Raw genomic sequence first — 111,650 nt, forward strand, 5'->3', positions numbered from 1 at the left:
AGCTGCCACCTCTCCCAACCGCATGCAGGACCCTAACCCCTGAGCCATAGCCACTCTGCAGGTACTCACACTCCAGACCCCAGCTCTGTAGCTGTACTGTACCTGTCATACCTTGGACATTGGAGCCATTGCTATAAAAAGCTACTTCACACCCCAGGCCCCAGATCTAAAGTTTCTCTGCATGTGACTGCATTATAGATACCAGTTTACTTGCCATTAAGAGCCTGCACATTGGACCCAAGCTCCAAGGCTATGTTGCATGCAATCCCAAGTCACAAATCAGAGCCACGAGTATAGCAAACTAGCTCACACCCTAGGTCCTAGAGCTAAGGACTCCCTGTGCCTCACTCCAGGTGCCACCTCAGCCACCATAGAGAGCAAGACCTCACCCTGACACTGAAGTCACTGTAGTTCTATGCATGCCCACGCTCTAGTTCCCAGCTCCCTGACTGCTTTATAAGCACCTACATATCGCATAACATTACCAACTCACCAAGGGTATCTGCACCCTAGGCACCACTGACATTACCACCATGACCTCAGAGCCATAGTCCCTTCCATGTGTGCCTGTGCTTCAGACCTAGGCTCCATGGCCACTCTACAAGCACTACTCATCAGATACCAGTGCTTCCATTACTAGGACCAAGCCCACAAGCTGGATCCAGTGTCGAAAGTAACTCATTCAGCCACAGTCTCACAGTAGGAGCAAGAGATCAAGAAGACCCTAGAACCTATTGTCACTGAAGTTCTCAACAGTCCTCATTGCCACTGTAAACATCCAGAGGTTGATCAATGAAGACCCTGCACTGTACCTGCCATGCCTCAGACACTGGAGCCATTGCCATATGAGCTTTGTCAACACTAACCTCAGCTTACAGAGCTGCACAAAGACCGCATGGGTGCATCCTCACTAATACCAGAACTGCTGTACCTCACCCAACAAGTGGCTTTACACACCCCACCATAGGAGAAGGTCTTTCTACAGTGAAACTACTCCATAATGTCTAGAACAGGTGACTGCTCCACCAAATGCACAAAAATCAGTGTAAGGTGACAAGAAACATAAACAAACAAGGAGACATATGACCCCCAAAACAGCATAATAATTCCCAGTGGCTCCCATAACGAAATGGAGATCTACATGCTGCCTGAAAAAAAAAATTGAAAATAGTTATTTTAAGGAAGCTTAGCAACTTAAGGAAAATATAGGGGGAAAATTCAATGAAATCAGGAAAACAATAAATAAAAAAACTAGAAATTTAATAGAAAGATTAAATCATTTAATCATCTCAGATTTAAAAAAAAAAAAACAAATTCTACAGTTGAAGAATACAATGAATAAAATAAAAACGACAAGAGAGAATATCAACAGCAAAACCGATCAAGCAGAAAAAAGAATCTGTGAACTCAAAGACAGGTTATTTAAAATTACCCAGTCATAGAGAAAAATAAAAAAAAGGAAACAAATAAAGAAAGGCTATGGGATTTATGGGGCAGTATCAATAGAACTAATTTTAAAATTATGGACATTATAAAGGAGAAGAGAAAGAGGGAGGGATAGAAAGCTTATTTTAAGAAACAACAGTGGAAAAATTCCCAACTGGGGGAAAGATATAAATATTCAGATACAGAAAGCTCAAAAGTCCACAATCATATTCAATCCAAATAAGACTGCACAGAGACATATACTTGAACAGTCAAAAATCAAAGACAGAGCATCCTGAAATCAGCTAAAGAAAAGGATATCACATATAAGAGAATTTCCATTGCACTATCAGTGTATTTCTCTGAAGAAAGCTGAAACGCCAGGAGAGAGTGGAATGATATATTCAAAGTGCTGAAGTAAGAAAAAAAAAAAAAAAAAAAAAACCTGCCAATTGGCCAGGCACAGTGGTTCATGCCTGTAATGCCAGCACTTTGGGAGGTGAAGGAGGGAGGATCACTTAAGGCCAGAAGTCTGACACCAGCCTTGTCAACATAGGGAGACCCCATCTACACACACACACACACACACACACACACACACACACACACACAATTATATATATATTTAAAGCAAAAGTAGAAAAAACCTGCCAATAAAAAATACTGTACTTAGGCTAGATGTGGTGGCTCACGCCTGTAATCCCAGCACATTGGGAGACTGAGGCAGACAGACTACTTCAGGTCAGGAGTTCGACACCAGCCTGGCCAAAATGGTGAAACCCTGTCTTTACTAAAAATACAAAAACTAGCCAGGAATGATGGTGCACACCTTATTCCCAGCTACTCGGGGGGCTGAAACAGGAGAATTGCTTGAACCTGGGAAGCGGAGGTTGCCGTGAGCCAACATAGCACCACTGCACTCCAGCCTGGGTGACAGAGTGAGACTGTCTCAAAAAGTAAAATATAACAATAATAATAATAAATATTGTACTCAGTAAGGTTGTTCTTCAAAACATGAGGTATACTTTCCCAAACAAACAAAAGCTGAGGGAGTTCATCACCACCAAACGTGTTTTACTAGAAATGCTAAAGGGAGTTCTTCAAGATAAAAAGAATGGATGCTAATTAGCAACATGAAAACATATGAAAATATAAAACTCACTAGTAAAAGTAAGTACAGTAAAATTTAGACCACTCTAATACTTAATGGTGGTGGGTAAATTACTTATAACTCTAGCGTAACGTTTAAAAGACAGAAGTATTAAAAATAATAATAGCACAATAATATGTTAAGGGACACACAATGTAAAAGAATGTAAATTATGACATCAAAAATATAAGTTGTGAGGGTATGCAGTAAAAGTGTAGAGCTTTTACATGCCATTGAACTGAAGTTTTTATCAGCTTAAAATAGCCTGTTATAATTATGTTTTATGCAAACCTCATGGTAATCACAAAGCAAAAACCTATAGTAGATACACAAAAGATAAAAGTAAAGAATCAAAGCAAGCTAGAAGAGAAAATCAACTAATCACAAAAGAAGAATGCAAAAGAGGATGAAAGGAACAAAGGAAATACAAAACAATGAGAAAACAACAAAATGGCAATAGTAAGTCCCTACCTATCAATTATTATCATGTATATAAATGGGTTAAGTGCTCCAATCAAAAGATATACAGAGGCTGAAAATGTTTAAGAAATACAACATCCCACTACATGTGCCTCCAAGAGACTCACTTTAGCTTCAAAAATAGACAAGACTGAAAGTGAAGGGATGGAAAAAGTTATTCTGTGCAAATGGCGACCAAAAGACAACAGGGTATCTGATGTATACTTACATCAGATGAAATAAACTTTAAGTAAAAAACCATAAAAAGAGACAAATAAGGTCGTTATATAATGATAATGAGGGGTCAATTCATCAAGAGGATATAACAATTTTAAACATATACACACCCAACATCAGAGCACATAAATATATAAAGCAAATATTAATAGATCAAAAGGGAAAGATAGATTGCAACACTATAATAGTAGGAGTACTATCACAAAGAAGATGAGAAAAAATACTAGAGGACTTCAATTCCTCACTTTAAACAATGGACATATTATCAAGACAGAACCAATAAGGAAACATTGGACTTGATCTAAACATTAGACAAAATGGACCTAACAGACATGTACAAAACATTCCATGTAACAATAATAGACACACATTCTTCTCAAGGACAAACAGAACATTCCTGGATAAATCACAAGTTAGGCCAAAAAAAGTCTTAACAAATTTAAGAATATGGAAACCATATCAAGTAACTTTTCTATCCACAACGGAAATCAATATGAAACTAGAAACTATAAATCAATAATGATAATAATTGTGGAAAATTCACAGGTATATGGAAATTAAACAACATACTCTAGAACAACCAATATGTCAAAGAAGAAATTAAATTGAAATTTTAAAATATCTTGAGACAAGTTAAAATGTACACACAACATAACAAACAAACGGAATGCAGCAAAAGTAATTCTAAGAAGGAAGTTTATAGCAATAAATGTCTATATAAAAAAAGAAGAAAGAACCCAAATAAGCCACCTAAAATTACATCCCAAGGAACTAGAAAAAGAAGAACAAACTAAGCCAAAATTAGTAGAAAGAAGGAAATAATAAAGATCAGGGCAGAAATAAATGAAATAGAGGCTAAGAAAACAATAGAAAAGATCAACAAAACTAAAAGTTGGTTTTCTGAAAAAGATAAACAAAATTGACAAACCCTTAGTGAGACTAGGGAAAACAGAAAGAAAAATTAAATAAATAAAATCAGAAATGAAAGAGACAATATTACAACTGAAACCACAGAAATACAAAGGATTGTAAGAGACTACTATAAATAATTATATGACAGTACACTGGAAAACTTAAAAGAAATTGATAAATTCCTAAACAAATACAATCTATCAAGACAGAATCAAGAAGAAATAGAATATCTGAATACATCAATAATAAGGCAATTGTATCAGTAATAAAAAATCTCCAATCAAAAAAGAGCCCAGGACCTGATGGCTGCACAGCTGAATTCTAACAAACATGTAAAGAACAATTCTTCCAACTTTCAAAAAATTGAAGCAGAGGGCATACTTCCAAAATCATTTTGCAAGGTCAGCATTACTGTGATACCAAAGCCAGGCAAGGACACCACAAAAAAATTACAGACTAATATCCCTGATGAACATAGATGGAAAAATTCTTAAGAAAATACTAGAAACAAAATTCAATGGCACATTAACAAAATCATTCACTATAATCAAGTGGAATTTATCCTAAGAATGCAAGGATGGTTCAGCATATGCAAATCACTAAATGCAATATACCACATTAATAGAATGAAAGACAAACCATATGATCATCTCAATAGATGCAGAAAAAGCATTTGACAAAATTCAACGTCCTCTCATGATTAAAACTCTCAACAAATTAGGTATGGAAAGAATGCACTTCAACACAATAAAGGTCACATATGACAAGCCCACAGCTAAGATCATATTCAATAGTGAAAAGTAGAAAGCTTTACCTCTAAAATCAGGAACAAAATAAGGATGCCCAGTCTCACCATTTCTATTCAACATAGTACCAGAAGTCCTAGTCAGAGCAATTATACTAGAGTAAGAAAGAAAATGTATCCAAATTGGATAGGAAGAAGTTAAATTGTCCCTGGTGGCAGACAACATGATCTTATACATAGAATACTCTAAAGTATTCACCAAAAAAGTCTTAGAACAAATAAATAAACTCAGTAAAGTTGCAGGATACAAAATCAACATAAAAAATCAGTAGCACTTCTATATACTGACAACAAACTCTCTGAAAAACAAAATTTTTAAAAATCCCATGTATGATAGCATCAAAAAATAATTTATACCTAAAACACTTAGGTATAAACTTAATCAAGAAAGTGAAATATCTGTACACTTGAAAACTTTACAGCATTGATTTAAAAAATGAGGAAAAACAAATAAATAAAACAGTAGCCTGTGTTCATTGATTGTAACAATTGTAAAAATCCCTTCACGATAGCTGCCACCTATCTTTTCAGTGTCACTACAATGGGTGGGTCTTTCTCTGGCCTCCCTGATCATTTTGCCTTCCCCACCCTGCCACAGGAAATGCTTTTCTCTCTCTCCTTTCCCTTTTTTATCTTTTCTATTACTCAGGGAGACCATCTTGCCCAGAGACCACATGTTGAAACTCCTGGTTGGAGGATGGATTCACAATTATGGGTGAAAGTTTGAGCCTTGCCAGTTTGATATCAGGTGCTAAGCAGAGTGACTAATGTATATGTTTTGTCACATGTATTTTACTCTGGCCAGAATGGAAAGATATAATTTTTGTTTGTGTTGCGGCTTGGCCCCCAGGGCTGTGGTGCACGCATCTGGGTCACTAGGGCTGCTCAGGGAAAGAAAACCCAGAAGCCTGGCATGCTAGCAAAAGGGTAAGAATTTATTACCGCTCAGACTTCCGGCCTCTCTCTCTTTATCTCTCTCTCTCTCTCTCTTTTTCTCTCTCTCTCTCTCTGTGTGTGTGTGTGTGTGTGTGTGTGTGTGTGTGTGTGTGTGTAAACTGGATGAGGTTTCCCTTTGGTCAGTCATGTCCTTGTAACCACGTGGCAGTACTTTCTCTTGGTCTCCACAATGGCGGCCTGGGTTCCGGATTTAATTCCCAGCTTAGGGGACAATCCTTTCTTTTCTGCCTCTCTATGTATTTATATGTATTCTGTGTGTGTAATATAAAAGAGCTTTAATTAATTCATTTAAAAATAATAAGAGCTTAAATCAAATATTTTCTCAAAAAAGTAAAAAGCATAATGCCTTTCAGTTCATGTGACTTAAGTAATCTTTGGGAGATACAGACAGTTGTAAAAATTACTGGTAAAATAAAATATCTTCAAAAATGTAAACATGTGTTCTAAATTATGCAGGTCAGATATTAGGTTTGCATAAACTGCTTCTTTGACTTTTGAAAATTGTTCAATTTAACTACCTTGGAGACATTAGATTCTAGATAAAGCCTGGGGACATGTGGAATTAGCCATGCCCCAGCTATGCAAAGAAGTTTATAAAGAAAAGATATTTTATATAAGAAAATATGTTGTATGATAAATTCTTGCCCTGAAGTAAAATGACTGGTTGTTTAAAAAGAGGGATTTTTTATTTTTTTATTTTATTTTTATTATACTTAAGTTCTGGGATACAAATGCAGAATGTGCAGGTTTGTTACATAGGTACACATGTGCCATGGTGGTTTGCTGCAACCATCAACTCGTCATCAACATTAGGTGTTTCTCCTAATGCTATCCCTCCCCTTGCTCCCCACCCCCCGACAGGCCCCAGTGTGTGATATTCCCTTCCTGTGCCCGTATGTTCTAAAAAGAGGGATGTTTAAGGCAACTCAGAAAGTCTACGCATGTCTGTGTAAGTAGTGAAAAAAAAAATCATGAAAGGGAATTTATGCAAAAAAAGTACGATTTAAAGGTGATTAGACCTCCTAAATGCATCATAAACTGCCACTATGGCTCTAACTGTACAACTTCCCCGCTTTACAACTAGGTAAGGCCTGGGACATGTGGAGTTAGCCACGTCCCCTAGCTATGCTGGAAAAAGCCCTTATCTGCCCTTCTGCCTGGTGTGTCCTAGGATAGGCTCCACACCTGGTACATAATTAAAACTGCTACTTATCAAGGTTTTCACCTAAAGTAAAAGTTACTAAGAGTTACCTTGTATCATGTAATTGAGAATACTGAAGAAACAGTTTTACATGCAAGGTGTGCAAGAAAAGTTAAATGAGTTTTTGGTAAAAGATTGTAAGAAGGCATGGGTATGTGGATTTTTATTGCCTAGATTAAAGAGTTAAGGATTGTTTTAAATTAGATAGAATAAAGCTGGAGGTTTAAGCAAGTTGTGGAAGGTTTACTAAAAAGTTAATTGTAAAAGAAATTCTGTGTATGAACATATTGGGTAAAGTTAAAAGGGTATTATTCTGTTTTTTCATAAATCAAACATTGGAATAAAAGCACAACAGATTTTTCTTAAAGCAAAAACGTGTTACAATCTGCTCTTTAACAAAACTTTGTAAAGAGTTACAAGAGACTTATGAAAATCTTACTTTATGGTCAAACTGATTAAGATTAAATACATTTTTCTATAAGGCTTTATTAAGAATTGGGTTTGACATCAATAATGTACTAATGCAACAGTGACATTTGGCTATTTTGATATAAAAAAAATCATACGGGAAGCATTGTAAAACATGAAATGGTGCTTAGTTTTCTTTAGGCTGTATTTGTGTAAATATGTTACTGGTATATGTTCCAAAATCATGGAAAGCTCCTATAATTCTGATATAACTTAGTGTATGTTATTAATAATTGCTACATAAAATCATTGTATGCTACAGAGGCAACCAGATTTGTCAATTGTGTTTTTGACTATGGCTGTCCTAAGACTTTTTATCATCCATGGGCCATTATTGTCTTGCTTTAATTGTCTTCAAAAGGTGGTTTCTAATCAGCTATAGGACTCTTAACAGGTGTTCTTATTCTTACATGCAGATTTCTGATAACTTTGAAAATTGTGACATTGGAGTGAGGAAACAACTTTCAGAACTCTCATGGAGAGCTGAAGTGTTCACAAACATCAAACAGAACAGGAGTTAACTGCATAAACTAAATTAAAAAAGTCTGAAGTAATATTTTTAACTTTGCTTAAAATATTGTTAATTCTTTTTTGTTTTTGTTTTTCAGAGTCAAGGAAACTTTTATGGTGAGCTATTTACAGCTTTTAGCAATTCAGTAAAGTGTTTCTGTGAACAAAATTTAGAGCATATTTGTTTCTACCTGATTTCTCCAGAATTTGAAAACCAGTTGTGAGTATTCGTGATCTATGGCAATATCATTATTTGCATAAGTGCAATAAGAGTCTATTTGCTTTTCCAACAGGACACAATTGAAGAAATTGGTTATTCCACCAAGGCTTTGATTGGAATGACATGCTTTCCTTTTAGGAATCAAACTTGACTTGTAAAGCCAATAAAGGCCTTTTGGGGAACTGGCCTCATACCTTGCCTACACAGTCCCTGTACAGGGTGTCTGACCTGAAGTAAGTAAAGAATGTCTCTTTCTAACAGGTCAAGGAGCCCCAAGTTATCTTGGGACCACAAGAGAAGAGGAATTTACTCAAATCATAGGTATTTGAGGGTACTAACTCATGACTGGGCTCAGCTTTTAAAAAGTCTTATCTAAGATTCCTTCTATGGAACAAAGTTCCATCAAGGCCAGTTTACAAAGAGCTTATGTGAAAAATAATTATTCTTGCTGCACTTTATACAAATAATCAGGCCTGGTATAATAAATCAAATTGGTCTTATAATTTGTCTCTAGTAAAAATGGGAAACTGGAGAGAAATATTATGTTTCAATGACTGTGGTACACTGGTTATTAAATTCTAGTCTCATCAGTTGTTTGTAAGTTTGTTTCTGGAATTTAGGCTAACCTTGCTTATTCCTGTGAACCAACAAGTGATCTCTGACTGCTGCTCAGAAGAAACAAGAGGGATGGGTAATGTACAAATCTGGATCAATATTCTAATCCTAGGCACTTATTGGAATCATCTAGGAACCCTGTATCAGCTTGGTTCCAACAGTTGCCCAGTTCATGGAAAGCCTTCTGATTTACTTTACTTGGGATAATTTTACTTATTTTGCTTTACTCTTGTGGAACATATTGCTATTGTACGCTTCATGTAGGAATGCAGAATAAGCTTACTGAACTTTTTTTACATATATACGATTTAAGTTCTGGGGTACATGTACAGAACGTGCAGTTTTGTTACATAGGTATACACGTGCCATTGTGGTTTGCTGCACCCCTCAACCCGTCACCTACATTAGGTATTTCTCCTAATGTCATCTCTCCCCTAGCCCCCTACTCCCTGACAGACCCGAGTGTATGATGTTCCCCTCCCTGTGTCCATGTGTTCTCATTGTTCAACTCCCACTTATGAGTGAGAACATGCAGTGTTTGGTTTTCTGTTCTTGTCATAGTTTGCTGAGAATGATGGTTTCCAGCTTCATCCATGTCCCAGCAAAGGACATGAACTCATGCTTTTTTATGGCTGCATAGTATTCCATGGTGTATATGTGCCACATTGTCTTTATCCAGTCTACTATTGATGGACATTTGGGTTGGTTCCAAGTCTTTGCTATTGTGAATAGTACCACAATAAACATATGTGTGTATGTGTCTTTATAGTAGAATGATTTATAACCCTTTGGGTATATACCCAGTAATGGGATTGTTGGGTCAAATGGTATTTCTAGTTCTAGATCCTTGAGGAATCACCACACTGTCTTCTACAATGGTTGAACTAATCTACACTCCCACTAATAGTGTAAAAGTGTCCCTATTGCTCCACATCCTCTCCAGCATCTGTTGTTTCCTGATTTTTTAATGATCTTTATTCTAACTGGCTTCACAATGAGATGGTATCTCATTGTGGTTTTGATTTGCATTTCTGTAATGACCAGTGATGACGAGCTTTTTTTCATATGTCTGTTGGCTGCATAAATGTCTTCTTTTGAGAAGTGTCTGTTCATATCCTTTGCCCACTTTTTGATGGGGTTGTTTGTTTTTTTCTTGTAAATTTAAGTTCGTTGTAGATTCTGGATATTAACCCATCATCAGATGGATAGATTGGAAAAATTTTCTCCCATTCTGTAGGTTGTCTGTTCACTTTGATGATAGTTTCTTTTGCTGTGCAGAAGCTCTTTAGTTTAATTAGATCCCATTTGTCAATTTTGGCATTTGTTGCCATTGCTTTTGGTATTTTAGACATGAAGTTTTTGCCCATGCCTGTGTCCTGAATGGTATTGCCCAGGTTTTCTTCTAGGATTTTTATGGTCCTAGATCTTACATTTAAGCCTTTGATCCATCTTGAGTTGATTTTTGTATAAGGTGTAAGGAAGGGGTCCAGTTTCAGTTTTCTGCATATGGCTAGCCAGTTTTCCCAACACCATTTATTAAGTAGGGAATTTTTTCCCCATTACTTGTTGTGTCAAGTTTGTCATTATCATACTAGCTGGCTGTTTTGCCTGTTAGTTAATGAAGTTTCTTCATAATGTCGATGGTCTTTACAATTTGGTATGGTTTTGCAGTGGCTGGCACTGGTTGTTCCTTTCCATGTTTAGTGCTTCCTTCAAGAGTTCTTGTAAGGCAAGCCTGGTAGTGACAAAAATCTCTCAGCGTTTGCTTGTCTGTAAAGGATGTTATTTCTCCTTCACTTATGAAGCTTAGTTTGGCTGGAAATGAAATTCTGGTTAAAAATTCTTTTCTTGAAGAATGTTGAATATTGGCCTCCACTCTCTTCTGGCTTGTAGGGTTTCTGCAAAGAGATCTGCTGTTAGTCTGATGGGCTTTCCTTTGTGGGTAACCCGACCTTTCTCTCTGGCTCCCCTTAACATTTTTTCCTTCATTTCAACCTTGGTGAATCTGACAATTCTGTGTCTTGGGGTTGCTCTTCTCGAGGAGTATCTTTGTGGTGTTCTCTGTATTTCCTGAATTTGAATGTTGGCCTGCCTTGCTAGGTTGGGGAAGTTCTCCTGGATAATCTCCTGAAGTGTTTTCCAACTTGGTTCCGTTCTCCTCATCACTTTCAGGTACACCAATCGAACATGGTTTGTTCATTTCACATAGTCCTATATTTCTTGGAGGCTTTCTTCATTCCTTTTATTTGTTTTCTCTCTAATCTTGTCTTCTCTCTTTATTTCATTAAGTTGATCTTCAATCACTGTTATCCTTTCTTCCCCTTGATCATTTCAGCTATTGAAACTTGTGTATGCTTCACGAAGTACTGCTGTGTCTTTCAGCTCCATCAGGTCATTTATGTTCTTCTCTACACTGGTTATTCTGGTTAGCAATTCATCTAACATTTTTTCAAGGTTCTTAGCTTCCTTGCATTGGGTTAGAACATGCTTCTTTAGCTCAGAGGAGTTTGTTATTACCCACCTTCTGAAGCCTACTTCTGTCAATTTGTCAAACTCATTCTCTGTCCAGTTTTGTTCCCTTGCTAGTGAGAAGTTGTCATCCTTTGGAGGAGAAGAGGTGTTCTGGTTTTTGGAATTTTCATCCTTTTTGTGCTGGTTTCTCCCTGTCTTTGTTGATTTATCTACCTTTCTTCTTTGGTGATGGTGACCTTCGGATGGGGTCTTTGAGTGGACATGCTATTCCTTTCTGTTTGTTAGTTTTCCTTCTGACAGTCAGGCTCCTCTGCTGCCAGTCTGCTGGAGTTTGCTGGGGGTCCACTCTTGACCCTGTTTGCCTGGGTATCACCAGCAAATGCTCAATTGGAAATGCAGAAGTCACCCGCCTTCTGTGTCAATCTCACTGGGAGCTGCAGACCAGAGCTGTTCCTATTCGGCCATCTTGCCAGCAAATGCCTGAATGTTTTCTTAAACTGAACACTTATTAATCTTCCAGATATCACCAAGAATCATGAATGTCCCTCGCCATACTGATGCTTTCTGACTGAGCTCCTCTCTACCCTGAACACAAGAGACCCTAATAGTTAGGCAAGAATGTCATCACCCCTATTCAGCCTGAAGAAGTTACAGAAGATGGATCATTTTCCCTCTGCAACCCTTAGGATTAATGGTTCTTCTATAAAAGAGAGGAAGGAAATGTCAGCGGAGTGTGAACCAGAGCAACTCCATCTTGAATAGGAGCTGGGTAAAATGAGGCTGAGACCTAATGGACTGCATTCCCAGACAGTTAAGGCATTCTAAGTCACAGGATGAGATAGGAGCTGGCACAAGATACAGGTCATGAAAACCTTGCTGATGAAATAGGTTGCAGTAAAGAAGGTGGCCAAAACCCACCAAAACCAAGATGACCACAAGAGTATCCTCTGGTTGTCCTCTCTGCTACACTCCCACCAGAGCCATGACAGTTGACAAATGCCAGGGCAATGTCAGGAAGTTACCCTATATGGTCTAAAAAGGGGAGGCATGAATAATCCACCCTTTGTTTAGCATATTATCAAGAAATAACCATAAAAATGGGCAACCAGCAGCCCTCGGGGCTGCTCTATTTATGGAGTAGCCATTCGTGTATTTTTCTAGTTTCTTAAATTTTCTTTCACTTTCAAAAAAATAGTGGAACTCATAGAAGTAGAGAGTAAAATGGTGGTTACCAAGGTCTGGAGAGGTGAGGGATTAGAAGATGTTGTTCAAAGACCGCAAAATTTCAGTTAGGCAGGAAGAATGAGTTCCAAAGATCTATTGTACAATACAGTGATATATACTTAATGACAATGTACAGTATATGTGATTGCTAAGAGCACATTTTCAGTGTTCTTACCACAAAGAAATGATGTGAGGTAATGCATATGTTAAACAGTTTGATTTAGCCATTCCATACATATACATATTTCAAAACATCATGTTGTATCCCTTTAAATATGTACAATTTTATTTGTCAAAAAATTAAAAAAAGAAAAGAAGATGAACTCTGTTATCATTCTGTGCAGTGGTCCACAAATATCATTTATGTCAAACTGCTAAACATTCTTGTTCAAATTACCTATATCCTTACAAATTTGTTAACTAAACTGTTTTATCAGTTACCAAATTATGTTGAAATCATTACTTATGACTGTAATTTTATTCATTTATCCTTTTATTTCTGTCAATTTTTGTTTTACATATTTCAGCTATTAACAGGGTTGAATACAAATTTATAAACATGTCTTACAACTGAATTGATCCCTTTATCATTAAAAATATTTATCTTTATATAAGGTAATATCTCTTGATTCAAAGTATATTTGTTCTAGCATTAATACAAGCACACCAGCCATCTTTCTACTTTTAGTTCTACAACACTTGTAATATTTCACTCTACTCTCTTCTTGCTCCCATGATTTCAGAAAAGAAGTCTCATGCAATTCATATCCTTGCTCCTCTATAAATAAGGTACATTTTTCCTCTGGATTTTTAAAAGATTTTCTCTTTGTCTTTCATTTTTCTATCATGAGAATATGATATGCCTAGGTCTGAATTTCTTAGTATTTATCCTGCTTATTGTTCTCTGAGGTCCTTGGACCTGACGTTTGGTGTGCATAATTTATTTTAGAAAATTTGTATCTGTTATTACTTCAAATATTTCTTCTGTTCCTTTCTCTCTTCTTTCTCTTTCTATTAGTCTCATAAAATAATTAATTATTATTCTCATAGTAATATGCATGTGTTACACTTTTATAATAGACACAAAATTCTTGGATATTCTGGGGTATTTTAAAATTATTTTTTTCTTTTTGGTTTTCAGCTTGGAGAATTTCCATGGACATGCCCTCAAGTTCACTGATGCTTTCCCCAGTCATATCTAGTCTACTGATGAACCAATCAAAGGCATTTTTCATTCCTGTTACAGTGTTTCTGATATCTAGCATTTCTTTATTTTCCTAGCATTTTCATATCACTGCTTACACTACCATGAGTTGTTCTTCCATGTTGTGCACCATATTGGCTAACGTCCACAGCATATAAATCATGAGACTTTTTAAATTCTCAGCTTGATAATTCCAACATCTGTGACATATCAAAGTCTGGCTGTGATGTTTCTTTTGTCTCTTCAGACAGTGTTTTTCTCCTTTTAGCATGCCTTCTCATTTTAGGTTGAAAGCCACACGTGATGTATCAGGTAAAAGGAACTAAACTAAAAGGCTTTTAGTGTTGGGTTTATCTTGCTAACAGTTAGGTAATGTTTACTGTTTGGAACATTTATAGGTAACAGAGACTGAAATTATTTCTAGTGTCCGGGTTTTTGTCGTTTCTATTATCTTTGGTTTTCCCTAGGAACATTTTCTTAAACATGGTGTAGGACTTGTAGTTCTATCAGCTGTAATATTCTATTATTGTTGAGGAGCCCAGTTGATGTGGTGATAATGTGTGGAGTGAGATGAAGCATTCTATACTCTTATGAGGAGGTCTCAGTCTTTTAGTGAATTGGTGTCCCTGGGATAGAAACTTCACAAGCGCTTCTGAGATTTTACCCCTCTTCAGTGAGACAAGAAGGCTAGAAAGGACTGGAGTTGGGGAGATCCCTCCTGCTACACTGGGGCTTGGAAGCTGGTTTGGAGAACTAACCTTTTTTCCTCAGGCTGGTCGACTCTGGTAAAACAAACTCAGCCTTAAGTCCCAAGGGCTCTGTGGTTGAAAGATTAAGGAACAAAAGCTATAAAATCACAGGACACCTGAACCAAAAGCTCCAGAATATTACAGTATGAAATGCTGCTTGCAGAACTTTATGGATTTGGTGGCTAAAGTCAAAGCCTCCTTGATCTACGGCCTCAAAACTCTGACCCATGGGCACAGTGGTAAAAGTGCAACAAGATTAAAATCGATATGGCTCCCGACTGTATGGTTTCTAATTCTGTAATGCCAGTACTCTATACTATTAGGCCTTTAAAGTAAAATTTAAAAAATATATCAAACCCAAAACCCTGCGACCTCAGGAAGACTCAGAGTCTCTGTGACCTAAGGTATTCTTGTTTCTGGATTCTAGGATCGCAGGATGCTCTAGCTTAAGAGTCCTATATGACTCCGGGCTTTTGTGGTTGAGGGTCTCAATGGTTTCAGTCCCCATAGACCAATGTGTCAATGTTCTTAGGACTCTGTGGCTCCAAGTCTATAGGCTCCTGTTAGGTAAGATACCAGGACCGTAGGGTAGGCCCAAGCCTGTAAGACTCAAGGGTCATGGGATGGTGGAATCTCTCCTCCTAGGATCCCATTGTTACCACACTGTCTGATTTCTGGGCCTTCTGATGCTAGCACTAAGAAAGGTCTCCAGGATCCTTGTTACCTGTTTCATCTTGGTACCAAACATGAAGCCACTTACGTCAATAACAAAAACCACATTCTTATCTGTAGGTGGAAGGCCTCTGGGGGCAAAGTAGTGGATGAAATAGCCATCATAAATCTAGACAAAAAAAGTAAAACCAAGAAGGACTGTGAAAGTCAATCTAAATCAGGTCCCCTCTTATTTTCCTGCATAACACTCTGTGCTTTGCTTCCCAGGACTACTCACTTTCTAAATAGGCATGTGTGTGATTTCTCACTGTCCATCTCCTGCACCAGAACCGCATCTCTGCCATTCAGACCTTCACCCCAGGCCCTGCCCCAGAGCTGTTGAGGGAATGAAACTGGCTTGTAGCCCAGCACTCCAAGGATCAGGATCTCTGTAATATGTGAGTTCCTGTCTGTGAGAGAGTTGGGCTTGCACAGCTTAAAGGGTCCCTAGGGATATTTTGCCTGGGCTGCAGGAACTTCAAGTATTGTTTTAACCTCCCTGTATAGAGTGAGCCTGGGGCCCAGCTCTTTGCTGCCAGGGGCTGGGAGTTGCAGGGCCTCCCTCTCCTCCTAAAACCTCCTTTCTGCTGTTGCTGGGCAGAGCAGGGAGAGGAGGAGGGAGCCTAAGCAGAGTGAGTTGTTTATTCAGAGGGGATTGGTTACACCAGGTACAGATGCCTCGGGCTGTCCTGGATGTGACTGGCTGCTGACTCCCCTCCCCCACTCCATTCCTCCCTCTGCAGAGCCTTGGGCTGGGACAGCTGAGGGGAGGGAAGGGAAGGGGAGGGGGGCTGGGAGGGCCCCTCAGGACAAATCTCAGCTCAGTTCAGGGATGTCTGCGCTGGCTGAGGGTCTGTGCTCCCCTGAAGCTGAAGGAGGTTCTGCCCAGGGTCACAGGCTTTTGCTCCTCTCTGCCCTTCAGGCACTCTCTGACCATTAGGCTGTACACTACCTCTTCCCTCTCAAGAGGAAAGAGGAGATGGGAAGACATCTGCTCTTCCCCTCCATCCTAGCCTTTGAACTAATTCACATGTGCAATTGCAGCCTCTGTCTTTGCTAATCCTGGCACTCTGGTACAGTTCAAAAAGGCCTGTGTCACCCACACTACAACTGCCCAATCCAAGAGCGGAACCCAGAGACCTCTGCACACCTCCCACACCTGAGCCGGTAATAGCTCCTGGAAAATCATGCCTAGCTTTCCCCAATCCCATGCCCACTGGGGCCCCCACTTCCTATCACACAACTCAAGGGCAGGACTTTGCTCACCAACCTCTCCCAGTCACTTTAGCAGTCATTCCATCCTACCCACCTGACTTGGGAAGAAAATTAAGAGCACGGAGCTAGGGACACTTTGACTACCCACCCCATCCATGTGCAGGATCCACATCCTTATACACCTCCTCCTTCAGCTTAAGGACAAGGGGGTCCTGCCTTGGACCCCATGCACTCCAAGTGCCCAGCCCCTCCAGTATTACTCAGGTCCCCTCTCTCCAACCCCACTGGGACTTCCTTGGAATATAGGATTTTATTGTCTTTTCCATCCACTAAGACTAACTCTTGCTCCCAAACTTCTCTCTAGCCTCTTTTTTCCCTGGAGCATCACAGGCTGAGAAAGTGGGCACCCTCAATGGGCTCAAGTGCAGATCACTCCCGGGGACCACCACAGACTGGCTACCATGCCCACCCCACATAGACACTTCGCTCACTAAAGGCAACTGTGACTAGTTGCCTCCAAACTCAATGGCTGGGAGAGAGGCGAAGCAAGAAGGTAGAACAGAAGGCCCCACTGATTGCTCTCCCCGCCCCCACAAGGAAGGATACCAATTTAACAACCATCTACACAAAAAAGCACCTTCAAAAGAACCAAAAATCAGGTGAGAATTCAGTAGCTGATTTTAACTTCATGTCGATGAAAGAGGCACTGAAGCGGTGGAAAGAAGTATTGAATTGCTGACACCACCCCTACCCCACCCTCCACCTCTATCCCCAGCAGCAGTGGCATGGTGTGGAAGAGCATTTCTGTGTGTTGGGGGAGGAAGAGTGCAGCAATTGTGAGGCATTGACCTCAGTGCTCTAAGACCTCAGTTCTTAGAGCAGTAAGAAAAAAACTGAACCAAACTCAGCTGACGCCTGCACATGGAGGGAGGATTTAAAACAACCCTAGCTACAGGTGAATTACCCATGTCAGCAGTTGAAACATGAGTTCCCACAAACCTTGCTACCATGAGCTAAAGTGCTTCAGGGCTGTACATAAACTTGAAAGGCAGTCTAGGGGGCGGAGCAAGATGGCCAAATAGGAACAGCTCGTCTCCAACTCCCGCGCGAGCCAAACAGAAGACCGGTGATTTCTGCATTTTCAACTGAGGTACTGGGTTCATCTCACTAGGGAGTGCTGGACAATCAGTGCTGGTCAGCTGCTGCAGCCCGACCAGCGAGAGCTGAAGCAGGGCGAGGCATCGCCTCACCTGGGAAGTGCAAGGGGGAAGGGAATCCCTTTTCCTAGACAGGGGAACTGAGACACACAACACCTGGAAAATCGGGTAACTCCCACCCCAATACTGTGCTTTAAGCAAACGGGCACACCTGGAGATTGTATCCCACACCTGGCCGGGAGGGTCCCACGCCCACGGAGCCTCCCTCATTGCTAGCACAGCAGTCTGCGATCTAACCGCAGGGCAGCATCGAGGCTGGGGGAGGGGCGCCCGCCATTGCTGAGGCTTAAGTAGGTAAACAAAGCCACTGGGAAGCTCGAACTGGGTGGAGCTCACAGCAGTTCAAGGAAACCTGCCTGTCTCTGTAGACTCCACCTCTGGGGACAGGGCACAACTAAACAACAACAAAAGCAGCAGAAACCTCTGCAGATGCAAACGACTCTGTCTGACAGCTTTGAAGAGAGCAGTGGATCCCAACACGGAGGTTGAGATCTGAGAAGGGACAGACTGCCTTTTCAAGTGGGTCCCTGACCCCTGAGTAGCCTAACTGGGAGACATCCTACACTAGGGGAAGTCTGACACCCCACACCTCATGGGGTGGAGTACAGCCCTGACAGGAAGCTTCCAAAGCAAGAATCAGACAGGTACACTCGCTGTTCAGCAATATTCTATCTTCTGCAGCCTCTGCTGCTGATACCCAGGCAAACAGGGTCTCGAGTGGACCTCAAGCAATCTCCAACAGACCTACAGCTGAGGGTCCTGACTGTTAGAAGGAAAATTATCAAACAGGAAGGACACCTACACCAAAACCCCATCAGTACGTCACCATCATCAAAACCAGAGGCAGATAAAACCACAAAGATGGGGAAAAAGCAGGGCAGAAAAGCTGGAAATTCAAAAAATAAGAGCACATCTCCCCTGGCAAAGGAGCGCAGCTCATCGCCAGCAATGGATCAAAGCTGGACGGAGAATGACTTTGACGAGATGAGAGAAGAAGGCTTCAGTCCATCAAACTTCTCAGAGCTGATGGAGGAATTACGTACCCAGCGCAAAGAAACTAAAAGTCTTGAAAAAAAAGTGGAAGAATTGATAGCTAGAGTAATTAATGCAGAGAAGGTCATAAACGAAATGAAAGAGATGAAAACCATGACACAAGAAATACGTGACAAATGCACAAGCTTCAGTAACTGACTCGATCAACTGGAAGAAAGAGTATCTGCGATTGAGGATCAAATGAATGAAATGAAGCAAGAAGAGAAACCAAAAGAAGAAAGAAGAAAAAGAAATGAACAAAGCCTGCAAGAAGTATGGGATTATGTAAAAAGACCAAATCTACGTCTGATTGGGGTGCCTGAAAGTGAGGGGGAAAATGGAACCAAGTTGGAAAACACTCTTCAGGATATCATCCAGGAGAACTTCCCCAACCTAGTAGGACAGGCCAACATTCAAATCCAGGAAATACAGAGAATGCCACAAAGATACTCCTCGAGAAGAGCAACCGCAAGACACATAATTGCCAGATTCACCAAAGTTGAAATGAAGGAAAAAATCTTAAGGGCAGCCAGAGAGAAAGGTCGGGTTACCCACAAAGGGTAACCGGACTAACAGCAGATCTCTCGGCAGAAACTCTACAAGCCAGAAGAGAGTGGGGGCCAATATTCAACATTCTTAAAGAAAAGAATTTTAAACCCAGAATTTCATATCCAGCCAAACTAAGTTTCATAAGTGAAGGAGAAATAAAATCCTTTACAGATAAGCAAATGTTTAGAGATTTTGTCACCACCAGGCCTGCCTTACAAGAGACCCTGAAGGAAGCACTAAACATGGAAAGGAACAACCGGTACCAGCCATTGCAAAAACATGCCAAAATGTAAAGACCATTGAGGCTAGGAAGAAATGGCATCAACTAACGAGCAAAATAACCAGTTAATATCATAATGGCAGGATCAAGTTCACACATAACAATCTTAACCTTAAATGTAAATGGAGTAAATGCTCCACTTAAAAGACACAGACTGGCAAACTGGATAAAGAGTCAAGACCCATCAGTCTGCTGTATTCAGGAGACCCATCTCACATGCAGAGACATACATAGGCTCAAAATAAAGGGATGGAGGAAGATTTACCAAGCAAATGGAGAACAAAAAAAGCAGGGGTTGCAATACTAGTCTCTGATAAAACAGACTTTAAACCATCAAAGATCAAAAGAGACAAAGAAGGCCATTACATAATGGTAAAGGGATCAATTCAACAGGAAGAGATAACTATCCTAAATATATATGCACCCAATACAGGAGCAACCAGATTCATAAAGCAAGTCCTTAGAGACTTACAAAGAGACTTAGACTCCCATACGATAATAATGGGAGACTTCAACATGCCACTGTCAACATTAGACAGATCAACGAGACAGAAAGTTAACAAGGATATCGAGGAACTGAACTCATCTCTGCAGCAAGCAGACCTAATAGACATCTATAGAACTCTGCACCCCAAATCAACAGAATATACATTCTTCTCAGCACCACATCGCACTTATTCCAAAATTGACCACATAATTGGAAGTAAAGCACTCCTCAGCAAATGCACAAGAAAGAAATTATAACAAACTGTCTCTCAGACCACAGTGCAATCAAACTAGAACTCAGGACTAAGAAACTCAATCAAAACCGCTCATCTACATGGAAACTGAATAACCTGCTCCTGAATGACTACTGGGAACATAACGAAATGAAGGCAGAAATAAAGATGTTCTTTGAAACCAATGAGAGCAAAGATACAACATACCAGAATCTCTGGGACACATTTAAAGCAGTGTGTAGAGGGAAATTTATAGCACTAAATGCACACAAGAGAAAGCAGGAAAGATCTAAAATTGACACTCTAACATCACAATTAAAAGAACTAGAGAAGCAAGAGCAAACACATTCAAAAGCTAGCAGAAGGAAAGAAATAACTAAGATCAGAGCAGAACTGAAGGAGATAGAGACACAAAAAACCCTCCAAAAAATCAATGAATCCAGGAGTTGGTTTTTTGAAAAGATCAACAAAATTGATAAACCGCTAGCAAGACTAATAAAGAAGAAAAGAGAGAAGAATCAAATAGATGCAATAAAAAATGATAAAGGGGATATCACCACCGACCCCACAGAAATACAAGCTACCATCAGAGAATACTATAAACACCTCTACGCAAATAAACTAGAAAATCTAGAAAAAATGGATAATTTCCTGGACACTTACACTCTTCCAAGACGAAACCAGGAAGAAGTTGAATCCCTGAATAGACCAATAGCAGGCTCTGAAATTGAGGCAATAATTAATAGCCTACCAACCAAAAAATGTCCAGGACCAGATGGATTCACAGCTGAATTCTACCAGAGGTACAAGGAGGAGCTGGTATCATTCCTTCTGAAACTATTCCAATCAATAGAAAAAGAGGGAATCCTCCCTAACTCATTTTATGAGGCCAACATCATCCTGATACCAAAGCCTGGCAGAGACACAACAAAAAAAGAGAATTTTAGACCAATATCCCTGATGAACATCGATGCAAAATCCTCAATAAAATACTGGCAAACCGGATCCAGCAGCACATCAAAAAGCTTATCCACCATGATCAAGTGGGCTTCATCCCTGGGATGCAAGGCTGGTTCAACATTCACAAATCAATAAACATAATCCAGCATATAAACAGAACCAAAGACAAGAACCACATGATTATCTCAATAGATGCAGAAAAGGCTTTTGACAAAATTCAACAGCCCTTCATGCTAAAAACGCTCAATAAATTCGGTATTGATGGAACGTACCTCAAAGTAATAAGAGCTATTTATGACAAACCCACAGCCAATATCATACTGAACGGGCAAAAACTGGAAAATTCCCTTTGAAAACTGGCACAAGACAGGGATGTCCTCTCTCACCACTCCTATTCAACATAGTGTTGGAAGTTCTGGCTAGGGCAATCAGGCAAGAGAAAGAAATCAAGGGTATTCAGTTAGGAAAAGAAGAAGTCAAATTGTCCCTCTTTGCAGATGACATGATTGTATATTTAGAAAACCCCATTGTCTCAGCCCAAAATCTCCTTAAGCTGATAAGCAACTTCACCAAAGTCTCAGGATACAAAATTAATGTGCAAAAATCACAAGCATTCTTATACACCAGTAACAGACAAACAGAGAGCCAAATCAGGAATGAACTTCCATTCACAATTGCTTCAAAGAGAATAAAATATCTAGGAATCCAACTTACAAGGGATGTCAAGGACCTCTTCAAGGAGAACTACAAACCACTGCTCAGTGAAATCAAAGAGGACACAAACAAATGGAAGAACATACCATCCTCATGGATAGGAAGAATCAATATCGTGAAAATGGCCATACTGCCCAAAGTAATTTATAGATTCAATGCCATCCCCATCAAGCTACCAATGAGTTTCTTCACAGAATTGGAAAAAACTGCTTTAAAGTTCATATGGAACCGAAAAAGAGCCCGCATCTCCAAGACAATCCTAAGTCAAAAGAACAAAGCTGGAGGCATCACGCAACCTGACTTCAAACTATACTACAAGGCTACAGTAACCAAAACAGCATGGTACTGGTACCAAAACAGAGATATAGACCAATGGAACAGAACCGAGTCCTCAGAAATAATACCACACATCTACAGCCATCTGATCTTTGACAAACCTGACAAAAACAAGAAATGGGGAAAGGATTCCCTATTTAATAAACGGTGCTGGGAAAATTGGCTAGCCATAAGTAGAAAGCTGAAACTGGATCCTTTCCTTACTCCTTATACGAAAATTAATTCAAGATGGATTAGAGACTTAAATGTTAGACCTAATACCATAAAAATCCTAGAAGACAACCTAGGTAGTACCATTCAGGACATAGGCATGGGCAAAGACTTCATGTCTAAAACACCAAAAGCAACGGCAACAAAAGCCAAAATTGACAAATGGGATCTAATTAAACTAAAGAGCTTCTGCACAGCAAAAGAAACTACCATCAGAGTGAACAGGCAACCTACAGAATGGGAGAACATTTTTGCAATCTACTCATCTGACAAAGGGCTAATATCCAGAACCTACAAAGAACTCAAACAAATTTACAAGAAAAAAACAAACAACCCCATCAAAAAGTGGGCAAAGGATATGAACAGACATTTCTCAAAAGAAGACATTCATACAGCCAACAGACACATGAAAAAATGCTCATCATCACTGGCCATCAGAGAAATGCAAATCAAAACCACAATGAGATACCATCTCACACCAGTTAGAATGGCGATCATTAAAAAAATCAGGAAACAACAGGTGCTGGAGAGGATGTGGAGAAATAGGAACACTTTTACACTGTTGGTGGGATTGTAAACTAGTTTAACCATGATGGAAAACAGTATGGCAATTCCTCAAGGATCTAGAACTAGAAGTATCATATGACCCAGCCATCCCATTACTGGGTATATACCCAAAGGATTATAAATGATGCTGCTATAAAGACACATGCACATGTGTGCTTATTGTGGCACTATTCACAATAGCTAAGACTTGAAATCAACCCAAATGTCCATCAGTGACAGATTGGATTAAGAAAATGTGGCACATATACACCATGGAATACTATGCAGCCATAAAAAAGGATGAGTTTGTGTCCTTTGTAGGGACATGGATGCAGCTGGAACCATCATTCTCAGCAAACTATCACAAGAACAGAAAACCAAACACCACATGTTCTCACTCATAGGTGGGAACTGAACAATGAGATCACTTGGACTCAGGAAGGGGAACATCACACACCGGGGCCTATCACGGGGAGGGGGGAGGGGGGAGGGATTGCACTGGGAGTTATACCTGATGTAAATGACGAGTTGATGGGTGCTGACGAGTTGATGGGTGCAGCACACCAACATGGCACAAGTATACATATGTAACAAACCTGCACGTTATCCACATGTACCCTAGAACTTAAAGTATAATAAAAAATAAAAATAAAAAAATAAAAAAAAATGGGATCCTGTCATTTGCAACAACATGAATGGAACTGGAGATCATTATGTTACATGAAATAAGTCAGGCACAGAAAGACAAATCTCCCATGTTGTCACTCATTGGGAGTGGGATCCAGAAAACAAAAGCAGTTGAACTCGTGGAGACAGAGAGTAGAAGAGTGTTTACCAGAGGCTGACGGAGGAGGGGCAGCAGGCAATATGCAGATAGGTGGGAGGCAGGGATGGTTAAAGGGTACAAAGAAAAGTGAGAAATAATGGATAAGACTTAGTATTTGATAGCACGACAGGGTGACTATAGTCAATAATAATTTAATTGTACATTTAAAAATAATTAAAAGAGTATAAATGGATTGTTGTAACAGAGGGATAAATGCTTGAGGGAATGGGTACCCCATGATGCGATTATTACAGATTGCATGCCTGTACCAAAACATCTCACTTACCGCATAAATATATACACCTACTGTGTACCCACAAAAATTAAACATAAGAACTTCACTAAAACAAACTCAACGTCTGTATTTTCAGTCTTTTGGGACTGCCTTCTGCTATCTTCAAAAAGATGACTCCTGCTATCTGGATGACTTCTGCTATCTTCAAAAGTCATTTTCCCTGAGATCTGCGACAGTGAACTCTCCTTATACGCTTACCCACTCCCTTCGCAGTGCTTCCCAATATTTGTCAGGTCAAAGAAAATAATTATGCTGGTGCAGCTCTATGGAGTGAACTGCTGGGGACTGGAGCTCTAGGCAGGCTGTGTGCAGTTGATGGGGTGGCTGAAGGGATCCATAGCTGCTGGATTGGGCCACTCCACCTTAGCTGCTGTCTTGAAGGATCTTCCTTCTGGCTCCACACATGCTCCCTGGGTGACCTCCCTCTGTCACTTGGCTTCCACCACAGGACCCCTACCAATCACTCCACATCTCTTCTCCCGTCTAGGGCTCCCACAATTGCCCCTCACCAGTGGTGTGCAGACTCACTGTTGGACCTGTGCCTTGGAATGTTTCAAGAAGCCTCCAATGCATCCTGCCCAAACAATGAATTTGTTGTCCTGCCCCAACTTGGCCCTTTATGCCTTCCTAGTCAGGGGCACCATTATCCACATGGATACTCTGGAGACAAATCTGAGTGTTGCCTTCAATCCTCGGTGGCCCCCATTCCCTGAAACCAATCAACCTCCAATTCCCATTGCTTTTCTCTGCTGGATACCTCGCCGGGCCACCCTCCTCTTCAACCCTAACTGACAAAGCCCAAGCTCAGGCCTCATTTTTCTCAGGTTTCCCCCTTCTGCTGCGGCCTCTCCACCCATGCTGCTCAGAGGCACCAGCCAAGACTCTGTAAACATTACCTCACAATGTCATTTTATCTCATGGCTCAATGGTCACCTACAGGACAAATCTCATATTCCTTGGGTTGCCCTGCAGGACTCTCCAGCCTTCTGTGTGGCTCTTTGGGTTTTTCATCTCAAATCTGCTCCAGAACGCCAAGCCATTTGCAATTCCCTACACATACTTGGTGAGTTTTAGCCTGTTTCTTTTCTCATGCAGCCACCACATTGCTGGAATGCCTTTCCCTCCCACAGGCCCTCGCCTATGGCCCATTTTTATTAATTCCTTAACACACAGGTCAGCCTTGGTCTCCTCCAGGGAACCTTCTGGAACTGCCTTTCCTCTTCATTATGGCTTCCATCCTACCTTATGTGTCATGGAAAGGGCACTTTTACCCTAGTGCCAGTATTGGGTTTCTGTGTCTCGCCCATAGACAATAGGTAGGCTATGTGTGTGATACCCTTTGGGGTTCCCAACATCGGCCAACACAAGGTATGACACAGATTAGGTGCTCAGTAAGCCCCAGTGGGGTGGATGATCTGATGATGTGCTGGGCTTTCAAAGAGGAGCACACGCAAGTAGGAAGTGGGAGATAAACTGAGTGTGCCTTGCAGTGTGTCAGGATGGGTCAGGGCTCATGGTGCATGGGAGTTCCTGGTTGTACTAGTCAATGCGTAATTCCATGCCTTCAATCCATCTGTATTTCAACTGCAGGCAGCTGTGGTGCTGGTAAAGAATGAACCAGCAGAGGAATACCTCCATGAACTAAACACACCCACATGACAGAACACCAGGTTAAAGCCCCTGTTGCCACCTGCTGGCAAGGTACGCTCAGCTCCTATCTTGGCAGGAGAATAACTTTTACTCCCCCTACACAACACACTGAGCTATACCTCTGTGCTTCTGCAATGCTGTTCCTTCTCACTGCATGCCGTCTCCTTCATCTTCTCGACCGACTTGCAGATACATCCAATTCATTTTTCCCATGCTTACTTAAATTCCAGCTCCCTTAGGATGACGGTCTTGAAGCCCTCCTCCACTGAACCCATGACACACTTACACATACACCTAGAACATTTGATGACTGTCAAGGCTCTGTGTATCTGGGTGCTTCAGGATGGGGTGATGGCAGAGGGAGATGAGTGGCTGTGTCCGGCTCACCTGTGAGTTGTCAGAGTCAATGAGTATAGGACTGGTCTAGTCCACATATTCATTCAACATATGAATGAATGAATGTTGCACGAGAAGAGGTTTAACGATAGGACACTTTTAGTCCAGGGCAGATAAATGACTGTTGGTGGACTGAAGTCATCAAGGAGGAGGTGTTTCGGCAGTGTTTCAGGAACACGAGGATGCTGAGCAGCGGAGCAGGGAGGAAGAAGTCATTCTCAGGGCAGCGGCCACCATGAGCAAATGCTCACACAGATGAGAGGAAGGCTCGGGTGTTTTGGAGAAAGGTGTGGTGTGGTGTGGTGTGGGGCAACTGGAGGGTGGTTTGTGTGCTGGGGTTGAGGGTTCTGTGGTGGGAGAGGCAGAGTGGGACCAGATGTCTCAGGCTGCCCCACCATCTTTGTGCTCACACCGGGGCGCTGGGATCAGTGCTCTGTGCTTTCCCATCTGAAAGAGCGTGGGACCTCTGCTCTTTCTTCATGAATGTGGAGGCTCACAGTTGAAGGGCTCCCTGTTTAGGCAGATGACTTCACTGAAGCAATAAGGATTGTTAAAAGGCGACAGAGAGCAAGGAAGCCCAAGAGAACACAGAAGAGTATAGGAGCTGCAGAATGCATGAGAGCCCATGAACACGGATGCCCAATTAGTGGCCAAGGGTTTACTTTGCAGAAGGACTGTTTTTGAGTAGGCTATGACTTGATTCAGTCAGGGATGGGTCCTTTGGGCACTAGATTCACTGGAGACAGTTCCAGGTCTACAATCCTTTGGGGGATTCAATGTGCCTCTCCAGGTTGAAGCCATGTGTCTTTTCACGTCAGCCTATCCTTGTTTGCTAGCTCTCGCTTATCCCTAGGGAAACTGGAGTGAACAGCTGGAGAGGCCCGAGCATTGCTCAGGCCTGTCTGACTCCAGAGCCCATCCTCTCTCCCCTTTCCCAGGCCCCCTCATCTGCACGTCTCTAATGATGTCCTCCATGACCACATCCTACTAGACCAGGAAGTCAGCCATGATGCTGACTTACAATGTCGGGTAGTAGGTGGTATGGTGTGGGGCTGCCGAGGGGTGGTTTGTGTGCTGGGGTTGAGAGTCCTGTGGCAGGAGATGCAGGATGGGACCAGATGTCTCAGGCTGCCCCGCGATCTCTCCCCTCTCAATCCTGGTGGATGGGGGCAAATCAGCCTCACCTGTATGAGTGGGGACAATTGAGATAGGGTGGTACAGAGGGCTCACCAGACAGAAGAGCCAGGGAAAAGGCAGCACAAGGGGTGCTATCTGGGGAGGGTGAGAAGTCTAACGCCTCCCCAAATCTCTGGTGTCTCCTGCCTACGACACCCTTCCACCTGCCCCAGGCTCCTCTCCCAGTCCCACAGCCAGCTCCTCTCTGCCTCCTCCATCGAGCCCAGCTGGACAGACCCAGCCTGGCCCTCAGCTCCCAGGTCCTGGCAGTGTGACCCTCACTGGCAACCTCACCCTACCTCATTGCTCATGCAACCTGAGGCCCAGTCTTTGGAGGCGTGGCATGTCCGGAGGTACACCAGCAGCCCACATCTCCTCCCAGAGAGGCATTGCATTGAGTGTGTGTCCAGGAGACAGACAGACACACAGACAAGGTCTAGGTCTCCTCCCATCCCCCCACTGCTGTGGGAAACAGCAGCCTAGCAAGGTTGTCCTCTGGATCTGATTTAATATTTCTTCTTCCCTCTCTTCCTTCTGACTTTGGGCATCACGTGTGTGAACAAGCCTTTTAGAGTCTCATGAAATAATAGATGAATCTCTAGTCCCGGATGTTTGCTGAGCTGGCCACAAGAGCAAGTCCTCTGGAATCCAAGACAAATGTCCATTTAGAAATGTCTCTGTGCCTCCTTTTTTTTTTTCCAGAAAATGGAAACTTGGGAATTCTGCCCCCCCTCCTTCCTGCTACAGCTGTCAGGAAGCTCAGGGGCACACTGAGCCCCATACTCTCTGAGGCGCCTGCTCACATACATTCCCTTGGCTTCCTTCCTCTCAGAGCTCTTTGTTCTGTTTTCTCCCCCACAGGATTGGTTCTACCCTCTGTTTTAACCTTTAAGGAGAATGGGGGAGGGACCTGCCATTTATAGCTTAGGGCTGAAGAATGCAGGCTGCAGGAACTCAAATGGCCTGTGGGCCTAGCTCCCCGCTGCTGCTGTGTGTCCCTGGACAAGCGACTCATTCTCTCTAGGCCTCTGGCTCCTCATCTACAGCGCAGGCATGACCACAGCTCCTACTTCATAGGCAGTGCTGTTGGAAAATAAACGAGGCCATTCATGTAAAGCGTTTGGAGCCATACCTGCATCTCAGTGAGTGCCACCTAGTCCTAACGAATACAATGATCATGCAATCTTCTCTTCACCACGTAATTGGGAGGGAGGAATCTCTCAAAGTCTCACAATGGTCCTGAGCTGTAGATGGCATCTCGTCCATTTTACAGATGGGAAAAGTGAAGTCGAGCAATGGAGTGACTGGCTTTGATGGTTCCACATCAAGGGAGTGTCAACACTGGGATTTGGATCCAGTCTGTGTGTCTGTCTGTGTCTGCTACATCCACTGTTCACCAGTGCTTCTCTAGTTCAGCAGGGTCGAATCAGGCAGGACCTCCTATGCTAAGCAGCTTTGGAGGGGTGGCCACATGAACCAGGGATTTCTCTGTATCTGTCCTCTCGTCTCAGATGAGGTGAGCAGGTCAGCTCCGTGGTTCTCCAACCTGTCTTGACATCAAGGTCGCCTGAGACTGGTTAAAGACACAGCTTCCTGGGCCCCATCCCCATGCCAGATCCTGAAGGTTGGGCACCAGAAGTCTGCATTTCTGGCAGCCCATGTCGTGATTCTGATGTAGCCAGTCTGGCCTTCCAAAACCTCTGGGTGAAATTTGAAGCAAGTCTGTGAGGCAAGAAGCTTCTCTTCCCTCCAGGGTGTGAGACGGTGTCCTCCAAAGAGCCTGCACTTGCTGTGCGCTCACTGTCCTGCCATTCTCAGTGGGGATCCAGGGAAAAGCACGATTTGGCTGGTGTGGCTTCTACAATCTCAGCAGAATAAACAGGGAAAGTTTCGCACAAAAATTCCTGATTCACACTTGTTTTCTCATTCATTCACGCATTTACTGGCATTACTTTCACCCACTCTTTCCTTCACTCACATTTATTCATTCCTTTTTACACTCACATTCACTCTCTGTGTCAGGCAGATTGCTGTCCCAAAACGCATGGCAAACTCCATGGGCAAACTGATGGTAAACTCATGAGGACATAATTTACAGAGGTGGGTGGCATTAGAGGACCCACAAGGGATGGGCAGAGACTGAGGAACTGTATCTGCCAAAAGCCATTACCACCTCAAGCTCTGAAGGGTCAAGCTGCAATGGCAGTTAAAAGAAAGTGGCAAGAGTCACAGCCAAGGAAGAGGAGCTGCCCATGGGAGCTGATGGCACGAGTTAGGGGAGCCTCATGACAGCTAAAGCACAACCCAGCAGATAGGGAGGCATAGGGATAAATACCCGAAAGATCTTGCTCTGACCTCTGCCCATTGGGTGCCATTGTCTCTCACTTGCAGGACAAGGAGCCCAGATGATGCAATCAGCAAGGGTCAGTCTCCTGAAGCACAGAGCGGGACAGGCATATATGGGGAGTGGATTTAGAGGAGCAAGCGGGGAGTAACAAAGAAAGCCCCCCACCATTAGCCCCGAGCTGCCCTTGCTCCTGCTTGGGTCTGGCCCAACCACCCGTCCCACTTCAAGATCTTCGATGTGGGCACATGCTACGTGGTAACCAAGGGCAGGATAACATCCCGAGCCACACAGTCTACTACCTCATGAACATCCCATCACGCCCCACTCCATCTACCTATACCAGCATGGTGAGAGCAAACTCAACCTCAGAGGCCGCATTGGAGGAGACTCTTGCCTCTCAGCTTGCAGCCAGCAGGTAGGGAGGGCCACACACACAGATGGGTTGGCTGGGCTGTCCCAGGTGGGCTGGGGGTGTAGGGGTGGCCACTGCCTGGGTCTTGAGGTGGGGGACCCAGGGATGGGATAGAAGCAGATTCTGTCACTCTTGCTCTTCCACCCATCAGCCACTCAGTCTTGCCCCAGCCACCAAATGACTCCCAATGCCACCTGCTCTGCAGGTCTAAGAGCTTGGCCGCGGCACCCAAGGCCTGCCCAAAGCCAGCTGCTTTATGACAGTGACCCACTTGACTCTGCCTGACTGGTCCCCTCATCTTTCTCACGACTCTGTGCCTTTGCTGGTGCACCTCCCCTACCTACACGGCCCTCCTCTGTCCCCTCTGTCAGCGGGTGACTATCACTGATTACACAGACAGCTGCCCTGAGACACCCACCCTTGAATCACTCTTCTCCCCTCCTCACCCCAACACAGGTGTCACACTGACTGTGTGCTTCTTGCCCTCCCCACTCCCTTCCAAGGCCCAGCACTGCCTCCATGGTGTGGTCCAGGAAGCCCTCCTCATCCTCTCCTCCCTCCCAGGCAGGTTGCCATGCCCTGGGCTCTAGTTCTTCCACTTTTGGCCCATGTGTGGCTTTCCTGGCCCGAGTCTCTTTTTCCCAGCCCAGGACAGTGACCTGTGTGTTCTGGGTGCTGGCTGAATAAAGGAATCCATTTCCACAGCATTTACCCCTGCACCTGGGCTTCTTAGCATAGGTATTGTTCCTGCTGGCAAGACTGGTTGAGGGTGGGAAAATGAGTGCAGGAAAGACAGTTGTTGTCACAATTGTCATTTATTGGACACCTATGCAGAGTCATGGTGCCATCTGCTTCCGCATGTGTGGCTCATTTCATCTTCCCCACAGGTCTGTAGGGTGGGCATTCCTGCCACCGGTTTATGGATGAGGAAACAGAGAGCAGCCCCAGGGCAGGTGGCCAGGATGAGACAGAGCCAGGACTGACAGCCAGGCCTACCCGCCTGCCCTCTGCTCCCCCACTGGAGAGGTGGGGGTGCCCCAAGCAAGGTGCTGCCCCATGGCTGCCTCCTTGTGGCTCCCTTTCTGTTATCTCTAGACTGACAGCTGCCATCTAGGTAGACTCTGACCTGTGACTCCCCCATGGCCCACTCCTCAGAGCAGAGTCAGAGGCCGCTAGAGGCATGACCCTGGTCCATGGCAGCCCCTGCAGCCAGGGCCATCTTAGTTGGAGCCATCCCAGACTTGCCCACACAGCTCGGAGCCCAGCTGGACACGTGGCCGTCTCCACAGGGCATACCTCCCTGCACACAAGCGTGTGTGTGCATGTACACAGGCAGTGCCACCTTCACATTCATTACAGAGCACCAGGCCCAGTTTACAAAGCACCTCCCCGTCGAGGTAGCTCTCACTTGTGCAGCACCCACTGTGTACCAGGCCTCAGACTGGGTGCTCCCCACCCACTATCTGAAGTGTGACCCCCAGAGAGCAGGCCGAGTGAGCCAATGCTCTTTGGATATGAGGCCAGAGAGGGGCAGGGCCATGTCTGAGGGCACAAGGGACCATGTAAGGGAGCTGGGGGAGTTTACCCTACGGCTCCTACCTCCCAGTCAAGGGCTCCTTCCACCAGAGCACGCTGACTGCTGACTCATGTCCATAATAAAATGTATGTATGAAACGCCTATATCTGCATATAGAAATGTGTGCCTGGACCTATGCACCTGTGCAGATGTTCCTAACACATGCCATCAGCGGTTAACAACACACCTAACCACAGAGGAGTGAATCACCAGTTCCTCTGGCCTCCCACAGCCCTTTATGGTTCCCCTCGGTGCTGCCAGTGTTTCCCTCACTGGACTGGCCGTGTCTTGAGAACAGGAACACCCCAGCACCCAGCACAGGGTGCTCACTACGTGGAACCCTGCAGTCACTATACATGACAGTTGAAGGAACAAATAAATGTCTGAATGCGTTGAGTATCTGACAGACCGGGATGCTGTGTGGAGCCTGTGACAAGCCCCATCCAGAGAATCAAAGCACAAGCTTCTAGCATTTTGGAGCAAAAGCCATGCTCTCTTCATCAAATAACCGCTCACTTTTTGAGAAGTGGCACTTGGCACCTGATGATTAATACAACAAGGTCGAACTACTGGCTCATGGTAGAGTGTGAGCACTTAACCACGGGACCCCAAGTGACCATGCAACCTGAGCTGCCCACCCTGGGCCTGTGCCATCTTATCCACCAAATCGTAAAGTCGGGCAGGCAATGACAATGCTTGTCACCAAAGGGCAGTGGTCACAGGAGATCAGACCGGAGCAGGCCCTGCAGGCACAAGTGAGTTACGGGAGGCTCACCCTCCCCATAACACCTTCTCCTGCCGCATGGCTTGCCCTCCCTCCGCTCACACCGAGGGCCTTGTGTGGAGTTCCCAACAAGCAGCTTCCCAAAGAAGGAAAAAAGCCCAGGAGCATGGTTTGCGAATGACACACATGGTAAGCAGGAACTAGCTGGAGGCTGAGCTGTGGTGCAACAGCCCCACTCAGATGCGACCCTGACAGGAAGTAAAAAAAAGGAAATCCTCTTCGGAGTCAAAACTCAACAGCTGTGCATGTGGTTGATCTCTGTCCAGAAAGCAACCTGGCCAGGGGCACTGATCAATACAGATTGCTTCTGCCAGATAGTCAGAGACTGGGAAGGAACAAGATTGGAGAATTGATAGCAATAATGACCATATAATAAAATACTTTATTATGTGTATTATAATACACATAATGAGTATTATAAAATACTCATTATGTGCAAGGCACAGTTCTAATTGCTTTGCCTGCATATATATGAGGAGCAAGTGGACAGATCTCTCAGGATGGGTTGTGTGGGGATATTTGTGTCCCACGTGAGTGCTCACCAAAAGGAGCATGATTACGCAGCCCGTGGAAATCTGTCAGCCTCTTCTCCAGACACCCAGTGCTTGTTCAATGAGCCAATGAACAAAATTATCATAGTAGAAGGGATGGATGTTATGCACCAGTTCAACATCGATTTACCTTCACATTTAACTTTTTACTTAAATATTTTATTCATTATTAACCCTGTATTGAATAAAAAGAGTAAGGTTTATTTTTTATGTATAAAGCACAAATATACATAGTTATTAAATAGATATCTACAGTATATCTGTGTAAATAAAACTACATGGGGAAGGACAATTAGGATAAAAATGTCTAAAAAGGCTTCTTAGAGGGTGATAATAAAAAAAAATAGGTGGAGAAGATGCTGAGGGGGCTCTGTCCACCACTAGCCAAGGGGAAGATACATGATACAATCTAGAATAATTTGGAATTTACTTAATAATATACTGAAGAAAAAACTGAAAATTGTGGGAGTTTATTCGTCACAGTAATGGCCTCCAGGCTGATGAAGATGGCAAAAACATGAACAACGGTCTGTCCTCATTTCCCCCGCCACTCCCTCTCCCTGCTCCAAACACTCCCCTACTTGCCTGGGACCAGACCTGCTCTCTCCTTCCCTGCCCCACCTGCCTTCAGTCCTGACACTTGAGGAACAGGGAGTGAGGAGTGAAGAAGAGCCAACCCCTTCTCCTGTCAAATTCTAGGCTTTGTGGGAAGGGAAGAAGAGGTGGGTGCTCTGCAAGCCCGGTGTCCTGTGGAGGGAAGGCAAGAGGAAAGAACAGAGTTCTTCCTGACTATGATTCACACTTACTCTATCAAACACTTGGAACTCATTAGCATCACAGTCCATGAGTTCCTCACCACCCCATCATCCCCCATCCCTTCCATTTTCAGATGGACATCACCAGAGAATCTGAGAGGGCCCTAGACACAGTACCCACTGAGAGTCCTTCCTAGGAGGCCAAAGCTGCCTGTGACTTTGTCTACCTGTCCCGGGTAGTACCCAGGCCCTGAGGAGACCATATCCTAGTCTTCAATGGAAGAGCCTCTATTTCTAGTGAAGATTACTTCAGCAGGTCTCAATTCACAGCCACAGGCAAGGAGCTGTCTTGCTGCAGATGGGGCTGTTTCTCTTTTTAAAATTCTGTTCCCTAAGCAATAGATTGCTTATAGATTCTACAGGAGGGGAGAGGTGGCCATTACAGGGGCCTCATTGTCCACAAGATTGTCCCAGTGATTAGGAGCCCAGTAATGTGGGGATTGGAGATGGTGAGGGCTTCGTGGGGAGAAAGGTGGTCCAGGGCAGTACCCCTCAAAAACAGGGAGGTGGATCTGTAATAGCCTGAGGGCCCTGTCCCTTAGTGAGCAGCGTAGCTGAGAGGACACCACCTTCAACAACATGTGGGCACTTTGGCACCTGGCTCATAATGCTCCCCTCTCTCCCACCTCCTGCCACCATCTGGGTGATTTCACTGTCCACATGGATAACCCAACCAATACCCTAGCCTCCCAGACCACTGACTTCGCATCTGCAGGAAGCATCTCTACCCTTCGACTACCCATCCCTTGAACCTCACCATCACCCAGAGCTCTCTGTGCTGTGACTTCCTAAATACAATCATCCCATTGTCTGACTAGTCCCCCAGATCACACTTCTTATTCTCTCAATACCCCTTTCCAGATACCTGGAATGCTGCCAGACATATAGCAGGCACTCCTAATGAGGACTTCACTGAGACTCCTGCACTGTCAGATGCACATCACTCACAGAGATATCCACAGACTCCTGTACTGTCCCCCAATCTATCACACACTCTCCTCATCTCTCCTCCCCAAGCCTGCCTGGATCCCATGGTCCATTTCTTCCCCCACTCTGTGTACAACTACTACATGTCAGGTACCATGGACACAGAGGTGAAGGAACAGACTCATACAGTCACTGCCCTGGTCCGGTGTTCTTATTCCAGATCCAAACAGCAGAACCCAAACCTTGGAATAAACCAACACTCATCTTCATGGTTCCCATACCAAGATTACTGAGCACCTTGCTATGTTTCCCCAAAAATCATGGGCTCCATCCTCTATCAGGGCCTCCCTACTGCTCAACATCCTCTCACAGTCCCCCTCCCTGAGTCCTATCTGAGTAGTCCCTTCTCCCAGGCCTTCCCACAACCCAACTCCTCTCACCTCCTCCAGGACTGGGCTGCAGAAGTCAACCTTCAACTTCTTCCTCTCCATTGGCTCCTCCCTACTCAAGTCTCTCTCCTTCCCCAAGAAAATGTTCCCTTGTTCCTGTATCTCCATTTAGCTCTGTACCTCTCTCTCTCCTCATTCAAATTTTTCAAAAAGAGATTCTATATTTGATGTCCAGTCTCCTCTACCTATGCTTTCTGCTCCAGACTTGCCGACCTCAAGCCTCTCCTTCAAAGTGTGTCCTCTGTAACTACAATCTCTTTAACTCCACCCCACTAAAATCCCACCACCCTGAAGGCTAGACGTGAGGCCCAATCTATCCCAGAAAGGTGTGTTAATCTCACTCCTGGGAATCCAACAATATCACCTCAAACTAAACACAGACTGAGGTGGAAACTTTCCCAACTCATTCATTTTTAAATGTGATACCAAAATGTGACGGCCCACCAAAAAAAGCGATAAACTCAGAAATGGCAAATAGATTTAATGCAGAGTGTCAACTTCAATTGATTGATAGTGGCTGCCTAGAGTGCTGTGTTGAGTAGGTTTCTGAGGATGCACCCTGGCTTGAAGAGAAAGACTGGCAGGATTAACAATATCTGAAAACACAAGTAAGAGAAAATAAAAGGGTCAATTGACATCCAGCAAACACGAACGAATAAAATGCCAAAAGCAGTGTCTTGGCACACTCTCCACATCATTCTCCAGCTTGGGCCTTCCTAGAATCATCCAGCTCCTCATCCCAGCCCCATAAGCCCCAGATGTCCCCACTGAAACCAAGGCAGATACCTGAAATCTCACTTGTAGGAGAAACCACAGGCACCAGAGCTGCCACTGGTGCTGGCACCAGCTCCACCAAGGCCAGCGAAGAGCCCAAATGTGAGAGTGGCGGTCAGGCTGGCACCAGCACTGAAGCCACCACTGGTGCTGGCGCTGGCACTGGCACTGTTATTGGTACTGGTACTGGCACCGGTGCTGGCACTGCCACTCTCTTGGGCTTTGGCTTTAGCTTCTGCTCCCGCCTGGATCCGGGCTTTGGCCCAGGGTCCAATATCAGCTTCATCCCAGTTGCAGGGCCCGGCAGCATTCTCCGAGCCAAGCCCAATGCCCATTCGAGCTCTAATCTCGGCCCTCGCCTTGGCTTCAGCTGCAGCCTCAGCTGCAGCCTTCAAATCCGCTTCCATCGCCTCTCGGTACTGAGCTGCCCATTCCTTGGGATCCTTCTTTTGTACCTGAAACAAAAATAACCATCAGAAGGACCACAGAGGGATTAAGCCATAGTAATAATACAGTATTACTATGTAAATAACCATCAGAAGGAGCATAAGAGGATTAAGCATCTACTCTTTATGCTAGGCGCTATGCTACATGCTTAGTGTAAAAAGGTAAGAGTAATAATACAGTATTACCAGTAATTATGCACCTAATATTCCATCCCTGCTCTGACATTTACTAGCTCCATGACTTTGGACATGTCACCTACCAACCTCTCTGGGCCTCAGTTTTCTCATCTGTAACAGGGCAATGACATATCAGGTTTTAAGGCTTAAATGATTCAGATAAAGTACCTGTTACAGTGTTTTGACAATTAACAGAAGCACCAAAACATTCAGATTTGAACTTCAGACTGCTCTGCACACAGCCTGCCCCAGCCAGGGGCACCCCATGCTCTTGACTTGCCGAGCTCAGGCAGCTCTCCAATTACCTTGCAGGCAAACTTGAGGACTTTCATCTTGCTGGTCTCATAGTAAGAGCGCAGGCCCCAGAAGAACTCATATTCAGGGGGATTGCTATTGGGGACTCTGGCATAGTCCAGGTACCTTGGAAAGAGAGGTTCAAAGCCTTTATTTCTAAGACCATTCATGGCCTACCCATGCATAGACTGGACAGGCTCCAGATGGCAACATTATCCACTAATTACTGCAGTCTTTCTTCCAATATTGAGCCCTGTCCCACTGGTCTTGACCAGAAGCCACACAAAGGTGTAGGGGGACATTTGTTCATAGGGAAGCCACAAGTTTGAGGCCCTCATCACAATGACCCCAGACTCCTGTTGGGTGTGTTGTAAACAGAGGAGCCATTCTTTGGGCCCCCTGCTCTGAGCACACCCCACTGCAAGTGTCTTGACCTCAGACTGGCCAAGCCCGGAAAGGCCCACCACAGAAAATGACCGGAAAGACTACAGAGGAAGAATCGCCAATAGCAGCATGCTTCACAAATGTTGAATTCCTGACCCTTTGTGTGTGTGTGTATGTTTCTGTGCGCACATGCGTGTGGCTGTGTGAGTGCTCACATGTCCTCTAAGGACCAAGGATAGATGAGCCTTGGCCAGAAATTCAAGAGGACTGGACTCCAGGCCCATACCAGTTGTGGGCCATGCTCAGATCTCCTCTCTCGGAGCCCCAGGTCTCTCAACTGTAAAACGGGGAAGGGATGATAGCTGCAGGGTAATTATGAAAATGAAATGAGATGTACAAGTCAACTCCCCAGCATGGTACCTGGTTGCCTGAAGCTACCATTCTATGTCATTTCTTTATGGAAATTAATTTCTATGAAGCTCTAGTTAGCAGAGTAAAAAGAACTAAGGCTTTGGAGCTAAGTTCTAAACACAACTCTTCTACTTGCTACCTGTGTACCCCTGACCAAATGACTTCGTCTCTCTAAGCCTCAGTTTCTGCATACATACAGTGATGGTAATGATAATCCCTCCCTTGCAGAACTGGTCTCAAGACAAATGTTGAGGTACATGTAACAGATCAGGAAACATGTGCTGCTTCTGTTTCCCATCACCACCCAAGGAATAATCCACCACCTGCATACACGCAAATATGCAAATACATACACACATAGACACATGCATGCAGGCACCATGGCTCTATCACTCAGTTCTGAAATAGGCCAAATGCATGGAACACATGAACACCAGACAGATACTTACTTCTGCTTCACAAACTCATCAGTGATGAGTTTCTTCACGTCCCCAAAGAGTGAATGATGTATCCTGAGAGAAGAAAAAGAAAAATAAATAAACAAATACATTCACTCAAGGTTGTGACACTTCCCAGATGTGGGCAGAGGCATTTCCAAGATAGAAAAGAGGTTTCCAGCACAAGAGGGAAGCTCCATAGAAGCCCAAGAGACACTGATAGAGGGAGCAGAGAGTTCAGGCCCATCATCCACCCAGGTCAGAACCCTGGGCCCTCTACCCAGTCCAGCACCCCACCCGCTCCACCAGACCACCAGACTGATGCAATCCTAGGACCATCCTCTCTTGCCAAAGGACAACACGGACAGCAAGCGCTGAGAGAGCCCAATCATACCCAGGGCGCAGCCCCAACTTGCGCAGCACCTCCCAGATGACAGCTGCGAGGGGAGGCAAGAGGAGACAGGGACAGAAATTGAACACATGGAATCCAGACCATGGCCACCCATTCAGCTGCATGCCCAGCCACTCACCCTCACTGGACCGATTTCCATTCATGAAGATGATGCTAAGAAGCACCATGAGCAGACCCAGCTTGGGTGAGTCCTTAGTCCTAGAGAAATAACAGGACAGAGAGGTTTATGTCCAGCAGCCACCACAGACACACCAGCCAGCTCACTAGGCTAGCCTCTCCCACATGCCTCAGATACAGAATTCTGCCCAGTCTCTGCTGCCAGCTCTATGCCACCCTGGGCAAGGCACTTAGACTTGCAAGCCTCAGTTTACTATTCAGTAAAATAGAAAAATCATATTCTCCCTTCCCTGGGTTTCCAAGAAGACGGAAGAATGGCTGTCAACCTGGTACAACACAAGCACTCAGTCCATGTGAATCCCTTCTTTCTCTCCCAGAACCTTCAGCCCCACTGACACTCCTGCGCTTCATGCATCCTGATCCACCCACACCAGGAAGCCCTCCTTGAGAACCACTCTGCCAAGGCCAGGCCAGGCACCCAGTAGGAAGACGCAAGCAATGACAGGCCTGCTTTCCTGGGAAGCTTCTACAGAAACAGCAAAGCTGACAGCAGGAATGTCCCACCTCAGGCTCCTACACCCTTCAGTCAATCATAATCAGGCATCACTACTGTGAGCAGGGCTCCAACTATGCATGGGAACTGGGACGGGGCTTTTGAGTCCCTGCCTTTCCTGACTCTCTAAGAGGATGGGGGAAGTAGGACAAAGAAGGGGTAGCAGCACATGGCCAAAGCAGAAGCCCCCCACACCTCAGCCCTTTCCCAGCTTACGTTCCCAGTATGCCCGCATCAGTGGGCTCCAAGGTGCTGAGAAGAATGTACAAGTGGTCATTCTTATCAATTTCCTTCAATTGAATCCCAAATACCTGTGGATGGGAAGAACAGCTTGTGAGATGACAAAATTCAGCTTCTGGGGCATGCTGCAGCTCCCTATGTACCTAGGAGTTTTGCATGTGTGAGAAATCAGTGAGGTAATGCACACAAAGTACATAGCTAAGTGCCTGGCACCCAGTAAACATGCAGCAAATGTACTATTGTCATCATCGTCTTTGCGATGAGTGGGAATCTAGGGAGACAGAGAATGGGGAATGAAAGGGAGAGGTGAAATCTGAAATACACGGCATGAGCTGTGGACAGAAGCCAGGACTAAGTTGGGTGTCTTGGGTCCTAACTGTACTTTTACCATTGACTTGCTGTGTGACCCATCGCTCATCTACACCCCTCCCTAGGCCATTGTCTGCCCCTCAGCATAGTGATGGAGCTAGATTAGCAGGTCTCTCTGGTTCCCCTGAGAAGGAACTTGCACATTTTTGTTCAATTCAAGGCTTCCCCACTGTGCCCATCCCCCAGGGCTGCCCCTTCACCTTCTCCAAGGAATAGCCTGCTCGTTCAATGATTTCAGGGTACACATCAGTGTATTCTTTGATGATGTCCTTCAGCATGTCTGCAAGGGGAAAGTGGTGTAAGCACCTGACTGAAGAGATGCCAGGTGGCCCTGATGCCCAAGCTATAGACTCTTTGCCAACCACACCAAGGGTGGCATAACCAGGTTTTGCGCTTATCAACAGAGATGCTAGCACTGCCAAAGTAGAACTTTGGGAGGACAGAGATATAAGCATAAGAGCAGCAGATATCCCCAGCACAATGATGCAAGGGCAATGGAGGGCAGAGCTTAGGGTAGAGGGAGGATTGGTAGGACTTTACCTGAGCGCTTGATGGGAATCTTCGTCTGGTCTTTAGCCAAAAGGTACTTCACCAAATCATTTGCCTGGCAGAGTAGAAAAAGATGGAAAGACCAAAACAAGTTTGCTGAAAACTTGAGACGATGGCAAAGAAAAGGGCAGCCAAGGCAGTAGAAAAGGCAGAGTAAAAAGGACAGAGTTCTTACCCTCCCTTGCAAAAGGGCCACATCCCGAGGTGGTGGTGCTTCAGGCTCTTGGGATGACTGGAGCTTGGCAGCTCTACGGCGAGCCTTGCCCCTACGGGCTTTAGGTGATCTCAGGGAGAGCAAGGCTCTCCGGGCCCAAGCAGCCAACCGAGTCCTTGATGCCCTGCGGGCCCAAAAAGCTATGGGACCCCTTGAAGCCCTGCGGGCCATTGAGGCCATTAGGGCCTTTGAGACCCTTCGGCCACCTGTGGTTCCAGAAGCCTGACTCTGATCACTGCTGCCATCCTCTTCCCCATCCAGATGCTTCACCTGCATCAACAGAAGCTCAACATCACCAGATGAAACAGGTGGTCCTTTTCCTCTCCCTATCTCTTCCAGGAAGCACCCGCCAATCCCGTCCCTGTAGTAACAGCCTGACTTAATAGATGTTGGCTATGCTGAACCCTGGGTTTGTTTCTCACTGACTTCCAAGCAAGTGTTTCATCTGCCTAGCAGGCCAGGAGCAAACCAAGGGTGGGTGGAGGCTGAGTCTTCTTCTCTTTCTGTGCCTACTACTGGCTCTGCTTGAACCATCCCTAGAAAAACTGCTTCACCTCTCTGGAACTCAGCTTCCTTCTCTATAAAATTGGGGCTATGAGAATTACTTTCAGGATTTAATGAGATAACCTGCATAAATGTGCTTAGCTCAAGGCCTAACACAGGGCAGCTACTATGTAAATATAAACTGCATTATATTCAGATTGCAGCTATGTGTATTCCTGTCTCATCTCCCCATCAGTCTGCAAGCTCTCTGAAGACAAGAATTACATCACATTACTTTCAGTGCCCCCCACAGCCCTGATGAGCACAGGGATCTTTCTAAATGTTTGTAGAACAAATGAACCAACTGAGAGGAGAGGAGTAGAAAACGAAGGGTGGTGACTGCAGAGGTCTTACCTTTCGGGCTTTCTTGGCTTTGACCTTGGGCCGAGTATCCTGATTCTCCTGAGACTGGGCAGCTGCACTCTCAGGCTCAGGTTCATCTGCTGGGGCCTGAGAGGCAGCAGCCTCAGTCTCCTGGGCCTTAGTATTGACCTTCGTATCAGCCACACAGCTGACCTTTTTGGTCTCGGTGGCAGGCATTGTCACAGCCTGCGGGTCAGCATTCTGTTTCTTGGTGTCAGCTGCTAGACTCTTGTTTTCAGCTGCCAGAACCTGGGTATCAGTCAGCTGAGTAGTAGATGAGGCCTGGGTGGCAGGTGCCTCCTGAGCCTCTGGGGTCTTTGAGACCTCTGTGGCCTTTGAGACCCCAGAGGTTTTTGAGACCTTCACATCCTCTGAGACCTCCGGTGCCTTTGAGGCCTTCGGTGTCTCTGGGACCTCCACATTCTGGGTCACTGTCAATAGAGTCTGCATCATCGAGCTACTGTCCTTTTCTGAAGCTTCAGCCTGCAAGAGGAAGCAGGGAAGTTCACAGACCTTCTCCCCACCCCCAACTAAGCAAATGGTTCCAAAATTCCAAGGCCACACTTCTCTGACCTGTACTCGTACCTGCGGTGTGCTCTGACCACCTCAGCCGAACAAGGCCTCCCTTTCCTCTGAGCAAGAACTGAAGGCAGAAGAGGGGCCCGCCCACCTTCTCTCCCTCCCTCCACTGGGCAGGGGGACACCCAGGCAGGAAAGTAGGTGGAGAAGGACAAGGATGGGAGGGGAAGAGCCAAGGGACTTAGGGCAGCAACAAGGGCTGGAGAGGAAAAGCAGCTGGGGAAAGGACAGAAAGAGGCCTTACCTGGAAGCTAGTTAGACCCGCACCACTCTCGCTTGTGTCAGACATGTCTCAATTTGGCCTGGCAAGAGCTGAGCCTGAAGAGGAGAAGGCCTGGGTCAAGTTGAAGCCCACTGAACGTCCTCTCCCCTGTTGTGCCTGGAGGCTGATCCTTACCTTCCGTAGGTCCCCAATTCCAACCCCCTCCACCACCCACAACGACTCCGTTCTCAGATACAGGAATCCAAAGCTTCTAAGTCTCAATTCTCTGCAGCCGCACCCTCCCCTTCTCCAGGAAGATGTGCCAGCGCGGCAGCTCTGAGGACCCCGCCCCTTTTCCCAGTGCACCCCCCACCCAGCCGCAGGTCGATAGAGCGCATGCGCGTCGGCTGCAGGGCCGTTCTCAGCCCCGCCCGCTTTCCCAGCACGAGCCCTTTCTTTGATGTCCACCGTGCACATGCGCATTCAGCAGCTGGCTCGTCTCAGTGCTGGCCCTTCTCAACACGCCCCTTTCAGCGATACATAGTGCGCATGCGCAATGATCGTGGTCTCAGTCTGGCACTCTGCCCCGACACACGCCCCTCTCCAGGTCCGCAGTACCATTCGGTCCCGCCCCCTGCCCAAGAAGCCTTCCTCCAAAATTGTCGCAGTGTCTGGTGGGCCCGGCCCCTCCCCTACTCACGCCCTACCGAGTCCAGTGTCTCTTGGCCCCGCCCTTCTTCCTAACACGCCCCCCTCCAAACAGGCGCATCTTGGTTCCGCCCCTTCCCTATTACACCCCCTCCTCAAATAAATATTGAGCTAGTGATTCCATCTTGGGCCCGGTCAAACCGGGTCCAGTCCCCTCCCTTCCCAGCCGGATGGATCCGGTACGATCCGATCCTCATGACAGGTTTTCTCCAGATCCCAGAGGGTGCGGCCGACCCCTAGCGGGGCTCTCATCCAAAAGCCCGCCCGGCTGCTCACCTCGTCCTCCTACAATTCCCGAGAGCGTCCACTCACTCCAAGCCCCTCCGAAACTCAGAGACTGCCCTCCCTTCTCTAGGCCGGAAGTGGTCCCGCCCCTTTCCGCCTCCCTAGGGGGCCTCCGTCCCAGCCTGTCTGCCCCTCCCCCGCTCCCTGCTCCTCATTCCTTATGCCCCCCTCCGTATTCCCTTAGCCTGGCTCCTTACTCCCTATTCCCACCTCACATTTTCTATTTACTCCAGAATTCCCTCTTCCCATTCCTTACATCCTCCTCCGTGTTACGATTGCACACCCTGCCCCTCAGTATTCCTTAACCCCTCTCTGCATCCCCATTCTCTTCTCTGGATCACTCCCCCTTAGTGTTCCCCTCCCTCCTTGTATTCCTCGTCCCCCTCCCAACATTCCTGGTTCCCCGTTTTTCTCCCCTCCTCCTCCGCTCGTCTCTGCTCCCAGTCTATACAGCCTACCACTTTCTCAGTCGTCCTCATTGCCTACACACCACTCCAGGTCACCTCTGCTTCAGCTGCAGTGGTGCAGTAAGAATTGCTCATCTGCCTGGCTATGGGTTCGAGGGGTCTGGAACCACTCTATGACCTCCATAAAACCCCAATCTCAACGCACCTCACCTTGTCCTCCAGCGAGTTCGGGATGCGTCTGCCTTCTCTAAGTCCCTCTCGAAGTCTCAGCCTCCTGGACTAGAGCTGCAGACAGCCCAACCCAGCCCAGCCCCTTTCCGCAGCCCCCTGCCACCCCCCCTCGCCTTCCTCGGGGGTGGGGCAATGGGGCCCTGCTCAGGGCTGTCTGACGCCAAAGCCCATGTTTATGCCACTGTACCAGGCTCAGTCTGAAACTCTTCCAACCCAAACCGCCCCCGAAAGAAAGTCATTCATTGAATTTATTTTTATATCTTCATTTTTTCTTATTACAAAGGTAATATGTTGTTGTTTTGTTGTTGTTGTTGTAAAAATTAAAACAATGCAGTAATATATAACATACCAATGAAAGGCCACTCTTATCTCCCAGAAATAACCACTATTAACATTTTGCTATCCAGATTTTTTTTCTATTCGTATACTAATTATTCAGGTTCTCTCTCCGACAAATGGTACACTATACATACCTTCTGTTCTGCGACCTGTTTTTTTCCAGTTATATATAAAAAATATTTCCGTTAGTGCACATTTTTCTAAACAGTTGCATGATCTTTTCTTGTATAGATGTCCCATAATTTATTGAACCAGTCCAGTACACATGTACATTTAGATTGTTTGGGGCACTTTTTTTTTATTTAGGGTATTTTTTGCTAGCTCAAATGCTACAAAAACGTCTTCCATTTTGATAACAAAAGATACAAAATTTGTCAACTTACTCCTAAAAAGTATATGGAATAACGTTCCCACCAGCAATGTCTCTCGTGTACGTGTCACATATTACAAATATTTTTCATGTTATTTATGATAATTTTTGCCAAACAAAAATGTTTAATTATTATGTAGTCAAATATATCCATTTTTCCTTCATCACAACTGGATCCTGCTGCTTGCTTAAAGATGCTTTTCATGTTCCTATAACAATCCCCGTTTTTTTTTCCTTGAAGCACTTTTGTGGCTTTATTATTTACATTTAGATGTTTGATCATTTCAAAGTTTATTTTCTATACGGATTCAGCTTGATTACTCTCCAAAATCATAGTCTCTTACCCCTACATCATGTGCAAACTAATCCATCTTTTCCCTCTCTGCTTTGAAATGGCACCTCTATCACATAATAAATTCACATAAGCAATTGGATCTATTCAAGAAAACAAAATAAGATGTAAAATAATAGGAAGTAGACAAATCATCATTAATTACTGGATATATAAATGCAGACCTGGAAAACCCAAGAGCATCAACTAAAAAGTTATTAGAAACCATAATAAAATTCAGCACAACGGTTAGTTGTGGAAATAATATTCAATGCCTTTCCACATATAAATGTAATTCAAATGGACACAAGTCTCCTGCTTTATGTGGTCACCTTTTACTGTGTAAATAACATATCATGAATCCCTATGTTCTATGGATAATTCAAGATAGACACACACACAAATTTCTTGCATATTCAAGGCAGGCTTCTGTTTTCCTGTCTTTTCTCTTTCTCTGAATTGTTGCTTTCTCCAAGTGTGTGATATCAGTTCACCATGTTCTTGCCTCCCAGATTTTCTCCCTTATCCACACTAGACATAGCGCCTCCTTTTCTTCTATTTCTGGCATCTCAAATTCCCAATCCCTTCCAAATCGTGGCAAGTTGGCAAGTTTTGAATGCCAAGATAAGGACTTTGGTCTTGATCCTGAGAACACCCAGGAGTTATTAAAGGATTCTAGGCAAGGATACAGCATAGGTTTGTGTTTTAGAAAGAACACCTAGCTGCTATATGGAGTATGGAATAGGTGTTGTCTTGGAAACAGGGAGAGTACTTATGCCTTTTGTAGTCATCTAGGTAAGCAATGATTGTGCTTTGACCTAGAGTGGTGGCAGGTAGTGAGAAGTGATTGAATCGAGGAGATAGTAAAGAAGTAAAAAGTAATTGGACTTGAGTAACTGAAGACGAGTAGAGTGTCAAAGGGAACTCTTGGCGATCTGATTTGAGAGATTGTGTGAATGGTAACTCCTCTCACTGAGATCAGGAATACTGAAGGAAGAGCGGGTTTGAGGAGCAGGTTAGAGGAGAACTGAACATTGTTTTTAAGGCACCTGTGGCATGTCCATATGGAAATGTACCACAGGCAGTTGAATATACATGTCTGAAGCTCAGAGAAGTGGTCTAGGCTGAGGCTATAGATCTAGGAGTCATCAGTACATAAATAGTTCTTTAATTCATGAGAAAGGGCAACAGCACCCTGGTGAATGCACAGTGCTAGAAGAGACATGGGCCCACGGAAGAGCCCTGCAGCCCAAAAGCACCTTTGGTATAGGTGGAGGAAAAGGAACTCATGAAAGAGATTGATAAGGAGTGACCAAAAAGGCAGAGAGAAAAACAGGAGAGGGCCGGGTGTGGTGGCTCACACCTGTAATCCCAGCACTTTGGGAGGCCGAGGTGGGAAGATCACCTGAAGTCAGGAGTTCAAGACCAGCCTGGTCAACATGGTGAAACCCCATCTCAACTAAAAACACAAAAAATTAGCTGGGTGTGGGGGAGCACACCTGTAGTCTCAACTACTCGGGAAGCTGAGGCAGGAGAATCGCTTGAACCTGGGAGATAGAGGTTGCAGTGAGCCGAGATTGTGCCATTGCACTCCAGCCTGGGTGATAGAGCAAGACACCATTAAAAAAAAAAAAAAAAACGGAGAAAGGAGTGTCACAAAAGTAAGGAAAGAGATTGTTTCAAAAGGAGGGAGGAGTCAAGGTCAATAGTGATGAATGTTGCCAAGAATCAAGAAAAGTAAGACCTGAAAAAATGTCTGGGGATTTTGACGATCAAGTGGTGGTCTCTGGTGACCTTGGAAGGAATAGCTTCAGTGCACATGTTTGTGGCATAGATTGCTAATTGCTTACCCTGATATCCATGCTCTTCTTCTTCCTTAGTAATAAGCCATCTGATTTTTAGCTAGATACATAGCCTCCCAGAATAAAGGCCATGAGGACTAGGGTCACACTCTAAAGATACTGGATTAATAAACTAAAAAGAACCTGGATCCACAACAATTTCATGAAGCCAACGTGAACTGCCTACCTCTGAGTTTCTTTTAGGTGAGGCAAATAGATATATGTCTTATTTAAGCCATTGTTATTTCAGAGTCTATTCCATGCAGCAGTTTCCTGATTACAGTGAGTTGAGATATGAATAGCAGGTGAGGTATTCATGACAATGGGTATGGAATGCTTTCCCAAGAAACACTTGAGTTTGATTTCAAGGCTCTCCCAAAATCCAGCCCTGACTGAGTTTCCAGCCTTTTTCCTGCTGTTTTTCTGAAAGTACTAGATATAGTTGCCTATATTCCACCTAAACAGAACACTTCACTATTACCAGATATGCCCTGCCTTCTCTTGCCTAGCAGCCTTTGTTAAGCAATTTTGTCCCCATGGGGAAGACCCTCTGTTACAACTACACTTCTGGTTACAACCTCCAACATTTTAAGTTTCACAATGTTTTCGGTCCCACTTGTGGTCTTTGGGATCCTGGGGTAACTTAAAGGAATACAGAGTCAGAACCTTAGGAGATATTATTGGATTCAGGAAGTCAGGAAAAATCTCAGTCCAAATCTGTCAGAGAGGCATTCCCAAAGATTGTCAAACCCAAACTTCCCCAGACCCCTCTCAATTCCACCACCTTCATAACATAATACCATTAACACCCTTATCTTATGACCTGGGGATCAGAGGGCAGGAGGCAACCTCATCAGGGGAGAAAAGACAAATTAGTTCATAATCTTTACCCTTTGACCAGAGAGATTTCCTCCCACCTTCTCCTTGTGAACTCTTGGAATCTTGATCTTCATCATCCACCCATAAACTCTGAAGAACCTAGGTCACTGGGTCTCAGGCCCATTTCTAGCACCCATAGATCAGTATAGAAATATCTCAGATCATATAGATCCTACATATCAACTAAGAGGAAAGATGAAAGGCTGTTATCAGGCAGCTCTGTTCTGGAGATAAGGAAAGGCAGGCTAAGGATTGCTTAGTGCGGAATGTCGAGACGGAACTGTCTAATCCCACAGGCATCCAAGACTCCAGATTCCTAAGCTCAAATGGAAAGCCCAGAATATCCCCACCACCAATCCTATCCTAGCACATTTACCTTCTCCCAAACTATACAGAATCCATATCTCTGAATTTTGGAAAATTTTGGAGAGGGTAGCAAAGGTTTCCTTTTAAGGCTGCCCATCACTTCTTTAGTCATTTAAACCATGCAGCTCAGCATAGAAATCAACTTTAAATTGGACATCGAACTTTCTTGTTCTTCAGAGTTCCATAGCCATTCATTCCTACCATTGGGAAAGGCCTAATAATTGTTCCTTCTCCTAGGCCCCGTGCCCCACCCCTGTTGGACCCTTTCTGTCCCCCAACAGGCTGGCAACTTCTCTCTTTTCCATTTCCAGGCTCCTATGTCCTCTCTCTCTCTCTCTCTCTCTCTCTCTCTCTCTCTCTCTCTCTCTTCCCCCCACCTTCCCCAGGGTCTCACTCTGTCACCCTGGTTGAAGTGCAGTGGTGTGATCCTGGCTCACTGCAACCTCCACCTCCTGGGCTCAAGTGATCCTCCCACCTCAGCCTCCAGAAGTAGCTGGGACTACAGGCACATGCCACCATGCCCTACTAATTTTTAGGTTTTTTGTTTGTTTGTTTGTTTGTTTGTATTTTTGGTAGAGACAGGGTTTCACCATGTTGCGTGGGCTAGTCCCAAATTCTTGGGCTCAAGTGATTCGCCCGCCTCAGCCTCCCAAATTGTTGGGATTACAGGCATGAGCCACCGTACCTGGCCATGTCTTCTTTCTTGAGCTGCTGGTGAAATCTCATTTTTCCCCTTTTATATGTAGGGCAATTTAGTTAACTTCGTTTCACTCTAAGCCCTAAGGGCTACCTTTCCACAGCAAAAATGACATTTTGTTTAACAAAAGGCAAATTTCCCATAGATGAGGAAACCTGCTACCTACTTTTGGACTAACCCTCATTCTCCCCTGTTCTCTGTATATTGAGTCCTTCCTCAGCACAAGCTTGTGAGCTATGATTAGGCCATTCAACAGAAAATGAGCACCAACTATGTATTAGACACCTCTACAGAGGTGGCCCTTACTCTTAAGGGGTTTATTTTTATACTGTGTGAACATTAGCCCCACTTCACAGATGGCAATATTAAAAGTGAGAGAAGTAAATTGCCCAAGGCAAGGCGACCAATGAGTGGCACAGAGAGGACTTGAACCCAAGTCAGTGGAATATCAAATACCAAAGCCTTAACTACACTATACTTTGTCCAATGATTTAAGTCCCAGAATACCCTTTCCAACACTCTTCACAGACATATGCTAGGCACATTATAGTATGTTTTTCATCTGTGGAGGCACATCTCACTGAATATCCATATGCCCATTTAGATATTGTCATAAAGTGTCATAGGAAATATAATTATTTCATTGTTATGAGATCAACATGCAGTTTTTAACATTTGATTTTTATGAATTCCATGCTTGTACATGACAACAAATGAAATAGAACAGAAGATCATATGACAAAAACTAATAGTCCCCTGCCTCAACCCTCCCCATCTCCATCCCACCCCTTCAAAGCCAACCTTTAACAGTTTTTAGTTTTAGCTCTACTGTTGGTTCCCTTTACAACTCTAGATAATGTGTGTGTAATGGTTCTTTAAAAAAAAATTAGACAATATCCCAGAGATGGCAGTAAGGATTTTGTTTATGTACAGTGCCTCACTTTTCCCTCTACTCCCCTGCAATGGTTAACACTGATGTTCCTTTTTTGTTTTTGGTTAATTTTGTAACTTGAAAAAGATATACTCAGACCTCTATTTGTATTCCATCCATTTCTGACAGACAATTTTGACTCCCCACTTTTTAAGACAAGGATATTGTAGCTACAACCCTCCCCCTGCCCATTCAATGTCCCACATTGTCAGTTTTATCTTTCCTTTTATATTGCCCTGGCTATTAACATTTACATTCTGTTCTACAGCCACAATCAGATCTTCCCTGCTTTGTCTCTCCAGGTTGACTCTATGACCTGAAACCCAATAAACAGCATTCATATTATCATGGCTATGTAAATATTTTTCAAAATCTAGCCAAGCAGTGAGCCTGGAATACACTTCCTTCTCTTCAAGTTCAAGGTCACAATCTTTGGGCCTCTCAGAGGAGAATGTTTCTAGCATCGAGGTCAAATGGAATCTTTCTTTTACTCTTATCAGCTACTCATAATCATATTACATTTTATTTTGCTTTGTATTTGGCCAAGACTTTCTTGAATAATCACACACACACACACACACACACACACACACACACACACACTTTCTAAAAGCCTTCCTTTTTTCCTTGAATTTTTTTGTATTCACTCATTCAACAAGTATTTTTTGAGTATCTACCGTGTGCCAGGTACTGTTCTGGGAGATTAGGCTAGGGCAGTGAAGAAGACAGATAGCAATCCTTGGCCCCCATGGAGCTGATTCTAGTAAGGGAGAGAGAAAAGATAATAAGATAAATCAGTAAAATGTATTCAAATTAAAATGTGTTGTAAGTGCTATGGAGAAAAATCTCAGTTTTAAGTAGGCTGGTCATAACAATGTGTTGTATATTTCAAAATAGCTAGAAAAGATAAGTTGAAATGTTCCCAACACATAGAAATGATAAATACTCAAGGCAACGGACACCCTAAATACCCTGACTTGATTATTACACATTCTATGCATGTAACGAAATATCGATGTATCCCATAAATTTGTACAAATATTATGTATCAATAACAAAAAAATTTAAAAATAAGTCAATAGGTTGGTCAGGGAAATACTCACTGAAAAGGTAGCATGTGGGCAAAGACTTGCATAAGGTGAGAGAACTAACCAAGTGGATGCTTGGTGAGAAAACATTCCAAGCACAAAAAACAGTCATTGCAAAGGCCATGGAACAGGATCATGCCTGGCATTTTTTTCTCCATGTCTGGCATTTTTTAAGAACATAATGGCCAGAGTTGCTAGAGTGATGGAGGAAGGCAGGAAGGGAAGTAATAGGAAATGGGGTCAAATGGGTAATGAGGGCTTGCCTCACTGACCCCTCTCACATAGGACCATGTAAGCCATAGGTGGGATCCACAGGAGAGTTTTAAGCAGAAAGGGGACAGGATCTGACTTGGGTTTCAAAAGGATCCCTCTGGTTGTTGTAAAAACATACTGGTGGGAGGCAGAAAAGGGGAGGATGAAGGCTGAAGGAGGAGGACCAGTAAGGAGGCTGCTGCAGTCTTTGCTTGAATTGGATTCGCTGTTTCCTGGATTTGCTGTTCTGGGCACCTGTGTGGAGATCCTTCTTCAGGTGTAGGAAATTATTGTAACTTCTAATATATCTATTTTTTGAGACAGGGTCTCACTCTGTCTCCCAAGCTGGAGTATAGTGGCACAACCATGGCTCACTGTAACCTTGAACTCCTGGGCTCAAGCAATCCTCCCGCCTCTGCTTTCCAAGCAGCTGGGATTTACAGATGAGAGCCATCATGACTGGCTATTTCTTTTCACCTTTTTTTTTTTTTTTTTTTTTTTTTTTTTTTTTAGAGTCAGAGTCTCACTATGTTAGCCAGGCTGATCTCAAAACTCCTAGCCTCAAGGAATCCTCCCGCCTCAACCTCCCAAAGTGCTGAGATTACAGATGTGAGCCACCACATCTGGCCTAATACATTTTCATTAAAGTTTCCTTCATTGTTTTGTTTTCTCTGTCTAGAAAACAAAATTATTCCTATTATTCAAATGCTTAATTTGCTAGATTAATCCATCTCTCTTAAATTTTCTCTCACATTTTCTGTTGCCTTGGCTTTTTTGCCCTACATTCTGGGAGATTTCCTCATTTCCTGGTCCTGGGAAATTTATTACTTCAGTAACTTATTTTTAATTTCTAAGGAATCTCTGTTTTCTCTGATTGTTCCTGTTTTATGGCATCTAGTTCTTGTTTTATGCATGTTGTATCTTCTTGAATCTTACTGAGAATAGCATCAATTTTTCCCCTGAAGTTCTCTTTTGTTTCCCAGATCCTCAAACTGCTCTAGGGTCAGTTGTTCTATTTGTTTCTTTTAGTATTTTGCTTTCATGCTACAGGCTTACCTTAATTTGCTTGAGGCTCCTTGGCTACTCATTCATATTTAAGAGAAAAGGACTGGGCAGTTGATGGGAGTTTTCTCTGTTGCAGAGCTGTTCTCTAGCTAAGAGCTGTTCTCTAGCAGAGCTGTTCTCTAGCTAAGGCTCTCCCTCATGAGGTAATCCTGAGAGGAAACTTGGTGTGGACTTGTGGGAGGTAGCAACCGACAGGTTTGGGGACCCACAGGTGCCAGAATGAGAAGACTTTGTTGTGATGCCAAATGGCCTAGGACAAATCTGAGTGTTCCTGGGGTAGTTTGTAAAATGTCGTCAGAGATTTTGCCCCCGAGAGTAAGTACTGGAGCTGTCCGTGCTCCCTGTATGGATGGGTGGAGGCGGGAGGGCCAGAGTGGCAGGATTCTGACTGAGGCTGATAGTCCTTGTGTAGACCTTCAAGTACTTTCCTTTTTCTCAGCCCCATTTCTCACCCCTACCCTCCACAGGATCTGCAGATCCTGAGTCCAGAGCACCTCAGTTCCTCCTTTCTCCCTCCACTCAGATCTCCGAGGGCAGGAAGGTTTCCACACTTTTGAACTCTGTCATGCCTCATCCTGTCCTCCTCCTAGCAGCTATTTACTGATCACTTACCATGTGCCAAGCATTCTAAAAGTACAAACTCAATCTTCATAAGAACTTTATGAAGTAGATGCTATTACTATTCTTATTTTATAGATGAAGAAACTGAAGCTACAGTGAGGTTAAATAACATGCTCAATATTATACAGTCAGTAAGTGGCAGAACGGAGATTCAAACCCAGGTGGTCTGAGTCCAAAGCCTGTTTTGAAACCACTGTGTTATATTCTTTCTCAGTCCTGCTCCAGCCTGTCTTGGCCTCTAGCTATTCTAGAGATTGTAAGTCTTATTATGTCTGTGGGACCCCTAAATTGTTATGGGATCCTGAGTAAGTCCCTCCAGGCACTAGGCTAAAGTCAATACCAGGGAAGACCAGTATTGGGGGCTTGCCTTGCCAATCCCTCTCTCATCGCCGCTACCTTTTTAAGATGATCAATGCTAAGTGACCTTTCTCTGGCCCCAGTTACTGGGCTCCTGTGGATGTTTATAGGAAAGAAAAACCCCACCCTGAGCCAACACAGCAAACAGACAGACCCAGGGCTCTGGTATGTTTAGTTTCCATTCATCTTACAGCTGGATGAGGGAAAAAAAGGAAGCATGGAACTGGCCCTTCTCCAGGCAAGATGCCAGCCCCAGCTCCTGGACAATCCTGGCTTGTGTGAGCCTCAATGCCACATTCAGAGCCTTCCCCACCCTTCAGGATGGTCCCTCCCTCTCAAGAGAAGGGATACCTGGAGGTTTAAAAGAGCAAGGGTTTGGAGATCGGGCTCAGATCTTCTGGATGTGAACAACAGATCTAGGCCAGAGGTGGCATCATGTCTGGGTGGAGGTACCTCATCTGTGTCAGCTTTTTGCTGACCATTCTTCTTGAACTGACATACCAGGGACCCCCTGTCCCTGCTTCATCAAGCACAAAGGTCAGTTCTGGGATGAGGGAACAAAGCTTGGGGATTTGTGATAAAATTAGCTTCTTGGGGGGAATTTGGGAAGGTTATTCCGTGTGTTTCTTCAGTCCTATGACTGAGAAGCTAGAGCCAGAGAAAAGAGGTACTATTTGCTAAGCACATGTCAGGTGCTGCACCAGGGGTCCCAGAATTATTATTTCATTTAGTCTTCACAGCATCTCTGTGAGCTGGGCTATATTATTATCCCCGTTATAGAGAAGAGAAAACAGGTTCCAAAGTTAAGATACAGGAAGAGGCAGAACCAGAATTTGAACCTAGGTCCGTCTGATCTCAAATTGTCCCCATTTCCCACTGTCCCATACTGGGAAGGAACTAGCTGTGCATCACGTGTGGGTAGATAGAGGGACCATTACCTCAAGAAAGGAGAGGAAGAAGATAGATATTGTACTTGCTGCGTGCCCTCATCATGGATGCCAGATACTTACCATGCTTGCAGTGCATGATTGTTCTTATAAGTGCGACTCTTTACACCTGAGATCCTAAAGAAGAAAAAAATCAATATTTATCACAGTGCCTTGGACAGAGTAAGATTCAATGAATGGCGGCTGCTCTGCTATATTCTAAAGCCTTGCTACTCAAAGTGAAATCTGTGGACTAGCATCAGCATCATCCCGTGGGAGCTTTTGAGAAAGATAAAATCTCAGTCCTCACCCCAGTCTTGCTGAATCAGAATCTTCATTTTAACAAGATTTCCAGGAGATTCACGTGCACATCAAAGTTAGAGAAGTGCTTGTCCAGAGAGGTCCCTTGATCTCTAATCTTCTGTGAGTCTTGGGTTCTGAGACTTGATAAAGCTTGCTGAAGTAATCAGGCAGTTCCACCAAATGGATGACAGAGGCTGTTTTCCCTCTCTAGGCCTCAGTTTATCCACCTATATACTTTGAGTCCTGTGTAGGAATCTTGGGTTCCCAAGTACTAGCCCATCTAGGCTGAAGACACAGTCTACCTAAAACACCTCCTCCTGTCTTCTCTCTCAGTTGTTAATGACAAGCTATTCCATGCACTCCACGGTGGTGTCTCGCTACGCCCACACCTTGGTCACCTCTGTCCTGTTTAATCCACATGCTGAAGCCCATGAAGCCATCTTTGACCTGGATCTGCCTCATCTCGCCTTTATCTCCAATTTCACTATGTAAGTCTGCTTCCAAAGTCACCACTTCATTCATTTGTGCATATATTTGTTCATTCGTGTGCGTATTCTGTCAGCAGAGCATAGTGATTAAAAGAATGCACTCTGAGATCAGACTTCTTGAGTCTGAATCCTGGCTCTGCCAGTTTGGGACCCAGGGCAAATTACTTCATTTCTGGGAGTCTCATTTTACACATCTACAAAATGGGGATAAAATTAGAATACAGTTTCTTTTTTTCCTTTTGTTTTTTTTTGTTTGTTTGTTTGTTTGTTTGTTTGTTTGTTTAACACGGAGTCTCGCTCTATTGCCCAGGCTGCAGTGCAGTGGCGCAATCTTGGCTCACTGCAACCTCCGCCTCCCAGGTTCAAGTGATTCTCCTGCCTCAGCCTCCCGAGTAGCTGGGACTACAAGCGCATGCCACTACGCTCGGCTAATTTTTTGTACTTTTAGTAGGGACGGGTTTCATCGTGTTAGCCAGGATGGTCTCAATCTCTGACTTTGTGATCCACCCGCCTCAGCCTCCCAAAGTGCTGGGATTACCAACGTGAGCCACTGCACCCGGCCAGAACCCACTTTCAAGGATTAAATGAATTAATATACGTGGAAACGTATGCTAAAATTAGCTCCAGGCACATATTAAGTATTTGATAATATTAGCTTTATTGCTTTTTAAACAAACATTTCCTGGTGCTGACTGTGTGACTTACACTGTGCTGAGTCCAACAGAAAGAGGAAGGTGAACTGCGTATAGTCCCTAGTCTCAAAGAGTTCGCAGTTTAAGGGGGGATATAAAAAAGGAAACTGGCCCAGCACAGTGACTCACACTTGTAATCCCAGAGCTTCGGGAGGCTGAAGTGGGAGGATTGCTTGAAGCCAGGAGTTCAAGACTGCCCTGGGCAATATAGCGAGAACCCATCTCTAGAAAACAAAAAAAAAAAAATTAGCAGGGCATGGTGGCGCATGCCTATAGTCTCAGCTACTCAGAAGGCTGAGGCAGGAGGATTGCTTGAACATGGGAGGTTGAGGCTGCAGTGCACTTTGATATCTGTACTCCAGCCTGGGTGACAGAGTGAGACTGTCTCTAAAAAAGAGCGTTGGGTTGGGGAGCAGTGAGTAGATTGCTTTAATAAAGTATGCTGGGGAGAAAGAGAAGTCTGAATGTGGAATGGTTAGAATGGTGAAGTGGATCAGAAGACAATGGTGCGTTTCCTATTCCCAGGCTGGTGGAAAAAACCTCAGAGAGATAACACCTAAACTGAGGCTTGAAATAGGACATCTTCACCAGGCAACCAGGGTGAGGGCAGGACTGGAGGAATCCAGGAAAAAGGAATAAAGGCATAAATGTTCCCTCAATTAGGGGAACTGCAAGTACTTCCGTGTCGCTGTACTGTCAGGGACAGACAAGAGGTAGAAGAGTGGTTAAAAAATGAGATGTAAGAGACAGAGAAAGACTAGGCTGTGGAGGACTTCCAATGTTAGAACACCTACTTGGGTCTCACTTAATGGTCTCCAAACCATCTTATGTGTTTGCACACCTATCAGGAAAAACTTGATCATATACTCCCAAAACATATATACTTATTCATTTACGCATTATATAAATATACTGCTGAGCAAATATATTAGGTATATTATGAAGCATATAAAATATTAATCCCTAAAAGATGAGGAAAAAGCCCTAAAATAGAGTGTGAATATTATTTTCCCACTCCCTCTCGATTTGTCTCCAGCATCCCCTGGGACATGTGCACCCCTCTTTAGAAATAAGCGTGGGCCATAATAGGGAGACGTGGCAAGGTTTTAAGCAAGGAGAGGTGATTGTGAAGTGGTAGTGGACTGGAGGGGCCAGCTAGGTGGCCAAGAGCTGAGTAGGCGAACAGGGGCAGAATCCACGTAGGGGATGCTGAAGGTGGGAGCAGGACAGTGGTAGTGGATGTGAGAGACCATCGAGGGAGAAACAACCTGACTGTAGTGGAGAATAAGTAAATATAGATGGTGTTTACCTTTTTTCAGCTTATTAGACCTGGTAGATGATAGTACCCTGTTGAGGTGATAAACAAGGGAGCTGGAGCAGATAAAGAGAAAGCTTAGTGGGGCCTCATTAGCCAGTATCACACTTTAGTGTGAATTACAAAAAGGCCCCTGGATTTGGGTAGAGGGACTATCAGATTTACCAGATTAGTGAGCCCAGCACAAGCAGAATATCCGCCCTTGTTCAGCCCCGCTTGTCCCTGTTAGTTGGGAGGAGGTTCTTGTGCCATCAATAATCTGTACAACCTCAAATGCAGCCCTAGGGTGGGCCTAGGCTGTGCCATCAAGAACCTCCCAGCACTTCCCCTGGAGAAGGATTGGGTTAGAGGAGGGAACTGGTATGGAGTCAGAGTCAGGGAGTTTGGGGGAGAAGTGCTGAGGCAGTCAAGGAGGGCTCCCTGAAAGCAGGATTTCCATATGGGTAAGATTTGAAGGGACCAAGATCATTGCATGTTGGGACCCAGGCGAATCGAGGACTGAAAAGAGCAGGCATGGGTCTGGAGTATGGGGGGCTAACCAGAGAAGCTGGCAGTCAAATGATGTAACAGCCAAGTAGTCAGGCAGAATTTCGATTTTTGCTTCAATTGAAAAAAACACCAAAAGAATTTTTTAAAAAAATTAAGCAAAGCAGGCTGGAGGAAATGTTCTTGGGCAGACTCTGTGGAAAGTATGCTGGCTGGAGGCAGCACACACACAGAGGCCCCAGTGTCCTGCTGCCAGACCAGCTCCACCCTACCCCCCTCACACCCCAGGAGACCTTGGGAAGGTGCCAGCTCGGCCCACCCCCCACACTAGCCCAGCCACAGCAATACTCTGTTTCAGTTGCCTAGAAACACTTCTTCCCTGAGTGGTCTCTTCTGCCACCTGCCTATCCTCCCCCAGTGTTTCTGGAAGCTGCTGCCTTGGTCAAGCAACTTTACTGATACCTGTGCCTCAGTTACTCCACTTATAAAATGGAAACCGTTGTACTCGCCTCCTACAGAGTTGCACTAACTTTCTCTAGGACACCCAACGATCACTCCTCAAAGGCCAGCTCTGAGCCATCTCTCCCCTTTTCAAGATTTGTCCAAGACTCTCCATTCTCCATGGCAAAAAGTCTTTGCTGCTGTATGAGCTCATTGAGTCTTGTGTTCAAAGCCCCCTATTCTCTAGGCCCACTCAACCACTCCAACTTTCTCTCCATACTTCCCTTTCCTGCCCCTCCACTCCAGCCAAATTTAACTACTTGCTGTCCCCTGAAACACTTTCTGTGTTTTCTTGCTGTCTGTCCAGGATGTCCACTCCACAAATAATTGTTGAGCACCTCCCTCTGTTCCAAGCCATATTCCAGGCACCAGGGGTACAGCAGCAAACAAAGTGGTAAGAAGTCAGACAGATTGTGGATGTCTTCTAAAGATGGAGTAGAAAATCTCTGATGGATTGGATGTGGATTGTGAAACAAAGAGGAGAATCCAACATGACTCTAAGATTTTTAGCTGAGCAACTATGTCCTGAAACAAAGATACCAGAGGAGGAGCAGATTTTGGAGGGGAGAGTTATCAGGAGCTCAGTTTTGGATATGTTCAGCTTGAGGTGTCTATGGAACATTCTAGTGGAGATGTCAAGTAAGAAATTGCATGTATGGGTCTGGAGTTCAGGGCACAAGTCCACACTGGAGATACAGATTTGGGAGTCATCTGTATATAAATGGTATTTAAGGCCATGGTGCTAAATGACATCTCCTAGAGAGCCAATGTAGAAAGAATAGAGGACAGAAGGGGAGAGGGAGGGAGGGGAGAGGATAAAAGGTTGACAGCAGAGCCTTGGAGTGTTCCAAAGGTTTAGAGGTTAGGAAGAGAACGAGCCAACAGAGGAAACTGAGAAGGCATGGCCAGTGAAGATTATTTATCCATAACCTCCTTGTCTTTCAGGCCTAGCTTCAGGGCCACCTTCTCTAGGACCCTTTCCTGAAGACTTGGCCAAAAATGTTCTCTCCCTTCTTTGAGCTTCTTTTCACTTTATTACCTTCCTTAGAGAAATGAGGAAAATGGGGGTAAGCAAGTCTGCTTGTAACTCATCAGTCTCTGAGCTCCCTGAGGACAAGTCCTCCTCCCTAGTCAGACCCTGAAGCCTTTGCAACAATTTGCACACTTCTTTCACAATTTTTACCACTTTTACCACCCATAGTATTTACTTAATATATTTTTATATTAATATGGCCATATTATTTACCCAATATATTTTTTCAACAGTTATACTTTCTGAGATGATCTGAGTTAGTCTTATTCTGAGCAATAATATCTATGAGATCATGGGTTTAATGTGCTAGTTGTATTTTAATAAACATTACTGTAAATACATAACAATGATAACAAAAATATTCGATTATATCATACCTAAAATTATGTTGTGTGCCAAAAGGTAGAATTTATTCAACACTTTGGGAAACACACAACTCTAATACCAGATCCACCATATGCTGTGTGGCCTCTATTTCCCCATATGACAAATGGAGATAATGATAACTACTTCACTCTGTATCTCCCTCTCCTTTCCTCTTCTTCTCTTCTTGCCACTCACACTGGGGCTTTATGGCACTGTGTTGTTCTTTCTCTTTCCCTGTCTCTATCCTCCTCCTCTTTCTACCTCATGTGTCTCTTTCTCTGCCTCTGACCAACTCTTTATTTTCTCTGTCTCTGCTGTCCCTCCTCTTTCCTGCCCCATTAGGACCATCAACAATAAAGTCTACATTGCAGAAGTCAAAGAGAAGCACCAGGCAAAGAAAATCTATGAAGAAGCCCATCAGCAAGGAAAGACAGCTGCTCACGTAGGCATCAGGTAAGGCCCCATCCAGTCCAAAACATGACTTAATAATCTTAGCTGTGTGATAAGGGGAGATGCACGTTCTCTCTGGTCCTCAGTCTCCATCTCTGCAGAGTGGGGACATGACCTCTACTTCATAGGATCATGTGAAGAATATGTGAGTTAATGACTATCAAAGCCTATAACAGGGTGGGTGTTCAATAAATGGAAATTTATTTCCCCATTTCCACTTTTCTACTGTCAGCAGATTGTGGCTTATTTAAGAATTGGCACCTTCCGGGAAGGTTATATGCAAGTGAGATTTTTCTAAATTGAATTTTGTTTCCTGAGTTCCATTCAGCAGGCAGAAATGTATTGTCTTCCTTCAGTGTTCCCTCCCAGCTTCCAAGAGAGTTTCATGGAGCGAAAGCTTTAGCTTTGGCTCCAGCAAACTGAGTTACTGCCATATAAACAAGCTCCTTCAAAAGCATAGGGGAGGGGATAGTGGGAGGGTCTATTTGAAGGGGATGAGGCATTGTATGTAAATTGAAAACTCTTTTGTAAAATGAATCATTAGACCCTAGTTGGTCTGTTCTATATTCAGATCTTCATGGACTAAAGTTCCCTTGAGGGTGGACCACCTGTGAGATAATTTAGCAAGCAGAATATTTAGGAGGCTGAATGAGGGAGGGAGAGGGAGATTGATAAGTGGATGCATGGATGACGGACCATGGCCAGTGACTCAGTTGAACCAGAAGCCTAGTCAGGTCTGCTGGGACCAGGGTTGGGGGGAGCAAATCTAGGTCATCTAACAGCCCCTGTACTCCTCAGAAGATCCCTTTCTCTTCCCACCCTCCTCCTTTTCCTGCCTAGGGACCGGGAATCAGAGAAGTTCCGCATCTCCACCAGCCTGGCAGCAGGCACAGAGGTGACTTTTTCCCTGGCCTATGAGGAACTGCTTCAGCGTCACCAGGGCCACTACCAGCTGGTGGTGAGCCTGAGGCCCGGCCGGTTGGTGAAGAGGCTGAGCGTAGAGGTTACAGTGTCAGAAAGGACAGGCATCTCCTATGTGCACATACCACCCCTGAGGACCAGCCGCCTGCGCACCAATGCCCATGCAAGTATGTGGGCAGCACTATAGGTCACCCATCAGACTGGCCTTCACTGAATGAAAACCTTCCCGATTCCACTGGGTTTCCCTCTAGTGCCACTTCTGCTCCGTACTCACTGCCAAGTTCTTTCCTGATTCAGTGAGAAGAGGGCATGTTTGAAGGTGAAAATATTTGGATTTTAACCTTGGCCTGGTCCTTACAAGCTGTATGACCTGGCACATTACAAACTTCCCAGACTCTTGATTTCCCTAAAAAAAAAAAGTCAGTGATAAGGGAGGGTTTGCTGGGTGGGCTAATGAAATTAAATCGTGTGTTAACCATGCTGAAGGCTGTAGAAGCCACACTGGCCAAATCATGCTTTTCCCTGGATCCCCACTGAGAATGGCAGGACAGTGAGCGCACAGCAACTGCAGGCTCCCTGGAGGACACCATCTCAGGCCCTGAAGGGAAGAGAAGCATCTTGCCTCAGAGACTTGCTTCAAATATCACCTACAGGTTTTGGAAGGCCAGACTGGCTACATCAGAATCACAACATGGGCTTCTAGAAATGCAGATTCCTGGAGCCAAACCTTCAGGGTCTGGTTCAGTAGCATGGGGGTGGGGCCCAGGAAGCCGTGTCATCAACTAGTCTCAGGCGACCTTGATGTCCAGTCAGGTTGGAGAATCACGGAGCTGGCCTGCTCACCTCATCTGAGATGAGAGGACAGACGCAGAGAAATCCCTGGCTCATGTGGCCGCCCCTCTAAAGCTGCTTAGCATAGGAGGTCCCAACTCATTCAACTGTTGACCCAGAGAGGCACTGGGGTGGACAGTGGATGTAGCAGACACAGACAGACACAGACTGGATCCAAATCCCAGTGTTGACACTCCCTTGATGTGGGACCATCAAAGCCAGTCACTCCACTGCTCGACTTCACTTTTCCCATCTGTAAAATGGACGAGATGCCATCTACAGCTCAGGACCATTGTGAGACTTTGAGAGAATTCCTCCCTCCCAATTACGTGGTGCAGAGAAGATTGCATGATCATTGTACCCGTTAGGACTAGGTGGCACTCACTGAGATGCAGGTATGGCTCCAAACGCTTTACATGAATGGCCTCATTTATTTCCAACAGCACTGCCTATGAAGTAGGAGCTGTGGTCATGCCTGCGCTGTAGATGAGGAGCCAGAGGCCTAGAGAGAATGAGTCGCTTGTCCAGGGACACACAGCAGCAGCCGGGAGCTGGGCCCACAGGCCATTTGAGTTCCTGCAGCCTGCATTCTTCAGCCCTAAGCTATAAATGGCAGGTCCCTCCCCCATTCTCCTTAAAGGTTAAAACAGAGGGTAGAACCAATCCTGTGGGGGAGAAAACAACAAAGAGCTCTGAGAGGAAGGAAGCCAAGGGAATGTATGTGAGCAGGCGCCTCAGAGAGTATGGGGCTCAGTGTGCCCCTGAGCTTCCTGACAGCTGTAGCAGGAAGGGGGGGGGCAGAATTCCCAAGTTTCCATTTTCTGGAAAAAAGGAGGCACAGTGACATTTCTAAATGGACATTTGTCTTGGATTCCAGAGAACTTGCTCTTGTGGCCAGCTCAGCAAACATCCGGGACTAGAGATTCATCTGTTATTTCATGAGACTCTAAAAGGCTTGTTCACACACGTGATGCCCAAAGTCAGAAGGAAGAGAGGGAAGAAGAAATATTAAATCAGATCCAGAGGACAACCTTGCTAGGCTGCTGTTTCCCACAGCAGTGGGGGGATGGGAGGAGACCTAGACCTTGTCTGTGTGTCTGTCTGTCTCTCTCCTGGACACACTCTTACTGCACTGCCTCTCTGGGAGGAGATGTGGGCTGCTGGTCTCCGGACATGCCATGCCTCCAAAGACTTGGCCCCAGGTTGCATGGAAAATGAGGCAGGGTGAGGTTGCCAGCGAGGGCCACATTTCCAGGGCCTGGGAGCTGAGGGCCAGGCTGGGTCTGTCCAGCTGGGCTCGATGGAGGAGGCAGAGAGGAGCTGGCTGTGGGACTGGGAGAGGAGTCTGGGGCAGGTGGAAAGATGTTGTAGGCAGGAGGCACCAGAGGTTTTGGTACCTCCCCAGATAGTGCCCCTTGTGCTGCCCTTTCACTGGTTCTTCTGTCTAGCGAGTCCTTCGTACCATGCCGTCCCAATCCTCCCCACCCATACAGGTGAGGTGGATTCACCCCCATCTACCAGGATCGAGAGGGGAGAGACCTGTGTCCGAATCACCTACAGCCCGACATTGCAAGACCAGTCGGCCATCTCTGACTCAGGCATCATGGCTGACTTCCTGGTTCAGTACGATGTGGTCATGGAAGACATCATTGGAGATGTGCAGGTGAGGGGGCCTGGGAAAGGAGAGAGAGGATGGGCTCTGGAGTCAGACAGGCCTGAGCAATGCTCAGGCCTCTCCAGCTGTTCACTCCAGTTTCCCTAGGGATAAGCGAGAGCTAGCAAACAAGGATAGGCTGACGTGAAAAGACACATGGCTTCAACCTGGAGAGGCACATCGAATCCCCCAAAGGATTGTAGACCTGGAACTGTCTCCAGTGAATCTAGTGCCCAAAGGACCCATCCCTGACTGAATCAAGTCATAGCCTACTCAAAAACAGTCCTTCTGCAAAGTAAACCCTTGGCCACTAATTGGGCATCCGTGTTCATGGGCTCTCATGCATTCTGCAGCTCCTATACTCTTCTGTGTTCTCTTGGGCTTCCTTGCTCTCTGTCGCCTTTTAACAATCCTTATTGCTTCAGTGAAGCCATCTGCCTAAACAGGGAGGCCTTCAATTGTGAGCCTCCACATTCATGAAGAAAGAGCAGAGGTCCCACGCTCTTTCAGATGAGAAAGCACAGAGCACTGATCCCAGGGCCCCAGCGTGAGCACAAAGATGGTGGGGCAGCCTGAGACATCTGGTCCCACTCTGCCTCTCCCACCACAGAACCCTCAACCCCAGCACACAAACCACCCTCCAGTTGCCCCACACCACACCACACCACACCTTTCTCCAAAACACCCGAGCCTTCCTCTCATCTGTGTGAGCATTTGCTCATGGTGGCCGCTGCCCTGAGAATGACTTCTTCCTCCCTGGTCCACTGCTCGGCATCCTCGTGTTCCTGAAACACTGCCGAAACACCTCCTCCTTGATGACTCCATTCCACCAACAATTCATTTGTCTACCCTGGACTAAAAGTGTCCTATCGTTAAACCTCTTCTCGTGCAACATTCATTCATTCATATGTTGAATGAATATGTGGACTAGGCCAGTCCTGTACTCATTGAATCTGACAACTCACAAGGGAGTCGGACACAGCCACTCATCTCCCTCTGCCATCACCCCATCCTGAAGCACCCAGATACACAGAGCCTTGACAGTCATCAGATGTTGTAGTGTGTGTGTAAGTATGTCATGGGTTCTGTGGGGGTGCCAGTGGAGGGGGGTTTCAGGACCATCATCCTAAAGGAGTTGGAATTTAAGTAAGCATGGGAAACATGAATTGGATGTATCTGCAAGTCGGTCAATAAGGTGAAGGGAAAGGCATGCAGAGAGAAGGAACAGCATGTGCAGAGGCGGAGAGGTGTGGCTCAGTCTGTTGTGTAGGGGGAATAAAAGTTATTCTCCTGCCAGGATAGGAGCTGAGGGTACCTTGCCAGCAGGTGGCAGCAGGGCCTTTAACCTGGTGGGTGTGTTTAGTTCTTGGAGGTACCCCTCTGCTCGCTCAAGCTTTACCATCACCACAGCTGCTTGCAGTTGAAATATAGATGGAAGGCATTGACCAGTACAACCAGGAACTTCCATACACTGTGAGCTCTTACCCCTCCTGACACCTGCCAGGAACACTCAGTTCATCTCCCACTTCCTATTTGAGTGTGCCCTTTGTTCAAAGCCCAGCACATCATCAGATCATCCACCCCGCTGGGGCTCACTGGGCACCTAATCTGTGTCATACCTTGTGTTGGCCGACATTGGGAACCCAGAAGGGTATCACATACACAGCCTACTTATCGTTTCTGAGTGAGACACAAAAACCCAATACTGACACTAAGGTAGACGTGCCCTTCCCATGACACACAAGGTAGGATAGAAGCCATAATGAAGAGGAAAGGCAGTTCCAGAAGGTTCCCTGAAGGCGACTAAGGCTGACCTGTGTGTTATGGAATGAATAAAAGTGGGCCATGGGACGGGGCCTGTGGGAGGGAAAGGCATTCCAGCAAAGTGGGGGCGGCACAAGAAAAGAAACAGGCTGAAACTCACCAAACCTGTGTAGGGAATTGCAAATAGCTTGGCGTTCTGGAGCAGAAATTTGAGATGAAAAATCCAAAGAGCCACATAGAAGGCTGGAGAGTCCTGCAGGGCAACAAAAGGAACATGGGATTTGTCCTGTAGGTGAGCAGGGAGCCATGAGAGAAAATGACATTGTGAGGTCGTGTTTACAGGGTCTCAGCCACTGCCTCCAAGCAGCATGGATGGGAGAGGTCGAAGTAGAAGAGGGAAACCTGAGAGAAATGAGACCTGAGCTTGGGCTTTGTCAGTTAGGGATGAAGACGAGGGTGGCCTGGAGAAGTATCCAGCAGAGAAAAGCAACAGGAGGCTGATTGGCTGCAGGGAATGGGGGCCACCCAAGGACTGAAGGCAACACTCAGATTTATCTCCAGAGTGATCATGTGGATGATGGTGCCCCTGACCAGGAAGACATAAAAGGGCCACGTCGGGGCAGGACAATGAATTCATTGCTTGGGCAGGATGCATCAGAGGTTTCTTGAAACATCCTGGGGCACAGGTCCAACAGTGAGTGTGCACCCACTGGTAAGGGGCAACTGTGGGAGCTCTAGACGGGAGAAGCGATGTGGATTGATTGGTAGGGGTCCTGTGGTGGAAGCCAAGTGACAGAGGGAGGTCACCCAGGGAGCATGTGTGGAGCCAGAAGGGAAAATCCCTGAAGGCACAGCTAAGGTGAAGCGGCCCAATGCAGCAGCTATGGATACCCTCATCAACTGCACACAGCCTGCCCCGAGCCCCAGTCCCCAGCAGTTCACTCCATTGAGCTGCACCAGCATAATCATTTTCTTTTCATGCTTCGACCTGACAAATATTGGGAAGCACTGCGAAGGGAGTGGGCAGACAGAGGCGGTAGGAGAATAAGGAGAGTTCACTGTCACAGATCGCAGGGAAAACTACTTTTGAAGATAGCAGAAGTCATCCATGTTCAGCTGTGATGTTCATGGGTGGGGAAGGCAGTCCCAAGAGACTCAAAATACAGACGTTGGGTTTGTTTTTTAGTAAAGTTGTTACTTTTAATTTTTGAGGGTACACAGTAGATGTATATGTTTATGGGGTAAGTGAGATGTTTTGGTACAGGCATGCAATCCGTAATAATCGCATCACAGGGTACCCATTCCCTCAAGCATTTGTCCCTGTGTTACAGACAATCCATTCATACTCTTTTACTTATTTTTAAATGTACAATTAAATTATTATTGACTATAGTCACCCTGTCGTGCTATCAAATACTAAGTCTTATCCATTATTTCTCACTTTTCTTTGTACCCATTAACCATCCCTGCCTTCTCACCATCTCCCCACTACCCCACTACCCCCAGTCTCTGGTAACCACTCTTCTACTCTCTATCTCCATGAGTTCAACTCTTTTATTTTTTAGATCCCACTAATGAGTGACAACATGCGAGATGTGTCTTTCTGTGCCTGACTTATTTCATGTAACATCATGATCTCCAGTTCCATTCATGTTGTTGCAAATGACAGAATTTCATTCTTTTTTGTAGCTAAATAGTACTCCATTGTGTATCTGTACCACCTTTTCTTTATCCTCTCATCTGTTGATGGACACTTAGGTTGTTTCCAAGTCTTGGCTATTGTGAACAGCACTGTAACAAAAAGGAGGGTACAGATATCTCTTGGATACACTGATTTTCTTTCTTTTGGGTACATACCCAGAAGTGGAATGGCCGGATTGTATGATAAAGCTCTAATTTTTAGTTTATTGAGGAGCCTCCAAACTGTTCTCCATATGGTTGAACTAATTGACATTCCCACCAGCAGTGTATGGGAGTCCCTTTTCTACACATCCTCACCAGCATTTCTTATGGCCTGTCTCTGGGATAGAAGCCATTTTAGCTGGGGTGAAATGATATCTCATTGTAGTTTTTGATTTTCACTTCTCTGATGATCAGTGATGTTGAGCACCTTTTCATATGTCTGTTTGCCATTCGTATGTCTTCTTTTGAGAAATACCTGTTCAAATCTTTTGCCCTTTTTTGATTAGATTTTTAGACTTTTTTCCTATGGAGTTGTTTGAGCTCCTTATGTATTCTGGTTATTAATCCCTTGTGAAATGGGTAGTTTGCAAATATTTTGTCCCATTCTATGGGTTGTCTCTTCACTTTGTTGATCATTTCCCTTGCAGTGTGGAAGCTTTTTAACTTGATGTGATCCCATTTGTCCGCTTTTACTGTGGTTGCTTGTGCTTACTGGGTATTATTCAAGAAATTTTTGCCCAAACCAATGCCCTGGAGATTTTCCCAGGGTTTTCTTGTAGTATCAATAGTATCATAGTTTGAGGTCTGAGATTTAAGTCTTTAATCAATTTTGATTTGATTTTTGTATATGGTGAGAGAGAGGTCTAGTTTCATTATTCTGCATATGGATATCCAGTTTTCCCAGCACCATTTATTGAAGAGACTGTTCTGTCCCCAATGTATGTTCTTGGCTTCTGTGTTGAAAATCAGTTCACTATAGGTTAGTGTATTTGTTTCTGGGGTCTCTATTGTTTTCCCTTGGTCTATGTGTCTGTTTCTATCCCAGTACCAGTCTGTTTTTGTTGCTATAGCTCTCCAGTATAATTTGAGGTCAGATAATGTGATTCCTCCAGTTTTGTTCTTCTGGCTTAGGATAGCTTTGGTTATTCTGGGTCTTTTCTGGTTCCATTTAGATTTTAGGATTGTTTTTTCAATGTCTGTGAAGAATCTCTTTGCGATTTTGATAGGGATTGCTTTGAATCTGTAGATTACTTTGGGTAGTATGGACATTTTAGCAATATTGATTCTTCCAATCCATGAACATGGAACATCTTTCCATTTTTTAGTGTCCTCTTCGATTTTCTCTAACAGTGTTTTATACTTTTCATTATAGAGATGTTTCACTTCTTTGGTCAAGTTAATTCCTAGTATTTAATTTTGTTTGTGGCTATTGTAAATGGGGTTTCTTTTTAATTTTCTTTTTCAGATTTTTCACTGTTGGCATTTAGAAATGCTACTGATTTTGTTTTGTTGATTTTGTATCCCGCAACTTTCCTGCATTTGTTTATCAGTTCTAATATATTTTGTGGGATCTTTAGGGTTTTCCAAGTATAAGATCAGATGATCTGCAAACAAGGATAATTTGACTTTTTCCTTTCCAATTCGGATGCCCTTTATTTCTTTCTCTTGTCTGATTGGTCTAGGTAGGCCTTCCAGTACTTTGTTGAATAACAGTGGTGAAAGTGAGCATCCATATCATGCTCCAGCCCTTAGGGGAAAGGCTTTCAGTTTCTCCCCATTCAGTATAATACTAGCTGTGGGTCTGTCATATATGGCTTTTATTATGTTGAGGTATGTTCCTTCTATCCCCAGTGTTTTGAAGGTTTTTGTCATGAAGAAATGTTGAGTTTTATTAAATGCTTTTTCAGCATCAGTTGAAATGATCGCATGGTTTCTGTCCTTCATTCAGTTGATACAATGTATCACATTGATTGCTTTGCATATGTTGACCCATCCTTGCATCCCAGGGATAAATCCCACTTGGTCATGATGATCTTTGGAGTGTGTTATTGAGTTCAGTTTGTTAGTATTTTGTTGAGGACACTCACATCCATATTCATCAGAGTCATTGACCTATAGTTTTCATTTTTTGATGTGTCTTTGGTTTTGGTATCTGGGCAATACCGACCATGTAGAATGAGTTTGGAAGTATTCCATCCGCCTCTATTTTTTGTAATAATTTGAGTAGGATTTGTATTGGTTCTTCTTTAACTGTTTGGTAGAATTCAGCGGTGAAGTCATCAGGTCCTGGTCCTTTCTTTACTGGGAGATTTTTTTTTTATCATGGCTTTGATCTTGTTGCATGTTATTGTTCTGTTCATGTTTGAATTTCTTTATGCTTCAGTCATGGTTAGGTTGTATGTGTCTAGGAATTTGTCCATTTCTTCTCGATTTTCTTTTTGTTAATTTAACTTTTAAGTTCAGGGGTACACATACAGGTTTGTTATATAGGTAAATGTGGGTCATGGGGGTTTGTTGTACAGATTATTTTGTCACCGCAGTATTAAGCCTAGTACCAATTAGTTATTTCTATTTTATTATTATTATTATCATTATTATTATTTTGAGACAGAGTTTCACTCTTGTTGCCCAGGCTGGAGTGCAATGGCGCAATCTCGGCTCACCACAACCTCGGTCTCCTGTGTTCAAGCGATTCTCCTGCCTCAGCCTCTTGAGTAGCTGGGATTACAGGTGTGTGCCACCACGCCCAGATAATTTTGTATTTTTAGTGGAGATGGGGTTTCTCCGTGTTGGTCAGGCTGATCTCGAACTCCCGACCTCAGGTGATCTGCCCGCCTCCAGTTTTGAAAGTGCTGGGATTACAGACATGAGCCACTGCGCCCAATCCCGTTAGTTATTTTTCCTGATTCTCGCTCTCCTACCACACTCCACCCTCTGACAGGCCCCAGTGTGTGTTGTTCCCCTCTATGTGTCTATGTGTTCTCATTATTTAGTTCCCACTCATAATTGAGGACATGCAGTATTTGTTTTTCTGTTCCTGTGTTAGTTTGCTAAGGCTAATGGCCTCCAGCTTCTTCTCTGTTCCTGTTAAAAACATAATCTCATTGTTTTTAACGGTTGCATACTATTTCATGGTGTATATGTACCATATTTTCTTATCCAGTCTATCACTGATGGACATTTAGGTTGATTCCATGTCTTTGCTATTGTATATAGTGCTGCAATGGACATACGTATGCATGTGTCTTTATAATAGAAAAACTTACACTCCTTTGATTATATACCCAGGGATTGCTGGGTCAAATGCTATTTCCGATTTTAGGTTTTTGAGGAATTGCCACACTGTCTTCCATAGTGGTTGAATTAATTTGTGCTCTCACCAACAGAATTTAAGCATTCCCTTTTCTCTGCAACCTTGCCTGCATCTGTTGCTTTTGGACTTTTTAATAGTAGCCATTCTGACTGGTTGTGAGATGGTATCTCATTGTGGTTTTGATTTGTGTTTCTCTAATGATCAACGATGTTGAGCTTTTTTTCATATGATTGTTAGCCGCATGTATGTCTTCTTTTGAGAAGTGTCTGTTCATGCTTTTCCTTACTTTTTAATGTGGCCGCTTGTTTTTTTTCTTGTAAATTTGTTTAAGTTCCTTATAGATGCTGCATATTAGACCTTTGTCAGATGCATAGTTTGCAAACATTTTCTTATGTCTGTTCACTCTGTTGATGGTTTTCCTTGCTATGTAGAAGCTGTTTAGTTTAATTGGATCCCACTTGTCCATTTTTGCTTTTGTTGCAACTGCTTTTGGCATCTTCATCATGAAATCTTTGCCCTTTCCTGTGTCCAGAATGGTATTGCCTAGATTGTCTTCCAGGGTTTTTATAGTTTGGGGCTTTACATTTAAGTTTTTTAACATCTTGAGTTAATTTTTGTATATGGTATGAGGAAGGGGTCCAGTTTCACTTTTCTGCAAAAGATTTGCCTGTTATCCCACCACCATTTACTGAATAGGAAACCCTTTCCTCATTGCTTGTTTTTGTCAGGTTTGTTGAAGATCAGATAGTTGTAGATGTGTGGCCTTATCCTGGGTTCTCTAGCCTCTTCTAGATTTTCTAACTTATTGGCATATAATTGCTCATAGTAGGCATTAATGATCCTTTGAATTTCTGCAGTATCACTTTGTAATGTCTACTTTTTCATCTCTGATTTTATTTATTTCGATCTTCTCTTTTTTTAACTAGTCTGGGTAAAGGTTTGCCAATTTTGTTAAACTTTAAACAAAAGAAATCCTTTTTGTTTCCTTGATCTTTTATATTGTTTTCTTCATTTCAATTTCTTTATTTGTATTCTCATCTTTATTTTTTGTTTCCTTCTACTAATTTAGGGTTTGGTTTGCTCTTGCTTTTCTGGTTCCTTAAGATGCATCGTTATGTTGCTTACATTTTTCTTCTTCTTTGATGTAGGCACTTATAGCTATAAAGTTCCCTCTGAGAACTGCTTTTGCTGTATCTCATAGGTTTTGGTATGTTGTCTTTACATTGTCATCTGTTTCAAGAAATTTTTCAATTTCTTCATTGACCCACTGTTCATTTAGGAGCATGTTGTTTAATTTCCGTGTATTTCTATATCTTCCAAAGTTCCTTTTGTTATTGATTTCTAGTGTTATTCCATTGTGGTCAGAGAAGATGTTTGATGGTATTTGAATTGTTTTAAATTTTCAGTCTTGCTTTGTGACCTGATATATGGTCTATCTTTGAGAATGAATCATGTGCTGAAGAAAAGAATGCATATTCTGCAGCCATTGGATGAAATGTTCTGTAAATATCTATTAGGTTTCTGAACTATAGTGCAAATGAAGTCCAATGTTTCCTTGTTGATTTTCTGTCTGGAAGATGTCCAGTGCTGAATGTGTGGTCTTGAGGACTCTAGTGATTGTCATGTTGGAGTCCATCTCTCCCTTTAGCTCTAATAATATTTACTTTATATATCTTTGTTCTCCAGTGTTGGGTACATATATTTTCACAATTGTTATATCCTCTTGCTAAATCGACCCCTTTATCATTATATTGTTACCTTCTTTGTCTCTTCTTGTAGATTTTGTCTCTGTATGGCTCCTCCTCATCTTTTTTGTTTGTTTGTTTCCATTGGCATGGAATACCATCTTTCATCCCTTTATTTGTAGTCTATGTGTGTCTTTATAGATGAAATGTTTTTCTTATAGGCAATAGATCAGTGAGTCTTATTTTTTTAATCCATTCAGCCACTCTATGTCTTTTGATTGGAGAGGTAAGCCCATTTACATTTGATGTTATTATTGACAAGTAAGAATTTATTCTTGCCATTTTGTTATTGGTTTTCCTATTTTGTTTTTTTGTTTTGTTTTGTTTTGTTTTGTTTTGTGGTCTGCTCGTCCTTCTTTTTTCCCTTCCTGTCTTCCTTTTAGCAAGATTATTTTCTTTGGTAATATGATTTAGTTTCCTACTTTTTTATTTTCTGTGTATCCTTTGTATGTTTTTTGTTTTGAGGTTACCATGAGGCCTGTCAATACTATCTTATTAACCATTATTTTAAGCTGATAACAACTTAACACTGTTTGCACTAACAAACAAGCAAAAAGAAAACTAATAAAAACTCTATGCCTTAACTTCATCCTCTTGCTTTTTATTTCTTTGTTGTTTCTATTTGTAATTCCTTGTACTGTGTCTTGAAAAGTTGTTTACTTAGTACTTTTGATTAGGTTATCATTTAATCTTTCTACTTAGCATGAGAGTGGTTTATATGCCACTGTTACACTGTTATAATATTTTGTGTTTTTCTGTGTACTTACTATTACCAGTGAGTTTTGTACCTTCAAGTGATTATTTATTGCTCAGTAATGTCCTTTTCTTTCTGATTCAAGTACTCCCTTTAGCATGTCTTGTAGGACAGGTCTGGCAACGATGAAATCCCTCAGCTCTTTTTTGTCTGGGAAATTCTTTATTTCTCTTTCACGTGTGAGGGATATTTTCTCCAGATATACTATTCTAGGGTAACAGTAGTTTATTCCTTCAGTGTTTTAAATATGTAATGACACTCTCTCAGCCTTAAAGATTTCCACTGAAAAGTCTGCTGACAGAAATATTGGAGATGTATTGTCTGTTATTTGTTTCTCTTCTCTTGCTGCTTTTAGGATCCTTTCTTTATCCTTGACCTTTGGGAGTTTGATTATTAAATTCCTCAAAGTAGTCTTTTTTGGGTAAAATCTGCTTGGTGTTCTGTCACCTTCTTGTATCTGGATATTGATATCTTTCTCTTGGTTTGGAAAGTTCTCTGTTATTATCCCTCTGAATAAACTTTCTACCCCTATCTCTTTCTCTATCTCCTCATTAGGGCCACTAACTCTTAGATTTGCCCGTCTGTGGCTATTTTCTAGATCGTGTAGGCATGCTTCATTGCTTCTTTTTTTTTTTTCTTTTGTCTCCTCTGACTGTTTATTTTCAAATAGCCTATCTTGTAATTCACTAATTATTTTTTCTGCTTGAACAATTCTGCTTTTAAAAAACTCAGGTACAGGCCGGGTGCAGTGGCTCACACCTTTAATCCCAGCACTTTGGGATGCTGAGACAGGTGGATTACTTGAGGTCAGGACTTTGAGACCAGCCTGGACAACATAGTGAAACCTTGTCTCTACTAAAAATACAAAAATTAGCTCGGCATGGTGGCACATGCCTGTAATCCCAGCTACTCGGGAGGCTGAGGTGGGAGAATCGCTTGAACCCAGGAGGCAGAGGTTGCAGTGAGCCAACATCGTGCCACTGCACTCCAGCCTGGGTGACAGAGGGAGACTCTGTCTCAAAAAAAAAAAAAGACTCTGGTGCATTTTTCAGTATGTCAATTGCATTTTCCAGAATTTCTGCTTGATTATTTTAAATTATTGCAATCTCATTGCAATCTCTTTGTTACTTTCATCTGATAGAATTCTGAATGCCTTCTCTGTGTTATCTCAAATTTCTTGGAGTTTCCTCAACACAGCTATTTTGAATTCTCTGTCTGAAAGGTCACATATCTCTATTTCTTCAGAATTGGTCCCTGGTGACTTATTTAGTTTATTTGGTAATGTCATGTATTTTCCTGGATTGTCTTGATACTTTTAGATGTTCTTCTGTGTCTGGGCATTGAAGAGTTAAGTATTTATTACAGTCTTCACCGTCTGGGCTTGCTTGTACCTGTCCTTCTTGGGAAGGCTTTCCAGATATTCGAATGTATGTATATGTTGTGATCTAAGCTGTATCTGCTTTAGGGGCACCCCAAGCCTCGTAATGCTGTGGTTCTTGCAGACTCATAGAAGTATTGTCTTGATGGTCTTGGACAATATCTGGGAGAATTCTTTCCATTACCAGGCAGACTAATTCGCTTTCCTTACTTTCTCCCAAAGTCTCTCTCTCTCTCTCTCTCTCTGTTGTGAGCCACATGAAGCTGGGGGTGGATTGACACAAGCACTCTTGTGGCCACCACCTATGACTGCGTTGGGTCAGACTTGAAGCCAGCGCAGTACTGGGTCTCACCCAGGCCTGCTGTAACACGTCCCGGCTTCTGCCTATGTTCACTCAAGACCCTGAGGCTGTACAATCAGAAAGTGTCAAAAACAACCGGGCCTGTGTCCTTCACTTTGGGATAGTGAGTTCCCTCAGGCCCTGGGTGGATCCAGAGGTGCCATCCAGGAGCCAGAGACTAGAGTCAATCACCTTAGAATTCTACCTGGTTTTCTATTGTCCTGCTGGTAAACTGGCAGTCAAACCACAAAATACACTTCTTCTCACTCTTCCTTCCCCTTTTCAAAGGCAGAAGAGCCTCACCTCATGGCCACTGCCACCACAACTCACAAGGAATACTGACAGATAACCACCGATGCTCCCTTAAGGCCCCAAGGTTCTTCAGTCAGCTTGTGCTATATGCTGCCTATCCTTAGCCTCACCTTTCAGGGCAGTAGGCTCTTCTCTGGCCTAGGGGAGGACCGGAAGTTGGATTCTAGGCCATCCAAGAGCCAATGCCTAGAATCTAGGACCTTAAGAGCCTGCTTGGTGCTCTACACCCTTGTGGCCAAACTGGTACTTAAGCTTCAAGACAATGTCCTATTTACTTTATCCTCTGCTTTTGTAAAACATAAGCACTCTCTCCTAATAGCCACTGCAGCTTGGAATGTGCATCACCTAAAGCCAGCAAGTCTCAGAGTCTCACCCAAGGCCCTCAATGTAGTACCTGGGCATTATTGTTGGCTATTCAGGGCCCAAGGGCTCTTCATTTAGCAGGTGAAGAATGCAGCCAGAACTGGGTCCTTCCCTTCAAGGCAGCAGGTTTCCTTCTAGCCCAGAGTGTGTCTAGAAATGTGTTTTGGGAGTTAGGGCCTGGAAAAGGAGCCTCACAACTCTTACTGGTGCTCTATCCTGCTGCGGCCGAGCTGGTATACAAGATGCAAGACAAAGTCTTTTCCACTCTTCCCTCTCCTGTCTTCAAGCAGAATGAAGGGGTCTCTTTTGGAGCCACAAGCTGTGGAGCCTGGGGTTAGAGGAGGGGTGATGCTAGCACTCACTTAACTGCCCCAGCTGGTGTCTCAGTAGGTTGTGTGCCCCCTAAGTCCACTGTCTCTGGGCCCAGTTCAGCACTAGGCCCCTACTAGGAGTTGCAGTCCTTGTGTCTAGGCTGTCTTTCAAGTTTATTTGGAGCCCTAAAGCACTTTAGCCCATGGTGGCAAGGCTTGCAGGAGCTCAAGTGCCAACTGCTGACATGCTGACATGGGTAATTCATGTGTAGCTAGGACTGTTTTGAATGCTTCCTCCATATGCAGGCATCAGCCGAGTTTGGTTCAGTTTTTTTTGTTGTGTTTTTTTGTTTGTTTGTTTGTTTTTTAGTGCTCTAAAAGGGCAACACTGAGGTCAATGCCTCACAATAGCTGCGCTCTCCCTCCCCTAACACAAAGAAATGCTCTTGCACACCGTGCCTCCTCTGCTGGGGGCAGACTTGGAGGGTGGAATAGGGGTGGTGTCAGCAATTCAAGACTGTTCTTTCAGTGCCTTTTTCATTGATATGAACTTAAAACCAGGTACAGAGCTTTTGGTTCTTTTGAAGGTGCTTATTTGTGTGTAGATGGTTGTTAAATTGGTGTCCTTCCTAGGGGTGCGATTGGTGGAGCTTTTTATTCCACCATCTTGCTTCACCCCTCTTCCAGCCACTGAGTTTGGAGGCAAGCTAGTCACGGTTGCCTTTAGTGAGGGAAGTGTCTATGCGGGGTGGGCACAGTAGCTAGTCTGTGGTGGTCCCCGGGAGTGATCTTCATTTGAGCCCATTGAGGGTGCCCACTTTCTCAGCCTGTGATGCTCCAGGGAAAAAAGAGGCTAGAGAGAAGTTTGGGAGTGGACTGGGGACAAGAGCTAGTCTTAGTGCATGGAAAAGACAAAACAATTCTATATTTCAAGGAAGACCCAGTGGGGTACATGTTAAAGGGGGTTGGAGAGAGTGGACCTGAGGAGTACTGGAGGGGCTGGGCACTTGGAGTGCATGGGGTCCAAGGCAGGACCACCTTTCCTTAGGCTGAGGGAGGAGGTGTATGGGGATGTGGACCCTGTAGAAGGGTGGGGTGGGCAGTCAAAGTGTCCCTGGCTCTGTGCTCTTAATTCTCTCCTTGAGTCAGGTAGGTAGGATGGAATGACTGCTGAGGTGACTGGGAGAGGTTGGTGAGCAAGGTCCTGCCCGTGGGTTATGTGATAGGAAGTGGGGGCCCCGGTGGGCATGGGATCAGGGAAAGGTAGGCATGAATTTCCTGGGAGCTCTCACCAGCCCAGGTGTGGGAGGTGTGCAGAAGCCACTGGGTTCCGCTCTTGGATTGGGCAGTTGTAGTGTGGGTGACACAGGCCTTTTTGAACTGTACCAGAGTGCCAGGATTAGTGGAGACAGAGAATGCAATTGCACATGTGAATTAATTCAAAGGCTGGAATGGAGGGGAAGAACAGGATGTCCTCCCATCTTCTCTTTCCCCCTGAGAAGGAAGAGGCAATGTCCAGCCTTGTGGTCAGAGAGTGCCTGAAGGGCAGAGAGGAGCAAAAGCCTGTGACCCTGGGCAGAGCCTCCTTCAGCTTCAGGGGAGCACAGACCCTCAGCCAGCGCAGACATCCCTGAGCTGAGCTGAGACTGGTCCTGAGGGACCCTCCTAGCCTCCCTCCCCTTCCCTCAGCTGTCCCAGCCCGGAGGCTCAGCAGAGGGAGGAATGGAGTGGGGGAGGGGAGTCAGCAGCCAATCACATCCAGGACAGCCCAAGGCATCTGTACCTGGTGTAACCAATCCCCTCTGAATAAACAACTCACTCTGCTTAGGCTCCCTCCTCCTCTCCCTGCTCTGCCCAGCAACAGCAGAAAGGTTTTAGGAGGAGAGGGAGGCCCTGCAACTCCCAGCCCCTGGCAGCAAAGAGCTGGGCCCCAGGCTCACTCTATACAGGGAGGTTAAAACAATACTTGAAGTTCCTGCAGCCCAGGCAAAATATCCCTAGGGACCCTTAAGGCTGTGCAAGCCCAACTCTCTCACAGACAGGAACTCACATATTGCAGAGATCCTGATCCTTGGAGTGCTGGGCTACAAGCCTGTCTCATTCCCTCCACAGCTCTGGGGCAGGCCCCGGGATGAAGGTCTGAATGGCAGAGACGTGGTTCTGGTGAAGGAGATGGACAGTGAGCAAACAGTCACACACATGCCTGTTTAGAAACAGTGAGAAGTCCTGGAGTCCTGGGAAACAAAGCACAGTGTTATGAAGGAAAATAAGAGGGGACCTGATTTAGATTGGCTTTCACAGTCCTTCTTGGTTTTACTTTTTTTTTTTTTTTTTTTGTCCAGATTTACGATGGCTATTTCATTCACTACTTTGCCCCCAGAGGCCTTCCACCTATGGAGAAGAATGTGGTTTTTGTTATTGATGTAAGCGGCTCCATGTTTGGTACCAAGATGGAACAGGTAACAAGGATCCTGGAAGCCTTTCTTAGTCCTAGTATCAGAAGACCCAGAAAGCAGAGAGTGTGGTAACAATGGGACCCTGGGAGGAGAGATTCCACCATCCCATGACCCTTGAGTCTTACAGGCTTGGGCCTACCCTATGGTCCTGGTATCTTACCTAACAGGAGCCTGTGGACCTGGAGCCACAGAGTCCTAAGAACATTGACACATTGGTCAATGTGAAACCATTGAGACCCTCAACCACAAAAGCACAGGGTCATATAGGACCCTCAAGCTAGAGCACCCTAGGATCCCAGAATCCAGAAGCAAGAAAACCTTAGGTCACAGAGACTCTGAGTCTTCCTGAGGCCACAAGGTTTTGGGTCTTTGCTATTTTTTTTTTTTTTTTTTTTTTTTTACTTTAAAGGCCTAATAGTATAGAGTATTGGCATTATAGAGTTAGAAACTATAGAGTCAGGAGCAATATCAATTTTAATCTTGTTGCACTTCTACCACTGTGCCCATGGGTCAGAGTTCTGAGGCCGTAGACCAAGCACGCTTTGACTTTAGCCCTTGAATCCATAAAGTTCTGCAAGCAGCATTTCATACCATAATACCCTGGAGCTTTTTGTTCTGGTATCTTGCAATTATATAACGGTTGCTCCTTAATCTTTCAATCACATAGCCCTTGGGACCTAAGGCTGAGTTTGTTTTACCAGAGTCAAGCAACCTGGGGAAAAATGGGTAGTACCCCAAGCCAGCTCCCCAGCCCCAGTGTAGCAGGAGGGATCTCCCCAAATCCAGCCCTTTCTTGCCTTTTTGTCTCAATCAAGAGGGGTAAAATCTCAGAAACACTTGTAAAGTTTCTATATCAGGGACATCAATTCACTAAAAGACTGAGACCTCCTCATAAGAGTATAGAATGCTTCCTCTCACTCCACACATTATCACCACATCAACTGGGATCCTCGACAATAATGGAAAGTTACAGCTGATAGAACTACAAGCCCAAACCCTATTTAAGAAAATGTTACTAGGGAAAACCAAAGACAACAGAAGCAACAAAAATATGGACACTAGAAGTAATTTTGGCCAGGCACGGCGGCTCCCGCTTGTAATCCTAGCACTTTGGGAAGCTGAGGTAGGCAGATCACTTGAGCCCAGGAGTTTGAGACCAGCCTGGGCAACATGGCAAAACCCTGTCTCTACTAAAAATACAAAAATTAACAAGGTGTGGTGGTGCACACCTGTAGTCCCAGCTACTCAGGAGGCTGCCTTTGGAAAATGGCTTGAGCCCAGCGAGTGGAGCTTGCAGTGAGCCAAGATCGCACCACTGCTCTCAGGCTGGGGCAACAGAGCAAGACCCTGTCAAAAAAAAAAAAAAGTAGTAATTTTAGCCTCTGGCACCTAAAACTGCTCCAAACAGGAAACATTACCTAACTCATAGCCAGATAAACTTAAAACCCCACACTAAATGCCATTTAGTTTATTTCCTTTTACCTGATATATCATGTCTGGCTTTCAACCTAAAATGAGAAGGCATGCTAAAAGGAAAAAAAACACTGTCTGAAGAGAGTAAACAAACATCACAGCCAGACTTCAATGTTAGAGATGTTGAAATTATCAAACAATTTTATTTTTTATTGAAATATTTTTTTCCAACTTTTATTTTAGGTTCAGTGGATACACGTGCAGGTTTGTTACATGGGTAAATTCAGTATTGCAGGTGTTTGGTGTACAGATTATTTTGTCACCCAGGTAATAAGCACAGTATGTAGTATATCATTTTTCAATCTTCACCCTTCTCCGACCTTCCACCCTCAAGGAGGCCCCAGTGTCTGTTGTCCCCTTCTTTGTGTACATGTGTGTTCAATGTTTAGCTCCCACTGATAAGTGAGAACATGTAACATTGGTTTTCTGCTCCTGCATTACCTCACTTAGGATGATTGCCTCCAGTTCCCATCCCTGTTCCCACAAAGGACAGGATTTCATTCTTTTTTATGGCTGCATAGTATTTCATGGTGTATATGTACCACATTTTCTTTATCAAGTCCACTATTGATGGGCATTTAGGTTGATTCCATGTCTCTGCTATTGTGAATTGTGCTGCAGAACGACTTATATTCCTTTGGATATATACCCAGTAATGGGATTGCTGGGTCAAATGGTATTTCTGTTTTTAGATCTTTGAGGAATCGCCACACTATCTTCCACAATGGTTGAACTAATTTACCCTCCCACTGACAGTATATAAGCACTCCCTTTTCTCCACAACCTTGCCAGCATCTGTTGTTGTTGTTTTTTTAACTATTTAATAGCCATTCTGACTGGTGTGAGATGGTATCTCATTGTGGTTTTGATTTCCATTTCTCTAATGATCAGTGATGTTAAGCATTTTTTTCGTATGATTGTTGTCCACATGTATGTCTTCTTTTCAGAAGTATCTGTTCATATCCTTTGCCAATTTTTTAATGGGTCAAACCAAGAATTTTTAAACCCATGATTAATATGCTGTGGAAACTAATGATAGAGTGCACCACAAATAAGGACAACACATGGTAATGTAAGCAGAGACATGAAAACCCTAGGAAAATAAAAAGGAAATACTGGATATCAGAAATACTGTAACAGGAATGAAGAATCCCTTTGATTCACTCATCAGTAGACTGGACATGGTTGGGTAAAGAATCAATGAGCTTGAAGATACATTCATAGAAATTCCTGAAGCTAAAAAACAAAAATAAAAAAGAATTTTAAGAAACACCCTAGAATATTCAAGAATTGTGGAACAATTTTAAAAGTGTTACATATGCATCATGGAAATAATAGAAGGAGAAGAAAGAGAGAAAGGAACAGAAGAAATACTTGAAGTAATAATAGATACAAATTTTCCAAAATGAATTATGCACACCAACCTCAGGTCCAAGAAGCTTAGGAGGACACAAAGCAGGATAAATACTAAACAATCTACACCTAGGCATATCATATTCAGACAGCAGAAAAATCTTTTAAAAAGCCAGAGTAAAAAGTACCTTACCTATAGAAGAGCAAAGATGGGAACTATATCAGACTTTTCTTCAGAAACCATGGGAGCAAGAAGAAAGTAGAGTGAAATACTGCAAGTGTTGAAAGGAAAAACCCACCAGCCTAGAATTCTGTATACATCAAAATGATTATTCCAAAGTAAAGAAAAATAAAGACTTTCTCAAACAAACAAAAATTTTGGGAATTGTCACCAACAAACTTGCTTTGCAAGAAATGTTAAAAGAAGTTCTACATAGAGGAAGAAAATGATATATCTCAGATACTTGGATCTACATAAAGAAAGGAAAAGTGTTAGAGAAGGAATAAAGGAAGGTAAAATAAAATACTTTAGGTTTCTTATTAGCTGACCTAACAGATAATATTTTTCAAAATAATAATAAACAATAATGCATTTAGTGAATGTAGCTTATGAATAAGTGAAATTGTTAATGAGAGTAATATTGTATAGGATGGGAGGGAATAATTGGGAATACTCTGTTACAAGGTACTTGCACTATGCATAAAGCTGCATAGTGTTATTTGAAAGTGGATTTGGATTGGTTGTAAATGTATACTGTAAACTCTAGGGGAACTGCTAAAATGTTTGAAGTCTAATGCATATGCTAAGAGAGAAGATAAAACAGTATCATGTAAAATGTCCACTTAAAACTAGAGAAGCCAGAAAATGAGTGGAAGAAATAAGAATAAAGAATTTTAAAAGAAGAGAAAACATTTACAACTATGGCAAATATTAAACCAACTATGTCAGTAACGACTGTAATCATAAATGGTTTAAATATACCAATTAAAAGACAGAGACTCTCAGTGTGGATAATAAAATAAGACCCAATTGTAGGTTGTTTATAAGAAAACCACTTTAAATATAAAGACACAGAGACAGATCAACAAGACAGAAAGTTAACAAGGACATCCAGGAATTGAACTCATCTCTGCAGCAAGAAGACCTAATAGACATCTATAGAACTCTCCACCCCAAATCAACAGAATATACATTCTTCTCAGCACCACATCGTACTTACTCCAAAATCGACCACATAATTGGAAGTAAAGCACTCCTCAGCAAATGTACAAGAACAGAAATTATAACAAACTGTCTCTCAGACCACAGTGCAATCAAACTAGAACTAAGAACTAAGAAACTCAATCAAAGCCGCTCAACTACATGGAAACTGAACAACCTGCTCCTGAATGACTACTGGGTACATAACGAAATGAAGGCAGAAATAAAGATGTTCTTTGAAACCAACGAGAACAAAGATACAACATACCAGAATCTCTGGGACACATTTAAAGCAGTGTGTAGAGGGAAATTTATAGCACTAAATGACCACAAGAGAAAGCTGGAAAGATCTAAAATTGACACTCTAACATCACAATTAAAAGAACTAGAGAAGCAAGAGCAAACACATTCAAAAGCTAGCAGAAGGCAAGAAATAACTAAGATCAGAGCAGAACTGAAGGAGATAGAGACACAAAAAAACCCTCCAAAAAATCAAAGAATCCAGGAGTTGGTTTTTTGAAAAGATCAACAAAATTGACACACCGCTAGCAAGACTAATAAAGAAGAAAAGAGAGAAGAATCAAATAGACGCAATAAAAAATGATAAAGGGGATATCACCACCGAACCCACAGAAATACAAACTACCATCAGAGAATACTATAAACAGCTCTACGCAAATAAACTAGAAAATCTAGAAGAAATGGATAATTTCCTGGACACTTACACTCTTCCAAGACGAAACCAGGAAGAAGTTGAATCCCTGAATAGACCAATAGCAGGCTCTGAAATTGAGGCAATAATTAATAGCCTACCAACCAAAAAAAGTCCAGGACCAGATGGATTCACAGCTGAATTCTACCAGAGGTACAAGGAGGAGCTGGTACCATTCCTTCTGAAACTACTCCAATCAATAGAAAAAGAGGGAATCCTCCCTAACTCATTTTATGAGGCCAACATCATCCTGATACCAAAGCCTGGCAGAGACACAACAAAAAAAGAGAATTTTAGACCAATATCCCTGATGAACATCGATGCAAAAATCCTCAATAAAATACTGGCAAACCGGATTCAGCAGCACATCAAAAAGCTTATCCACCATGATCAAGTGGGCTTCATCCCTGGGAAGCAAGGCTGGTTCAACATTCGCAAATCAATAAACATAATCCAGCATATAAACAGAACCAAAGACAAGAACCACATGATTATCTCAATAGATGCAGAAAAGGCTTTTGACAAAATTCAACAGCCCTTCATGCTAAAAATGCTCAATAAATTCGGTATTGATGGAACGTACCTCAAAATCATAAGAGCTATTTATGACAAACCCACAGCCAATATCATACTGAATGGGCAAAAACTGGAAAGATTCCCTTTGAAAACTGGCACAAGACAGAGATGCCCTCTCTCACCACTCCTATTCAACATAGTGTTGGAAGTTCTGGCTAGGGCAATCAGGCAAGAGAAAGAAATCAGGGGTATTCAGTTAGGAAAAGAAGTCAAATTGTCCCTGTTTGCAGATGACATGATTGTATATTTAGAAATCCCCATTGTCTCAGCCCAAAATCTCCTTAAGCTGATAAGCAACTTCAGCAAAGTCTCAGGATACAAAATCAATGTGCAAAAATCACAAGCATTCTTATACACCAGTAACAGATAACAGACAAACAGAGAGCCAAATCATGAATAAACTTCCATTCACAATCACTTCAAAGAGAATAAAATACCTAGGAATCCAACTTACAAGGGATGTCAAGGACCTCTTCAAGGAGAACTACAAACCACTGCTCAGTGAAATCAAAGAGGACACAAACAAATGGAAGAACATACCATGCTCATGGATAGGAAGAATCAATATCGTGAAAATGGCCATACTGCCCAAGGTTATTTATAGATTCAATGCCATCCCCATCAAGCTACCAATGAGTTTCTTCACAGAATTGGAAAAAACTGCTTTAAAGTTCATATGGAATCAAAAAAGAGCCCGCATCTCCACGACAATCCTAAGTCAAAAGAACAAAGCTGGAGGCATCACGCTACCTGACTTCAAACTATACTACAAGGCTACAGTAACCAAAACAGCATGGTACTGGTACCAAAACAGAGATATAGACCAATGGAACAGAACAGAGTCCTCAGAAATAATACCACACATCTGCAGCCATCTGATCTTTGACAAACCTGAGAGAAACAAGAAATGGGGAAAGGATTCCCCATTTAATAAATCGTGCTCAGAAAACTGGCTAGCCATAAGTAGAAAGCTGAAACTGGACCCTTTCCTTACTCCTTATATGAAAATTAATTCAAGATGGATTAGAGACTTAAATGTTAGACCTAATACCATAAAAATCCTAGAAGACAACCTAGGTAGTATCATTCAGGACATAGACATGGGCAAAGACTTCATGTCTAAAACACCAAAAGCAATGGCAACAAAAGCCAAAATTGACAAATGGGATCTAATTAAACTAAAGAGCTTCTGCACAGCAAAAGAAACTACCATCAGAGTGAACAGGCAACCTACAGAATGGGAGAACATTTTTGCAATCTACTTATCTGACAAAGGGCTAATATCCAGAACCTACAAAGAACTCAAACAAATTTACAAGAAAAAAACAAACAACCCCATCAAAAAGTGGGCAAAGGATATGAACAGACATTTCTCAAAAGAAGACATTCATACAGCCAACAGACACATGAAAAAATGCTCATCATCACTGGCCATCAGAGAAACGCAAATCAAAACCACAATGAGATACCATCTCACACCAGTTAGAATGGCGATCATTAAAAAGTCAGGAGACAACAGGTGCTGGAGAGGATGTGGAGAAATAGGAACACTTTTACACTGTTGGTGGGATTGTAAACTAGTTCAACCATTATGGAAAACAGTATGGCGATTCCTCAAGGATCTAGAACTAGAAGTACCATATGACCCAGCCATCCCATTACTGGGTATATACCCAAAGGATTATAAATCATGCTGCTATAAAGATACATGCACACGTATGTTTATTGTGGCACTATTCACAATAGCAAAGACTTTAAATCAACCCAAATGTCCATCAGTGACAGACTGGATTAAGAAAATGTGGCACATATACACCATGGAATACTATGCAGCCATAAAAAAGGATGAGTTTGTGTCCTTTGTAGGGACATGGATGCAGCTGGAAACCATCATTCTTAGCAAACCATCACAAGAACAGAAAACCAAACACCGCATGTTCTCACTCATAGGTGGGAACTGAACAATGAGATCACTTGGACTCGGGAAGGGGAACATCACACACCGGGGCCTATCATGGGAAGGGGGGAGGGGGGAGGGATTGCATTGGGAGTTACACCTGATGTAAATGATGAGTTGATGGGTGCTGACGAGTTGATGGGTGCAGCACACCAACATGGCACAAGTATACATATGTAACAAACCTGCACGTTATGCACATGTACCCTAGAACTTAAAGTATAATAATAATAATAAATAAATAAATGAAAAAAAGTAATAAAAATAATAATAATAAATATAAAGACACAGAAAAATCAAAAGCAAAGGGATAGAGAAAGATATACCATGCTAACACAAATTAAAGAAAGCTGGCTGGGGTAGCTGTATTAGTTTTGGACAAAATAGACTTCAAAGCAAGGAAATTTTCAGCAATAAACAGTTGCATTATATGATATAACAATAAAAGAAATATAATGGTAAAGGGGAAATTTTCCAAGAAGACAAACAATCCTTAATGTGCATGCAACGAACAACAACATACCAAAATATATGAAGTAAAAACTGATGAAACTGGAAGGTAAAAATATATGAATCCACTATTATAATTAGAGACTTCATCATCCCTTTATCAGTGATTGACAGATTCAGCAGGCAGAAAATCAGTAAGGACATAGTTGAATTGAACAGCACCATCAATTAACTGGATTGAATTGACATTTCTAGAATACTTTATTCAACAACAGCAGATTACACATTCATCTCAAGCTCACATGGAGCATTTACCAAGATAGACCATATCCTTGGCCTTAAAACATACCTTAACAAATTTAAAATAATATAAATCATACCAAGTATGCTTTCAAATAAAATGAAATTAAACTAGAAGTCAATTACAGAAAGATAGCTGGGAAATCTCAAAGTAATTGGAGATCAAACAGCACACTTCTACAATCTATTCCTGGTCGACAAGAGATTCTGACTTCCAGGACCTCATAGGCTCTCACTTTTCTACTGCTCTTCTCAGGAAAAGCTATCCTATTAAGTCTCTTCTCTCTCAATGGAAACAAGAGTATGGTGCTTAGCTCCCTGTCCCAGAATGTATGACTTATCCCCAGAGCTCTCCCTATGGCAGAAAAGACTCTAATCCACTTAGAAGCATTAAAGACATTTCCTATCAGTTTAAGGTGTAGAGAAAGGTGGGTCTCAAGTGTCCTGCCTGTGGTCTCTGAAATCCATACCTATATAAAGGATTGAAAGCATAATATCATAATATTGTGCTTAGGGTCACTGGACTTAAAACCTCCCAAATGTGGATTTGAATCCCTTGTCCATCAATGACTAGCTGTGTGACCTTAAGCAAGTCACCACCTCTCTGAGTCTCAGTGTCATCACCTGTAAAATGAGGATAATATTAGTACCTTCTTCATTGTGTTGCTGTGATAATTAAATGAGCTGATGCATCTAAGGATTTAGCACAGTGCCTGGAACATAGCAAGTGTCCTGTAAATGATACCTAATAGTAGATCCTATATACTGTATTCCCTGAACCTCCTATGGGCCTAGCCCTATGTTAGTGTTGCCATAGAGAAGGGAGACAAGAAAAAGAAGCATTATAAACCCTTCTCTCAAAGAGTTCAATATTTGGATAGAAAGTAAAAATATTTCATGTAAAACAGTCAGTGAACAGACTGGGACAGGGAATATCTAAGTGAGAAGGGCATGGGTCAGGGTTGGCAATTTAAGGAAGAACTTTCCAGAGAAGGAGCAATTGAAAGAACAGTAAAGATGTGAATAAATAAAGGGAAGTTGGAGAGGAGTATGCTATCTAAAGAGCACAAAAGAGCAAGGTTTATGGAGTTAAACTGGAATCTGAGTTTTCTAGGGGCTGGTGAGACTAGGAAGAAATGGAGGGTGAGGCAGAAGAGCAGATTACAGCAGAACTAAAGCATGGAAAGTCATTGAAAGGCAGCTATAAAGACCTGGGATCATAAAGGTCCTAAACATTAGAATTCTGGAATCATTGAATCCTGGGTCATGGAGCCCAGGAACCATATAGCAAATGAATTCTAGAGCTCTAAAAACATGGAGCTTGAACCTTTTAGACCATCAGCGTCCAATATGACTTTTGTGATGACAGAAATGACCTAAAATTCTGTGCTATCTCATTTAGTAGCCACTGGCAACATGTGGCTATTGAACACTTGAAATGTGGCTACTGCAAGTAAAGAATTAAATGTTTAAATTTTTCTTTAATTTTAGCTAGTTTATATTCAAATATAAGTAGCTACATGTGACTATTATTAGCTACCATATTAAACGGTGCAGTTCAATGCCTTGGAACCCATATTTTCACCTGAGAATCCTAGATTCACAGAGTCCTGCAGTCAGAGGGTCTTAAAACCATATAACACTTAGATTTTAATGCCTTGTGTAGAAAAAGCCTTTCAATCTCATAGACCTCAAGTCTTGTCCCATTCCCTTCATTTCATCCATATCCCACAGACTAAAAAGGCCATGAATGTGATCCTCAGTGACCTTCGAGCCAATGACTACTTCAACATCATATCCTTTTCTGACACTATTAATGTCTGGAAAGCTGGAGGCTCTATCCAGGCCACCATCCAGAATGTCCACAGTGCCAAGGACTACCTGCATCGCATGGAAGCTGATGGTTGTAAGTGTTAGATCTACCCACTCAAATGGGCAGGCTGTGGTGATATGGGAAATTCCTGAAATCCTCTCTTCATTTCCCCATCCTCCTCAACTCTCACAGTGCCTGAAATATCAAGACTACATTTCACACAAATGTGGTCCTTGGTCCTCTGTGTTCTCCCATCACCCTTTCCTTGTAGAAAGAGCACAGCTGATTCTCCATGTGTCTTAGGACACATTTCTTTTTGGCCTCAGTTTCCTCCTCTTTAAAGCAAACACTTGAAAGAATTTGCTAAACTTTCTTTAAATCAATAATCTATATATTTATTTCCAAGCATTTGAGGAAGCTGCTGCCCTGATTCTAGCTTTTGAGCAATCGTCTCTGACAACTACTGAATTCTCCTCTATCCACTGCCTCCTGTCAACTCTGTCCTTTCTTCCCCTGTAGCAAGAAGAAGGCGGGGGGGTGCTATCCTTGGGAACCTGCCAGTCTCGCTGGGGAATGAGACATCTCCCCCCTCGACCCTGCACCACCAAGGAAACAGACAAAGAACAGTGTGAGACAGAGAGTGATAAAAGCCAAGGACATGTGGGCCTCAATGTCAGATTTCAGCAAGTCTGGGTGGGAGTGGAGAAGTTGGGAAGGAGAAACAGTGGATACTGCCTGAGCAAAGATAAGGAGCTGCGAGCCTGGGAGGTTGGTGAGGTGCCCAGTTTGTCTGCAATGGGGGTAGAAGTGACCAGAGAAGATGGTCTCACAATCTATTCCCCAATTAGGGACCGACATCAACTCAGCTCTGCTGGCAGCTGCTTCAGTGCTGAACCATAGCAACCAGGAGCCTGGGAGGGGCCCCAGTGTGGGGAGGATCCCTCTTATCATCTTCCTGACAGATGGGGAGCCCACGGCTGGTGTGACGACCCCCAGTGTGATCCTCTCCAATGTCCGTCAGGCAGTAGGCCACAGGGTATCCCTTTTCACCTTGGCCTTTGGGGATGATGCTGACTTTACACTGCTGCGCCGCCTGTCCCTGGAAAACCGGGGAATAGCCCGGCGCATATATGAGGACACTGATGCGGCCTTACAGTTGGAGGGCCTCTATGAGGAGATCTCCATGCCTCTGCTGGCAGATGTGCATCTGAACTACCTGGGTGGCTTGGTTGGGGCCTCCCCTTGGGCCGTTTTCCCCAATTACTTTGGTGGCTCAGAGCTGGTGGTGGCAGGACAGGTACAGCCAGGCAAACAGGAACTGGGCATCCACCTGGCAGCCCGTGGCCCCAAGGATCAGCTTCTTGTGGCCTGCCACAGTGAAGGGGCCACCAACAACAGCCAGAAGACCTTTGGTTGCCCAGGGGAGCCAGCCCCCAATGTGGCCCACTTCATCCGCCGTCTCTGGGCCTACGTCACCATTGGAGAGCTGCTGGATGCACGCTTCCAAGCTCGTGACACCACCATTCGCCACCTGCTGGCTGCCAAAGTCCTCAACCTGTCCCTTGAATACAACTTTGTCACACCTCTGACTTCGCTGGTCATGGTGCAACCCAAGGAGGCCAGTGAGGAGACCAGGAGACAGACCTCCACCTCTGCTGGGCCAGACACCATAATGCCCTCATCCAGCAGCAGGCATGGCCTAGGGATAAGCACAGCTCAGCCAGCCTTGGTGCCCAAGGTCATTTCCCCCAAATCAAGGCCTGTGAAACCAAAGTTCTACTTATCCTCAACTACTACTGCCTCTACCAAGAAGATGCTAAGTTCCAAAGAGTTGGAGCCATTGGGAGAGAGCCTTCATACTCTATCAACGCCTACATACCCAAAGGCCAAAACTCCAGCACAACAGGATTCTGGCACCTTGGCCCAGGCAACTCTCAGGACAAAACCTACCGTTCTTGTGCCCTCAAATTCTGGTACTCTGTTGCCTCTGAAGCTCAGCACTCTATCACACCAGAATCTTGATATATTACCCATGAACTCCAAGACACAAGTCTCACCTCTGAAACCTGGCATCCCAGCCTTGCCCAAAGCTGACACTGTGAAACATGTTACTCCACTGCATTGCAGACCTGGTGCTCCATCACACCCCCAACTTGGGGCACTCACATCACAGTCACCTAAAGGCCTGCCACAGTCAAGACCTGGAGTCTCTACACTTCAGGTTCCCAAGTACCCACCACACAGCAGACTTAGGGTTCCTGCTCCCAAGACCCGAAACAACATGCCACACCCCAGGCCTGGAATCCTCTTGTCCAAGACCCCTAAAGTCTCATTATCTCTTAAACCAAGTGCCCCACCACACCAAATTTCCACAAGCACATCAATTTCCAAGCCTGAGACCCCAAATCCCCATATGCCCCAAACCCCACTACCTCCTAGACCTGACAGACCAAGGCCCCCACTTCCCGAGAGCCTAAGCACATTTCCAAATACAGTCTCAAGTTCCACAGGTCCCAGCAGTACCACAACCACCTCTGTCCTTGGAGAACCCCTCCCCACACCTTTTACTCCCACTCTGCCCCCTGGAAGGTTCTGGCATCAGCATGATCTGCTCCCGGGTCCCCAGAGGACCAGACAAGTTCTGAGACCATCTAGGCCAGGAGTTCCAACAATGAGCCTACTCAACAGCTCCAGGCCTACACCAGAAGGCAGCCCCCCAAACCTGCCAATCTTGCTGCCTTCTAGCATCCTCCCTGAGGCCATCAGTCTGCTCCTTCTCCCCGAGGAGCTACAGCTGCTGTCTGAATCAATGGTGGAATCCAAGTTCGTGGAGTCCTTGAACCCACCAGTTTTCTATACCCTCCTCACTCCTGATGAAGATGGTGAGTGCCATGGGTGAGGGGTCGAGCCATGAGGGTAAGCTATGAATGGACAGTACTAGGAGCTGGGAATCTACAAGGCTTATGTAGACTCCAGTGATGGGACAGCTGCTTCCTTGCTTGATTGCTTGCTTGCTTTGGGACTTTGGACCAGTTACTTAACTTATCTGGGCCTCAGTATACATGCACGGAATTAGAGGCCTTGGGAGAGGAGGAGTGTTGAGGCTGGGAAGGCTGAACAGAAACAAATTGGCCAGGGGTTAGCTTTGACATTTGCTTTGTTCGACAAGAGAATTGTTGATGCTTCCCAAGCAGGGGAGGAATGCATCATTGGACAAGGCGGGTCTTATTGGTTTTTCTGTGCTCTGTGAATAGTCCTGCTTAATGACAGGGGTAGAAGAATTGGGGAAGATAATTAAAATTATCTTTAATTTCCAAAAAAACTATGAAATAATAAGTTAACATTTGTCAGCTCTTCCTATGCACAAGTACTGCTCTGCATATTGTACTTGTCCCTCATTTAATCCTCACAAGAAACTGTTGACATCTTCATTTTACACGTGAGGAGAATGAAGCACAGAGAGGTAAAATAAATTTCTCAATGTCACACAGCTAGTCGGAGAGTTGAACTCATACAATCTGGTCACAGAATGAATGTGATTCACCACTCCAGTATCCTGCCTTCCTAAGAGAAGGAGTGACATTTCCTAGGTGACCTTATAGGGCAGGATTAGAACACATTGAGGGTGCCTAAATCACAGGGATGCAAATTTGGGTATGACATCCTCTACATGCCTCTCTCCTCAGACACCCCTCCAATATCCTATCCACCCTCAGTTATTGACAATGCTACCTCTAATATATTTACCAAATCCATCCACTTCCCACCACCCCAAATGTCACTGTGCTACAGCAAACCACCATTGTATCTCACCTAGAAAACTGTTCCAGCCTCCTCACTGGTTTCCCTGCTTCCTCTCCTGTCCTGCTACAGGCCAATCTCTCCCAGCAGCCAAAGGGATCCTTTAAAGACACAAATCATGTCATGCACTTTCCCTACTTAAAATCCCTCAAGGGTTTCCCATCATACTTAGAATGAAGTTAAAAGTCCTCTTCATGGCCAACAGGGTCTGTGTGATCTGCTGCCTACCCCCCTTCCTCTATGACCTCACCCTCTCCCACCCATTCTCTGAACTCCGGCCCTACTGGTCTCTACTTTGCTCCTCCAATGAACACCCTACCCCATCTTCACCCAGGAACTTTTTTCAAGCTACTCTCTCTGCTTCATAATCACCTGACCAGCTTTGTCCTACCCCTTCCTGCTGCCCTCATCCCTTCCATTACCCTTCAAACTCCAGCTCATGCCTTAGATCTCAGCTCAGATCTCCTTACCCACCGTCCCCCAAGCAGGCTACTTCAGGTCTCTGTTTAACTCCTTTGGTCACCCCATTATTTTTTTCTAATAACATTTATCACCATTTGTGATAAATTATTATTTCATTCATGTCTGCCACCCCCTACTAAATTACGAGCTTCACCAGGTCAGAAACTATGTCTCTAGTTTTCACCACCATATACCTGATACCTAAGCAATGCCTGAATGAATGAATGAATGGACAAATGAATGTACAAATTCTATAAGGAAGAACTTTGAACATATCTGAGCTTGAAAGACTAAGAGGCTGTGGAGAGCATAAGGTCCCAGTCCTGGAGATGGGCAGGTCAGCCTGCAGAGCCAGTGAGGGCTCTCCTTGTCAGAGGATTGTGAGCTTTTGCCCTGGGAATTTGAAGAGTTTTCTTATTTCTTTTGTGCTTGGCAGGAAGTCCAAACTGGGATGGCAATTCTGAGGAGATCCTGGGAGGAGCTGGAGGCAGCATGGAATCTCAAGGAAGTTCTGTGGGGTTAGCAAAAGGTGAGCAAAGAGCTCCCCTGACAAAGATCCCCTGGGCCTTCATTTCCATTCCATTAGAATTCTTATTGACATTGTGGGAGCCCAGAGGGAGGTAATGTATTAGTTTTCTATTGTTGTGTAACATTTACCACAAATTTAGTGGCTTAAAACAACACCAATTAATAATCTCACAGTTCTGTAAGTCAGTAGTCTAGAAATAGCTTAGTTAGATTCTCTGCTCAGGGTCTCACAAGACTGAAATCATGGTGTCTGTCACACTGAGCTCTCATCCTCTTCCACACTCATTCACTTTGTTAGCAGAATTTAGTTATTTGTGTTGCTGGGACTGAGGTCCCTGTTTACTTGCTGGCCATTGGCTGGAGGATCGCTGTCAGCTGCTAGAGGTTACCTGGGGCCACTCTCAGTACCTAAAAATCTCCTGCATTCCTTGCCATGTAGTCCCCCTCCATCTTCAAAGGCAGCCATGGAGCATTCCCCTAATACCAAACCCTTCTCACATTTTAAATTTCTCTGACACCTCTGTCTCTGACCTCTAGATGCAAATTTTAAGGGCTTACATGATTAGGTCAGGCCCACCTGGATAATATACTCTTCATAAGGTCAATAGGGTCACATGAAATAACCTATTTCTGGGAGGATATTTCATGATATTCACAGCTCTGGGGATTTTACAGAGTGTGTACACCAAGGGATCCTGGGGGCCATCTTAGAATTCTATCTACCACAGGCAGAGAGCAAGAGAAAATAGCATTCGGGCTGGCCTTGAAGGATAACTAGAAATTCATCCTTGGTAGTTAAGGGAAAGGAAAACATTCCAGGTGGCAGGAAAAACAGGAGTAAAGGGTCCCTAGGAAGAGAAGGTAGGACACTCATAACAATAGTTTGGTTGGGCTAGAGCCTAAAGACTGGAGAGCTAGGCAGGGACTAGATTTCAGAAAAGCCTTAAATGCTGAACACAGGAATTTGGCCTTTATCTGGGAGGAGGTCCCAGAATTCCTAGGGATGTGATAGATTAGTCCCTTCCCAACACAGTCTCTCTCTCCTTTGCAGGCACATTGCCTAGCATCTTCACCTTCTCCTCCTCAGGTAAGCCAGTCACTCCCATGGCTTCCCTCTTTGAGTACAGGGGAGCTTGTGCACTGGGACTGGGGCTGGGGAAATAGACATAACCTCTTCCCTTTCCCTACTCTCTCTTCCCCTCTCCCTTCCATTTATTCTTTTAACTTTAGACTTGTATCTTCTGCCTTGCAGTGGACGGGGACCCCCACTTTGTGATCCAAATCCCACACTCAGAAGAGAAGATCTGCTTCACACTGAATGGGCACCCTGGGGACTTGCTGCAGCTCATAGAGGACCCAAAGGCAGGTACGAGCCCTAAGAACTCCATCCCCATACACCACAGCTGGATAGATCCATGTCAATAACCCTAGACATTTGTGGGCTAATACCCCAGACACATAGCAATGCACCTCACTAACACATGGTAACACACAAGAACACACCAAGACACACATGAAAACACACGTGAATACACTCAAACACCAAGATACTCACAGATAAACACACAAAAGGGCATAGAGTAAACTCACACAAATATGATGGAACTTCAAAAAGTTTGTGGTAAAATGGAATTAAACGATAAAAAATTAAAAACATAAACATTATTTCTCAACATAAGCTCCATCAAATACAAGATAAGCAAGGATAGCAGTCATTTAGTCCATCCATAAAGAACTGAGGGTCCTGGGAATTTAACCATGTTAATGTAGTATTTTATACATTATTTAAAAATGAAGAAAACTGGGTGCCCTTTAAAGATTGTTTAAGATCAGGAACCAAAAATAAGTCAGAAGGAGCCAAATCAGGACTGTAAGGTTGATGCCTAATGATTTCCCATCAAAACTCTTGAAAAATTGCCCTTGTTTGATGAGAGAAATGAGCAGAAGCATTGTCATGGTGGAGAAGAATTCTCTGGTGAGGCTTTCCCAGGCATTTTTCTACTAAAGTTTTGGCTAACTTTCTCAAAACATTCTCATAATAAGCAGATATTATCATGCTTTGGCCCTCCAGAATGTCAACTAGCAAAATGTCTTCAGCATCTCCAAAAACCAGTTGCCATGACCTTTGCTCTTGACAAGTCTGCTTTTGCTTTGACTGAACCACTTCTACCTCTTGGTAGCCATTGCTTTGATTGTGCTTTTGTCTTCAGGATCATACCAATCATACCGATAAAGCCACGTTTCATCTTCTGTTATACTTCTTTAAGGGAATGCTTTAGGATCTTGATCCCACTTGTTTAAAGTTTTCATTGAAAGCTCTGCTCTTGTCTGCAGGTGATCTGGGTGCATCTGGTGATGGTTGTGGCACCTGTCGAGTTGAAAGTTTACTCAACTTTAATTTTTCAGTCAGAATTGTGTAACCTGAACCAACTGAGATGTCTATGGTGTTGGCTATTGTTTCCACTGTTAATTGCCAGTTCTCTTCAATTAGAGCATGAACAAGATGAATTTTTCCTCGGAAATTGATGTAGATGGTCTGCCGCTGCAGGCTTCTTCATCTTCAACATTGTCTCATCCCTTCTTAAAACGAGTTATCCATTTGTAAAGTGCTGCTTTCTTTAGGACATTGTCCTTATAAACTTTTCATAAAACACCAATAATTTTACCATTCTTGCACCCAAGCTTCACCATAAATTGTTCTTCCTTCAATTTTAGCAGAGTTCATGCTGCTCTGATAGGCGCTCTTTTCAAACTGATGTCTTGTCCTTCTCAATGCTTCAAACTAGATCTGGTTCATCTGTGTTGTAACAAATTAGCTTATTTTGGTGCAACAAATTTTGAAATCCATGCATGGTTTTTCATAAAATGCATTTTCCATGAACTTTTTGAAGACTCCTCATACACACTGTGGTGTGCATATTTTGACACTCCTTCCACCCACAAATATGCAAATATGCACCTAGACACATGGTGACACACAGTACATGCCCAGATATACACAATGGCATGCACATCAACACACTTGGGCATACAAGCACTGAATACCCCCGGGTTAATCCCAATTTCCAGGAATTCAACACATAACAGGCAGCAAACACACTCTGTTACTTTAGTTATATGAAAAACACTGATGCATAGAAATACCCACCAAGCCAAACAATGACACAAATCCAGATGCACACACACTGACACTCCAGATACACATCAGTACACACCAACACATAACCAGGTACACACAACATACACTATTGCACAAAGACATATAACACCAACATATCCAGAGGCACATATATAAATGTACAACCAAATATATGCACTCTAACATACCACCTTCTCCAAACATGCAGATGTACTGATATGCCCAGAGTTACTCATATGAACATAACCAAACACACACATTACACACTCAGAGGCAAACACACATATATATGCAAACAACCACACTGGGGTAAGCATGTGCACACATACTATATGCCCCCACCCCACACACTGCTCAGGAAGCAGCAGCCAGGTGGACCATGGTAAAAGTAGTTCTATCAGGAGCTGGCCCTCTAGCTACAAATCTGCACTACTTCATCTGCCCATGCTGTGGGTGACCATGTAAACGACCATGCAAAAGCCCCCGCTCCAGGCCCACACTCCCCTCCCTCCAGGGCTGCACGTGAGTGGGAAGCTGCTTGGCGCACCACCAAGGCCGGGCCACAAGGACCAGACTCGCACCTACTTCCAGATCATCACAGTCACTACAGATAAACCCCGGGCCTACACTATCACCATCAGCCGCAGTTCTATATCTTTGCGAGGTGAGGGTACCTTGCGCCTGTCCTGGGACCGACCTGCCCTACTGAAGAGGCCCCAGCTGGAGCTCTATGTGGCTGCTGCAGCCCGCCTTACCCTCCGCCTTGGGCCCTACCTTGAGTTCCTAGTCCTCCGGCACCGCTACAGACATCCCAGTACCCTGCAACTACCCCACCTGGGGTTCTATGTGGCCAATGGCTCAGGCCTCAGCCCCTCAGCCCGTGGCCTGATAGGTAAGTGCAGCTGAGGCTGAGAGGGGCCAGGGAGCACCAGCCCCCCAAAAGACTCTGTCAGGGTGAAAGGCACCTATACCCCCAACCAGGAAGAGGAATCAGAGACAGGCTCTTCCCTCGGGTAGCTCCTCATCTTGACAGAGGATAGACCCAGATATGGATACTGAACACAGGAAGGGATCATTGCTGGACAGAAAGCTGCCCAGGGAGCTAGAGAAAACCAGAGTGGGGGAACTTGCCCAGCCTCAGAGCTCAAGAAAGACCTCCTGGAGGAGGTAGACACACCCACACTGAGTCTGAAAGGCTAAACAAGAGTGGAGGAAAGGAACAGAAGTTGGAGGAAATGGAGTTGAGTTGTCAGAGTTGAATGCTAGGATGAGGAATTGGGCTTTATCCTGAAAGCAATGAGGAGCCATGAAGGGTCATAAGCAGAAGAGAGACACAGTCATATCTGGGTGTTACAAAGATCCCTCTGGAGACAGCTATGAAGGGAGGTTGCAGAATGCCAGGCTATAGGTCAGGAGACACTGGCAGAACCTAAAGCAGAGGCTCACATCAAAGAGCGACAGTGGGTTGAACAGATATTTTTACCTCCTCTAGGTCTCCTCCCTCCTCTTGTCTCCTTTCTAATCTTCCCTGTCTTCTCCTCCAAGCCTGGCTGCCCCCCTTTCTCTGCCATCTCATCCACTTTGGCTCCCTACTTCCATATTACACTCCAGCCCCATCTGGCTCCTGCACAGTTCCCACAATGCCCAGCCTCTTCCCTCCTCTGGTCCTTTGCTGCCCCTCCTTCTTCCTCCTTTAAATCCCTCTGGATTTCCTGCTGAGTTTCCTTGCAGATCTCTGAGCAGGGACTCAGGCCACCTCCCTGACTAGCACTGCATCTCTCTCCCTCAGGGCAGTTCCAGCATGCAGACATCCGACTGGTGACAGGACCTATGGGGCCATGCTTACGAAGGCACCATGGCCCAGATGTGCCTGTGATTCTAGGCAAGAGGCTGCTGAAGGACTCACCAAGGCTGCTGCCCCGCTGGGCTTCCTGCTGGCTGGTGAAGCGCTCTCATGTAGAGCTGCTTCTGGGCCACCCCTACCTCTCCTATGTCCTGTGATGGCTTCTGAATTCCAGAGCCAGGAGACCCGAATTTGGGAGATCTGGAAACCAGGGCATGGGGTGAGCCAGGGACAGAGACCCAAGGACATGGAAGCACACACAGGGACACACAGACTCACGCATGTTCTAAGGAACACATATCCCAGCGTATAAAAATACATAGGCATGCAGAGACGTAGAGTCAGGGACTCCTGAATCTTCATTGTCCTTTCCCTGACTCCTATGGCATATTTGAGGTTCTCAGAGTTTCCCTAACAAACCGTGCTCACTCCTACCACTGGACCATTGCATGTGTTTTTCCTTCTGCATGAGACACTCTTCCTTTGTTCCTGTAGGTGAATGTAATTCATCCTTCAAGTCCTTGTTGTTACCTCTTCTAGGAGGCCTTTCCTGATGCCTGCCCTAGATTGAGTTTGGTCCTGTCCTCTGGGTTCTTATAGCCCACCCCCACCCCTCCACGCTCACAGCACTTATACTGTGTAGTAATCATCTGTTTACTTGTCTGGATCCCTAACTTAGACTGTGAGCTCTTTGAGGGCAAGGACATTTTCTGAATCATCTATGTAACCCCAGTGCCTCTCACATAATAGGTGCTTAGTAAGTATTCATTAAAAGAATGAATTAATTAACAAAAAAGGATCCCATAACATAGCAATAGACAGACATATATACATACTCACAACCAAAGACACAGGATCACACCCAGAAAAACTGGACAAGGACACAGATATGGATGGAGAATAGAGGGACAGATAAACTTATGGAAACACAGGAATCACAAAACAAACATGGACATAGGAGTATAGAGACATTAAAAGATGGGGAGAGGGAGCCAGGGTGGCAGCATCAGGGACATAAACTCAGAGAAAAAGGAACAGATGTTCTCTGGCTGCATCTCTGTTTCTTCATGGTTTTCAGTTACTGTCCCTGTTACAAAGAGGCAAAGAGTAAAAAAGGTCACTTAGGTACAGACACAAAATGAGTAATGTAAAGACACTGATATATAACTATATACAAAGAGATAGATAAACACAGAGATTCAGACACAGAAGCAGAGGTATCAAGACACACAGAGACATGGGGACATAGGTAACCAGGGAGACACGGACCAGGACCACAGTCCAAGACACCAAGGTCAGAGGGGTAGAAACTCAGAGATACACTGACATACTGATTTGCAGACATGAGGCAGAGAATAGGAGAAGAACACAGAAACACAGGGCCAGAGACATATAAAGATGTAGAAACAGAGACGTTACACAGACCCAGGCTTGGTAACAAAGATAGGGATATAGGCAAAGGGATACACTAAGAGTGAGACAGGAACACAGACTCATATGTACACAGATCCATAGATAAAGACATGGAGACTCAGACACTTGAACAGTTACAAGAAAAGAGATAAGGTTCAGGACAGAGACATAAGGACAGGCATGATGCAGACCCAGGTAAAATGGGGACATTGTGACATAGTGAGACAGACATTGGGAATTCAGAGACAGAGAACCCAGACCAAGTAGATATAGGGATGTGAGCCCACAAACACAGTCATATGGACCCAGGCTAGACACAGACAGAAACACAGGGACATGTCTAGTAAGATAGAAACAGGAACAAGGAAACCTAAACACATAGATCAGACAGACAGAATATCAGCAAATGGGCATAAACATGTGACCAAGAAGTATATCCAGAGAAGCAAGGATGCAAAGTCACAGAACCAAAATGCACCTGGCAACACCAGAAAAAGTTACACACAAATCGACAACCACAGCCACAACAGAAAGCATGGAAACAGGGAATCAGACCCAGGTACACAGAGATAGTGGCTTAAAGATAAAAAGATGTGGAATCAGACACCAGATGCAAACAGAGAGGCAGGAACACAGAGGAGGTGAGCCAGGCCAAAACAAAACCAGGGGCAGAGTGACACAGAAAGAGAAACAGATACAGAAAGACATGCTGACAAACAGACTCATAGAAATGTCAACAGCCATGGGAACCCAGAGAAAGAGACACAGGAACTGAAAAAGAGAGGGACTGAATCACAGAACAACTTAAAACACAACCACAGTAACATAAAGAAACAATAATACAGAGATATTGACAAAAGCTGGGGAAAATAGATGGAGAAGAGGATACAGAAATACAGAGACACAGACATGGAAAGCAAAGTTCCAGAAATGCACAGACTCGGGGACTCACTAACACAGGGCATATGGAAAGAGGCATATGCAGATTTATGAATACACAGACCCTGGAATACAGAGCCTCAGAGACACCCAGACAGAAGAACACAGAGGGAGACAGTGTAAGATGGCGGAATAGAAGGCTCCACCTATCATTCCCCGCCTTCCCTGCAAGGACACCAATTAAACGACTATCTACACACACACAAAAAGCAGCTTCATAAGAACAAAAAATCAGGTGAGCACTCACAGTACCTGGTTTTAAACTTCATATCACTGAAAGACGCACTGAAGAGGTAGGAAAAACAGTCTTGACTCACCAACACCACCTCCCCATCCCCTAGCAGTGGCTGAGGGGTGTGGAGAGAGAATCTGACTACTTGGGAGAGGGAAAGCACAGCAATTGAAGTGAGGCATTGAACTCAGTGCTGCCCTGTCATAGCAGAAAGCAAAATAACGAACTCAGCTGATGCCTGCATGCAGAGGGAACATTTAAACCAGCCCTAGCCAGAGGGGAATTGCCCATCCCAGCAGTTGAAATTTGAATTCCCACAAGACACACCACCTTGGGCCAAAGTGTTTTGGGGCCCCAAGTAAACAGGAAAGGCAGTCTAGGACACAAGGACTGCAACTCCTAAGCAAGTCCTAGTGCTAAACTGGGCTCTGAGACAGTGGACTGGGGAGGGGAGGGCACTCAACCAACAGAGACATTAGGCAGGGTGGCAAAAGGAGTACTGGCACAACACTTCCCCTAACCCCAGGCTGCACAGCTGACAGCTCCAAAAGGGACTTCTTCCTTCCACTTGAGGAGAGAAGAGGGAAGAGTGGGGAGGACTTTGTCTTGCATCTTGGATATCACCTAAGCTACAATGGGACAGGGTACTGGTCAGAGTTGTGAGGCCCCCTTTCTAGGCCCCAGTTCCCAGACAACATTTCTAGACACACCCTGGGCCAGAAGGGAATCTGCTGCATTGAAGGGAAGGACCCAGTTGTGGCAGGATTCCTTGCCTGCTAACTGAAGAGCCCTTGGTCCCTGTATAACTAACAGTGATATCCAGGTACCATGTCAAGAGCCTTGGGTGAGACTCTGAGACTTGCTGGCTTCAGATGAGACTCAACACATTCCCAGCTGTGATGGCTATGAAGCAAGACTCCTTCCACTAAAGTAGAAGGAAAAGTAAAGGGGACTTTGTCTTGCACCTTAGGGGTACCAGCTCAACCTTGCAGGGTAGAGCACGAAGAGGTCTCTTAGGGTTACCAATTCCAGGTATTGGATCTTGGATGGCAATTCTGGACCTGCCTTAGACCAGAGGGGAGCCCACTGCCCCAAATGGTGAGTCCTAGGCCAGGCAATATCCAACACAAGCTGACTGAAGAACCCTTGATTCTTAAGGGAACATCAGCGGTAGCTTGGCAGTACTCCCTGTGAGCCTGCAGTGGCAGTGGGCATGGGGCAAGGCTCCTCTGCCTTAAGAAAAGTGAGGGAAGATTGGGAAGAACTGTGTCTTATGGATTGAGGATCATCTTAGCTACAGTACAATAGAAAGCCAGGTAGATTTCTAAGATTTTTGACTTCAGTACCTGGTACCTGGGTGACATCTCTGGACCTGCTCAGGGCCTGAGGGAACTCACTGCCCTGAAGGGAAGGACATAAGCCTGACTGACTTTGCCACCAGCTGATTATAGAGCCCCAGGGTCTTGAGCAAACATAGGTGGTAGCCAGAGAGTGGTTATGCCAAGACTTGGGTGAGGCCCAGTGCTGTGCTGGCTTCAAGTCTGACACAGTGCAGTTTTAATAGTGGTGGCCACAGAAGTGCTTGTTTCACTCCACCCAGAATTCCTGGTGGCTCATAACAGAAAGACTTGTTTGTTTCGGAGAAAGACAGAGAAAAGAAAAAAGAGTCTCTGCCTGGAAATCCAAAGTATTCTTCCAGATCTTGTCCAAGACCATCAAGATAATAATTCTACAAGTCTGCAAGAACCACAGAATTACTGGACTTTGGCTGCCCCTAATGCAGATAGAGCTTAGATCACAACACCCAAGTCTTTTCTAATATCTGGAAAGCCTTCCCAAGAAGGATGGGTACAAACAGGCCCAGACAGTGAAGCCTAAACTAAATACCTAACTCTTCAATGCCCAAACACAGGTGAACATTCACAAGTCTCAAGACCATCGAGAAAAGCATGACCTCACCAAATGAACTAAATAAGTCACCAGGGACCAATCCTGGAGAAATAGAGATATGTGACCTTTCACATATTAAAGAAATGCGATATCAAAGAGAATTCAAAATATCTGCGTTAAGGAAACTCAAAGAAATTCAAGCTAACACAAAGAAGGAATTCAGAATTCTAAGAGATTGAAATAATTTAAAAGAATGAAACAAATTCTGGGACTGAAAATGCAATTGATATACTGAAGAATGCATCAGAGTCTTTTAATAGCAGAAATGATCAAGTAGAAGACAGAATTAATGAGCTTCAAGACAAGCTATTTGAAAATTCACAGACACAAAAGAAAAAAGAATAAAAAACAATGAAGCATGCCTGGAGGATCTAGAAAATAGCCTCTATAGGGCAAATCTAAGAGTTATTAGCCTTAAAGAGGAGGTAGAGAAAGAGATAGGGGTAGAAAGTTTATTCAAAGGGATAATAACAGAGAACTTCCCAAACCTAGAAAAAGATATCAACATTCAAGTACAAAAAGGTTATAGAACACCAAGCAGATTTCACCCCAAAAATACTACAGCAAGGTATTTAATAAGCAAATTCCCAAAGGTCAAGGTTAAAGAAAGCATCCTAAAAGCAGTGAAACAAATAACAGATGATGAATCTCCAATGTGTCTGACAACAGACTTTTCAGTGGAAACCATAAAGGCCAAGAGAGAGTGGCATGGCATATTTAAAATGCGAAAGGAAAAATACTTTTACCCTAGAAAAGTAAATCTCATGAAAACAACCTTCAAACATGTAGGAGAAATAAAGACTTTCCCAGACAAACAAAAGCCGAAGGATTTCATCAATACCAGACACGTCCTACAAGAAGTGCTAACAGGAGTACTTCAATCAGAAAGACAAGGATATGACTGAGGGATAAATAATCACCTGAAGGTACACAGAAAAACACAGAATATAACACTGTAACTGTGGTGTGTAAACTACTCTTATCCTAAGTAGAAAGACTAAATGATGAATGCATCAAAAATACTAACTATAACAACTTTCCAAGACATAGTACAATAGGACCCAAACAGTAACAACCAAAAGTTAGAAAGTAAGGAGATGAAGTTAAGGCATAAAGTCTTTAATAATTTTCTTTATGCCTGTTTGTTTGTGCAAACAGTGTTGTTATCAGCTTAAAATAATGGATTATAAGAAAGTATTTGAAAGCCTCATGGTAACCGCAAAATGAAAAACACACAACAGACACACAAAAAATAAAAAAGCAAGAGACTAAATCATATCATTATGGAAAATCATCTTCACTAAAAGGAAGACAGGAAGGAGAAAAAAGAGATGACTGAGGGGGCAGAGCAAGATGGCCAAATAGGAATAGCTCCAGTCTCCAGCTCCCAGAGCCAGCGACACAGAAGACGGGTGATTTCTGCATTTTCAACTGAGGTACCAGGTTCATCTCACTAGGGAGTGCCGGACAATTGGTGCTGGTCAGCTGCTGCAGCCCGACCAGTGAGAGTTGAAGCAGGGCGAGGCATTGCCTCACCTGGGAAGTGCAAGGGGGAAGGGAATCCCTTTTCCTAGCCAGGGGAACTGAGACACACAATACCTGGAAAATCGGGTAACTCCCACCCCAATGCTACGCTTTACCAAGGGTCTTACCAAACAGCACACCAGGAGATTATATCCCACACCTGGCCGGGAGATTCCCATGCCCGCTGAGCCTCCCTCATTGCTAGCACAGCAGTCTGCGATCTAAGGGCAAGGCAGCAGCGAGGCTGGGGGAGGGGTGCCCACCATTGCTGAGGCTTAAGTAGGTAAACAAAGCCACTGGGAAGCTCGAACTGGGTGGAGCCCACAGCAGCTCAAGGAAGCCTGCCTGGCTCTGTAGACTCCACCTCTGGGGACAGGGCACAGCTAAACAAAAGAAAAGGCAGCAGAAACCTCTGCAGATGCAGACGACCCTGTCTGACAGCTTTGAAGAGAGCAGTGGATCTCCCAACACAGAGGTTGAGATCTGAGAACAGACAGACTGCCTGCTCAAGTGGGTCCCTGACCCCTGAGTAGCCTAACTGGGAGACATCCCCCACTAGGAGCAGACTGACACCCCTCACCTCACACGGTGGGGTACACCCCTGATACGAAGCTTCCAAAGCAAGAATCAGAGAGGTACACTCGCTGTTCAGCAATAATCTATCTTCTGCAGCCTCTGCTGCTGATACCCAGGCAAACAGGGTCTGGAGTGGACCTCAAGCAATCTCCAACAGACCTACAGCTGAGGGTCCTGACTGTTAGAAGGAAAACTAACAAACAGGAAGGACACCCACACCAAAACCCCATCAGTACGTCACCATCATCAAAGACCAAAGGCAGATAAAACCACAAAGATAGGGAAAAAGCAGGGCAGAAAAGCTGGAAATTAAAAAAAAAAAAAAAAGAGCGCATCTCCCCCTCCAAAGGAACACAGCTCATTGCCAGCAATGGAACAAAGCTGGATGCAGAATGACTTTGACGAGTTGAGAGAAGAAGGCTTCAGTCCATCAAACTTCTCAGAGCTAAAGGAAGAATTACGTACCCAGTGCAAAGAAACTAAAACTCTTGGGGAAAAAATGGAAAAATGGATAACGAGAATAATCAATGCAGAGAAGGTCATAAACGAACTGACAGAAAAACCATGACACGAGAAATATGTGACAAATGTACAAGCTTCAGTAACCGACTCGATCAACTGGAAGAAAGAGTATCAGTGATTGAGGATCAAATGAATGAAATGAAGCTAGAAGAGAAGTGTAGAGAAAAAATGGTAAAAAGAAATGAACAAAGCCTGCAAGAAGTATGGGATTATGTGAAAAGACCAAATCTACGTCTGATTGGGGTGCCTGAAAGTGACGGGGAAAATGGAAACAAGTTGGAAAACACTCTGCAGGATATCATCCAGGAGAACTTCCCCAACCTAGTAAGGCAGGCCAACATTCAAATTCAGGAAATAGAGAGAATGCCACAAAGATACTCCTCAAGAAGAGCAACTCCAAGACACATAATTGTCAGATTCACCAAAGTTGAAATGAAGGAAAAACTGTTAAGGGCAGCCAGAGAGAAAGGTCGGGTTACCCACAAAGGGAAGCCCATCAGACTAACAGCAGATCTCTCGGCAGAAACTCTACAAGCCAGAAGAGAGTGGGGGCCAATATTCAACATTCTTAAAGAAAAGAATTTTAAACCCAGAATTTCATATCCAGCCAAACTAGCCTTCATAAGTGAAAGAGATATAAAATCCTTTACAGACAAGCAAATGCTTAGAGATTTTGTCATCACCACGCTTGCCCTACAAGAGATCCTGAAGGAAGCACTAAACATGGAAAGGAACAACCGGTACCAGCCATTGCAAAAACATGCCAAAATGTAAAGACCACTGATGCTAGGAAGAAACTGCATCAACTAATGAGCAAAATAACCAGTTAATATCATAATGGCAGGATCAAGTTCACACATAACAATATTAACCTTAAATGTAAATGGAGTAAATGCTCCAATTAAGAGATACAGACTGGCAAACTGGATAAAGAGTCAAGATCCATGAGTTTGCTGTATTCAGGAGACCCATCTCACATGCAGAGATGCAAATAGGCTCAAAATAAAGGGATGGAGGAAGATCTACCAAGCAAATGGAGAACAAAAAAAAGCAGGGGTTGCAATACTAGTCTCTGATAAAACAGACTTTAAACCATCAAAGATCAAAAGAGACAAAGAAGGCCATTACATAATGGGAAAGGGATCAATTAAACAGGAAGAGCTAACTATCCTAAATATATATGCACCCAATACAGGAGCATCCAGATTCATAAAGCATGTCCTTCGAGACTTACAAAGACACTTAGACTCCCATACAATTATAATGGGAGACTTCAACACTCCACTGTCAACATTAGACAGATCAACGAGACAGAAAGTTAACAAGGATATCCAGGAATTGAACTCATCTCTGCAGCAAGCGGACCTAATAGACATCTACAGAACTCTCCACCCCAAATCAACAGAATATACATTCTTCTCAGCACCACATCTTATTCCAAAATTGACCACATAATTGGAAGTAAAGCACTCCTCAGCAAATGTACAAGAACAGAAATTATAACAAACTATCTCTCAGACCACAGCTCAATCAAATTAGAACTCAGGACTAAGAAACTCAATCAAAACCGCTCAACTAGTTTCTTCACAGAATTGGAAAAAACTGCTTTAAAGTTCATATGGAACCAAAAAAGAGCCCGCATCTCCAAGACAATCCTAAGTCAAAAGAACAAAGCTGGAGGCATCACGCTACCTGACTTCAAACTATACTACAAGGCTACAGTAACCAAAACAGCATGGTACTGGTACCAAAACAGAGATATAGACCAATGGAACAGAACAGAGTCCTCAGAAATAATACCACACATCTACAGTCATCTGATCTTTGACAAACCTGACAAAAACAAGAAATGGGGAAAGGATTCCCTATTTAATAAACGGTGCTGGGAAAATTGGCTAGCCATAAGTAGAAAGCTGAAACTGGATCCTTTCCTTACTCCTTATATGAAAATTATTTCAAGATGGATTAGACTTAAATGTTAGACCTAATACCATAAAAACCCTAGAAGAAAACCTAGGTAATACCATTCAGGACATAGGCATGGGCAAGGACTTCATGTTCAAAACACCAAAAGCAACGGCAACAAAAGCCAAAATTGACAAATGGGATCTAATTAAACTAAAGAGCTTCTGCACAGCAAAGAAACTACCATCAGAGTGAACAGGCAACCTACAGAATGGGAGAACATTTTTGCAATCTACTCATCTGACAAAGGGCTAATATCCAGAACCTACAAAGAACTCAGACAAATTTACAAGAAAAAAACAAAGGATCCCATCAAAAAGTGGGCAAGGGATATGAACAGACATTTCTCAAAAGAAGACATGCATACAGCCAACAGACACATGAAAAAATGCCCATCATCACTGACCACCAGAGAAATGCAAATCAAAACTGCAATGAGATACCATCTCACACCAGTTAGAATGCAATCATTAAAAAGTCAGGAAACAACAGGTGCTGGAGAGGATGTGGAGAAATAGGAACACTTTTACACTGTTGGTGGGATTGTAAACTAGTTCAACCATTATGGAAAACAGTATGGCGATTCCTCAAGGATCTAGAACTAGAAGTACCATATGACCCAGCCATCCCATTACTGGGGATATAATTCATGCTGCTATAAAGACACATGCACATGTAAGTTCATTGTGGCACTATTCACAATAGCAAAGACTTGGAATCAACCCAAATGTCCATCAGTGACAGACTGGATTAAGAAAATGTGGCACATATACACCATGGAATACTATGCAGCCATAAAAACGGATGAGTTTGTGTCCTTTGTAGGGACATGGATGCAGCTGGAAACCATCATTCTCAGCAAACTATCACAAGAACAGAAAACCAAACACCACATGTTCTCACTCATTGGTGGGAACTGAACAATGAGATCACTTGGACTCCGGAAGGGGAACATCACACACAGCGGCCTATTATAGGGAGGGGGGAGGGAGGAGGGATTGCATTGGGAGTTATACCTGATGTAAAGGACGAGTTGATGGGTGCTGACGAGTTGATGGTTGCAGCACACCAACATGGCACAAGTATACATATGTAACAAACCTGCACGTTATGCACAGGTACCCTAGAACTTAAAGTATAATAATAATTAAAAAAGAAGAAGAAAAAAAAGGCTGGGAGCGGTGGCTCAAGCCTGTAATCCCAGCACTTTGGGAGGCCGAGACGGGTGGATCACGAGGTCAGGAGATCGACACCATCCTGGCTAACATGGTGAAACCCCGTCTCTAATAAAAATAGAAAAAATTAGCCGGACATGGTGGCGGCACCTGTGGTCCCTGCTACTCCGGCGGCTGAGGCAGGAGAATGGTGGGAACCTGGGAGGCGGAGCTTGCAGTGAGCCGAGATCATGCCACTGCACTCCAGCCTGGGCGACAGAGCGAGACTCCGGCTCAAAAAAAAAGAGAAGACCACACACACACACACACAAAACCCAGGGTTATAAGATAGTATTTTCAAGCTTCATGGTAACCTGCAAGGCTGGTTCAACATATGCAAATCAATAAATGTAAACCAGCATATAAACAGAACCAAAGACGAAAACCACATGATTATCTCAATAGATGCAGAAAAGGCCTTTGACAAAATTCAGCAGCCCTTCATGCTAAAAACTCTCAATAAATTCGGTATTGATGGAATGTATCTCAAAATAATAAGAGCTATTTAGGACAAACCCACAGCCAATATCATACTGAATGGGCAATAACTGGAAGCATTTCCTTTGAAAACTGGCAAAAGACAGGGATGCCCTCTCTCACCACTCCTATTCAACATAGTGTTGGAAGTTCTGGCTAGGGCAATCAGGCAAGAGAAAGAATCAAGAGTATTCAGTCAGGAAAAGAAGAAGTCAAATTGTCCGTGTTTGCAGATGACATGATTGTATATTTAGAAAACCCCATTGTCTCAGCCCAAAATCTCCTTAAGCTGATAAGCAACTTCAGCAAAGTCTCAGGATACAAAATTAATGTGCAAAAATCACAAGCATTCTTATACACCAGTAACAGACAAACAGAGAGCCAAATCATGAATGAACTCCCATTCACAATAGCTTCAAAGAGAATTAAATACCTAGGAATCCAACTTACAAAGTATGTAAAGGATCTCTTCAAGGCGAACTACAAGCCATGGTAACCTCAAAGCAAAAAATGTATGACAGATACAAAAAAAAACCACAAGAAAATAAGAAACTAAATCATATCACCAAAGAAAATCACCTTTGCTAAAAGGAAGACAGAACGGAAAAAAGAAGGAAAAGCAGACCACAAAAAAATAGGAAAACCAATAACAAAATGCCAGGAGTAATTCTTTACTTATCAATAATAACATTGAATGCAAATGGCCTAAATGTTCCAATCAAAAGACATAGAGTGGCTGAATAGATTTAAAAAAAAAAAAAAGATCCATTAATCTGGTGCCTACAAGAAACATGCTTCACCTATAAAGACATACATAGACTGCAAATAAAGGGATGGAAAAAGATATTCCATGACAATGGAAACCATAAAAGAGTGGGAGTAGTTGTACTTGTATCAGAAGAAAATAGATTTCAAGGCAAAAACTATAAGAAGAAACAAAGAGTTTCACTATATAGTGATAAAGGGATCAATAAGCAAGAGGATATGACAATTTTAAATATATACGCACCCAACAATGGAATACCCCAATATATAAAGTAAATATTATTACAACCAAAGAGAGAGATAGACGCCGATAGAATAATAGGTGGAGACTTCAACATCCCACTTTTAATATTGGACAGACCTTCCAGACAGAAAATTAACAAACTCAGATTTAATCTGCACTATAGAGTAAGTGGACCTGATACATATTTACAGAATATTTCATCCAATGGCTGCAGAATACACATTATTTTCCTTAACACCTGGATCATTTTCAAGGAAAGACCATATGTTAGGTCACAAAACAAGTCCTGAAACATTCAAAAAACTGAAATAACCTCAAGGATCTTATTTGACTACAATGAAGTAAAATTATTCATTTCTAAATCAATAACAAGATAAATTTTGGCAAGTATAGAAATACATGGAAATTAAACAATATGCTCCTGAATGACCAATGGGTCAATGAAGAAATTAAGAAGGAAATTTAAAATTTTATTGAAAGAAAAGATAATGGGAACACAAAATCCCAAAACCTACGGGATACAGCAAAAGCAGTACTCAGAGTTATAAATGTCTACATTAAAGATGAAGAAAAGCTTAAACAACCTAATGACTCATCTGAAGGAATTAGAAAAGCAAGAGCAAACCAAACCCAAAATTAGTAAAAGAAAATAAATAATGAAGATCAGAGAAGAAATAAGGGAAATTGAAATGAAGAAAACAATACAAAACATCAATGACACAAAAAGTTGTTTTTTTGAAAAGTTCAACAAAATTAACAAACCTTTAGCCAGACTAAGAAAAAAGAGAGATAATCCAAATAAATAAAATAAGAGGAGAAAAAAGAGACATTACAAAATGATACTGCAGAAATTCAAAGAATCATTAGTGGATACTATGAGCAACTGTATGCCAATAAATTAGAAAATCTAGAAGAAATGGACAAATTCCTAGGCACATACCACCTACCAAGATTGAACCATGAAGAAATCCAAAACATGAACAAACCGGTAACTATTCACAGGATCAAACAAAAAGTCTCCCAGAAAAGAAAAACCCAGCCAGGCGTGGTGGCTCACACCTGTAATCCCGGCACTTTGGGAGGCCGAGGTGGGCAGATCACGAGGTCAGTAGATCAAGGCCATCCTGGCTAACAAGGTGAAACGCTGTCTCTACTAAAACTACAAAAATTAGCCAGGCATGGTGGTGGGCACCTGTAGTCCCAGCTACTCAGGAGACTGAGGCAGGAGAATGGCATGAACCCAGGAGGCAGAGCTTGCAGTGAGCCAAGATTGCACCACTGCACTCCAGCCTGGGCAACACAGCAAGACTCCATCTAAAAATAAATAAATAAATAAATAAAAGAAAAGAAAAGCCCAGGACCTGATGGCTTCACTGCTGAATTCTACTAAACATTCAAAAAACTAATATAAATCCTACTCAAATTATTCCAAAAAAATAGAGAAGGAGGGAATACTTCCAAACTCATTCTACGAGGCCAGTATTGCCCTGATATCAAAACCAGACAAAGACACATCAAAAAAAGAAAAGAAAAGAATACTATAGGCCAACAACTCTGATGAGCATGGATGCAAAAATCCTCAGTAAAATATTAGTAAACTGCCAGGTGCAGTGGCTCACACCTATAATCTTGCACTTTGGAAGGCCAAGGCAGGTGCATCACAAGGTCAGTAGATCAAGACCATCCTGGCTAACACAGTGAAACCCCATCTCTACTAAAAATACAAAAAATTAGCCAGTCATGGTGGTGGGCGCCTGTAGTCCCAGCTACTCAGGAGGCTGAGGCAGGAGAATGGTGTGAACCTGGGAGGCAGAGCTTGCAGTGAGCTGTGATTGTGCCACCGCACTCCAGCCTGGGCAACAGAGCAAGACTCTGTCTCAAAAACAAAAAAATAGTAAACTGAATTCAGCAACACATTGAAAAGATCATCATCACCAAGTAGGATTTATCCCAGGGATGCAAGTGTGGTTCAATGTATGCAAATCAATCAATGTGATACACTATTATCAACCAAATGAAGGACAAAACCATATGATCATTTCAATTGATGTTGAAAAAGTACTTGATAAAATTCAACATTCCTTCATGATAAAAACCCACCAAAAATTGGTTATAGAAGGAACATACTTCAACATAATAAAAGCCATATATGGCAGACCCACAGCTAGTATCATACCAAATGGGGAAAAACTGAAAACCTTTCCTCTAAACTATGGAACACAACAAGCATGCCCACTTTCACCACTGTTACACAATGTAGTATTGGAAGTCCCAGCTAGAGCAATTAGACAGGAGAGAGAAATAAAACGTATCCAAATGGGAAAGGAAGAAGTGAAATTACCGTTGTTTGCAGAAGATAGGATTTTATATTTGGAGAAACCTAAAGTCTCCACAAGAAAAGTATTAGAAATGATAAATTCTGTAAATTTTCAGAATACAAAGCCAACACACAAAAATTAGTAGCATTTTTATATGGCAATTATAAACAATCTGAAAAAGAAATTAGGATAGTAACTCCATTTACAGTAGCTACAAATAAAATACCCAGGAATTAAGTTAACTAAAGAAGTGAAAGATCTCTGCAATGAAAACTATAAAACACTGATGTAAGATATTGAAGAAGTTATTTAAAAATGGAAAGATATTCTATGTTAATGGATTGGAAGACTCTATATTTTTTAAATGTCCATACTACTCAAAGCA

The 111,650-nt window shown here is 43.8% G+C and overlaps 2 protein-coding genes and 1 non-coding gene across 6 annotated transcripts; 1 reads left to right on the forward strand and 2 right to left on the reverse strand.

Moving 5' to 3' along the window:
* Positions 1-35,762: 35,762 nt before the first annotated feature.
* Positions 35,763-44,076, reverse strand: LOC105493773 (MAGE family member D2). Of its 4 annotated transcripts, none has more exons than XM_011761663.3 (13): positions 43,976-44,076; positions 42,408-42,481; positions 41,576-42,067; positions 40,640-40,948; positions 40,456-40,519; positions 40,116-40,195; positions 39,523-39,617; positions 38,755-38,834; positions 38,619-38,661; positions 38,237-38,299; positions 37,004-37,118; positions 36,088-36,530; positions 35,763-35,897 (listed from the first exon to the last, which is right to left on the reverse strand). In XM_011761663.3, the coding sequence occupies exons 2-12, from the start codon at positions 42,450-42,452 to the stop codon at positions 36,096-36,098; spliced, it is 1,821 nt and encodes a 606-aa protein (XP_011759965.2). In that variant the 5' UTR covers positions 42,453-42,481; positions 43,976-44,076; the 3' UTR covers positions 35,763-35,897; positions 36,088-36,095. The 4 variants fall into 4 exon arrangements, with proteins under 4 accessions (XP_011759965.2, XP_011759967.2, XP_011759966.2 ...); XM_011761665.2 differs by having other exon boundaries at positions 43,971-44,067; XM_011761664.2 differs by lacking the exon at positions 43,976-44,076 and adding an exon at positions 43,350-43,437.
* On the reverse strand, positions 37,279-37,409 carry LOC112428889 (small nucleolar RNA SNORA11). The gene has a single exon (XR_003020949.2). It is a non-coding gene; the product is annotated as a small nucleolar RNA SNORA11 (small nucleolar RNA).
* Positions 44,077-53,568: 9,492 nt separating the features above from the next.
* Positions 53,569-97,284, forward strand: LOC105493774 (inter-alpha-trypsin inhibitor heavy chain family member 6). Its single transcript, XM_011761667.2, has 13 exons — positions 53,569-53,670; positions 54,696-54,850; positions 59,586-59,696; positions 60,534-60,781; positions 62,939-63,108; positions 77,405-77,521; positions 87,275-87,446; positions 88,202-90,235; positions 92,053-92,145; positions 93,196-93,231; positions 93,397-93,510; positions 95,798-96,175; positions 97,073-97,284. The coding sequence occupies exons 1-13, from the start codon at positions 53,569-53,571 to the stop codon at positions 97,282-97,284; spliced, it is 3,942 nt and encodes a 1,313-aa protein (XP_011759969.2).
* Positions 97,285-111,650: the final 14,366 nt, after the last annotated feature.

This window comes from Macaca nemestrina, chromosome X (genome assembly GCF_043159975.1).
Source record: "Macaca nemestrina isolate mMacNem1 chromosome X, mMacNem.hap1, whole genome shotgun sequence".
Taxonomy (NCBI): Eukaryota; Metazoa; Chordata; class Mammalia; order Primates; family Cercopithecidae; genus Macaca; species Macaca nemestrina.

What these genes read in the sequence shown, in the direction of transcription:
- LOC105493773 (XM_011761663.3), bottom strand. Translation starts at nt 42,452, where the DNA reads ATGTCTGACACAAGCGAGAGTGGTGCGGGTCTAACTAGCTTCCAG. An exon ending in CAGGCTATTCCTTGGAGAAG is followed by an intron (nt 39,618 to 40,115) that starts GTGAAGGGGCAG and finishes TCCCATCCACAG; the next exon opens with GTATTTGGGATTCAATTGAA. An exon ending in GATGCGGGCATACTGGGAAC is followed by an intron (nt 38,835 to 39,522) that starts GTAAGCTGGGAA and finishes TTATTTCTCTAG; the next exon opens with GACTAAGGACTCACCCAAGC.
- LOC105493774 (XM_011761667.2), top strand. Translation starts at nt 53,569, where the DNA reads ATGTCTGGGTGGAGGTACCTCATCTGTGTCAGCTTTTTGCTGACCATT. An exon ending in CTGCTTCATCAAGCACAAAG is followed by an intron (nt 53,671 to 54,695) that starts GTCAGTTCTGGG and finishes CTTCTCTCTCAG; the next exon opens with TTGTTAATGACAAGCTATTC. An exon ending in TTGGTACCAAGATGGAACAG is followed by an intron (nt 77,522 to 87,274) that starts GTAACAAGGATC and finishes CATATCCCACAG; the next exon opens with ACTAAAAAGGCCATGAATGT.